This window comes from Empidonax traillii, unplaced genomic scaffold, assembly GCF_003031625.1.
Source record: "Empidonax traillii isolate 1590-97213 ecotype Southwest subspecies unplaced genomic scaffold, ASM303162v1 scaffold1015:size517714, whole genome shotgun sequence".
Lineage (NCBI taxonomy): Eukaryota > Metazoa > Chordata > Aves > Passeriformes > Tyrannidae > Empidonax > Empidonax traillii.
Window position 1 is genome coordinate 379,356 of NW_020956208.1, and position 126,048 is coordinate 505,403.

Consider the following 126,048-nt stretch of genomic DNA (forward strand, 5'->3'; position numbering starts at 1 on the left):
TCAGGCACACCCCGAGCCCGCCTGCCAGGCTCTCTCCTTCTCCTGTACCCTTAGACCATGTCTTGTGCTGGTTTATGTAACACATCACCCAGATTGATGTATTTTTTCCCTCAAGACACAGGCTGGAAGCTCAGCTCCCTCCGGGTCCTGCCAGGCTGGCTCGGGGGGACAGTGACACCCCCCGGGCTCTGCAGCAAATGCTTCTGCTGTGGGCACCGTGACAACCCCCGAAGCCCGTCCCCACTCCTGGGCAGCGGCTGCCTTGGGGCACTCGCTGTCCCTGGGGAGCCAGGCGGGGTCAGGACACAGTTCCTGGAAGGCAGCACTCCAGGGGTGAATCTGAGCCAGTGGCTCGGTGTGTGATGGGGCTGGAGGCCACCCGTGTGCCACAGCCGTGGGCAGGGCAGCGCAGTGTGCCCGGTGCTGTTCCTGGGTGCTACAACTTCCCTGCTGTCCCACACCTGCTGCAGAGCAGCTGTGCCGGGTAAATAGATGATAGAATCAGAGACTGAGTAGGGAAATCTTTACTTACTCCTTGGGGCCAGCCAAAAACCATCCACCCACACACACAGCCCCCCTGTAGGTGCCCTATCCCACAGCAGCTGGGAGTGGAGCCGTGTGGGTTCAGTCCCCTGCTGCTCCTGGGCACGGGGCAGGGCATGGTGACACCAGCACTGCCCATCCTTCCTTCCTCCACAAGAGCAAGGATGTGGTGACAGCCCCAAGGGTCGCAGCTGGTGTAACCCAGCAGAGCCCTCACTGCTGCCACACCTGTAGCCAGTGAATCTCAGCTTCCAGGGCCTGGTGACAGCCATGGTGAGGGTCACAGTGAGGGCCCTGCGGCCACTTGTGCTGCATCTTCCCAGGTAACATCTCCAGCCACTGCAGCCTCTGCTGAGGGTGTCCCTAACTGGTCACCTGCCACCTCCCACACCTCCAGCAGCCACCCCGGGGTTCCTGTCCTTCACCCAGCCCCTGCCATCCTCATAGAGCCTCTCCTCCTCTGGAGTGTTTGTTCCTGTGGCAGGTCCTTTCAGGATGCCTCCAGCCATAACCATCGGAATACAAAGAACAGGGGGAGGCAGATGCCTCGAGCCAAACTGCAGGTCTGGGCCCTGGGTGTTTTCTCACACCACCAGCCAGCCATGAGCAGAATGCCAAGTGCTGGGCACCCTCGGGAGGGGACAGTCGGCACCAGATCCCCCCCAGGTGCAGGAGGGATTTAGGGCAGCATCTTGCCAGCCTTACAAAGGCAGCAGCACTGCAGAGCCCCCCCCAGCACTCCCCCTCCCCAGCCCTCTCTGGCGACGCAGACGCCGTCCTTCCCCCCCGCCCCCAAAAACCAGCTGCTCCAAGGACAGGCTGTTGGGTTTTGTGTCACTGGGAACAGCCTACAATCTGCAAGGGGATGCTATTTATACCCAGGGAACGCGTGGCAGCTCCTGCCTCCCGCTCAGCCCCCAGCCCCAAGCAGGGCCCTCGGGGTGCTGCTGCCTTCACAGCCACCCCAGCCATCCCTGTGCCAAGGTGGGACCCCAGTGCCCACCCACTGCTGCAGGAGAGGAAACAATACCCTCAGCCAGAGGCTTGTGCTGCTCTGCAATCTGAACTGCAATTAAAACAATTACACTAACGGGTTTTTTGGGTTTTCTGTGGTATCTGGAGAACACTGCTGTGGTGGAAGTGGGGCTGTCCTGGGCCCCAGGGCAGGAGCAGAGCCTGGGGACGCAGTGGGTGATGGCTCAGGGGGCTGGAACTGGAGCAGCCGAGACTTCTGCATCAAGGGGGTAACAAACCTCCCAGCTCATCCCAGCCCACACTCCTCACAGCTGTGAGGGCCCAAAACCCTGTGGGCACTGAACCCCTCATGAGTACAGCTGCTTTGGGACAGGAAAGGAGAGGCTGAGCAGCCCCAGGCCATACCCTGCACCAGGACCTGCTGTTCAGGGCTGGGAGCTGTTTGGTGGCCCCAGCTCTCTCCGCTGACAGCCAGCCCAGTGTCCCTGCAGCGCAAGGATCAGGGACTGCGTTGCTGCCCCGGCGCCGAGCGCGCTAAATCCACGAGCTTTTAGAGCAGCGGAGCAGATGGAGATCTTGGGCTGCGTGAGGACAGGCCCCACGACTCCCATCGGGAGATGGCTCAGAGATACCCACGGGGGCGAGGGAGAGTCCTTAAGGGCAGGACACAGCTGGGATTTACAGCTCTGATCCGGCTCCTCGCGGGAGACTCACACGGGTGGGAAACGCCTGGCTGGGCCCTTTGCACCGGTCCCATCCTCTGCTCCCCCCCTCAGGGCAGCTCCTCCGGGGGCTCCCAGGGGTGAGAGGAGGTCATGGGGAGATGAAAAATTAAAGCTGCTGTGTGTTCCAGTGAAACACCCCTGAAAACCGGAGACAGCGTGTCCTGAGACGGCCTCTCCCGCATCCCTGCCCGCGAGCGGAGCTGCCTGCGGCACTGGGACCAGAGCGTCCCAGAGCATCAGCACCACGCAGCGCCCCGGGCGTGCCAGGCACTTCAGAAATGCCGCCGGATTAATTAGCAGCGAGTGTGTCACGCCGTGTGCGCGGCCTGCGCAGCGTGCCGGGAGCACATGGCTCCAGGAGACCCGGATTAAATATGGATGAGACGCGGAGAGGCGGGAAGAGCCCCCCCCCCCAGAGCAGCAAGGGGGGCTCAGCCCCCTGCCTGGGCAGGGCTGTGTCAGGGAAACCGCAGAGACGTCGGCACATGGGCTACAGAAATCCCTCTGTCTTCACTACCCGAAAATTGGAGGTGATGGGGGGGGTGTGCAGGCAGGACATCCTTCCCCTCCCCAGCACGGATCCCCGATGCAGCAGCATCGTGAGCAGTGATGCCCCTGGGAGCTCAGGCAGCAGCTCCACCCTGCACATGAACACCCCGAGCAGCGAGAGGGTCCCAGGGCTCAGCTGGGCACCACCAGGAGGGTCCTGGCTGTGCAGGGGCTGCCAAGTACCATCCAAGGCTCCCCAGGGACACGGCTCCAAAAAGCCACTTGCAAGCTGGCACAGGAGGAGCAGAGGGAGATGGGCAGCCAAACTCTGCATCTGGGGCACCAGGCAGGGCTGGGGGAAGTCCTGGCTTAGGGAGGGAAAGTGTCGGCCCCCAGTGTGAGAGGGCAGGAGGGGAGCAGGGCCCTGGAGCTGCAGGGCACCAGCTGGGGCACAGCAGGCAGCTGGAAACCACCCCGGGCATGAAGTCAAGGCCAGCAGAGCGTTCCGGTCACAGGCGTGAGTCACCGCTGTGACTGCCCCTCAAATGCCACTCAGGAGCCTTCGCTGGCAGAGCATCCATTCCTCCATCCCTGTGGCACTGCCGGGCATTCGGCCAGCACAGCTGGGCAAGGGGCTTCCTCCAGCCCCTCCTGCCCCCGGGGGACCCGACCAGACCTGACCGGGGCCACACAGAGCCAGCAGTTGCAGAGCAAACTTTGCTTTTCACACCCTGCAGCCCCTCCAAGGGGATGCCTCCCCAGCCAGGGCTGATTCCAGACAGCCCCCAGCAGCAGGGAGACCCCATCCCACCCCCCAGGGGCAGGGAGCTGCTCGGAACACAGGCCTGACCTCCCTCTTTTTGCCTTCCCAGAATATTTTCACAGCCTTTTCCCGGGCTCCTCCTCCTGCGACTTTCCCAGCTAACGCCACCCTGACAGCTGCTTCCTCCCTCCTTCCCATTCATCCCAGATGGATTATGCAGAGGCTGGGATATCAGACTCCACCAAGGAGTTCTGGGGGGATGATCCTCCGGCCGGGGATCCCATGAGGGATCCCACTTCCATCCCAGGGGCGCAGAGGGGAATAACAATTTATTTCCCACCAGAGGGTCCTTGACTAAGCCCCGTTCCACCCTGGGAGAGCCTGTGGAGCAGAAGGAAGACTCTGTCTTCCAAAGCTGATTAAAAATAGATGCAGCATCTTGCTAATTATGCTGATTAATTAGCAGTTGAGGAGCAGGGTGGGCACAGGAGGGGGCACACAAGGGCGGGGGGTAAAAGCGGGGTCAGAGCCCACCCTGTGCTGCCCCGGCACCCTCAGACCCCACAGGTTCCCCCCACCTTCCAGAGCCGGGGCAGCACATCTGGGGGGTCCCCACGCCCCCACTTCCCTCCCTGTCAGCAACAGATGCCAAGCTGCACAGCGCTGCTGGAAATCAGGTCAGCAATAGCCTGCAGCAGATTTGAACATTCCTCATCCTGCCGAGGCTCTGGTGCAAGTGGGAGATGCCACAGGGCAGCCCCACACCAGCGGCCGCCCCCGGCCCGGCTGGCAGGGAGGGAAGGAGGGACGGAAAGGTCTGGATCACCCCGTAAATCCCCTCCTGCCAGAAGGGATGAGCAGGGAGGCAGAGCTCCATCATGCTGCTGAGTCAGTGCTTGTGGAAGCTGGGAGATGGCAGCAGCCCCCCAAACACCCCCACACACCCCCCAGACCTCTCACCCAACACCTGATGGGGCGGGGAAAACCCCGCGGGGACAAAGCTGTGCTGATTTATCCCCTCTGGAAAGGTGAGCAGGGCCTCGAACGCCCACAGAGCCAGAGTGACAGCACCCACCCCCAGCTCACACCAGCCTTTCCCTTCCAGCCCCTCCAAATCCTCCCCATGCCCAGGGACAGGCAGGGGCTTCATGCACCGGTGTTGGATTTGGGATGGGCTGCTCCACAATTGGCAAAGCTTTCTGCTCCCTCTCTGGATCCCATATGTTGGTGCCATTAAATATTCATGAGCTCTGTGGCAGCATCCAGAGCTGGGAGGGGAGCCCCAGCCCGGCATCGGTGGTCTCGGGGATCAGGGGGCCTGGCTCCTGCCCTGCCCCAGCACCCACCCTGGGGCCACAGCGGTGTCAGGAAGGAGCAACAACCACATCAAATTAATTGGATCCTGGTTTACCGCAAACAAAGAGGAAGTAGGTGACATTTACCTAGCAGAGTAATTGATATCTGAGCAATTTGTTGGAGTAACCTCATTATATGCCAGCTGGATTTCCCAAACCCTCCCAATCCCACTCATTACAAACAAGGTTTGTGTGTTAATCAGAGCCTTTAATCACGGTGCTGCCCATCATCATTCCAGCAAGTTACAAAGCCTCCAGATTTATCACACACCCTGAACACCCTCCTAAGAATCTGCCGGGGGTTTTATTAACAGGCGATGATGCTCCTCGGGCAGACGCCGGACATTTCTCTGTCAAGCGATGGCACAGGGGCAGAGCTGGCTCCTGGCACCACCTCTCCTCCCTTTCCTCCCTGGCCTGGCTGATCAGCTCCTCCTCATCCTCAGTGCACGATCAGGAGCTGTTCCCACACAGAGAAACGGCTCCAGACAAACCAGAGGCTGGGAGGTGCCCCTGGCAGAGCCACCCACGGCGGGTGGGCTCGTTCCGAGGGACCCCCCTGGGCACGGCGCTCCTGGTGCTCCCGAGCCCAGAACCCTCCCTGGGTCGCTCTGCCCGGGCAAGGCTTCACCTGTGCCCCCTGAGGACCCAGCGCTGCCAGCCAGGTCCCCTCCGTGCAGGGGGACACGGTGACAGCGGGTACAGAGGAGAAGCTGCCACGAAGGTGGGTCCTTGCTGAGCTTCCCAAGAGCTCCCACACCCCTGCCCTCCCTCCACCCTGTAGGAGAGATCTGTGCGCCCCACAGATCTGCCACCTTGCTCAGGCTGAGCCCTGTACAAGCTGCTCCATCACCCTAATGACACAGCTCATAATTATCTCATTTGCTATTAATTTGGTTGTCAAGAGAAATTCCACTCATTTGCTTTTAATTAATGAGGACTTAAAATAAAGCCATGGGGCTGGGAGGGCTCTGGTGAGAGGTGTCTGCAGCAGGACCAGAGGATCAACCCAGACCAACAACGGGAAGGGCAGTCGGGTGGAGAACTATTTATAGGACAAAAGGACGGGAAAATCCAAAAAAAAGGACAAAGGGACAAAAAAACCCTGCAAGGGAGCCACGATGCTCCCCCAGCTCCCTCTGCATGCCCAGGCACTGGCCATGGGCACCGGCCATCGCATCCAAGAGGCCTCTGGACACCCCGACAAGGCTCAGCTGCCACAGAGGGAACCAACATGAAAAATGCCTGTTTGCAGCCAGAGATGGAGGCTCAGAGCTGAGGAACAGCCTCCCTGCTCTGAGAGCCAAGGGGACACAGCTGCCCCAGCCAGCCCCAAACGCACTGGGAACATGGGAAGGGAGGGGGGCTCAGCTACCCAGACCATGGCTCGGTGTGCCAGTCTGCAGCTGGACCAGGGTCTGGGCAATCATGAGAGAAACAGCCCCTCCTAAATCCTAAATCCACCCAACCAATCCAAAAGGGGAGAGGAATGAGAATTGGGGGCGGGGAGGGGGGAAATCCCAATAAGTCACTTCCCCCGTCCTCAGAATGGGTGTCCCGAAATACAAACCCTGAGTCACCAGAGCTCCCTCCGTGCAGTACAAACTGCACAGGCAGCACCTACACTGCCTCAGGCTCCAGACACGGAGGTGGGAATCCATCCCACCCAGCCTCAGACACCTGTGACAGAGCTGCTCATCCAGACTCCCTCGAAACTCAGCGAACAGATTTTCATCCTAAAGCGTCTTCTCTCCCTTCTCCAGGACCCCAGGCACACAGTGCACATGTGGGGATCCTCCTTCCTGACCTCTGGCTCTCCACAAAAATCAGAGGAAGCAGATCCAGATAATGTGGAGCAGAACAAACCATTCATCATCTGGCTGGGCCAGAGCCATCAGTGCCACACCCCTGATCCCAGCACTGCTCCAGACCCAAACCCTGTTCCCCAGCAGCACTGAGGGGTGACCAAGCCCTAGGACCCCTGCAGAGACTCCTGAACAGTCACAGACAAAAACCGTGAAGAGGAAAGCCCCCCTGGTGACAACAAAAGGCTTTACAACCAGTCAGTAGTAAGTGCTTTCCTCTGGTTCCCAACAGTTTAACACCCAGAACAGCCAATTTCCAGCAATCAGAGTTAAAAAGGACAAGACCTGTGTGAGTTTACTTCGAAGGACACTCAAGCTCCACTCTCTGAGTTTCTATTAAGAGGTTTCATGCATTACAAAGCGATTTTCCCTTCCCAGGGTTATAAGCCAATTAGATAAAGACCAAGTTAATCCCTTATTGTGTCCAAAGAGCCACAAGCAGACACCAAACACAGAGATTAGTCCTTTCCTTTCACCACCCTGGGTTTGGGCAGCTGGGAGAGCATCCCCTGGCACAGGCACACCCCAAACCCAGGGGACCAGAGCCCCAGCTCCAACAGGGCTGCACAGGGGCTGCCAGGTGCCACTGACCCAGCAGCACCACCCTCCACCTAAACCCTAGCCAGGTGACTTTAATCCAGAGTCATCCGAGTTTACCTGTACTTGGAATGAGAGGAGTTCAGAGACTCACGCAGAGGGAAGTCAGGGCAGTGATGCAGAGCCATGTGATTGGGTTTTTGATGCCTGTTTTTTTTTTAAACTTGAGCTTCTTTCCTCACTCCTTGCCAGGCCAGCCAAGGACAGCTGCATCCCCAGCCCTGGATCCCTCACAGGGCGAGCACATGGACCCCACATGTATCAAAACACCCAGGTCCCAGTGGGAAGAGGGAACTTCCAGCAACAGACCCCAAACAGCCACAGCCTCATATTCCTATTGACAAACTCAGATCAACTCCTTGAGCTTCCACCCAAGTCACAGCTTTGGCTGCAGAACCTCCCCCAACCAGCACTCCCCAAATTTCTCATAGTCAAATACCAGCCAGGAACACAAAAAAATCACCAGTAGATCAAGAGATAATAAAACCACAGGCACTCACCCGCTCAGCTGCACAACCAGGTCAGGGGGAGCCACAGTCCCATGTGCTGAGGGAACCTGTTTTCCAGCAGAGCCCTCCCAGAGCTGCCCCACCGACCCCTGGCACAGCTGAGCCAAACAAGGGGCTTGAGCCCAGCTGGGATCGATCTGCAATGGGAGTGGTGTGAGCCACAACTCACACCTGAGCTGGTCCTGTGGCCCCAGCACAGGACTGAGCAATTCCAGATGGAGTTCTCTGGTGTTCTGCCCAAGAGAGGTGGGCAACAGCTGTCCCTGCCCACAGTGTGTCACCTGTGCCCAAATCTGTGACAGGCCCTAGGAGGCTGTCCCCAGGGTTGGTGAAGTTGTTGTTTTGTGTGTGGTTGGAACAAGGAATGGATGAACTGACAGCAGTGCTGTGGCCCCTGGGAAGAGCCAGGACAGGTGCCAGACCAGTTCCTCCCAGTAAGAACTCCCAGGTCGACAGCCCCGCACAGGTGGTTGGGGTGTGGGGTGCCCAGAGCTGTGCACAGCCAGACCTGCCTTGCTGAGCCAGACTGAGTGTTCTGCAGGGACAGTGGGCCAGCAGCCCCCACACATCCCTGGGATCAAAGGAGCAGCTTCCACTGAGACGGTTTTCCCTTCCCAGTCTGTCCACCCACGTACAAACTCTGCTGTGAAACAGCTCAGAGGCTTCCCAGGAGACGGTGGCTCCTTGGCGGGCCTGGGAGCTGCAGCTGCTGCAGCTTTGGCTTTCAAAGCACATCACTGAAGGCTTTTTGGGAAGTGCCCTGCCAGTGCCTGTCCCTCCCTTCACCACTTGCTCAGATGGGCCCCAAAGTTCCCCAGATGGGCCCTGGGGGTGCCGGGTTTTTTGCTTCCTCCTTTTTCCCGCCCAGGTTTCAGGAGGAAGCGCAGAAGGAACCAGCCCAGACCCCAGCCCAGCAGACAATCAGAACGGGCTGGATTTTGCCCTCCCCACCCAAAGCAGCTCCAAGACTGAGAAAAGAACAAGAGTTGTACAAAAAATTTATGCAGCATTGAGGTTAAAACAGCCCCGACCTGAGCACCCTTCCCCAGTCCCAGGAAAGCATCCTTCTTCCTCCTTAGCCTGGAATCTTACACAGCCATGTCAAGAACTCCCACAGCTCACGTTCTGCTCCTGCTGCTCTTTGGGAACAGTCAGGAACCACCTGTCAAACCCAGCCAGGACTCCAAGGGGAGGAGAAGCTTTGGCCCTGCAGACTGGATGAGGGTCACGGATTGATTTGGGCACAGAAGCTCCACAAACAGCTGAGCTGGTGCTGGGCCAAGATCCGGGCACAGAGAGTTTCTTCCAGCCTGGCACCAGAGCTCCCAGTCCACTCTTGGCAAAAACTCCAGCCTGGGATCTGGCCACCCTGACTGATCTATCACGGAGGACCTCCCTCCCTCCCCATCCCTGATGGGAAATTCTCCTTTCCCCTGAGGAAAAACAAACCCTGAGAAACCACTGCAAGGATTATCCTTGAGCAGCAGCTGCTCTGCCACTCTGCCAGGACATGCACAGGGGCTGGCACTGTCCCGAGGGACACAGCCTGGCACGGCTCTGCCCCCCAGGACGGCACCAGGCTCCTGCACTCAACAGAATTCAGCCTTGAGGGAGAGGATCGAGTGAAGAGGAGCCATGCAGGTTCTTCAGGCATCAGACTGATCCTCCAGTTCAGCCTCCTTCTTGCTGCTGGGAAAAAGAACAAGGAAGGGTCACAGACAAAAAAAAGTAGAAAGCAACAAGACCAAGCAACAGTCACTTGGTGAAGAACTCTGGCACAACCAGGGGACACCCAGCCTGGCACTCACAGGGCCAGGCCATGCCGTGAACTGCCACCACAGCAGAGAGCCCCTCCTCCTGCTCCTGCGAGCATGACCTCAAGAATCAAGGGGCTGAGCAGAGCACAGTGAGTTGCACCACCCAGGTGTCCCAAGGAATCTGTAAGAGCTGCCTCACCCAGTGTTCATCCCCCACTGCCACCATCAGCCACCTTCACTCCTTCTGGTCCCCGGAGACTCTTGGAGCCCTGACACACCCGGCTCAGCCCTGAGCAGCTCTTGGAGCATGGCCATCAAGAACCTGTCCAGCCTGGTCCTGCTGAGGGTCTGAGAGAACCCAACCACACTCCTGTGAACTTTGCTGAAGAGGCAGGATGGCCACAACTCCAGAAGCTGCTGCACCTCAAAGGGCTTGCCACAGGTTTACACCAATAAACTGAGCACCCACTGGCCCATGTTATGCAAGAGCGAGGGGCCAAAACCAGCTCCCTGCAGGTATTTCTGTCCACCCTCATGTCACACCTGTAGGTGTTAGTGCTCTGCTTATCACCGATGCCAAAAAAAGACCAAATCCCCACTGACCTTGCCCAGCTCAGGACACGGCGCTGTGAGGGAGGAACGTGTGAAGCAGCATGGCCACACTGACCAGAAATCACCCTTTCTGGAGGCAGCACACGGCACTTGAGCTCACCTTGTTACCCTCCCTGGCCCTTTAATGCCATTACCACAGCTCATTCCAGGAGCAGATCCCCTCTGGAGAGGCACCTGCTGGGCTGCCCACACACCCACCTCTCTGGGCTGGCAGGTCTGACCCCCAGGGGTGCGCACAGCTGCTTCCGAATGTACTCCCTCGATCTGATGTCAGCCTGCAATTGAGGAGAATGGGTGGGAATGGTCTGACCAGCCTGGCTGGTGCCTCCCCCTGTCACCCCAGCGTGCCCAGGAACACTCATGGTTGTGTTCCAGGAGGCAGGACAGCCTGGGGCAAGGAGAGCACCGACACATCCCAAGAGCTGTAAGAAAGTGCTGCTCGGCACTCACTGGGTGCTCTTTGCCCCCCTGAGGTGGTCCTGCTCAGCCCCCCAGCACTGCACCACACCACAGGACTCTCCAATGCCATCACAAGCACGCCCCAGGCTCTTGGACAACTTCGAGAACCGGCAGGTGACTTTTACAGTCCCTCAAAGATTTTTTCTTTTTCAGAAAACTTCTTTCCCAAACACAGTGTGACATTCCAGAGCAGCTGCTGTGCCCCACCTTAAAGGCAGACTGTCTCTCCCCACTTAAAAAGCAGGATGTGACCTTCCCAGCTGGAAAAGCTTCACAGCATAGAGATAATGCTCAGAAAGTGGGTTAACACATCCCTGGTGGCTGTCCTTGAAGCATTTGCTGCTCTCACCACTGTGTTGCCCCTGAGGAGCCTCTCCTGCACTCCAAGCAGCCCCCACACCCCTCACCCCCAGAGCCCTCAGTGGAGGCTGTTCCTGCTGCTGCTGGAACCTGCTCCACAACTGCAGAGCCATCCTGCCAGCTGAGAATGAGAGTTACGTAAGGGGTGGTTTGTTTGGGAGATTTTTTTCCCCTTCTCTCTATAATTGGACAGTTTCATAACTGAACTGACAAATAACTCTGATCACTCTTCAGGATAAGCGATTACGTGATGTATTTTATAACCAGGGAAGGAGGCTGCTCGATAGTCCCTACGGGGACACCAAGGAGCAGGAGGCACAGCTACCAACTATTTTTCTAGGGAAGAAAAACCCCAGCCACGTTCTGCTGAGAACATCAGCTGATGCTTGATTAGGTGGCAGTTCCCAGCCAGCACTCACTCCTAGTGCAGTGCCGGAGTCAGCTTATCCCGGTGATTAACCACAGGGCTAATCAATAAGATGGATCACTGTCCTGTAATAATCCCCACAGATTTGGGCTATTTTCAGAGGGGACAGTGCTGGCTTTGGAATTGCTGCTTTGCCTGTTTTCTGAGGGGCAGTGGTGATCCCTGTGCACACAGCAAGATGGCAGGGGGTACACCCGAAGGGAGTTGGAGCCTCCGGACGCCAGAGACCGACATCCCATCCCAGAGCAGAGGGCTGATGGCTTGTGTCTCACTTCTCCCGAGGGCACATGTTTGATAGTTCACAGGAAGTGACCTGCAGGCCTCCTTCTGTCCTTCCTAGTGGGTTGGAGCAACACCAGGCTGTCCCACCAGCCCCTTCCTGAGCCAGCGGGAACCAGCTGGGCACAAGGCCAGCAGGAGCTGAAGGATCACCAAGTGAGCAGCCAACCAGGAACCTGAACCAGTGAGAGCAGAGCAGGGTCCCAGTGCAATCCCTGTCAGCTGGAGAGTGGGAACAGCTTCTGTCTCCCTGCTGTGCACAGGGATCCCAGCACTCCAGTCCCAGAGTGAGGGGGAGCACTGGAGAAGGGTTCTGGCCTCTGTCGGGAGGAGGCAAGGGCAGTTCTCTCAGCAGGGCTTGGTTCTGTTTAGGGCCACTCAGACTGAGTGCTGTGCTTACTTTTCTGGGATGACAGCTCCTGCCTACCCCAGTTCCTGCCTGGGAGCTCTGAATGACCTGTGCAGCTCTGTGCAGAACCTCACAGAGACCACCCCATAAAAGCACATTTCTCCCAGATGGGCCTGGCACTGGCACGTGGAGTAAGGACTAAGTGGGATGTAAATACTGATGGTAGGTGACAATGAGTTCCCTCTGGTTCCTCTGAGAGATCACTTTGCTCACCTGCAGCACAGCCAGTTCCTTGGCAGTATGACCACACTGTGGGCTGAATGCAAATGGAGCCGTTCTGATTCCTGCCTGGATGGTGCTGCATTCCCGGGAAGCACCACACCCCCCACATGGAACTGGCCAGCCCTGCCTCTGGGAAAGCAGATCTGAGTTCCCACAGCAGCTGCACAGCACTGTCCTCACACAAACCACAACCACGGCCTCAGGAGGTGTGGGCAGCTGAGCTCTCATAGAGCATTTCACTTCCAGGGCTGCCAGAACTTACAAACCAGGAGCTGATGAACTTCCACAACACTGGGAAAGCCGGGAGCACATCGCCCATCAGGTCTGCAAGCTTGTTCTGGCAAAGTCAGCCAACCATGGCAGGATTCTCTGCAGCCTTCTACTTCCTAACTCCAGCTTCAGGTGCTCAAGAGCTGAGGCCTCCAGGTCTGCCCTGTGCCAAGATCTGTGACTGTCACTACACAGAGGAACTGCAGCAGGGGACGAGTCCCATGGAAAGGTTTAAGTGTCCTTATCTCCTGCCATCCCTCTACAGTAAACACATCCCCTCTGGATTTTTCATCTCTCTGTAGGAAAAGTGACAATAACTCACTCCATCACTCTAAGAAAAAGGTCACAGAGAACTGGAAGATTCTCCCAACATTAGCAAATCCTAGAGAGAGCTGGAAGCGAAATGAGGGTGATGAAAAGCTCCAAGACACCTTTTTGTTTCCGAAGGGAGTGCTTTTCCCTTCCCTTTGAAGACGCCGAGCTGCAGAGCTGGCTCGGAGCTCTGCAGAGGCATCTGTCCCTGGCTGGAGATTACATAAGGAGCTCCATCAGCCTCCTCCTGTCTGGCAGGTACTGGGGATGAGATTAGAAACTCTGGCTCTGCTGTGCACACCTCAAGGCTTGCTTTGCTCCAAGGTGTAAGACTTTGCTCTGGTTTATAAGTAGAGACTCAGTGTTCAGAGAACACTGCAGTGCCCGTGAGCAGCTCTGGTGCAGGGCCCTCAGCAGGGTCACCCCAGCGCTGCTCTGGGGGGCCACACCCCCAGCACCCAACCAGCACAGCACGGCAGCGATGCCAATGGGATCCCAGGGCAGCATTAGGAACAGGGACACCTGAGCAGGCCCTGCTCCCTGGGCACTTGTGGATTCGGGCTACGGAGCCACCGACAGCAGTGACCCCAAGAGAAGGGAAGCACTTGCCAGGCCAGAAGTCCCGGAGTCTTTATGCTTCTCCGGAGCCTTTCCTGAAGCTCTGCTTCAGGATTTAATCAGCCAAGGCTGAGCCCTGGTGGCAGCTGTGGCTCAGTGACAGTGATCCAGTGCTGTCCCCTGCTGGCTGGGCCCGTGGCTCCGTCCGGAGTGCGGCAGCGGGGAAAAGTCCAGAGGAGCAGCACTGCGGGCTGTGCTGGGCTCTGAGTGCCCAGGAAAGCTGCATTCCCAGCTCCTGTGGATTAACATCAGCATCACAGGAGCTGGCTGCAGAGAGGAACCAGGAAATCAGTCAGGCTGGGAGGGCTGCCGGGCACTGCGTCAGGAGAACACCACCAGGGGCTGGGAGAACAGCCCAGTAGAGGGGTGACAGCAGCAGAGGAGGCTCTGCAACACACCCCAGGCTTGGCAAACATCCCCCCATCCCGCCCTGCTGCAGGCCTTCCTCCCCCCTCAGCCCCTGCTGCCGTACCTGGCGGATGGGCTCCGGGATGCGGTACCTGCAGCAGGACCCCACGAGGCGCACGGCCGTGTCCAGGCTCACCCTGTGCCCCACCGAGACGTACAGGGGCTTACAGCTGTTGCTGTAGCTCCGCAGCGCCTGGGCATGCAGAAACGAGACATCAAGCACCCAACAGGCTCCTTTAAAACACACAGAGGGGCAGGTGAACCACGAGCCAGGCAGTTGATCTCAGAGGGTGGGGTGGTGGCTCTGTGTCTGCAATTCCCAGCCTTCCTGAAGCTCTTCTCCATCCCTGTGTCTTCTCACAGGGACTGTTTGTCCCTCTGGACCCCCGTGGCCCTTCCCCAAACGCCTCACACTCCTCTGGGATGCAGGGACACGTGCCAGTGCAGACTGACACCAGACACAGGAAGTCTCTTACATCTGCCTGTTCCTGTTCTCCTCTGAGTCAGATGCTCCCATATTGCATCCTGGTGAACTGCCAGGGAATTGGCACCTCTCCCTGACTGGGGTTCACACACAGGGGTGCCAGAGCACCTCAGGTGCCACAGCCACAGCCGTGATTGTACCCAACACCGGAACTGGCAACTCTCTACGAACATCTGAGCTCTCAGGAAGGGGCTGGAAGTGTTACTGGTCCCTGTTCACACCTGCCTTCCTGAACTGGGATCACTGAGATAGCCCCACTGTGGAAACAACATCCTCATGGTCCAGTGACATGCTTACCATGCCCAGGACTCTCCCTGAAGAGCCTGTCAGTGGGAACGTATCTCCTGACCTCTGCAGGGAACGGATCTAGGGGTAAACACACACCAGGTCAGGTTGTTAGGAGGTATTTGTATGTGGCTGTGACAATTCCCTTGGGATACTAAAAAGCAGAAATACATTCCCAGCCTGGCCTAACCTGCTCCCTGTGCAGCTCGTCCCTGACCAAGCCATCCACCTGCAGGAGGTTCTTGGCCACTCCAATGCACGGCAGATCCGTCAGGACTCCGAGGTGACAGGCCACACCAAATCCTGCCAACAACGAGCCACTGTACCCACACGATGCCGGGGAACTGGAATCCCAACCAGCAGCACAGGGACCAGGACAGCAGGACCGTCCAGGAACAGCCTACCTCTGTGATGGAGCAGCCCATTCCCATCTACCAGAAGCACCTGAAAAAGCCAAAGCAGAAATGTTACTTCCTGAGCACTCCAAGGAGCAATCAGTGATTGGCTCCCTAAGGAAGGGACAGTGGATGCTCCAACACACCCGTGGAGAGCATCCAGTGCAGTCTCCAGAGGGAGAACACCTTTCAGCAGGACTCTGTGCCCACAGGACACCTCACCCTGGGACAAGGAAACACGGCACACCTGAGGTCTGAGCCTGGGCTGCTCCTGCTGAAGTCTCTGAACAGCTTCCACCAGGAAAGGGACCTCTCGGAAGGCCAGGAATCCGGCCACGTAGGGAGCAGTGACGGTCACCATCCGGCAATCCTCGTACAGCACCTGGAGCAGGAGCAGACAGAGACCCTGGAGACGCCTGATGAGTGCCAGAGGCTCCTCCTCTGGCTCATGTCCCCTCCTCAGATCCCTGCTGCTGGATCTCTCCCGCAGAGCCAAGGGCTTGGGGCTGTGTCAGTGTGTCACTGGGAAGGGACTGATGGCAGGAGAGGGCTGGACACACCATGCTCTGACTGAGAGAATCCTTGAACACAGCCAGGGCAGCTCCTGAGAGCCAGAAGGAACCTCACGCTGCCAGGGCAGCGCCAAAGGGGCCTGGTCAGGGACAGGACAAAACAAACCCTGTAAGGCAGGACAAAAAAGTGACCTGCAGGGCAAGGCAGGAATCACAGCAGGACCTGAAATTCAGTTCATAAAAATCCCAGCAGCCACATCAAACTTTATTTCTCCGCTTGTTAGAGCTTTTATAGTTAAAGATAATTTTTACATAAGCTGGGAAAGAGACCAAAAAACTTTATTAGTTCAAATAAAATGACTGTGTGATGCAGGAACCACGATGGATTTGGAAAGGCTTTTCTAAGTCCCATCCCATATTATCAGCCGACTCCCAGCAGGACTCACACATGAGGCTCTGCACTGGAGTGCTACAAACACTTCCCTCTGCCCACAGGCACTGAGGGATATCAGCCCCTTTTGGCTCATTTGGGAAAGGGCTGACACTGATTATTTCCAACACACACCCAAAGCAGTTGGTGTGTTGTATTTGACCAGGGGCTGCATCTTATCACAGCCTTTGGGAGGTGCCAGCCCCCCTGAACAGACACTAAACCTGTATCTGGACACCTTGTGAGTTCCGAGCTATCCTACAAACCTCTTGTGATCAGGAGCTGTTTGCATCACATCTTCCTAAACTTATATCTAAATCCTTACGTGTATTTTTTCGCTATCTTTTTTGTGAACACACAATTGGAGGATTTGCTGAACAAACTGAAAATCATAGAACCATGGAACAGTTTGGGTTGGGAGGGACCTTAAAGATTATCTCGTTCCACCCCCTGCCATGGGCAGGGACACCTTCCACTGGCCCAGGGTGCTCCAAGCCCCGTCCAACCTGGCCTTGGACATTTCCAGGGATCCAGGGGCAGCCACAGCTTCTCTGGGCAACCTGTGCCAGGGCCTGCCCACCCTCGCAGGAAGGAATTCCTTCCCAGTATCCCTGCCCTCCTTCAGCCCAAGGCGTCACAGGGGGTACCTGAGCGATGCCCTGCAGGGAACGGCCTTTGAGAAAGCTCCCTACAAACCCCTCGTGTCCCGGCACACCCGGACAGAGCCCTGGAGCGAGGGGTTCACCCGGGTTACCTCGAGGGCTGGGTAGCTGAGCACGACCAGGGACGCGCAGGCTCTGGTGTCGTCTCCTTTGACGTAGGATAAATCCACACCCCCCACTCTCTCCAGCCCGGCGAAACTCGGGTCCTTCTGCCACTTCTCGGTGTCCTGCTCCACCACGCCGGCCTTCAGGCGGGCCTGCTCCCTGCAGAGAGCCCGGGGCGGCACTGAGAGGGGGGTCCCTTCCCCGGCACTCCCCATCCCCGCCAGCGGTGCCTCGGGGAGCCCGCAGACCCCACCCGGGGGGACAGAGCAGTGGGGGCTGTCCCCGAGGGTGCCCCCTGTCCCCGAGGGTGCCCCCTGTCCCCGGTACCGTTCCCAGCGGCTCCGCTCGGCCGGGCCGGCCATGGCGGGCGCGGGGCCGCCCGTCCCTCCCCGCCGTGTCCCCCGGAACGCGGGGCCCAGCGCGGCCGTTCCGGGCGCGGAGCAGCCCCGGCTCGGGATCCTGGAACCGGGGAGTGCTCCGGGATGGGAGGGAACTCACAGCTCATCCAGTGCCCCCCTGGCCAGGGGCAGGGCCGCCTTCCACCAGCACAGGCTGCTCCAGGCCCTGTCCAACCGGGCATTGGACACTCTCAGGGATGGGACAGGCACAGCTTCTCTGCCCAACCTGTGCCAGGGCCTGCCCACCCTCACAGCCAAGGATTCCTTCCCCATAGCCCATCTAACCCTGCCCTCTGCCGGCTTGAAGCCATTCCCCCTTGTCCTGGCACTCCAGGCCCTTGTAAATAGTCTCCCCATCTTTTCTTGTAGTCTCCCTTTGGGTCCTGGAAGGCCACAATCAGGTCACCCCAAAGCTTCTCTTCTCCAGGCTGCACAATCCCAACTCTCTCCCCTTTCCTCCCAGCAGAGCTGCTCCAGCCCTCTGATCCTCTTGGTGCCTCCTCTGGACTCTCCAGCAGCTCCACGACCCTCCTGTGCTGTTCCCAGGGCTGGGGCAGCTCTGCTGGGGGGGCAGAGGGGCAGAACCCCCCTGCCCTCTGCCCACGCTGGGGATTCCACTCGTGGCACTCCCCATCCCTGTGGACCACAGGGCCAAATGAGAGGGGGAAGGAGCCAAAGAAAGAACTAAACAAAGCTTTATTGGGGAAGAGCAGTGGGGCCCAGCCCCAGGACAAGGCCGTAGCAGCTGGGTTAAGGCAGTGAAGGAGCCAATTCCTTCCCAGTTCCATTTCTCCTTCCTGGTCCAGCCCCATCATGGTGCAGTGAGGTGGTGCTGGCAGCAGGTACCCAGGCAGGAAGGGGGAGCTGGAAGAAGGAGCCAGTTCTACATTCTGCTGACAACTCAGTGTCAGAAGAAATGCAGATTGAAAAAATAAATCCCTTTTCCCAGCACCAGGGCACAGTGGTTTGTAAAAAAATTACTTCATCTTCCTGAGGTGGCTTTGGAGCTGTCCACGACACACACAGCTGCTGGTCCTGTTTCATCCTCCTGCTGCACGGAAGCAGCTCCACAGCACATGTTTTGTACTGAAGTTAGTAAAAAACAACAACCCCAAACCCAAAAAGCAATCAACAAACCCAAAACAAACCCTCCACCATTCCCAAATGACCACCCCTGGGTGCTGTGGCACCGACATTCCTGGCAGGGGCCTGTTCCTAACTTTCCCTGCGCTCTCGTTTGAAACGAGCAGCTGCTTTCCAGGTAGCAATTGCATGAGAGAGAAGAATCTCATCTGGGAACGTCTCTTGCAGCTCTGTAGCTAATTCAGAGTCTTTGGCGTCAAGGTAAGGCAGGAGCGATTCCTTCAGGCTGGAAAACAGAGCAGAACAGTTCCATTAATAGCTACAGCAATCCACAAGTGCCATGTAATATCGGTGTATTCCCGCCACCCAAAATACTAAATATACACAGTTTAACAGGAAAGGAAGTCACATATGCCCAAAATGGGCAGTGTATCTCAGGACTAAGCTGGATATTTCTGGTGTTGTTGGTTGTCTGTGTCCCCACAGGACAGCCATTTGCCCAGGGAACTGTTCCCATTGTGTGCATTCTCAGAGGCAAAGAAGCTTCAGTTTATAACTGCTGGGTTTGGGCTGTGTAACTCCTACCTCCACCTGGGTCTGAATTCATCCACAGCTTGGGCACGTCTCAGCTTCAGGACAATCATTTCATGGAGCTCCTGCAGGAAGGTTTCCAGCCTCGAGTGGACAAGGAAGGTGTGGAGGAGCTTGGCAATCTCTGGACTGAGCTCAGCTTTGTAGTCTCGACTGACATCTGCAAAAGGATCCTAAAAACACAGCGAGGGAAAACAGACAACCAGACAGACAGTTGAGCAGGTTCCTTGAGAGCAGAGGAAGAGCTGGTCAGGCAGTTCTGGGGGTGCCATACCCTTCTGAGGCGCAGCAGCTGCTCCGATTTGCGGGTGGAGAGGAGCTGCCACAGGGCTATGCTGTGCTTGAGGTGGCATCGTCTGAGGGCCTGCAACAAAAACACATACATGGATGTAAGGGGTGTCTTTGGGAGCCTGTCCCCAGCCTGCTCTGCACAGGCAGGTCACAGCTCAACAGGGAGCTCATCCAGCCCTTTAACCCTGTTATAGCCTGCCTGCAATAGGCCCCTCTCTCCCCCCTCCCCATTTTGCCTTCAATAATCCATCTGTTTGGTACCATGAAAGGGAGTGGGAAAGTGACAGGGCTTTGTCACATGTCCTGGTCACAACCCAGTGCCTTTGTCCTACCAGTGAAGGGCCTCTCTTCACACATCATTAGGAGATAAAACCTTTCACATCATCTGTTTAGAGAGGTGAAGGGATGGTTTCAGCCCTGCTCAGCACCAGGCCAGTGCCACCAGGACGTGACTCAGATCTGAAGTTCTCCCTTTGCTCAGTTTTAGCTTTGCAATAATTCTGCTGACACTCCATTGATCCTTCTCCTTCCTGTGCTGTCAGAGCCTGGATCTGCAGAGGAGCCTGACCTTCTGCACCTCCTGCACCTGACCTTTCTGGAGGGTTGCACGAACCTGCTGAGCATCATAAGCTGTCAGGTCCTCCCACCTTGCAAACAGTGGTTGCAGAGGGAGTGAAAATTGCTTCTCCTTCACTGCTGAATACAGTGGGGAGGGAATGTGATCACCCTTTCAAGCTAAACTTTTGCTGGGCCTGGAGGCCCCACTGGCTGGTTTTAGCCTAAACCAGTGCAATTCTACCCTGTAAGAAGAAGAGCTTTGCCCTCAGGACTCACCTGCAGAATGTGAGGGTTTGTCTGGTCCCCCATCTGCAGAACTTGTTCAATGTAGTCAGTCAGCAGCATCTCGGCGTTCTCCCCAGCCATGGCCAGGAAGCCCAGGGTGATCTCAGTGAGGGACAGAGCATCACAGACATCACTGTAGGACTGCAGCTCCCCACTGATCACGTTCATCACAGAACTGGGCAGAGCACTCTGAAAACCATGAAGTCAGAGCTAATATTAGTTTAGAGCCACTCCTTACTGCTGCTCAAGTCCCCATCCCCATCCCCACTCATGGAAGAGGACAGAGCCCCAGGTGTAGGAAACTCAAATGCTGAACCGCCTCCCTTTCCTTTGTAAACCCAGACTGACAACAGAAGTCCAGACCGTTCATATTCAAGGCATGCTGAGAGAACAGTGGACAAGCCTTCAGATGGACAAGGCAAGGGACAGAAAATCCAAGAGTTCCTAGGAAGTCAGGGGTCTCACGTTTGCCCTGTTTCCCCCAGTGCAGAAACCCACCTGCTCCAGCTTATTCCTGACATCATCAAACAGCTGCTCGTAGTTCCGATCATGTCTGCACACGAGGGTAGGGATTCCCTGTCAGAGGAGAGAAACCCAGGGATGTGAAGCTCTGGAGACACCGCTCACCCTGCACAGTGAGTGCCTGGCAGCAGCACCCGCTGCAGGGCCCCCCCACACCCCCACACAGTCCCACCGTCAGCGTGATGAGCGGCTTCCCCTGCAGGAACTTGCTGATGATTTGCTGCTGGATCTTCTCCAGATCAAAGTCCTGCAACGTCTCCCCTCCCTTTTCCATGCTGTACTGGCAGTTGGACAGGATCAGAGGAATCAGGTCTCTCTCAACCTCATAACTGATCATGTGCAGGTCAGCCACTTCCGACGGGCTGATCGAGTACCTGCAGCAGAGCAAACGGTCTCCATTCAGAGCGAGGAGCCTTTCTGCAGCAGGGGAAGCTGCGTGTGTGGGAGCAGGAAATAAAACAGAGCCCCAAAAACGGAACAGCGACGCACCTGTCATCTTCCTTGATGTGTTTGTTCACTGAGTGGATGAAGTCGTTGTGCAGACTGATGAGGTAACTGGCCAGGGCGGTGGAGCACAGGCCCAGCCCCTGCCGTCGGGGCAGAAGGACCTCGAGCTTGCTGTCCAAGGTCAGGTCAGCATCACAGTAGCCTTTAGGGAGCTTAATTTCCCCTGAAATAAAGAAGAGACTGTTTGAGGTGGTCCAGGAGGCAGCCCAGGCTGAGCAAGCCTCTCCTGACCCAGGGCAGGAAAACGTAAGGCCTGAGAAAAGCCCTGCTCTCTGCATTAGGGATCAGCACTGAAGCACACAAGTTCAGGTGAGAGCACTACAGGAGGGAAACAAATTCTTCCACTTGTGCCTAGATGATCTTAAAATTTAATGGCCAGGCTCGGTTTTGAGGATGTGTCTCAGCATCACTGACAGGAGGAACCTGAACTGAGAGAGGAGCAGCGCTGGCACAGAAGCTGCTCACCATTGGTGTCCAGAGAGCTTCTCAGCTTGTTCCAGACAGACAGAAACACATTCACTCTCCTCTGTAACAGGTCCCTCATCACATCTGAGGAAGAACAGAAAGACAAATCCATGAAACACCTGGTAACACCGTGAAATTCTGTAATACAGGAATTTTCAAAGCACACCACTGAACTCTACACTTTTTTAAGGGTTAAGGTCTCCAGTTAATTTGGATGGGAATTAAAAAGAAAGATGAAGTCTTAACATTGCAAGTTCAAGAGAAGTTTTCACCTTCCTTTTCAACTGGACAATCCAGCACCTTTTATTTTAGTAGTTCCAGTTTTGGTAGAGTCTTCTCACCTGAGAGGGGTTCTCTGAGGAATTCCCTGATGGAGCAGTGTTTGATCTCAGCTGTGTTCTGGAACCGCCTCACCAAGTCCCTCTGCAGAGCCAGGATCTCTGGCAGGAATTTCACCAGCCTCAGCTCAGTTTCCTGGAAGAGGAAAGGGAGCCCGTGTGGGTAAGGCTGTGCTTGGACAAACCCCTTTTGGATACTTTTACGGAATTACTCTTTAAATGTTTAAAAGACAACAATATTTTCCATGTGCATTCTCAAGATTATAGCAAGTGCTGAGAATAAAGTCACTGGATAATCCAAACATGGTTTAGTCCTGGGCAACTGGCTCTGGGTGACCCTGCTCAGGCAGGGGTTGGAGCTCCAGGGTCTATTCCCACCCCAGCCAGTCCTTGGCTCTGTGCTCTCTGAACATTCCAGGCTCTCCTCCTCCCTGTGTTACCCCCACCTTCTGCAGGAACTTCCAAAGGAGAGGGACAGTGTCCTTGGCATTCTTCTGCTGGACCACGTGGCCCAGGTTCTCCACTGAAATCCTCTTCCTGCAGCTCCACATCTTGGAGTGATGTATGTGACTGTTCTGTGGCAGCTGGGACAGGAATACAGCCGGGTCACCATACACTATTTTCACTATGGGATTGGAAGAAATTCTCTCATCCTCTTGTATCTGTCGATTTAACTTCAGAAGATTTTTATCCAAATCCTGCATTAAAAAAAAATTAAAAAAAAAAATGGATAAATGCTTTCAACTGAGTTAAGCCAATTCTGTGTTTCCAGCTGTACAAAATCAACCCAGCACAACTCGAATCTCAGACCCTCATTTCCACAAGTAGAATAAAGTTCTGCAGCTGTGTCATGGACAGACTGGCTTTAGGAATAGCTGGGTGAAAAGTGTAGCAGAGGTATCACAGCATGTCAGATTTCCACATAAATGCATTTTGAACTGCTCAGCTACTGACATTTTTGTCCAACAAATTTCTCACCTTCAATTCAGGAACAATAATTGTGTTTGCAACAATTTCTTCCCATTTGTTTCTCTTTTCCTTGGTAGAGAGAACAGGATCAAACTTCACTGGCCCTGCAACAGGAATATTTCATCTCTTACAGCTGCAATGTTTCAGGGAAAAGAAAGCACAGGTTCTCCAAGTGGCATTCCTGATGGGAAATCCTTGCAGGTCAGCATGAGGAGCAAGAGCAGTTGCAGAGGTCCCAGAAGCTAAATGAGTATCTGGAGAGTGACACCCAAACCAGCACACACGGGAATGATGGGGACACTTGTACAAGTCATTCACCCAGAAAGGTTTAACAGCTTGTCCAAGGTCAGACCATGATCAATGACAGATTGAAGCTTGGAATACTGATTGGTGCTGTCACACACTCAGAATATGGCCATTCAATATAAATCCCTCCATGACACAGAGACTCGTGTCAACTTGCACCCCAGATTCTCCCACAAACCACACTCTGCCAGCCCTCTTTTACCAAAGACCTCCTTGGGAGTCGTTTAGAGGGCAGCACAGAATAGAGATTGCACACAGCACGAGCTGCTGTGCTGGGAGCATCCCCCCCTGCTCGGGAGCTGGAGGCTCTGCCAATCTGTCATGACGTTATTTAGTCAATAATTCATTTTTGGAAGTACTGACTGCACCAAACCTTGCAAACCCCATGTACTCGACTGAAAGAAGCAAACAGCCAAAAATTCTTCACTCCCTACAGTAAGAAACAAGCTTCAAATTCTGGATCTTCCTCATCAGCTCAGCTGCTGCTGTTGGAAGTGGTTTATCAGCCAAGAGGCTGCACCACTGTGGCCCTTCAGACACAGCTCCGGGTGGGACATGGCAGGGGGATTTTCTTACACTGGCCTGGGTGCTGATGGGGGTCCTGGAGGAGGCTGCCGAGCACAAGATGAAGGGTGTTGATAGTCTCATCCACACTCTTGCCCAGAATTTTTGTCAGCTGGTTCAAGTCCTCCTGAACGTGCTCCTGCAGGAAGCTCACGGCGTCGCGCACCCGCGGCTGGATGATCTTTGCCAAAGACTGAGGAGCAGCAAAAGGCAAGAGTTGAGCACAGCCAATAACAGCAGGGAAGCACAAGGCACATGCAGCTCAGTCCTGCCAGACTCCACCCCGTGGGATTCCTGCCACTGGAGCCACTAAAGGCAGGTGTGGGTGTAAAAGCCTCCACGGAGTTGCACGAAGGAGCCAAAATCATCCCTGGGCAAGGAGGGAAGGGAATTTGGGTCTTGCGCCTGGACAGACTGCCCTGGTTACTTGGCAATATGATGGAAAGGACCAGCAGCGTACAGAGGTTTCACCACATTTTGTGTGGCCACCTGGGACTATTCTGGAAGATACCTGAGGGTCTCTTGTGGCTCCCAGCAGCATCGACAAGTGCGTGAGCGAGCGGATCAGGACAAAGACAACGGGGGACATGCCCCGGTCAGACACTCCCAGTGTTCTTCTGTGCTCAACATCTCCAAGAATGTGGCCAGTTTGAGTTCTGTCTTCATTATTCCTGTAGGAAAGCGTGTATATAATACTTTTTTGCCTTGACAATAAAACCACGCAAGGCATCTCCGATACCCAGTGATGTCTTTCTGACCCATAAGGTCTTTGAATGCCATAAAAACTGCCAATTAAAAGTGCTACAGGGGAGCAAAGGCTTCCAGTAAGTTTTGTACACAGATAAGGCAATTTATTTGGTTTTGTTGGCTGATCACTCTTGCTTGGATGTCCCTTCCCAACATTCCAGAGAGCAGCATAAAGTGTTGAGACCTTTGGCCTTGAAGGCACGAAAGTCAAGTCCTGAATCACTTAGCACTGAAAAGGTGAATGGACCTACCAGAATTCCTTAAAGCCCTGCACGGGTTTGTAATTGATCCCTCCAACAGGGAGAAGGCACTCGGGACAGCGGCCTATTTCCACAGGGCGGCCACACTAGGAAAGAGGAAAAGGAGAACACTGAATTCCAGAGCAAGAGCCTCTCCAGCAGAAAAGGGGAATGAAACAAAAATCCAAGCTGTAACTGCTTCATTCAAACCCTGTTACATACTGGGCACAGGGCCTCTGGCTCATGTTTCCTACATTTATGGCAGAGTAGCCTTAATACAGCTTATAAGATTTAGATTTTAATGACAAAAATTATTAATAATATTGAGCTTAGAAATTAAACTCTGTGCCATAGAATATTAAAACCAGTAAACAAAATATAAGAGTCTATTGCTGAAAACAGCCTGCTCGAAAACCCACCAGTGCCAAATTCTTACCTCTCCCACAGTGCAGGGGTGGCCATTGGGACATGCTGTCAGGAGAGAAACAAACAGGGCAGTATTGTAAGACATTTATAAAGCCCCCTGTTATTTCCTTTCATAGGCACTGTCATCCTGGAGCAAGAAATATGCTTCAGGATCTAATCAAAAGCCCTGACTGCCACAAACCTCAAAGGAATGACAGGCCTACACAGGAACTCAGGGAATTTTTCGGTGCTGCTTCTCCTTGAAAACAAGGAATGGAAGCCTGAAAGATTTGCAGCCAAGTGCCAAAGGGGCTGCTCCAGGAATGCTCCCAGCCCCTGACTCCCAGGCTGCAGTGAGGCCCTGCTGTGGGGAGAGGCTGAAAGCTGGCCAGGAAGGTGGCCGAGTGCTCTTCTCTCACAGTACGTTAAACATTGCCACCAGTGACAGGACGGGTCGTGTGCCCCCTGAAACTCCCACACAGCTGCAGACTGAAGACTAAACAGACATTTGATGCACTTTGGTGCATCACCCACACAAACCTTCGGTATAAATCTTGATTTACTAAGGATAACTCGTGCTGAAGAGCGTGTTTGTCCTCACGCTTGGAATTCCAAACCCAAGGATTACCCTTCAGTCCCATCCAAAGGCATCCAGGAGCACTTACTGTACCAGCGCAGAGCGGTCATTCCTTCCCACACCCTCGCCTGAGCCATGATGTCCTCTGGCATTGTAGGCAGAAATGAGTGCTGAGGAGGAAAAAGGTGACAAAGAGATCTACAGATCAGTTCTTTCCTGTAGCAGTTGCTCACTGGTTCTTTATTCACGATGGAGAACAAGAGACATGTGAACACAGAGGTCAGGCAGGTGACGTAGACACAGATTTTCAAATTCTGCCTTTGAAAATCCTCTCTTAAAACTGTCTGTATTGTTAAGACTTGCGTGTGCACTCTCCAGACATCCTGAACTGGATTCCTGATGCACCCTGGCGTGTACCAGCCATTTCCTTACACTTCAGGCAGCCAGTAGTGGAGCAGCAGCTCCCTCCACCCTGACTCAGGAGCCAGTGTTCTCTGGAGCAGGCAGGTCTGCACACTGCCTGCTGCTTTCAGCTGTGCTCACTCAAATATCACCAAAAGTATTTTCTTGATACTGCTGAGGATGCAGAGGTACCTTTCTAAGGCTGGACCTTGTTGTTGTGCTAATTAACCCCAACACCACTGAAATAATCACACATCAGTATTTCACAGCTAAAACAGTGAGCTGGTGCTTTTGATGTTATGATGTTAAGAAAGGCCAGGTTACAGAGGATCCAGCAAACACAGGAAAGAACTAGAGAAATGCTGAATTGCATCTGAGTTCCATCTCTTTACCTCCATGGTGTGTGGCTGGAAGGCCAGGTTCCTGAGGGGCTGCAGGACGGGGCTGTGCCCACACAGCAGCACAGCAGCGGTGTGAACAGCCACCTCAACCAGGGCTCTGTGCTGGCTGGAGCTCTGGGGATCCACGCTCAGGGCTGGCAGGGCATTCCCCACAAGGGCAGCTGCAAAGTGCTGCAGCTCTGGAGAACTCAGGACTTGGGAGTTCTGGATGAACTGAGTCATCGTGGCTGTTTGCTGAAAGAACATATTTAAAAGAAACACACCCAGCATGACACTGCCCACCACAGTGAAGAGGACTGTCAGCTGCTTCCCACGCTGGGCCACCCCGCTTTGAAAACACTCCCAGACTGCTCAGCCCGGGCCATCACCGTGTCTGGGGCGGAGGAACAAAAGTTCTTCCACCACTGACTCAAATCTCCTTTATGCTTTTGCAGGAGGCAGGTTTGTCACAACCTTCCAAAGGGGGGGCTCTTACCTGCTGCTTGGGATGAAGGTGTGGGTCCCTGGCGCCGTACAGGGCAGTGACCTCCCGGAAAATGGCCAGCAGCAGGTGGACTGGTTCCACAGCTGGGGAGCTGCTGGAAGCCTGGAGAAGAATGGATGATGTGGCAGGGACCAGAACAGAGCTGTCCCAGCTACAGTGACGGACACGCAGGTGAGAAGGGAAAGGAAACGTGTCTGCAGCACAAGGCACAGTGACCTTCAAGCAGAGGCCCCTCAGGTACCTGCACAGGAGCAGACACTGCCCACAGGGACACAGAGCTGACACAGTGGCCATCCAAACCCCAGGGGTTCTGGTGAGGAGCGGGCTGTACCTTCTCGGCCTGGAGGAGCCCCTCAGCCGTGCCCTCCACCATGGCTCGTCCCACGGCGTCGCGCAGGGCCCGGTAACCCTCACCACACGCCAGGTACCGGTCGATGTGGATGGACTGGCTGCTCTGCACCTGCAAAGGGACATGGAGAGCACTGTGGACAACAGCCACCTGTTGGTGAGGGCAGAAGCTCCTCTTCCTCCCAAGCACTGGGACATTTCAGCCTTCCCAGAGAGCCAGCAGCAGGCACGGCCACCCAAAGGGTGGCACAGCCAGGAGAGACTCCGTTCAGCAGAGAGCAGGGACGAGTCATCTTCACAACCACTCCCACCCTGAGGGCTCCCCCAGGAGCCACACAGCAGTAGAAACACCCCAAAGCAGCACAAAGTGAGGATGAAGAGGAGACCAGAACCATCTCCAGGAGACACCTCTTCTTTACCTGTTGCAGGATTTCCACTGGGAACACCCACTCGAACCGTGGCTCTGTGACAAGCTTCTGGGCAAACTCCATCCCGTACTGGCTGGCAATCCTGCGCACCAGGAACACACGGTGCCAGTCGTTCCTGGTGAGGCTGCAGAACTTCCTCACACTCGCCAGGTAACGCTGCTTCTCCTCTGCCTGCTCTTGCTCTGCAGGGAAAGAAAAAGAAAAAAGGTAAAAGCACATCCCACCTTTTGAAACTTCTGTCTGCACCAGCTGTAGCACCAAATCCCTTTACTAGTACTGAGTGACTACACAGGAGAACTTCAGAGCCCTCCCTTCTCAAGCGTTGTCTGGAGCGTCTGCTCAGCCAGATTTCAGACAATGATTCATTTCTTTGACAGAGAAGATATAAACTCTTTGATATAAACTCTTAATCCCTTTTAGCTGCACAGAGGTCTCATTCATATAAAACAATAAACCTTACAGCAGTCATGTGTCTGAAGCAGCATTTATGCTTTCAAGTTCAATTGAGCAGGCTCTAAATAAAACTCACTGTTAGAATCTGGAGGATAAAACAAATCTCCTTCCAAAGGTGTAACTGCCATGTGATGACACCTTTGGAGTCACCAGCACAACCTTGGTACTAGTTACAGAGCACTTCTCACACATGGTATAGGGGACAAACACTGACTGACACCCTCAAGAGAAGAGAGAGTTGCTCTTGTTCTTGGCCACACATCAAAACAGGTTCAGCAGAGCACAGGTGCACTGACTGCACCCAGCCCACCTGCCCTGGTGCCTTTGCTCTGTATCCAGCATTCCCATTTTCCAGCAGACTAATCAGGCTTACGTGTGTGCTGCTGCAGGTCGAAGATGAGCTCTGCAGCCTTGCTGAGGTACAGGCGAACCTTGGCCACTGCCTGCAGGTATTCCACGGATGATTCCTGAGGAGTCTCTCGGTTGTTCCCTGGGAGATAGTTCTCTGGAAAGCCTCTACTTCCAAGCAGATTGTTTATATGCTCATATCCAAGGCTGTCCTCAGACTTCTCACACAGGGAATCCTAAAGAGGGGCCGGGATACGGCACGAGCAGCAGAGACTTCAGTCAGCCATCAGCACACTGATACCCCCCTGCAGTGAGCACAGCAAACTCACATCTCTCCCTGCACCCTCCACCCCACTGCCATCAGCTCCTCCCTGTGACCTCTCCAGTGCTTATCCTACACCTCTGCAACATCAAGCACCACCTTCCCAGTGTGCCCCAGCTGTCCCACATTCCCCAAGCATGGAGCCAAGCAAGAGCCTTGAGCAGGCTGACTGGCCACACACATCCCGTGTTCCAAGATGCCAAGCTCTACCTGCCCCTTAGGAAGAACACAAATGTTGATTTTATCTTTAAAGACACGCTAAAATAGCAGCAGAGTTTCTATTCTTGACTTTTTTTATTCCTGCAACAGTTTCAAGGCCCAGCTCCTACCTCCCCAGCACTCTTACCTCTAGGCAGTTGACAAAAAGTAAGTAGAGCTCTTTTTTGTCATTTTTCTCTAGGAGCTCGTTGTGCTCCACCTGGGACAGGTGGTGCTGCACATCATCTTTCACTTCATTGAAGCTATGAGAGAGAGAAACACCCCCTTAAACAGCTGCCATGCTGACAGCTACTACTCATGTTCTAAACCACAAGAGAACTACCAGTGATATCTGTGTGACATGTGGGGTCTCTCTGGATCCAGCTGGAAGATGGGAAAGCCATTAGGCCATGTTTTGCAGATGCCATCTGGCTTCACAGCCTGAGCCAGGCTTTGATGCTCAATAAGCATTTCCAGGGCAGAAGGCATCTGATCTGGTTTAAGCATCTGATTTAGGAGGTGATCACACCTGAGAAGTGGTTTTTGTGCCCTGCCTGCAAAGGGAGGCTGGGAGAGCTGTGGGAACGGGGAGGTCTGTGGAGCAGACAGATCAGTCCTGATTAAACCTCTGAGTAGCCCTGCTTTGCTGAGGTAAACCTTGGCACAGACTGCTCAGGTACTCCACCACAAGCTCCATGCAAACAGCCAAGCTGCATGGCTAATGCAAAAGCCTGGGATGAATTTCACCTGCAAGGATTCCTGTTCAGTGAATAGCATGGAAGTGAGGGCAGTGATCAGATTGGCTGGATGGGGTCATGAACAAAGCTGAGCCCTCCCCTGATCCAACACCTCTCAGCTGTCACACTGCTCACCTGTACTTCAAGAGCAGCTTCAGCATCACTGAGCGGATGACGGGAGTTTCATCCACCTCATCATTAAATGGGGACAGGAGTTTTGTGTAGATAGCAGGGTGGTCTGCAGAGATAAGGCAAAGGTTTGGCAGGTGAGAGAAGGGGTGAGAGACAGACAGCTCCATGAGGCTGAGCATCAGCGTGAGGGGAGCTCACCTGAATCTTTCAGGAGGCTTCTGTGAACAAACAGCAGATCAAGGAGCCTCTGGATCACCTTTGTGTCAGGGGGCTCGTTGTCCTTGAAGCACATGGTAGTGACAACATCTATGAAGAAGTTATTGCACCTCTGCCGGAACAGGGCATTCCTCGCTATGGCATCTCTGGGAAGGGCAGAAGCATCGAGGCAATGTTCAAATACAGAGCCACTTCAGTAACAGAGGAATCATGTCGATGAAGGCAAGAGTCACCAAGGTGAGATCTTTAAGGTCCCTTCCAACCCAAGCCATCCTATGATTCTGTAATTTAGTTTTCTTACAGGGGCCAAGGCAGCTTCTTCCTTCTTTTGAAACAACAAACAGATTGGACAGGACTTGTTTGGTTCCAGAGGGAGACAAGCAGAGTTCCCTCCCCAATTCTGCTTGTGGTGACAACCTCAGAGTGGAGAAATTCCTCACCACACCTGCCCTACTGCAAGGCCCCCACCCCAGAGAGGGTGGAATACCTGATCTCCTTGGAGACAGTTAACTCCACATCCCCCACGGCAGCCCTGCAGCACGGACAGTGCATCTGTGCTGGCACCAGCCACGTGCTGATGCACTTGTGGCAGAACACATGGTTGCAAGGCAGGCAGACGGGATCCTTCAGCTCTCCCAGGCAGATGGGACATGGCTGCAGACCGTGTCTGTAATCCAGAAACAACAATGAACACAACTGCTTCTGTGCTGCCCTACCAAAAGCCTTTAATAAAACGTTCATCTGCAACTAGACCAAGAGGAGATAAGCCAGACCAGCTGGCTCCCTGCTCAGCTCAGGGTGCAGAACCAAACGGGGTTATTGCCCTTCATTTGGCTTTCACTACGTCCCATGGAGTGCTGCATTACCCCCAGAAATGTGCTGGCAGCACGGGCCATGCCCCTGCTCATCCCCCTGTCAGTACCTGTAGAGCCTGCTGCTGACCTTGTCCTTACAGCGCCCCAGCACTTTCATCACTGCAAGGAAAGTTGGATGAGTCTTCATGTCTGAATCGTGCTGAAAACACTGCAGAGAGAGAGGACAGAGCTCAGTGACTCAGCTCTAGCAGGGACAAAAACTCCCAGGATCAGCAGAAGAGAAGGGGGGAGAGGTGCAGCCACAGCTTTGCTTACCTTGGCAAGAAGCAAAGTGTGTTCTTTCACCAAAGTCTCGAACTCTGGCATCACAGTGTTGATGCCACACAGCACGTGTTCCACAAAGAGAGCCATGGCAAACACCCGGTTCCAGCTGACTCTGTGGGAAGGACAGCAGGGTTCAAACAGAACAGCAGGAGCTGAGAGCAGCAATGGCAGTGCAATCAGGTCAGTCAGCGATCTCACTGCTTTTCATGCTCCCCACCACAACAATTCTGCACTCTTCACAACATTCTTGCTGTGTTATCCAAAGGGATTTTTGTGAAGGACAGCGCACACGCAGCACCCAACCCTGGGGGCCTGGCCTGGAGGCAGCACTGCAGCAGGGCCAGCACCACTGACCACACCTTCTCACACCTCCAACTTCTATATGAAGAAAGCAATTTAAAAAAGACTAATCACAATTAACTATGTTTTCTTCACCTCGGACAAACTAAACAAGCTCTGTGAGAAACTGGGGTAAATCTCTGGGCTTTCTTCTAAAAGACAAGATGCAGTTAAATTCCCAATCTCCCACAGTCTTTGTGCCCGGGGGATGAGTTGGAGACACACTGCTGGTTGACAGGAACCTGAGGAGAGTTTTAAATAACCCCTGAACCCAGGAGGGATGCACCAGCTGATACTGCCAGATTTAGAGGGAGAATCTACAGGAGATGAGAGGAAAAAATGTGGTTCTTGCTGCTTGGTATGTAATTGAGCCCAGCAGGAACCTGGAAAGGTTTGCCAAGTCTGAGAAAAGCAGCCCCAAGCAGCTTCAGGCTGTACCAATGCCCTAATTACCAGCCAGGCAAAGGATCAGGACCGTGGGCAGAGCTGTGGTGCCCACCTGAGTTCCATCAGCAGCTGATGGCACCGACTCCTGCTCCGCTGGGCATCCTTCTCTTTACAGAGAAATTCAATGGGCATTTGAAGGTTCCTCACTCTCTGCAGCCAGACCTCAGGGGGGGATGTCAGCACCTGGTTCTCCAGCTCTTCAGCACACACCATTGCAGCCAACACGTCCAAAACCTGGACAGGGACACAGGGGTGGAGTGTAACACAACAGCTGCATTTCAGAATTATTTATGGACCTTCCTAGAGCACATGCTCTACTGCATAACATTCTGCTTGACTGCCTTAAGCTCTGGAATTCTCATGCTTGTGGCTTGGCCCATTAGGACTGTTTTAACTAATGCAAAAGCAGGGCAACACTATTCTAAAACCCTTGCCAGCAGCAAAAACAACACAGCAGATCATTCCTAATTCTGAGGATCCTGAGCTTGTGCTTCCCCCTCTGCTGCTGCTGAAAACCAAAGGAGACTGAGCACCAGCTCATCCAGTGAAGACACAGCTCCCTGCCAGGGCTGAGGACCGCGAAACGCCTGGCAGCGACTCTACCATCTCTGAGCATGGACTTCCACATCCTTCCTGGTTGATGAGGTAGACAACCACCCGGGGATACACAGCCAGGATCCTGGAGAGGTTCTGCAGGCGGCTCTTGAACTGGTTGTACGCAAGGTGGACCCAGGGCAGGGTGGGCTCCGGCTGCTCTCCTGGGGGGGACGCAAACGCCCACTCGGCTATGCAGGACAGGAAGGCAGAGCGCAGACACTGCAGGGGGAAGGAGTTCAGACCCAAATTAAAACAGAGCTTCTGTCATTTATTAGTTTTGCACCGGAAATACTGGCAAAATTCTCTGAAAGAAGGGACTCAGCTCCTTACAGAGACAGCCTTAACATGTCAGTTTATACAGGTGCTGCTTTCTGAGTAAGCTCTGAGCAATCTCGGCAGCCACTCGGTGCCAAAGCACCTGCTTTGGGGTGCCCTTGCTGTTGGTCTGTCTCAGGGGGGGATTTCCTCTGACAAGCAGGGACTGATTCAGGAGAACACGTTCACAAGCATCGTGCTCTTCTCTCCATCCAAAGGGTTTCCAGCTCTTGTTCCAGACACTGACCTGCAGCTCCTCTTGGGAGGACACGTTGATGGTCAAGACAATAAAGTCTGTGATGTAGCACTGGAAGAGCATCTGCCTGTCTTCCTCAGCCAGAGCAGAGATAAATCTTCCTAGGGCAGTCTTCTGGAAGATATCCACAAACTTCTCAGCATGGTCTGGAAAATGAGAATGGAGAAAAAAGCTGGATATTGGGAGGAGGCTGGCTCTGACACAGCATCTATCCTAGAGAGACTGACACCTAGTTAATCACTGATGCATCCAGCACTCCCCTCTTACAGGGCACTAATGAGGGACTGAGGCCAGGCCTTGTCAGCCCAGCACCAGCGTCGTATTTCTGGAATCTCACCTTGTCATTAACTCTTGGCATCTCCACAGCATTTTGAATGCAAGGGCACAGATAGGTGAGAAAGATTAATAGCAAGAAGCACAAAGAAAAGCTGCCTACACAGAGCTCTGCTGGCTTGTAGGAGCACAGAGGGACTGTAGGTGACTCCAGTGTCCTGGAGGGGCACAGCAATGACAAACCAGAGCTCACAGGACAGGTGGATGGAGATGCTCAAGCCAGGCTCTCACCTTCAGTGTTTTGGATGTACTGAGCTTCCAGCCACATCTCATCCAGGTACTCCTTTATCCTCCAGCTGAATGGCATCTCATTCCCAGCATCAGCAGACACCATCATGTTGTTCTGCACCAGAATTATCTCTGGCTGAGAGCTGGGAGATTAAAAGGTCATTAATGCACTGGGCTTTTGCCTGGGAAGCGCATTCAGACAACAGAAGCAGAAGGTGCAGAGAGCAAGAAATCAGCCCTGGAAGGGGATGAGAGAACTGCAGGACTCTGACACGGCTCACTTTGCCAGCTGTAGAGCATCAGCACTCCCTCAGTCAGCATTCCCTGGCCAGAGGGCTGTCCTGGCAGGACACGAGGGCTGCAGGGGCTGGGTAGGACATGGCAGTGACTTGTGCAGCCCCCAGCAGTGCCCACCTGCCCTGGGCACAGCACAGGGAGCAGCCAAGTGGGACTGAAGCCATGCTGGTCCCAGAGCTGCCAGCCAAGCCCTCCTGCTGCTCCCCTGGGCTCACCTGTTCTGAGCCACCCCCGAGGGCACAGTCAGGAGTTTGGTATCACTGAAGATGAACATCCACAGGTTTGTCACCCACTTTGCTGCTGGCCTGGCCAACAGCTCCAGATTGCCATCCCTGTCTATGACAGAAATCAGGAGAGCCAGGAAGGGAGTGATGACCTTCTGGACTCGCTTCCACAGGGTGTGCCTTTGGGGCAGAGAGAGACAGAAAAACCCGTGATTTAGTTTTGCTGAAAGATTATAAATTAATTAAATGCTTTTTTAGGCCATCATCTACATGATTGCTTCCACGGATAACATTGATTACAACAAGGCAGAAGAGAAGGACCACCTGTAAGGAAAAGGTAGTTTTTGTTTTCAGTATTCTCCAGATTTTTGTAACTAGTTTTCTGTTTACTTGGAAGAGCTGCACTCCTGTGAAGGAGTGACCTCCAGGGAGGTGACTGCCCTGAATAGATGCTGACATTCATTTGCATGAGAGAAAGTCCTAATCCTGCCTTTAAGGGGGGAAAAAAGGCCACCAATAAAACCCTACACTTCTCTCACTCCTGGCTCACCTGTAATGCCACTGCTCCACTCAGAACACCTGAGGATTCCTGTCCCAGTACAGCCCACTCAGCTCTAAATCACCCCCCTCAGGAGGGGCTAAAACTGCCTTTGCAGAGTTTCCAGCACAGACTGGAGGCTGACACTGCAAATATTCAGATTGCACAGAACTGCACAGGTGCCACTTGCAGACTCCTCTGGGAAGGCTGCACATTCCAAGGATTGCTGCTGTCCTCACCTGAAGGTACCTGCCTCCTGGAGAGCACTGAGGTTGGAAGCCTCCCGAAGCACCCAGTTTTTCGGGTGGAGGGAATTTTCTTCTTGCTTCTTCAAAAGGCTGGAGAGACGAGCCTTTGTGATCTTCAGGAAAGAGGCTGCAAAACAAGAAGGAACTTGCATTTTCTATGTATTAGCATTGCATCCAAATACAAATATCCCACCAAGCACAGCATTTTACAGTTGTGTCAATAATTAGCCAACGTGGGGGTGGGGGGAGCCCAGCCACCAGAGCCAGCACAGCCAGAGAAAAAGCCACCACCTGAACTCCAGGAAAAGCCCTAAAGCCACGGAAGGAGCAACAGACTGGAGCACAGACACACTCCTGGGAGATCCTCCTTGTCTGCAGTGACCTTTGGGTCCCCAGTGACCTGACTGACAAGGTTTGGGGGCCCCCCAGGGACAGTACCTGCAGCACCCACCTTTCAAGTCGTCCTCCTTGGAGAGAAGGCCGAGGAGAATCTTAATCCGCTTCGTGCTCCGACTCAGGTCCTCGTTGTGGTCCCGCAGCATCCCCACAGCACTCTGCACACAGGTCCTCAGCAGCACAGTGGTGTCCAGGACCTCACCCTGTCCACAGCAGTGGGAAACAGGGTCACTTCTCCTCAGTGATGCACTCCTGCCCCCAGCACCCCCCTTAGAAGGGTTCCAGTGCTCCCTGGAAAGGGTCTGTCCCCTGGCACCCTGATCCCAGCTCAGCTCAGACTGCAGCTCTGAGTTCTTTTGCTGTCAAGTACGTGATGCAACTTCTGTGCCCCTTTCAGACTGGCCTGTGACACAGCACTTGTACTGTGATAAGATTCCTACAGGTGAAAGATTCAGCAGTTCAGCAGAAAAAGCAAAAGTGCTAAATGTGACCAGGGAAAATTCGCCCTCCCTGGGGACTGTTTCAGCACGTGAAGGGCAAAAGCCAAAAGCCACATGTCCCTTGTCCTGGGCATCGTCCAGCTGAGGCTGTCAGGGGAACATGAGCCAGTGTGAGTGTGGCTGCAGCACAGCCAAGCTCTGAACCAGCTCCAGCACAGCTCCAATGCACAACCCAAAGCACACCCAGCTGGAGAGGCAGCCTCAGAAACACAGCTCCCACCTTCAGGGTGGGAAACACAACAGAAGCCTTTAAAGCTGATTTTTAAAAATTAGAAGTGCGAAATGATTAAGGATTTAAGAGGGTCCTTAGAATGGTTTGTTTCTTCAGTGATGCTGATTTGGACTGGACAGTGGGGAGGAGGAATTTTTGTCTGATCATTCATATTCATGATGCAAATACTGCTGAGGGACTTCAAGGCAATGGGGATGCAAAAGGTGTGCTGCACCTATGGATGACAGAGCAGATACCCAGACTGACAGCTGAGAAGCAAACAAATGTGTTCTGAACTGACCTGATAGTGCTCTGCTTCTGACACTGGTGTTCCACCCTCCACCTCTTCCTCCTGTGCTTCTCCATTCGCAGGCAGAGCTGCAACTAAGGTGTAGAATTTTTATTAGAAAGCAGCAGTAAATTTCTGCATCAGTCAAATAAGAGTTTATTTTAGCAAGTGCATCCCAGATCAGCAGAAGATCTGTCAGATCCATTAGCACCTGCATCCACCTCTCAAATACAGACACAGCTGCTGGGGCTGTCAGGCTTCATGCAGCAAGAACTGGAAGAAGTGACACTGAGCTAATGCCCTGAGCTCTCCAAAAATCCTATCAGGCAGTGTGGTGAGAGGAAAGAGAGTAAAAAAATCTGAGGGGAAAGAAAGACCCTTGTCAGTGGTGTCTGTCATGCAGCATCTGCTGCCTCTTGTGATGGGCCAGAGCACTCAGGCTGCTGAGCAGTGCAAATGCCACATTTCTGTCAAAACAAAAAGGTAAAACTACCAAGTTAACTTACCTGATGACCCAAAGTTGTAGCAATGAACTAAATACAAATATCAGTTGGGATCCTCCCCCAAAAACCTGCGCTGAGCAGGGAAAGCCAGAGCTACAATGTCCTGGGCATCCAGTGGCTCCCCCAGCACCAAGCCTGGGGCCACATCTCCCCTCTTCCTCACCAGCACATCAACCCCACTGGCTGGAGAGCTGCACACAGCTCCCCTTTGGTTTTACCTGAGTCCCCAGAGAACACCTGGCTGATGGTGAGGTTCTGCAGGGCCGTCATGTCGGAGACCATGTCCTTGGATCTGCGGAGGTCATCTATGTGCACTGACTGCCACAGGCCTGGAGGGAGAGCAGCAGCAAGGAATCATTCCATGCCTGCAGCTTGTTCTTCTAGACCAGCTTCCCAAAAATCACCTGCCAGCCCCTGTGGGTTTACATTCAGAGTTCACTTGCTCTCACCGCTTGCTGTAGGAAGGGAAAGCAGAATTCCCTCAGCACACACTGCCTGACAGGCCGTGCACAGGACCAGGGCTCTGAGGCTCTCAGAAGCCACCAGACCCAGAGGAGCCTCGCTGCTGAGAGCAGAACACACCAGCACGTGTTCCAGGGCCTCCCATGGAGTTCCCCCCGTGTCTGTGTGCTGCTCTCCCCAGGCCAGTCCCTGCGGCACAGGGAAGCAGCTCTGACAACACACAGGATGCACCGAGTCCACATTTTCAGCATTCAAAAGGACAGTGAGCAAGGGAAGCAACTGCCTGGAGCCAGCTGGAGACTGAGGAGGGACAGATGGGCTCACCCACCTCCCTGGAATCCCACGTAGGACGTTCCTCCTTCCAGCCGGGAAAGCTTCATGATAAAGTAAACAAAGACAGAGACTTCTCCCAGGTCCCCCTTGTTGATCTCATTAACGACGGTGTACCTGCAACACAGCAAACGCTGCTGGCACAGCACACCCAGGCAGAGGCTCAGGGCATGAGCCCTTCCTCTGAGAGGAGACGTTTCCTCTCCCCACACAGGCACAAATGACTCTCATTCCTTCCACCCAGCCAAGCTGCCACCTCCAGCTGTGCCTCAGATGATCCCCCTGACCCTCAGCTCTTCAGGACTTCTGCAGCCAATGGCCAGCATTCACACCTCAAAGGGGATTATCTGCTCACTTGACCCAGTTTAGTTTAATTTGGCTGGGTCTGTGGATTATTATTTGAAATATAATTAATGCATCCAGATTCACTCTGCTGCAGAATAAAGGACTGCACATTCCTGAGCCTGAAATCCCCAAGCAGCACTAATAAGCAAAGGTGGTGAGGAGTGGCCAAGCAGAACTGAACCACTTCACACCTGACTTACTTGGCTGAGGCAACGAGCTGGGCATCTTGAGAGCCATCTTCAAAGTCTGTCTGAATAATCAGGACTTTATTTCCTGAAGTGGCATCCAGGAAATCCCTGAAGAGTGAAAAGGGATTTAGGAGAAGTCACTAAGTGTAAAAAGCAAACATTAAAGACTAAAGAACCAGTCACTCCACATTAGCTTTGGCTGCAGGCAGAAGGAGAGATTAAAACACCAAACCCCTGTGTGTGATGGACCTGGTAAGATTTGCCCCAAGCCAGCCCACTGTCAGCACAGCACGGGCTCTTCCCTCCCTTTTCCATGTGTGACTCCAATTGTTCTGCCCACACACCTTCCACCCAGCTGATGGCCTATTCCCAGCAGGACAGTGCGAGCCCAGACTCACCTGATGCTCCTCAAGAAGGAGTATTCTGTGTCAAACTGCTGCAGGAACAGGATTTGGGGCCTTTGGGCTTTCCCCTGCACCTCCCTCTCCAGGCAGGCAGCATCAGCACTGGTGAGCAGCCGAGAGAAGGTGGTGACCTGAGGGACAAGGGGCAGGGATGCAGCAGGAAGGCAGCACAGACTCACTCACCTGTGCTCTGTGCTGCAGGGCTGGACTGCACCCCACAAACAACCTTTATTTGCCCTGCCAATAGTCAAAGGGCCAGTGTGGGCTGTTCCAGCAACCCAGGGCCACTGCTGGACATCCTGCAGCCCTGGCAGGATAAAGAAAAACCTGAGGGCAGGTCGGAGGGGTGTTGGGAGGGCCCCAGCAGGCACTCACCTCCGTAAAGGCTGTTTGGGACCCAGCCCCCTGGTGGACGTGAGCCCGGAGGAAGTCTGCAAAGGACGTGTGCTGCTGCTGCCTGAAGTACGTTCTGGCCAGGGAGTCCGCCGTGAACATGCCCACCGAGTTGCAGAGGCGGATGACGGCGTCGGGGGTGGCACAGTTCAGCAGGGCCAGCTGGGCCTCCCTCTTCACCCGGGCCAGGAGCTCCCCGGGCGGGCAGCCTGCCCTCAGCCTCTCAGTGGCCTGCAGCACCAGCGAGGCGCAGGTGGTGGGGTGGTAGCCCACGAACACGTCGGACGGGCGGTACCGCTGCTGGCTCAGGAAGTGCCCTTCCGTATTGACCGCCGTGAACTCCTGCACCCACCTCTTCAGCTCCCTCACGGTTTCCCTTTGCCCCTTGTCCAGGACAGTGCTGATGTCCAGGTAGTGCTTCTCCAGCCGGTTGATCAGCGGAATGGGGAAGTGCTTGTACACCACGTCCTTCTCCTCGATGACGATCAGGCGGAACTTGGGGTGCACTCGGCACTTGACCCGGTGGGTGCCCAGTCCCAAATCCACGTACTTCTGGCCAGCGAGGTACACGTAGTACTGGTTGAGGGCATCGTAGAGGCTCTCGTAGAGGTTCTGCAAGTTGAGGAGCACAACCATCTGGCCAGTTTCCATGCAGACCTTCACACGGTTGATGTTCCTGCATATCTGGGTGTATTCTTGGTCTTTAGGGAAACTGGAGCCAAAGATAATTTCTGGCTGCTGTCGGGCAGTGAAGAAAGCTTGCTGGAGGATCTGCAGCGCCGCGTAGTTCTCAGTCAACACGAGCAGGTACCTGCAATCCCCATCCTCAGCGCTGCTGTGAATGTTCCGTCGGACCAGCTCAATCCTGCTGATGTCACAAGCATGTATCTCTCCTTTCTCTGATAACTTTGAGGTGAATATTTCCAAGGCATTGACGTCGTCTTTGCCACCGAAGTTACGAAGAACCACCTCGGCGATGTCCTGAGGCGTCGGCTCGCTCTTGGAGTTCTTGGCTAGGGCGAAAAACATCTTGATGAGGCTGTAGTAGTCACGCAGACCAAAGAACTCCCTGTCTTGGGCCTTGCAAATATTTTCATACGCGTCTGCAAAGTGATGGAAATACGGCTCGACCTTCTGCAAAGCCCCTCGTGACGAGCAGCAAATCCCCTTGGCGCTCTCGATGAGCTCCTCTCTGCTGGGGTCCCCACGAGACACAAAGATGCCTCGATTCATCTTGGCAGGGTCCAGAGCCCAGTTGGAAATCCCAATGAAGCCAACCTTCTTGTGAGGAAGAGGGACGTCATCTATGCAGCCATCTTCCAAAAGGGGATGCAAAGTCTTCAAGGGCATTTTGGGAGAGTCTTCTGCCAGCCCAATCTCATCCAAAACCACCACGGAGACATATTCATCCAAGTTCTTCCCTTCCTGGAATCGAGCACAGTGCTTGAAAGTGCCTATGATTCCCTCTGGAGTGGAGAGAGGACTGCACTGAAAAGACACGAGGTGGATCTGCTTCAGGTCCTTGAACAAGTCTGAATGAGCTGCTTGGCCCTGCATAGCATCGGCCACGATGGTTTTCGCAAGGGATTTGGAACTCCCGGGTTTCCCGACGAGAAAAAGAGGGATCTTTAGCTCAATACAGATGACCATCATAAAGACATTTTCCTTCAAGGCCAAGTTTCTTGCTATGGTCTCCCGGAGCCGCACACCACTCAGGAATAAGTCCTGCATCAGGGAGATCTCTTCCAAAATCTTTTTCTGGGTGTCATAAGGCTTTGGAAGGACCTGGCTGATAGCACTCCTGTAGGCCTCCTTCCTTTCCAAGGAGGCGTGATAGCAGACCCCAACCGCCAGCACCAAGGACCAGACGATGTTGTTTCTCTCAGCGCTGGCCTTCGGTGCTTTCTTCTCGGCCAGGTACTTCTCCAGCTCCCGCAGCAGCAGCTCACTGTGCCTGTAAAACCACTTGAAGACTTCCATGCAGCGCTCCACGTCCCGCAGGCTGACGAAGCTGCACTCGTCGTCCCTCTGCCTCATGTACTTCTGGGAGGCAAAGAGCACTTCTGTGATCGCCTCCACCTCACCCTGCTCCATGGGGACCTGCTCCGCCACCCGCTGCACGATCTGCTGGATGTACATCTTCTCCGTCAGGTTGTTCAGCTGCCCGAAATCCCACACTAAGGGGATCATGCTGGGGGGCAGCGCGTGGACCCGGTACACGAGCTGCCTCAGAGGGGTAGACCCAAGCTTGTCCTTGGTCTCATCTGCTTTGACGCGGTAGCCCAGCCCAGCTAATTCCAGGCGCTGGATCATCCTGGGCGTGTGCTTGCGGTAGGGGTTGCAGGCTGCTATGATCCGCAAGCCAGAGCCGGAGGCCAAAGGCTTCCCCTGCACCGTGCGGTCACACAGAACCTCCTTGATGCTGCTCACAGCCTCTGTCGTGTTGGCTTCATCGAAAAACAGGACAGTGTCCAACCCGTACCGCTCCTTGTTGGCTTTAGCCAGGGCTTCTGCTTCTCTGACCCTGGCATAGATCATCTCCGCGGTGGTACCTCCGTGGACTTTGACGAGCTTCATGTTCTCCACCTCTACAAAGCTTCTGCGTAACTGGCACAGGAACTTCACCAGTCTGGTTTTCCCGCAGCCTGTCTCTCCCATGATGACCACCGGGATGTTGCACCGGAATCGCATCTCGATGGCCAAGATCTTCAGCATGTTGTCTGTGGTGAGCTCGTACGTCTCATCGGGGTCCACCACCCAGGGGAGCCCCAACACCATGCAAAGCCTCTCGAGCTTCTCGTGCCGGGGCAGCTGATCGAACGGCACGTTGAAGGGCACTCTCTGCAGTAACAAGCCCTGGTACAGCTGTGCACTCATGATATTGCGCTTGATGACGCTGCCGTTCAGAGGATTTACGGCATCAACACCCTGAGGGCCGTTCGGCTGGAAGTGGAAACCGATGAACGTCATGGACACGCGATCCTCGTTGAAAAACAGGTAGGGGTGAGGCTCTGACTCCCACCTCTTCCGAATGCGGAACGGAAGGAGATCCTCCTCCGCGACGTTCTCCAGGTGGGAGGAACGTCTTCCCGAGCTCTGGTCGGAAATGTTCAGGGAGGGCGTGGCGAAATCCCTCGCCATTAAAATCATGAAGGTAACGACAAAGTTTTTGAAGCCTTTCAGAGTGTCCTGGACAAAGTCAGGGTTGCAGAAGACAGAAGCTTCGCAGTCCCTCAGCTGAATGTTGAGGAACCAGGTGAAGTTGCGGAGCTCCGCCCAGGAGGGGTCCCCGATGCCGCAGTGCAGGAGGAGCAGCTGCAGACATTCCGCCGGGCTCCCTTCCACCGAGTGCGCCTCGTACCAGAACGTGTCCAGGTCATACCCCAGGTCAAACCTCTTCAGATACTGGAAAGGTCTCTGGAAAGCCTCACTGCAGAATTCCTCCTTGTCCATTCCCGGGTCCGAAACACCCCGAGACTGTTTTCCAAGTGTCTCCATTTCTAGTACTTCTTTGGGAGACCTACACGTTACTTTAGGGAACACATCTAGGAAATTATACTTCTGGCTTGCTGACACCTGGAGAAGAGGAAAGGAAAGTGTCATCACAGAGCTGATGATCAGAGCCCTGATCTTCAGTTTAGCTGACCTTAACAGTCTTGGCTAAACCCACAGCCCCACTGCCAGGAGCCAGCCTATACAACCAGGACACCTTTTCCCTGTGTATCCCTTCTTCCACATAAAGGGCACCAATGAATTCTATTCCCTTCTACACTTTCCTCCCTGGAACACGAGTCCTGTGTCACCTCCAGCCCCTTCTCAGTGCTACCTCAAACAAAACTAAACCCAAGAAACTGTCACTTCCTCACTCTGTTCTTTTAGCTCCATGTAAATATTCCAGTACTTTCAAACCTGCAAATTAACACAAGGAAAATGAGATTTTCCATTTTTTTTTCTGTTTCCTGTAAATGTTACAGTGGGGCCAGTGAGGCTTGGACTAAGGAGCCTTCAGAAGTCCCCAACCCAAGGGAGTCATGACAGGCCAAATTTCCTGTCAGATTTTTTTAGTCTCACTTTGTACAACTCCAGGGGCACCACTGTGTAACAGCATACAGCATATCCCAAATCAAGCAGAGAATTCCTGTGCTGTGTTTACAGTCTGCATGTACAGCCACGAGCAAAATGACTGAGAAATTCCCAGAAATGGAGCTCTGCTGTGTACGTACAGGTGTGGCTGCTTTCTTTGGCACTGGGGACACCTCGAGGATCTCAATGACATACAGATGACACTTCTGTCGTAGCCACATATTGCCATTATTATCTGTCAGGTACTGCAAAACCAATAGCTTGAAGAGAAACTCTGGAATTCCACGTTGCACCTATCACAAGAAAAGACACAAAGGGCATTTTCTCTTCATTTACCCACCACAACTCCACAGAATCACAGAACAGTTGAGGGTGGGAAGGTTCTTTGCTCAAAGCAGGCTCAGCTAGAACAGCTGCCCAGGGCCACAACCAGCCAGGTTTTTAGTACCTCCAAGGATGAGACTTTACAGCTTCTCTAGGAAAGCTGTTCTAAGTCCAACCACCTTGATGGTAATGAGCTCTTTGTGTTACACAATAATTAGAACACACATCCTAGAGAAATGGTTTACTAAGAAACAAGAACTTTAAAGAAACAACTCCTGCAAGGATCCTAAAAGACTTCTTGGACAAGGCAGCTGTGGGAGGGATGTACTTACTGAGGAGGTGATATCGAAATGGAATATCATGGGCTTTGTCTGGTGTTCTTTCTTCAGAAAAGGCAGGAGAGATTTCAGCACTTTGTCTTCATCCACTTCTGGTTCAATTAGTCTGATGGTTTCCAGAAGTCCTGTGCAGTCAGGCTGCTTTTCTTGCAGCCTCTCATGTAGCCTCTTCACATACAGAGATTTCCCTGTTGTAAAAAACACCACAGGAATTAAAGCCATTGATATTGAATATCAAAGACATATTAAAGCCATAACAGAAAGAAGGAAATAAAATGCTAGGCTCTGAAATCTCTGAACTTTCCCAAAGGGCATTCCAGAAGAAGAAAGCCTGGTTTGAGCAGCTGGAATCCAAGCCACTGCTGTTGTTATCCATGTGGCTTGTTTTTGCTTCCATTACTGAGAGAGGCTTTACTCTTTATTAGGGTTTGAATCTATTCTGTGCTTGTTCCTAAAGTCAAACCAGGGTAAGAACACAGCTGTAACGCCGAGTCTTATCCAGTATTTTTTCAGAGGTTTGCAGCTCAGGAGCTCTGGTGGCAGAAACAGCATCTTTGTGATCAACAGCCCCTGATGAAGATTCCTCTCCTGACTGTATCTGATCACTTTCCAAGCCTATGTAAAGCTTTGGGTTCCACAGTTCAGCCAGTCCCTCTTTGAAAACCACCTTCCTCTGTTTGCTTTTCAGCCTGATAAGGAGTTTTACTTAACACCCCCCTCCCAGCTTTTTGCATTAAGAGCCATTGAAAGACCATTTCCCACCCAGGAACACAGGCAGCCTTTGCAGCCCCGGTCCCACCTCACAGCCCATTTCCTGCAGGCATGTGTTAACAACCTCAGCAGGTCAGGTTCAGCTCATCCAGCACCAGTTATGTTTTATCACCATTACAGAACAAAACAAGTGTCAGGTTAGTAGGTGACCCATCCCCAGAGATGCCCATCTCAGGACAAGACAAGGTGACATCCAGCTTTCAAATCACTGCACTGGGGAGAGTCTGAATCGCTCTTTTTGACCAAGACACTTGGGACTTGGACACAAAACCCGACAAGGAGAGCCCCGCTCTGTTTTCCAGCTCTCAGCAGACTCTGCATGTGGCACCTTACCCACACCAGCTCTCCTGGAGGACACAATCCCAACACACATGTTGTCCTTGAACACAGAGGCAGCCGAGCTCGAGGGCTGAGCCACTCGGTAGTGGTGCTGCAGGTACTGCTGGAGTTCAGCCCGTGGCCTCTGGGGTATCATGTGCACTTTGTACTGGCTGAAGGCAGAGGGGATGTAGCTGTGCTCCCGCTCGCAGTTGCACAGGATGACGAGGCGATAGGAGCTGTTGTAGCGCTGCAGGTCCTGGAACAGCTCCTCTGCCCTGCGGCTGACGTCGTAACTCAGCTCATCCGCGTACAGCATGGTGTAAATCTTCTCCCCCCTGCTGCAGGGAATGAGGCACCTCCTGAGGAACAGCCCCACCTGCTCAGCGGTGGTCTGGGGAGTGCACAGGAGAACCTCGTCAAACATGGGCAGGGGCTGCTCGGGGCTGTTCATGTAAACGGCCAGCGCAGAGGTGAGCACCTCGGAGCGAGGGCAGGTGATGAGGTTGGGCTGGCCAGCACTCAGCAGATCCTGAGGAAACTCCCGGCTGACACACTCCCTGCCACGGCCAGCCAGGTCCTCCAGCCACACGCCCAGCGAGTCCATGTCCAGGCAGCTGGGCAGGAAGGAGCCCATGTTGCTCATGTAGCACTCCCAGATGCACTTCAGCTGGGCAGTCAGGTCCTTCTCCCCACCCAGCAGCTCTTGCAAATCAGAAATGGTCTTCCCTGAGCTGGGAGGCACCTCCCTCCCGGGGGTCCTGAGAGCATCCCACTGGGTGCAGCCGTGGTTCAGGAAGGACAGCATGGTGAGGGCAGCCTGGCTGGGCGTGCCCTGCCCCAGCTCTGTGCACAGGTACACCAGCTGCTCTGCAGTGTAGTAGTTCAGGTAGAAGTGCTGGAACCGTTTCTCGTACATGAAGCTTTTCCAGCTCTCCAGGAAACCCTCCATGGTCTTGCAGAGGCCTGGGAGCACAGCTGCCATATCCCCCTGCCCCTCCAGCACTGGGATGGGGTCCAGGGAGAAGTCCATAAGAACACAGGATTCTCTTTTGGGGGAACAATACACGTGGGCAAGCCAGGAGCGGAAGAGCATGTTCCCAGCTGAATAAAGGTCTATAAAGGCCTGTGCAAGTCTCTGGACATTGGAAAAGACCTGTGCGAGGACAGAGGAGACAGAAAAAACACCCAGCTAGTTTACCAAGACAAGTTCCAGCCATGAAACCACAGGAAAGACTTCCAGTGAAAAGGAAGGCTTCAGTCCAGATGTTTGTCAGTACAGAACCCCAGCACAGAGATGCTCTCAGTCAGGAGCATCCCCAGTGCATTTAGAGGATAAGGCTATCAGTCCATTGTCTGGTCTCCAGCTTAGTCCCACCTTAGCAGGGAACCAAAGAAGCAGCAACACCCATCTGCCTGTGACCATCCATCCTCAGCAACTCACAGCTGTCCATCCATCACATCTGTGACCATCCATCCCCAGCAACCCAGCTGTCAAACACAGCCTTAAGAGCTAACACTCAAGGGAAAATCCAGTCCCAGCCCCAACACCAGTAACCCCCTGGGTTTGGAATCTGACCTCAGAGAACTTCTCCACCTCCAGGCCTTGCTCTCCCTTTGCTGACATGAGCATCAGCTTGTTCTGCAGCTCACGGAGCTCTGCCAGGGAGTATTTCCGTGAGGCCTCGTCCTGCCCCGAGCTCCCCGGGAGGGTGAAGTGCAGGACACTGTCCAAGGAAACCTGCCAGAGCAGAAGGTATTAGTGTGGATGTGCCCCAGGCTCTGCCCAGGGCAGTGCTGTGCCCAGTGAGGGGGGCACTTGGGGCAGGAGCCCCCAGAAAGGAGCTGTGTGTGCAGTGGGAGAAAAGCTCAGCTGGTTTCTGGGAGCAGGAGGGGAGGGGGAGCTGAGCTGCCTCACCTTCTGGCCATCAGCTGGTGCTCTCAGGACATAGACTCCTCTGCTGTTGATGGCAGCTGCCAGGGAGAGCGAGGACAGCTCCACAGAACCATGGCTCTCCTTCACTGTCTTCAGCCACTCCAGGTGCTGGGCTGAGGCACGCTGTGGGGAGGAGACAATAACAAGCATTGCTGTGATGTCCCATTTGCCCTAGGCAGTCAAATTTCCAGCCACTCTTGGAAGGCAGAAAGGCAGGAGGATGCAGACAGGACCTGCTCCAGCAGAACTCACCAGTTTCTCAGGGAGATTCTCATCACTGTCCAGGGCTCTCCACAGCTTCTCCAAGCAGCGCAGGAAGTCCTCAAAGCCTGACTCCTGCCTAAGCTCATAGAGCAGGGAGGAGTAGCCATGCACAGTGTCATGGAAACAGGCCACACGGTCCACATCCATGTCATTCTCCCCAGCAGAGATGGACGCCAAGTCTACGAACACCTTCAGCTCATTTATATCTGAAATGGGATAAACACGTGAGTGAACAGCAAACGAGGCAGCCTGAAGGCAGTTCCACATCCCCACCTTCTACAGGCAACACAGAAAGGATGCTTTGAACGTCATCTCCTGTGCAACTGCGCTCCCCCCACCCTGCCAGCAGCTTCCCCCGTGCTCCATCCACCCTCAGGACAGGACCAGAGCCTGGGGTGAGGGGTGTCCATGCAGGTTAGGGGTGTCTGTTCAAGTCACACACCTCAGCTGGCAGACACACAGTCCCATCCTCTGAAACAACCTGTCTGAATTGAGCAGTAGCAGCTACTAAAGCCCTCCAGGCCCAGCCCAGCCCCTGGGCAGGGAGGTCACTGTGAGCTGCACCAGCCTGCAGAGCAGGACACGTTTAAAGGGACTTTTTAGCACGTTCCACACCAAAACCCCCGAGAGATGTTTGTAACTATCAACACCAGAAGCAGTGAAGGCACAAAGCAGATGGGTTAGGGATAGAGTGTTCCTTGTTCCTTCTGCCCCCACACAAGCTGCCATCCCTTCCAGTACTCTCTGACCAATTCCTGGGTGAGCAGCACACACCTTTCAGTGCTTCTCTGACCCAGCAGACAAACTCCTTCTGCTGGGCCAGCTCCCTCAGGCAGCCACGGCGGGTCACAGTGATCCCCTGCAGCCGTGTCTTGGCCTGCACAAGCTCAGGGCTGATGGAATCCAGCTTCTGGGCTTTGGAGGACTCGAGCTTTTCTGTCTAGAAAGCAAGCAGTGCAAACATACATTCAGTCTGGAATTGGGAAATGCCACTGGTTCTGCAGCAGGGAAAGAAAAGCCCTCTGCAAAGCCACATCCCAGCACAGGAATATCATGTCTCTTTTAGGAATGATGACACAAAAGCACTTTGATTTTTACCTCAGACATTTTGGGACAAGGAATTGTTCTTGACAAGCTACGATAGACTTGTGGGAAGGTTCAGATTTAGGCAACACCTTGTCAATACAGACCAGAAGGAGGGGATACTTACTATATCCAACAAGTTTTCCAGGACACTGAAGTCACCAGAGAGGCTTAAGTTCTCTTTGACATTTGCAATGATCTTTGCAGCGTCAAAAGTCAAATGCATTTCATGGTATTGCTGGATCTGCTGAACTCGCTGCTCAATCCAGGATCTGCTTTCTCCAGGTCGAAGCTCACAGATGGTGTTCAGCTCTGTCCTGAGATCTTCAGGGTGATTTGTGAACTCATGAAAAATTTTATCAACTGCAGAAAGTGTGAGACTTCCTGATCTGAGATCATCATACAGTTTTTCATAGTTGGCAAAGCAAGGGCGCATCATATTGAGCAAAACATCATGAAGGTGCAGTTCAGGCACAGCATCCTCATCCTCCTCCTCCTGTTCTGAATATTCATACTCATACCCCTCTCTTGCCTCCTGTGCTGCTTCCTCCCAGAACTGCTGGAAGGTCAGGCTGTCCTTAAAGAAATGCATTTTCTGGACAAATTCTTTCAGCTCTGGCCTCAAGCTGTAGTAGGTCTGCAGGGGTCTCTTCCCCACGCTCACAACCTTATTCAGTCTTTTCAAGTGAAGGTCTTCTGAGTGTTGAGCTTCCACTTCACCTACATCCACTTTAAGAGAGACAGGCCAGAGATCAGGTGTGCAGCCTGGCTCCAGCTCCCTCCATCCAATCCCCCAAGCCACAGAATGCTACTGGGCAGGTGGGGCTCTGTAAGTGTCATCTGATGCACAAGGGCTCACTTGATCCCCCCAGTGCTCTGGGTTTACCTCCCCCACCCCTCCTCATCCTCACTGTGGTTTAGAATCAAACTTGTTTGCAAAAGCCAAGGGATTTTCAAGGAAAATTATGTTTTCTGGAGTTGCCACTGTCAGACTGCCCTCTCAGAACTCTACCTTTCACAGATGCCTGCACCTTCCTGCACATGCTCAGGAAGGTTCCTACTGCTTTTTGGTCTTTCCTGAGCAGTGTGACCTCCTCTCTCCTCATCTGCAGCAGCTCTTTCAGCTTTCTCTGGAGCAGTTGCTTTTCTTCGCGTGGCAGTTGCTGGTGCTCTGAAAGAAAACCCACCTGCAGTCACAAGGCAGACACTTCCCATCCCCTGCACCCCTGACTCAGGTTTGGATTTGCAGAGCCACAACCCAAACCGGAGCTGGGAGCTCCATGCAAAGGCCAAAGGGCAGCGCTGCTGGAGCATCCCCTCAACATTCCTAACCCCTGGAGCATCAGCAGAGCAGGCACCCAGCACTGCAGTGATGCTCTAAGGCAACCACACCACTTATCAACGTCTCTTACTTGTCTCCCAAATACAGATGAACTGTTCCTCATGCTGGAGAACCTCTTCCAGATGTTTCACCAGGATGCAGCCTTCCTGGATGCCCTCAGTGACGCTCTCAAACACAAAGTCTGCTGTGGCCATGATATCCTTGGCTTCATCTGTGAGTTTTTCTACGAAGTTTCTGTTTCTTCCTGTTCCAGAAACAAAGCAGGTCAAACCTAGATCATCCCTGCTTCCCAAAAACCAGGCGGAATCAGCAACTGGTCCATGCCATAGTCCAGAGAGTCCTTCCACTTCCTATTGAATCCCCACCCAAGAGCCTGTGGACTTCACCCTCCAATCCCTCCTGTCTTTCTGAACAAACAAACAGGATCTCAGGACAGCAATTTGGAAACCTTCCATGGAGAACACATACCCAAGCCCTGTGGAGCAAACACAAGCCACTTGGATCCATTCACATGGCCAGCACTTGGGTATTTTTGTGTGGCAATAACTTGTGAGAACCCCTCAGAGAAAGAAGTTCTGGTCTACAAATCCTGAGGCAGTTGCAGCGGATTTAGCACAAGAGGAATACTGGATCCCTCTTCCTTGGCCTTTCTTCTCCAAAAGCAGTCTGAGTACCTCAAACTTTGAGATGAGGAATAAAACAAGAGCAGGATGGTTTCTCTCTGTGTTTGCTGCTCTGCACTGTGGCAGCAGAGAGGCAGAGAACAGCTCCTCAGAGCCTCCTATAAATCTAGCTACAGACATACCAGTAAAGCTGAAGATTTGTTTGGTGTCAGGCCACGTAAGCAGGTGGTGCAGAATCTTATCAGAATTCCCCCCAGACTGCCCACTCCTGATGGGCCACGACTCCACGATGATGGTTGACACGAGCTGGCTGAACTGGTCCAGGCTGTAGGCAGATATCTTCTCCAGGAGGTTGCTCTCCATCTGCCAAGGCACACAGGAGAGGGCAGGGATGATCAAGGGTCTGGGATCACACTGTGCCTGCATCTCAGAACTGGGCCCTGGTGTCAAGGAGCCCCACCTCCAGTGCTGAGGCACGTTCCAAAAACTCTGTGAGACACAACTGACACCAGAACTCATGATGGAAACGCATTACAAGTCTTCCTCATGGGCCCTTTAGCAGTGGATACTCATTTCCTGATTTCTTATCAGTACTTTTTGTTGTTGGTTTAACAGACTTAAACAATACACAGCAACTCAAGCAACACTCAACTCTCCTTCCACCACAAGGCACATCCCTGAGCCAGGCAATAGGATTTCTGTGCACCAGGAAAGTCAGCTTTTCTTTCTCCTACCTTCCCCTTCCTACCTGTCCCCCCTGTCCCAGGGCAGATGCAATACCTGGCAGGCTGCAGCGACAGCCTCTATGGCACAGTTTTGGAAGCAGCGGTCGATGGAAGAGTCCAGCTGTGTGAATCGATGTTTCTGACAGCAGTACACCATGACTTGGTTCACTGGAGGCTCCTAGAGGGCAGAAAAGAGATTTCTTATCAACTTAGTTTCCAAAGTATTTCTTCTGACATTGAGTGCTGCTCTCGAGGCAATAAAAGGAACTAGGTTGAAAAAAGTATAAGTGGGGCCATGCATGAGCCCATTTCTCAGGGCCTGGAAGAGAGATGAAACAACAATAAACTTGGAAAACATTTTAATTGTTTCCACCTAAAGCATGCAATTATTTAATATCCATCTCTCCAAGTCAAGCTTATAGCAGGAAATATTTGTTTCCTGGTTCCACCATGAGAATTAATGGCTTTAAGAATTTTTAGCTGCTGTAGAAGGGAGATGAGGAGATGCCCAAGGTCAGTTTAGAAGGGACTTACATATGTGGGTGTGCTTTGGGAGCCTGAACGACACCATTTCTGCATAATGAGAAGAGAAGCACCAGCTTTTCTTTGAGCCCTTGGGTGTTTACACCCTCTGGTTCTTAAAACTACAGAGGTGGTAATTGCTCAAAATGTGCCATTTCCTTTGAAGCACCAGGACATCATTCCGGCCCTGCAGCCAGGCAGAAACCTTGACACCAAGATCTTAACGTAGTACATTGTCATGGCCCATTTTTGAGCCTCCAGAACACAGTTTACAACAGCAATGGCAATTTTTACAGTCCAAGCCACTGTGTTTCCACGTGCTCCTTCTCCAAGCACAACAGAAGATGGTCTATTCCCTCTGAACCACATCTATGACTGCCTGGAGCCTCCCCTACCTCCTGGATTCTTTTCCTCAGATCTTCAAGTAGAGTCATCTTCCATGTCTCGGTGAACTGCTCATCTGGAAAGCTGATATTCACAAACATATTCCAGGCCTGCAGGGGAGAAACAAACCCCAAACCGCTGAATGCTGAGACTCAACTGTCAGAGAAAGAAACTAAAAGAACAATGGGGAAGAGCCCCACACTCCTCAGACAGTCTGTAGTCCTTTCAGATTTTTGCATCCAGAAGAAAAGGGGCACTCCCAGAGCTGCAAAAGGCAGCTTTTAAGCCCAAATAGGGTGCAAATGTCTCAGTTACTAAAGGGGACGTTTGGATGAGCCACTTTTGCACCTCAAGTGTCCCAGGGAGGGCTGGGAGCAGCAGGTCACACTGCCAGGGGCTGCTCTGAGCTCTGCCTGCTGGAAGGCCCGAAGGACAACCAGGGGGACACACAGGGAGCAAGACAACACCCGGGGCAGCTCCTCACCACAGAAACGGCTGAGAAAAAGGAGAACCAAGGTGAGCTGAGCAGCACCAATTCCAGCCCTCTGCTCCTCAGCCCAGCAGTGTTTCCAACACTGCCCATCCCCATCTCACTCCTTACCCAGCAAGGAGCCCTTAGACCCAGGACTTCATGGCTGAGCCACAGTAAAACATTATCAGAAGATGACAAACCTGAAGTTCCCAATGGACAGAGAACATCACATGGTCCAGGTACTCTTTCAGTAAGTTCTCTTTTAATTTGTTTCTGAACCAGGTTCGAGTGTCTCTCAGAGCTTCACTGAACATTTCTCCCACTGCACTTTCCTGCCCAGCCTCTCTTGGAACCTGCTCCACACACACAGGAGAAGGCAAAAAACAAGAACAGTTCAAGCAGGAGAGCAACATGATTTAAATCACTACTTCTCAAAAGAAGGCCTAAATGTATCCAGAGCACAAAAGTGCCCAGCAACAGACCCACCCCTGCCTGACTGAAGGACAGAGGGAGGCTGGGAAAAGACAATGCTTACAAAGAGCTTGTGCTTAAGAATGCTGGTTCCAGGAAATAAAGGCAACATATGCTTACAAAAACCAGACATAAAGCTTGTGACAGTCAACCTGAGCATTTGACCTTATTTCCAATAGGAAACAAAATTATTAGGTGATTCCACAGTTTTTGGAAAGTACCACAGTCTTGGTTAGAGTGGCAAGTTCTCCAAACTGAGAATGGATCTGATCTAAACCCAATCTTTTCTACCATATCTGTAATATTTCTGGACATTTTGCTCACATCAAGCCAAGTTCCTTGGTACTCACTTCTGTGGGCTGAAGTTTGGCAACCTTGGAAATCAGCATGGCAGCAGTGGCAGGAATCGAGAACGCCCTTCTGGACGTGCAGAGCATCTTGTGCAGCTTGATGCAGCAGGTCAGGCAGGACTGCCAAGAGCGACTTCCCAGAGTTCTGAGGGCAGGAGTACAGAGGAACAATTAATTTTCTGCCCAGAGGAAAACTAAAAAATAATAAAAGAAAGAAAAATAAAACCACCAAATTCAACAGCGGCAGCCAACCATCCCTCCCTCAGATGGATTTAAGAAGTGGGATAGAAATCCAGGATTCTTTTATTTACACAGATTTCAAGGCACCAGCCCTCAGGGCTCGTGCAGATGAAGGACAGTGCTCTCACAAAGGTACAGTTACCTGGCTGGTGGCTCATCCACTGCACATAGCACTGCCTGTAGAAGATCCTCTATCTATAGGAAGATAGAAATAATAAACTGTGAAAGAAGTCTTACAGACTGGTTTCTCATTAGCTGAGAGGATGCTGTGAGAGAGGGACTTCCCTATTCTTCCATGTCTTCTCTAATGTTTTAATTTTTTACCATAAAATCACAAAACTTATTTACTGGATGTTGGAGCCAACACACGGGTGGTTTTTATCTGTACAAACCAAACCTGCACTTCTTACAATCTACGGGTTTAAAACTCATTATTAGTGGCAAGATTCTATTCCTGCTGTCCTCACACAAACACAAGTGTCTTCACAACAGCAGGGAAATCTCCCAAACCAGCAGCCCCTTTGCCCAACCACCCCTCTGCAAAAAAAAAAAAAAAAAACAAACCCCAAAACAATTTCAGGTACATGTCTGAGGAGCTCAGGACTAAAATATTTGCCATCACTGACGAAAACCAAATCCAGCCAAGCACACCCTTCTTTCATCCAGGCCAACAACACTTTTTGCTGCTGATACATCCTCAAGTCTCCTCTCAGGAGTCTCTGACTTGAGAGCAACTACTTTTACCTAGATTTGAAGCTCCCTGTGCTGTGACCTGCTGTGACCCCAATCTCCCCAGTGATGGTCAGTTCTGCTAAAAGACACCCAAGAGCCCAGTTTGAGTCTTTATCCCAGAGCTGGGTAAAGCTGCCAGAAGACAAACCTCAGTGTTCTTCCACTGAAAATCAGCGTTCTGCAATCTGTAGAAAACACCTTGAAGAGTAACTAACAAATCACTGCAGAAGTCTCTGATGAACTGAGGCAGGCTCCTCAGGGGCAGCACACACAGCCAGGACCTCACCAGCATCCTATCCAAGTCCATCAGGTACTTCTTTTCTTCCATCAGTTGCAGCAGGGTCGCTCTGGAAAAGAGACAAAACAAAATCTTCAAGTTTCCAAGGCACAAAAGGCCAAGAGCTTGTTCAGCCCACAGAGGAGTCTCATTCTCACTCCTGGGCTTTTTTCACTGCAGCTGAGGATCAGTGCAAGTCCCTGAGGCCCAGCAATGGCACAGGCAGAGCCAAACCACTGAGCAGAGGCACTCAAGGAAAATAAGCCCCAGGTCCTGCTCAGACTCTGCACGACACACATCACAAGCTGCTTTAACTCCCACCTGCTCCAGAGCTGGTAGAACTGGGGGGTTTTGTGTCTGAGGGGTCACACACTGCCCACACTGTGATCTCTGAGCACCCACCATGGCTGTGCCCAAACACCCCCCACCACCATGCTATGGCTTGTACTTTTTAAAAACCAGGAGAAAGGAAAAAAAAATACTAGAGTAAAGTGATCACCCCCAACTACAGCACCAAGGCACTGGGTATAACCAGGAATTCTGGAAAACTCACGGATCTCGTTTCTTCCTTGTTTCAGCAAATGAAAGCCCTTCCAGCCCTGCCCAGACCTCTTCCTCCACTGACAAGTGCTCCTGCTGCACAGGAGCAGCAAAGGAATGCAGAAGGGGAAGGATCCACACCCACTGGTCTACTCCACCTTCAATGCATCTGTGGCACAAACTTGCCAGGTAAACCTTCAACCTAAAATAAAATAGCAAAGCAAACACAGTGAGTGAAAGAACAGCTTTATCCAGGCCTAGAGAACATCCTTGGGGTGGAGGGGCTGCATCTCAATCTCCCTGTGTACCTTCAATTAACCTCTGATGGTTATCTGAGCTCCCCCTTGTCTTCACTGGAGAGTGCACACCGAAAGGTTGAAGAGCTGTAACATTCCTGAATCTCCCTGCACAGACCCCACTACCTGAGCACTGGGAAATCCCAGCTCTTCATCTACAGTTTCCCCACCACCCCACACAGAGCCAGGCACTCTGGAAACAATTCTTGGCCTTCTTGGTTGGGCTGAAATGCTACAAAGGTCTCCAAAAGGCAGTGTAACAGCTGTGCAAGTGAAGAAGCAGAAACCCAAGTGCCAGATAAGCAGTCAGATTACAGGCTGAGAAGCAGGCACTCCATGGGGGGGAAAAAAAATCAACAAAAAATGCGGAATGATGCACATCAGAGGAGACAAAAAGAATCCAAATGTGGGATCTAAAGTTAAGAAGTAAATATATGATGATCCCGATCACTGGTGTTTGTAAGTATGAATAGGAAACAGGTAAGAGGCCAGAAACTGCTTGACAGAAAAGGATAACAAATAAGATTATTATATATAAGGAAAACACAGCAGTTTTAACTCAATCTATGGCTCTGGCAACAGTGACAGGCTGCAATAAGGGAAATCTGTTTGGACAAGAGGAAAAATCACAACAGAGGTATGTGACTGTGAGAGGGCCCCAGAGAGGTTGGGTATTCTTTATCCCTGGAGTTTTTCAGAACCCCACAGCCTGGATGTCAGCCCTGCTTCAAGCAGGAGGCTTGAACTGAGACCTCCAAAGATACCCTCAAATGTACCTTTTTTTCTGATGCTCTGGCAGGACAGAGCTGGATTCCTGATTGTTCTAACAGAGGGTGCTATGTTTGCAGCAAAACAGCCAGTCAGTTAGTGGGGATGTGGAGCACTTACCAGACAACCCCTTCAAAAGCCTTTTTGACGTGATCAATCTCATCCTGCACAGCTTGTTGTGACACCTTATCCAAGCACAAGAGGCTACAAAGGTCAGCCAGGTCACCCTGAGACACTGGAAGGGCAAAGTTCTCCACTACCACGAGGATGGTGAGCCCCAGAGCCAGTTTGCTTTTGGTGACCCCCTGCGCTGCCTCCGGAGCAACGGAAGGAAGAAGTATTTTCTTCATAAAATTTATCAGCAAATCATTCACCTGGGATAGAGAAGGGAAGAAACAAACCAACCACAGCCTTAGTCTTTTTCTTCTGAAGCCATTTTCCTCTGCCTGTTACAGCAGTCCTGACACTGCTCTGAAGTTCCAAAGAAGACAATGTGGCATTTCTGCCATATTTCCCTATCATGTCAAGTGGGACATTTTGGACTCCAGAAGCCCTTTCAGCATCTCTGCTTAGAACTGGATCAGGAGGAGCTTCTCCCAGAGACCAGGCAGGTTTGGAATCAGAGACAAGGGCAGAGAAGTTGGTGATGGAGTGACTGGCAGCAAAACTAAAGGGCCAGACTCAGGAAATTAATATCCAAACACAAAACCCACTCAAGTATGAAGTCACCACATCGCAGCTCTGCAGCTGACCCACATGGGATCTCAGAAGCACACCTAGAACTGCACAGGTGTCACTGAAATCCCCAAGGCAGATGCTGCCAGTCACCCCAGAAGGATCCCTGCTGGTTCTGTACCGAACTTTGACTGGAAGAGCACAATTAACCCAGCAAGGCCAATAGCAAATTAAAGTTTGGGTTTAGTAACTGTTTTCTAGCCTCTGTGAAAGAGAAGGGATTACCTGCTTCATGCCGAAGTTTAATTCTCTCCATGGCATTGGTGAGCCAACGTGCACCTGCTGGGCCACTGTAACTTCATAAAACTGTCTCAGCTGCCCGAGGAAGTTCCTCATGTTTTCAGGACTCCAGGTTTCAAGAATGCTGAAGATATTTTCTAACATAACATCAGCAGCTATTTTCTTCCCTTGCACCACCTCTTTGTTTTTATCGACAGTAAGCGTCATTAAAACGCTTTTTAACATAGAAGGCCTTGCACACACAATGTCATCGTACTGGTGCCACTCTAGAACAGCAACACAACAGGAAAACAATCACTGAAATCACGTCCCTTCGCTCTTCCAGCTGCCCACAGAAATACCCCCACTGGCCCATGAAGCTTCCAGCTGCAGGCAGTGCCATCGAACAGGAACGCTGGGCCATATGCCACTGGAAATCCCCATCCCAACGTGGGTCCAAGCTCACCTCCATTGTTGAGCAAGCTGCTTTTTACGCATAAGCAGCGATTCACATGCTTATTCGCTTCGGTAGGCTTGTAGATAAACTCATACTGCCCACTGCCGCAGGTCACCCAGTACTTGTAAGGAAAGCATTTATCCAGGATTTCTTTTGTGAGAGTCACAGTGCCCTCAATGAGGTACCCGTGCTCTCTCAGATCCCTAGGAAACAAAAAACACAGCAAAGGAAGGCACAGGGCATGTCAGCTGATCTACAGACTTCGTTTTCCATGCATCACTCCATTTTTAATCAGAACAGTGATTATTCTTCCATGAGAAGGTTTCACAATAGTTTTCTCCGCTGCGAAACCCCCCGTGGCAACACCCACCCACGGACACAAAGCCACAGCCTGGCACGTTTACTGAGGTACCCACTGCTCCTGCTCTCCAGAACACTCCTGGGCCTGTGTGCCTCGAGGTCCTTACTTGGTGCAGGTCATCTCACAGATGTTGTCCTTCCAGTTTGCGTAGGGAGGAATGCCCTCAGCTCTGATGAACACTTGCTGGGTCTCGGGGTTCAGTCTGAAGTCTTTGGACAACACGGCATGGAAATACACTGTGACACCCTCACTGCGGCTCACGGCACTGCACCGAGGGTTAGAGGGAAAACAGAAAGAATTCTCTTCTTTTGTTTTTTAATTGCACAAATCATTATAAACCACAGATCAGATCTGAGCTGCCAGCTGACTGGCTGCAAGAGCCGTGATTTCTGGCAGCAGTTGGCTCAGACTGGTGTTAGAGCAGGCCTAGTGCAAAGCCCGGTGCAAAAAGGATAAACAGGCTTCTAAAGGCAGCAGGAAAGGCTCTGGCCCAGCAGAGCCACCTGGAATGGCTAAGCTTTCTCCTCTTCTCGCTTATACTCATTAAAAACAGCTCTTCACACTATTAATCTAAAGAGTAATGTGTGTGAAGCACATGTTGCTCATCAGAGCAAGAAATGAGGGGGTGATCTCTTTTTTTATTCATCAGATGCTTGAGCAGGTTCAAGGACCACCTGTAGCACATTACCCAGCACATCACCTGTGCTGCAGCCCCCACTGAACACTGGCTCTCTTGTGCATGAGCACTTCACCTCAGTTTTAAGGCGATTCTATCTCCACACATCCAAGGGACACCTAATCCCAGTACCTCAGTTCCCCACCTCAGTCTGGAGTCCTCCAGTCCTCCTCACAGCAACTCCTGTTAGTGAAGAATGCTGGGGAGCAGCAGGGCTGTTCTCACCTCTCCTTAATCTGTTCCACACGTTTCTGGTTGGTTCGTTCCTTTTTGTTCTTGTCTGTCGCAGCTGCAGCACCATCCTTTCTGGCAGCCTCAGCTCCTTTGCTGGGACTGGTCTTCTCGCTCACTTGAGGCGTTTCCTTACTTGTGCTCTTATTTTTCTGCTTTGTGTTTTCATTCTGCAAACAGAGACAGACAACACCCAGTGAAACAGGAGACCCTGGAAGTACAACACCTCCTCAGCCAGGTGGGGACACCCAGCACTCACAGCACACCACCAGCTTCATCCTCTGTTGAGGATATTGTAATGCAATGGCTAGAGGAAAAGGGACATAACCAAGAGGAGTTGGTCTCTTGGGAAAAATACTGGGAGTAGCAAATGCAAGGTTAAAATGAGCTGATGGTGATAACAGGACATCTGGTGTCTAGCTTGGTGATCAAAGGAGAAACAAAGTAGCTTGGTAATCAAAGGAGAAACAAAGGGACATTAAGGTAGAACAAAGAGACATAGATCAGAGTGGAAAGTACCTAAATGCTTTAGATGCCAATAGACTTATAGCAAATTAAATATAATACAGCCAATCAGCAGCTTAAGTTTTGTAATATGCATGAGCTAATTATGTAACCACATATAAGCCTTCTGATTATTGCCAATAAACGAGTTCTCGATGAACCAATGGGATAAGGTGGTCGAGTTCTTCCTTTTCCAACAATCCTCCTGGAAACACTGCTCCCTCACTGAGGGAAGCTGCTGGTTAAGGAACATAGTGTACAGTGCAAGAGGAATCCAACCCAAACATGCTGCCAAGCAGTCAGGCCAGTGAGCCCCAGGTGCCAGAGGATGGGGCACAAAGAAAGAGAAGGAGAACCCACAGCAATGTCCAGCTTACCAGGCGTGTGTGTGAGCAGAGCACAGACACCCACGCAGGACAAAGATCCCCTCATCCCAGGAGATCCCAGAGCTCCCTTGAGAGGAGACACCTCCCAGCTCCTGGGGGTAACTGAGTGACCCCTCAGTGAGAGCTGGGCTGGAATGAACACCCAGGGGAGCAGGGCTCCAATAAGAACCCCCCACAGTGATCCCCCCTTCCACCCCACATCCCCGAGCTCCTCAGCTTCACTGACAACACAGACAAGTCCCAACTGCAAAGGGAAGCTGGGCCAGCTCAGTGAATACTCACCGGAGAGCTGGCCTTGGCAGTGCTCCCCTTCTGCCTGGGGTCCTGTTTGTCCTTCCCAGCCTGTGGGCTCTGGGCCACAGGTGAGGTCTTTGTGTCTGGTTTACTTTTGGGCTCCTGGGCAGGGCACAGCCCAGGGGCAACGCTGGCTCCCTGCCCTGCTGAGGCCGGTTCCTTACTGCTGCCCTGGCACTGGGAATCTCCTCTGGTTTCTGGAAGCTGGCCAGGGGCACGACTGCCCGGTTCCACGTCATCCCTGATGGTTTCTCCATGCTCTGTGGTTCTTCCATCCTCCAGACGGTCCCTTGGGGCTGCAGAGCCGGGAGCTGGGGCAGCCTCGCTGGCCGTGCTGCTCTGCTTTGGTGGGCTCAGCACATCTGCTTCCAGGCTGCCAGCTTCCTTCCCCAGCTGAGCCAATGCTCTATCACCTTCAGGTGTGCCTGCACCGGCACCAGCAAGTACATCAGCATCTGGTTTTACTGCCTCACTGCCCGGGGTTTGGATTTCTTGTGGAAAAACACACGTATCAGGCAATTCTGTGGTTTGAGCCGGGTCTGTGCTTAGAGGCGGCAGAGAGTCTTGTTCCTCAGAGCCGGAAGGACATTTCTTTGCTTTATTCCTCTTCTTTTTCTATCAAAAAAAAAACCCAAAACACAGAAACAAACACCACAATGCCTGTTTATTCATTGTCAAAGAGAAATTCATTGTCACTTCCTCCACTGCAGCAAGTACCGACATCTTCCTGCAACTCTGGGTAAATAGAGAGAGCAATCAGGAAGAGGAGGGACAAGACCAGCTTGTGAAACGCTGATAACCCTTGGGAATTCTGCAGTTTTACTATTCAGGCCTTGCTCAGGCGGGGCACAGGGCAGCGCTGCAGTGAATGGTGTGCTGTTCCCCCAGCAGCACAGGCAGTGCCAGGGGAGCTGCAGGCCCAGCACAGCGTCAGCAAACACAGCGTCAGCAAACACAGCCACCCTTCCCTGGAGGAACACAGGCAGCAGCTCCCCGCTGTGGCCAAAGGGATCTGTGGGATGCAGCCCAGCCCCATCGCTTCAGAGGGGAGAGCAACAAGTCACAGCTGCTCCCCAGCACCGACCAAGAGCCTCACCTTCCGCTGGGATGTCCTGGCAGAGTCACCAGCCCCGCACTCAGCTGTGGGCTGGGAGCTGTCACCCGCAGCTGTCGCATCCTCCAGCAGCGATGACCCCTCTTCCCCCTCCTGCGTTTCAACAGGGGGAGGAGCCCCACCTGCAGTGCATTCAGGTGTGGTGTCTGAGGTGTCGATCAGAGCCCTTGCATTATCCATCAGCAATTCTCCCTCTGCCTCCTTGTTTCCAGTGGAGGAAGAAGGCCTGGCAGCACCTTCTCCCTTCACCTCTGTTCCTGCATCAGGGACTGGAGAGGGCTGCACTTCTCTTCTCTCTGCAGTGGAGGCAAAGTTCATTGTTAAACTAGAGACTCACCCCCCAGTGGGATCACAAAACAGGTTGGAAGGGACCTAAAAAAAGCTCCTCTTGTTCTACCCTGTCATGGGCAGGGACACCTTCCACTAGACCAGGTTGCTCCAAGCCCATGGACGGGGGAGAAAATAAAAAAAAAAAACACCAACATGTAACACTCACAGGTTCAGATGAAGACAGTTTAAAAGGACAGGAAAAGGGAAGGAAAATTATAACAAGAGAATATAGCAAGCAAGTGATGCACAGGGTGGTTGCTCACTACCCCCTGACTGATGCCCAGCCAGTCCCTGAGCAGTGGCCATCACCTCCCCCAGCCACATCCCCCCAGGTTTTTGTTCAGCATGATGTCCTGCAGTCTGGAACATCTCTTTGGGCGTTGGGCTCGGCTGTCCTGGCTGTGCCCCCTCCCCATTCTCGAGCCCCCCAGCCCCTTGCTGGCCAGGCAGGGTGAGAGGCTGAGAAGTCCTTGGCTCAGTGTAAGCACCGCTCAGCAGCAGCTGAGCCAGCAGGGTGTTATCAGCAGGACTGTGAACCCAAACACGGCTCTGCAGCAGCTTCTTGGAAGAAAACTAACTCTATCCCAGGCAAAGTCAGGATAGGAACACAGAGCAGCTGTTCTGTTGTTCCCTGCTCCACAACTCCCACCAGCAGAGCCACCACTCTCCCTGCACAGCCTCCTGCCCCTGCCCCAAGGCCCTGCCAGCAGCAGAATGATTAAGGAACCAGAGGAATGAGGCACTGCTCCAACCCTGCCCCTCCTCTGGACCCCCAGGACGAGCAGTGACAGGACACTGGTCTCAGTTCTCACAGCCTTCTGGGCTGGCTGTGTGACCACTCCCACACAGCTGAGTTGTTTCCAGGAAGGCAGGGGAAACTCCCTTTTTACCTTCATCTTTTATCTAGTCCTTAAAAAAACTGTGGAAAGGCAGCTCAGGGTCAAGTCAGGCATCAGAGCAGATCTCTGCCTTCTGCAGGGGTTTCACAGGCTCCTCTGCACAGCTTCTACCCCAATTCTGAGCGCAAAAGCTTTGAACCTCAGCTGCTTTTGATGTCCTTCCTACAGCATTTCAGAGCTGGAGACCCCGGGTTTGTTACCCTGCCACGCTGGACTGCAGCGGGATTTGCCAAGAACTGATCCTGTCAGCACTGCAGCAGTGTGCTCTTTAAAGATACCACTCCTTCCTATCAACAAACCAAAAGCCATTCTGGTAGCCCAGGACATTGTCTTACACAAAGAAAGGATTAGAAAATATTTTCCCCACCATAACAGTGCTGTGTACTTAATCCTGTCAATGCTCAGAAAGGCAGAATTACTGTGTTCTAAACCTAACAACAAGATGCAAGTAGGATATTCTGGTTCAAGAGGGACTCAATCAGTCTTTGTAACACAAAAAGCAGTACCAGTTCATTGGCAAAACAGAAATTAGTTCAGCACTGGAGACCTGTGTGTGGAGACCATGTGTAGGATGCGTCAGCAGCTGACCCCCTTCTGTGTCCCCCATCAGTCACTGCAAAGTGAGAAGAACTGTCTCTGGTCAGGAAGGCAAGGGGAGCTGAGGATGAGAGTGTTGCAGTGATTACAGCATTAGTAGTAGTTTGGTCAAGGGTTGCTCTACAGGGCAGGCCTGAGAGAGGCCCTGCCAGAAACAAGCCGAGACTTGTTAGGGTAAGAATCTGCTGACCGAGAAGAAACAATGATCATAGGATTTAGTCAAGCATGCAGAACCAGGTACAAGATGATTTGTAACTAGAGATAGGATGTGGTCTGGTGGTGGGAGTCAGTTATACAATGTTTAGAGTTAGGCTGATAGAGTAAAATTTATGGCTGAAAGGGTAACGGTTGATTGTATTCAGGGTGATATATGTTTGCTTTGATGTGTAAAGCCAATCATGTGGCCTCGTTTGTTAAAGAGTATAAAAGATGCAGCCGACCCCACACCTCCTACCTGCGTCCTGGTCTCCAGGGATGGCACTGGGAGCCAGCCTGGCCCCACACTTGCTGCAAGAACCGGGCGGACCGTCCCCAGAAGCGACGTGACACACTTGGCACTGCATGGTCCCGGTCACAGGCCCTGGGGGGACCTTGGGAGCCACGAGGGGAGAGAAGGGGACAGGGCAGAGAGAGAAACACCGGCATTAAACTGTGGCAATGGACTTTGTCACGTCACCCTCGGCCCTGCTCCATTTTGTCAGGAAACAACCCGTCCCGTCCCCCGCCGGCACTGGCAGCGCGACTCACCGAGGGGCCGGGACCCGGCACCGGCACCTGCAGCGCCCGCTCGGCCGCCCTGGGCCGCCGCCTCCCGCCCGGGGAAGTTTCGTTTTTCCACCGAGCCGCCAAGTTTCGTTTCTGGAACGTCACGGTCCCCGCCCGGCCCCGAGTGACCCGGCCAATCCCTTCTCCGGCCACCTCCCCCGGGCGGCTCCCGGCGGGGTCCCGCCCCGTCCGGCCCCCCCATCCCGCCGGGGGCTTGGGGGGCAGCGGGGGGCCGAGAGTCGGGGGTCTCCGGATACCCCCTGCCACCCCCTGGGCACGGGCAAAGAGCCGCTGCCGGGGCAGGGAGTGGGTGCTGCTCGCCGGGGCCGCCGGGCAGCCCCGGTGGGACGGGCCTGGAGCTCAGCCACTTCTCTGCGTTTCCCGCAGCCCGCAAATCCCCGGCGGAGCCCCCGTTTTTCTGGTTTGGGCTGGTGGGCTACAGACACGCCAACCCCCCCAGTGCCGGCACTCCGCGGGCGGCTGGAGCAGGGCTGGGGGCGATGGGGCAGGTGTATCGTAGGAAAGCACATCATGCTGGATCCGACGATCAAAAGTCAAAGTGGATCCAATCGTAAAAAGAGGGGATGCAGCTGTTGCCGCATCCCAGGTACAACGAGGACCAAGCTGAAGACGCGCTCCCAGCACACCTGGTCTCCTGTAGCACTCACACGGGTTTGAGCACACACACTATTCCCACACAATCGGCCCTTTTGACCCCCATACTCCTGTTTTCCCGCTCTCAGCATCCCCGGGTGCAGTAGGGAACTCACCACCCAGCGCTGCTCCGCTGCAGGAATGAACACCCCACGGCAGGACCTGCCGGCCCTGGCAGGTGTGTGGCTCCCGGGCACCTCTGCTGCTCTCGCAGAACCCGCAGCACAGCTCTGGCAGGAGGAACTGCACCGGAGTGCGCCCTCGGGCTCGGATCAGCCGGGCAGCCCGAGTTTGGTTTCAGTTTCTTTTCCTTGGAGTGCTCGGCAGCGCCCAGCAGATGATTTCCCCTTTCCACACAGAAGAGAAAGCTTTCCCCAAGAAAGACAAAGATCACACTGACTCATTAGCAGTTCCTGATTTATTACAGCCTCGGGGCCCGGTGCCAGCCGAGGGCTGCTCAGGAAAGCTCAACTCCCGACCCTGCCCAGCCCCACCGGGAGACCCCCATGGCACAGCCAGGCACGGGCTGCTGTAATGGGCCCGACCCCTCGGCAGGACTCAGGCGAGGGGCTGCACCCCGGGGGGACAGCCCAGCCCTGCCCCCGGGCAGCGTTTGGCACAACACCCACCAGAGGGATCAGTAAGGAGCACAACCCCGATGTTTCCCTGAGCCACCTCGTGCCCTCGAGCTGGAGGGCAGTGCCAGCAGCCCTGAAACTCTCTTTGAGGAGAGCACGCAGTCGGTGTGGCCCAGAGCGTGGAAATCGTCCAGAATTAAAACAGTGGATTAAAAAAACGACTGCAGCTCTGTGAAGGAGTTCTTTGTACTGATCACTGGGACAGGGAATGGTTTTGTCCCACTGAACCCTTCCAGGGAATGCCTGTCCTCAGCCTGTGGAGGAGGGGAGGTGCCAGAGCCTCGGTGCTCACCCCAGCTTCTGTGGGGTCAGGCTGGTGCTGCTCTGCCCTCCCTGGTGTGGGACACCAGGACAGTCCATCCCCAGCCACCCAGGAGCTGGGCAGGGGCAGGTGGCTCCCACAGAGGGTGTTGATGTCACTGGGGTGTCACAGGATGTTGAAGCCCAGCACAAATGGTGACTCCTCGACTCACTGGATGAGCCCCGAGCTCTCAGTGGTGCCGCTGAAGGGGTCGGTCCTGCTGTCCCACGGCTCTGCTCCTCTGCACCGCTCTGGGCCAGGAAGGGGGAGAAGCAAGTTAGGGCCAGATTTTTGTCCTGCTTTTAGCTGGGATAGAGTTAGTTTTCTTCCAAGGAAGTTGTACAGAGCTGTGTTTGTGTTCAGGATGAGAATCCTGCTGATAACACCCTGCTGGCTCAGCTGCTGCTGAGCGGTGCTTACACTGAGCCAAGGACTTTTCAGCCTCTCACCCTGCCTGGCCAGCAAGGGGCTGGGGGGCTCGAGAATGGGGAGGGGGCACAGCCAGGACAGCCGAGCCCAACGCCCAAAGAGATGTTCCAGGCCACAGGACATCGTGCTGAACAAAAACCTGGGGGGATGTGGCTAGGGGAGGTGATGGCCACTGCTCAGGGACTGGCTGGGCATCAGTCAGGGGGTAGTGAGCAACCACCCTGTGCATCACTTGTTTTGGATATTCCCTTGTCATTATAATTTTCCTTTCCTTTTCCTGTCCTATCAAACTGTCTTTATCTCAACCCACAAGTTTTACCTCTTTTGTGATTCTCATCTCTGTGGGAGGAGTGAAGGGCTGTGTGGTGTTGAGCTGCTGCTGGGTTAAACCACGACAGCTCACGTGAATGAATCCCTGAGGCTGGGCTGACCAGCTCGCCTTCCCAGGAGCCAGGTCCTGCAGCCCCACCCCTGCTGCTTTGGGGCTCAACAAAGGCCAGACCCCCAGGTTCGTCCTCCAAAGCCCCACTCATCAGCATCCCCAGAGAGCACCAGGGGCAGCCCAGAGCCTCACCTGCCTCCTCCCGGCTGGAGAAATGCTGGAATCCTTCTAAGTCAGCAGACAGGAGGACTTGGATAACAGGGTCCTGAGGGCAAAGAAACCTGGGCTGGGGGAGCACTGGCCACTTCCCGTCCCTCCAGAGCTGAGCCCCAGCCAGCCTAGAGCAGAGGATCCAGCCCTTCCCACCACCCGCATCCTGCAGCCTCCACCTCTGCGAGATGAAGGTGCTGAGATGATAAAGGTGCTGCCACAGGAGAGGCCAGCACAGGCCATGGGGGAAGGCAGCTGGGCTGAGCCCATTGGGATGGGGCAGCAGGTCCCACACACCTTCAGGCCACAGAAGGCCAGTGAGAGGCCGTGCTTGCGCAGCTCCTGCAGCAGCTCTGCCAGCCCCACCACCACCGTGTAATCAATGCTGCTGACGTGGCAGCAGTCCAGGATGACGGAGCGTGGTGGAGATGCTGCTGGAAGAGCATAAGGTCATGTCCCTGATGAGTCCAGAAATGACCAGCCCAGGGGTCACAGCCCTCAGAGCCAGGGCCGGGGCTGGCAGGGGTGGGACAGGCTGGTCCTTGCCATGCACAGGGAAGCTGTGCTGTCACCACTTGCACCTGCAGCCTGTGGGTCTGGGCAGCGCTTGCCACCCCCACCAGAAGTGATCCAGGTGGGCACCAGGCAGCAGCTGGGTCCCCAGGACAAGCCAGCAGGCCAGGGAGCGCCGTACCTGCCAGAGCATGGCTGCACACGGTGTCCCGGAGGTGCTCGATGGCTGGGAAGTGCAGGCTGCTCCCCGGCTGCACGAGGAGCACGTCCCCCTCCGACACCTGCACAGACCCCAGTGCAGGGGGACAAGTCACTGGGAACTCAGGGCTGTGACCTTCCCAGGTGGGGACAACTGCCCATGTCACCCACTGTCCTCCTGGACAGAGAGGGACACACAGGAGCCCCCATCCCTCAGGGAAAGCCCCTCCTGCCCACACCCAGCGTCAGCAGAACAGGGACAGCAATGCCTCCCCCTCCTGCTCTCCAATCCTGGGAGATTCCCTTCCTTGTGCTCTTTGAAAGAGGTCCCTGTGCTGAGCCCATGGCAGGCTGGTGACACGGGAAAAGGCATGAACAGGACAGAAGCATCATGCACCCCAACACCTCACTGCCCTCAGGAGCCCTCTCCCAGATCCCTGGAGATCCCTGTGGCCATGCCACATCTGAGGGGAGGTGTGAAGCCCACCTTTATTGGGGGCCTGGCAATGGAGTAGAGCAGGAGAATCCCTGAGACCAGAACCCCAGCCACAATTCCATACTGCACCTCCCAGAAGCAGAACAGGAACGTCACGCAGAGGGGCACAAGGTCCAGCCCTGTGAGAGACAGCCCAGGCTCAGCTTTGCTTTGTCCTGATGCCACAGGGGCCTCAGGGACCGTGCCTGCTCTGCAGGGAGAGCTGAGCTGCACCAGGGGATCAGCTCCCCCAGCTCGTGCCCTCACTCTTAACCCGCCAGAGCGTCCTGAAGATCCCAGCATCGAACATGGGCACCACGGCCGAGATGATGACGGCGGCCAGCGCCGCCCTGGGGATGTAGTAGAAGAGTGAGGTGAGGTAGGCCAGCGAGAGCAGGACCAGGGCACCTGTGGGAAGTGGGCAGCCCCTGAGCCAAGGGGTCTCTGATGCCCAGAGCTCCCAGGCAGCGGGGCCTGCAGAGCAGCCCACGGCAGGGTCAGGGCTCTACCTGTGACGAGCCCTCCCGCGGGGGTGCAGACCCCTGACTGCGCATTCACCGCTGTCCTGAAATGCAAAGCAACACGTCCCAGGCTGTGAGGGGGCCAGGGGCAGCCCCCACCCACTGCCCAGACACCCCACCCAGGAAAATCACTGACCCTGCCTGACCCCAGCAGGGAGAAACACAAGCAAGAAACACCAGTGGCTCCCAGCGGGACCGCAGAGCACCGAGACGAGAGAGAAGGTGGCCATGGGACACACACACAGCCTGGCCACCAAGGTGGGCTGCTGGGACCAGGAGATAAGCTCAGAGACCCACTGGGGTCTGCACAATCTTCCACCCAAGGTCTTGCAAAGCCCCCTCACCACACAGGCCCAGTGAGTGTCCTGTGGGCTGGGGTCTGCCCCCCCTCCTGCTACCCACCGGCCGAAGCTGCCCGTGATGGGATATGATGAGACGAAGGAGCCCAGGATGTTGGCAACGCCTGTGGAGGGGAAGGAGAGGGGCTGGGGAGGCACCACCAGGGCCATGAGATGGGTCTGTGTCCCCATCAGCAGTACCAGGGGCCAGATCAGAGTCCATCCCGCTGTGCAAGTGTGACTCAGCCTGCCCTGGAAACTCCTGAGCTGTGGGGACAGCTTTGGTGGGGGCAGCATGCAAGGTAAGAAAAGGAAAACTTCAGGGAGCGGTAGGACTGCTGAGAGGGGATCTCCTGTAGCTCAGGAGCTCTGGGATACATGGTAGTGCTGAAGCCAGACCCCCACCCCTGAACCTCCTGCTCCAAAGCAGTGTCTTACCCAGAGCCAGCAGCTCCTGGTTGGGGTCAATCCTGTAACCATTCTGCGAGGCTGAAAGGAGATACCTGCATCAGCCCGACTACCGATGGCACAACCTGCCATGCACAGGGAGTGGGGCCAGCACTGACTGGGACAGTGTGGGTCCTGTCCTGACACCCCTCGGGCACAGGAGCACCCCGAGACAACAAACAGCAAATTTCAGCTGTGCTCCCTGCGGGACCCCTCCTGCCAGCCCACACGATGGAATGGGCTCAGTGCAGGCAGACCAGTGCCCCCGTGAGAAGAGCACCTTCCCCAGCACCCCAGGCCCCTGCAGAGACCCCTCCCCAGCACCCCAAGCCCCTGTGGGATGCCCCACGAGTGCAGGGCAGGACTCTGGCGCAGCCGTACCAAAAGCCTTGGCAATGGCGATGGTCTCCAGCAGGCCCATGAGCGGGACCACGGCCAGCCCGACCCCCATGTCCTGGGAGGGAAGGATCCAGTGAGGGAGGGCCGGGAGCGGCCTCGTCCCAACGTGCAGGGAGCCAGCACACGCAGGAGGGAGCAGAGCAGCCCGAGGGGAGCTTGGCCTCCACCAGCCCCCCCGGCACTCACCTGCACCATGCTCCCGAAGGGGACGGTGCCGTTGGGCGCTGCCGTGGAGAAGTGAGGTGGCCGGAAGGCAGGGAGGCCCCGGGGGATGCTGCCGGTGAGCGTGAGGGGCTGGGAGCCCATCACCTCGAAGGAGTAAGCAACCAGACCAGCAAACAGGACGACGAGGGCGTTGCGTGCTGCAGAGGAGAGAGCAACCCTAGAAACCTGCCCAGAGCCAGGGCAGCAGGAGGGAGTGCTGGAGATGGGTATCTGAGCTGCCAAAGACTTCCAAGCCTTGGGAAGGGGCACACACAGTGGCAGGACCACCCTTAGGACTTTGTCCTCCCCGACCCATTTCCCACATCTCAGCTCCTGCCAACCTAGGCTTTACCAGTTTTGGGCTGTCTCTTCCTTGCCCCAAAGAGACGAGCCCCGGGAGGAATGGCTGCGGGAGGGGATGGGGCAGGGGATGGCTGGCACACCTGTGGCAGAGATCCAGACGATCTGGCAGCTGATCCTGGCAGCCAGAGGCTCCGCAGAGGCAGCTCGGGGCAGGCGGCTCTTCATGGCCCGGAGCGCTGCCAGCGCGGCCAGGCAGGCCAGCCCCAGCACAGCGTCCCCAGCCCTGCAACAGGCACATCAGTGCCAGCCCAAACACGCTCTGGGGCACAGGAACAGCCCCACAGCTGCAGGGCAGGGAGCGGGGAAGTGCCGACCTGGTCTCCCCAATCCTCCGCAGAGTCTCATACACCTGCAGGAAGAACTGCCGCGGGATCCCCTGCAGCCCCAGGATGTTCTGTGCAGGGAGACAAAGCCTGGGGAGAGCCTGGCTCAGCTCCAGCTGCCGGGTGCCACGGCCCCTGGAGCTGCGCCGTCCCCCACGGCCGCAGCCATTAGCCAACCCCGGCCTGCCAGCTGCTGCCAGAGGCTCTGATTTGGGTTAACCACAGAGGAAGCGTGGCAGCCCCGGCAGAGCCACACGGCCTCATGTCCCTGAGAGGCCAGCAAGGGGCTGAAGGGCTGCAAACCCACCGTGCCAGAGAATCACCCAGCACCCCTTGCAAGTGACCAAATCAAATCTCCTGCTTTTACTGGTGTCCTGGATGTCACCAGCTGGTCACAAGCAAAGGGTGTGTTCAGCTTGGTCTGCTCAGAGCAGAGCTCTCAGGGACCCAGCAGAACTGCTGGTAGGGGTCTCACGACCCCTTTGGGGCTCCTTCCTCTGGCACCAAGAGCATCACCCAGCCCAGTGCTAAATATCCCAGTTCACAGCACTAGGAGACAGGTGGTGAGGCATCCAGGGCAGAGCAGATCCTACCTTGATCTGGTTGAAGCTAATGGTGATGGAAGCAGCCAATGTGAACCCTTTAATGACAGGGCAGGAAATGAAATCCAGAAGGAATCCTGCATGGGATGGGCAGCACTGAGCACGCTGCTGGCCCTGGTAGGCACCCAAACGGGGTGTCTGTGTGCACAGAGCTGTCACAAGCGTTAGCAGGACAACCCTAGTGTCCCAGAGAGCAGAGACAAGGGGGGAACAACTACAGGATGTACAGCAATATCCTAAAAATACAGTGAAGCATGGCAAGAGCATCTCACCGAGGTGCAGGAGCCCCATGGCCAGCTGGATGCAGCCGGAGAGGAAGGCGAGCAGGACGGCATAGACAGGCTCGTGGAATGCGTAGGAGGAGACGAGCAGTGACATGATGGCCGTGGGACCCAGAGTCACGTCCTTGGCAGTGCCCAGGAAGAAGTAGACGAAGCAGCCCATGAAGGAGGAATAGAGGCCATACTGCAGGGGGGCAGAAGGGCCACTGGAGTAACGCCGGATGCTGGCAGAGCCCAGACACCTCCTCGGAGAGGAGGGCTGCGCTGATCTCGGGTCACTCCGGGGCACTTGGCACACACGTGGCATCAGGAGCTTCCTGCCCGGGAAACGGGCGACTGCTCAGGGTCAGCTCTTGGTCGCCCAGCCTAGCCCTGCCCGCCGGGCTGCAGGCGGCTCGGGGAGCGGGGGTCCCCGGGCCCCCCAGTCACAGGCAGCTCGGGAGGAGAGTGTCCCACACCACCCTGGTCACAGGCAGCTCGGGGCGCGGGGGGTCCCCGGGTCCCATTGCCGGTGCCGGCACCCACCTGCAGCGGCAGCCCGGCCAGCTCGGCGTAGGCCAGCGCCTGCGGCACGGCTGTCAGGCCCACGGCCAGCCCGGCCAGCAGGTCCAGCGGCAGCCAGGCCCGGGAGTACCGCGGGAGCCAGCGCAGCACCGGCAGCGCCGGGCGCGGGCAGCGGGACCCTGGCATGGCGGGGACACCCCGGCCCGGGCACCCCCGGCCGCAGCTCCGCTCCCGGGGCGGGACCCTGGCGGGGCCGGGGCCGGCGGGGCCAGCCCGCTCCGCCCGCGGGGACCGTGGCTCCGCCCGGGCCGGATCTGAGCGGCCGGGGCCGCCTCATGTGACCGGGGCGAGGAGGAGCCGCCTAGTCCCGGTGCCGGTGCCGGTGCCGGTGCCATGCGGCCCTGGGCGCTGGCGCTGCTGCTCGGAGCGCTCCGGGCCGGCGCAGCCCCGGCCCCGGCCCCGGCCCGCAATGTGCTGCTGCTCCTGGGTGAGTGCGGCCGCAGGCCCAGCCGAGCCCCCGAGCCGGGGCCAGGCCCGTCACCCCCAGGAACCCCCTGCCCGGGGCTCGGCGCTCGGGGCGCCCCGCGGATGGGCGGGGAGGGACGGTCCGGAGGTCCCGCTGCATCCCCTCCCCTGGGGCGGTCCCCGCAGCTCCGGCCCCAGCCCAGGTCACCCGCAGCCCGGGGATGCTGTCGGTGTCATTAGCGTACCCCGGGCTGTGCCCCCGCGCCCGGTCAGGGACGCGCCTCGGGCTCACCCGCACTCCTTCTGCCGCAGCCGATGACGGGGGCTTTGAGAGCGGCGCCTACAACAACTCGGCCATCCGGACGCCCAACCTGGACGCGCTGGCCCGGCGTGGTGTGGTCTTCCAGAACGCCTTCACCTCCGTCAGCAGCTGCTCCCCGAGCCGGGCCAGCATCCTGACCGGCTTACCGCAGGTAGGGGCACGGCCAGCCCTTGGCACATGGCCAGAACTGGCATTCCTATGGCACAATCCTAGGATGGGGCAAACCCCCCGCCTGCTGGCCCACCCTTTTCCCAGCCCCCAGGACCTGTTTCCCCCACTCACACATTGAGAGCACGGCTGCATGTGTTTTGGGGCCAGGCTGGCAGCCCTTGTCCAAGCATGCTGTGTCTCCTCACCTGCAGCACCAGAATGGGATGTATGGGCTGCACCAGGACGTGCACCACTTCGACTCCTTCGATGGCGTGCGGAGCCTGCCCCTCCTGCTCAGCCAAGCAGGTGTCCGGACAGGTAGGGAGGCAAAGGCAAGGGACACGGGAAGGGAAAGCCTCCCTTCTTGCACCGATCCCCAGTGGGCAGGAGAGCTTGATGGCCAAACTGCCTGTGAGCCAGGGAGCACCCCTGAACCCGTGCCTATCCCCCGGGGAAGAAACAGCAGTAGGCACGTCCCCCCACTCCCTCTGCTCCTGGCACACCACCTGCCTGTGTTCGTGCAGGGATAATTGGGAAGAAGCATGTTGGGCCAGAGGCTGTGTACCCCTTCGACTTTGCCTACACAGAAGAGAACAGTTCGGTCTTGCAGGTTGGGAGAAACATCACCCGGATCAAAGTGCTCGTCAGGCGGTTCCTGCAGAGCCAGGACGACAGGTGAGACGGCCCCCGCATCCCAGGGCCAGCTGTGAGGGGCACAGGAGAGGAGGGAAACCAGATTCGCTGAAGACGTGTCCCCACATCCCAGCTGGTCATAAAAAGGAAGGGACTCCTTGTCTCTGGGTCACCCCATATCCAGAAGCCCAGACTAGGTGGGAGTCCTGCCAACCCCAGCTCGTCCCAGCAGAGGGTCTCAGGAAGGTCTCAGGGGGTGTGGGCAGCCCTTTGCTCCACCACCTCCACCTTTCCATCCCTAGGCCTTTCTTCCTCTACGTCGCCTTCCATGACCCCCATCGCTGCGGGCACTCCCAGCCCCAGTACGGGGCCTTTTGTGAGAAATTTGGTAACGGAGAGAGTGGGATGGGCTGGATCCCTGACTGGAAGCCACAGATTTACCACCCGGAGCAAGTGCAGGTGGGAACCTGTGGGTCTGCGCGGGGCTGCGTGGAGCTGTGTGGGGCCCCGTGGGGGCTGCACGTGACGGCAGCCTCTGATGGAGCCAGGGCTGGCCCCCACCGTCCCTCCCCATGGTGGCCATGTGCCCCTGTCCCCTTGTCCTTTAGGTCCCCCCCTTTGTTCCCGACACGCCGGCTGCCCGGGCGGACCTGGCTGCCCAGTACACAACCATCGGGCGCATGGACCAAGGTAGGAGCTGCAGGGCCAGCCTGGCTCTGGTGAGCGCTGCAGACCCTCCAACCCCCCTCAGCTCTGCCCCTCTGTCCGCAGGGATCGGGCTGGTCCTGCAGGAGCTGCGCCGTGCCGGCTTCCTCAACAGCACCCTGGTGATCTACACCTCCGACAACGGCATCCCCTTCCCCAGCGGCAGGACCAACCTCTACCGCTCGGGCACCGCCGAGCCGCTGCTCATCTCGTCCCCCGAGCACCCCCAGCGCTGGGGGCAGGTCAGCCAGGCCTTCGCCACCCTCCTGGGTAAGAGCCCGTGCCTGCGAGAGGGAGCAGAGCTGGGCCTGGGGGATGTGAGCTGCTCCCCACGCCGAAACCCAGGGTCTTGTCCCGGGGACAGCCCTTGGATGGGAGAGGAGGGAGGACAGGACAGGGTCCCCTGTGGGACAGCATCCCAGGGCTCAGCTCTGCAGCTCATCCCAGGAGCAGCCACAGCCCATGCAGCTGCAGACCCCAGGGACCCTCTGCCCCTCTCCAGGTTGTTTCCTGCCACGGTGCCAGTCCCTTCTCTCACCTTTCTCTTCCCCTCCAGATCTGACACCGACCATTTTGGACTGGTTCTCCATCTCCTACCCCTCGTACAGCATCTTTGGCACAAAGCAGGTGCAGCTCACTGGAAAGTCTCTCCTGCCAGCACTGGAGTCAGAGCAGTCCTGGGCCACCGCCTTCAGCAGCCAGAGCCACCACGAGGTGACCATGTACTACCCCATGCGAGCCATCCAGCACCGGCAGTTCCGCCTCATCCACAACCTCAACTACAAGATGCCCTTTCCCATCGACCAGGACTTTTACGTCTCGCCCACTTTCCAAGACCTGCTCAACCGCACCAGGGCCGGGCAGCCAACCCACTGGAACAAGACCCTGCACCAGTACTACTACCGAGACCGCTGGGAGCTCTTCGACTGCAGCCGCGACCCCACCGAGAGCCAGAACCTGGCCCCCGACCCTCACTACGCTGACATCTTCCAGCTGCTCCGCACACAGCTCCTCAAGTGGCAGTGGGACACGAGGGACCCCTGGGTGTGTGCCCCTGATGCTGTCCTGGAGGAGAAACTGAGCCCCCAGTGCCGGCCGCTGCACAACGAGCTGTGAGCGTCACCTCTGCCGCTGTCCCCGCTGCTCTGGGACAGTCCTGTGCTCCCAGCGGGCAAGAGGAGGGGGAGCTTCTGGAGGACAGGGCTCCATTCCTGCCTGGAGCTGAGCACGTCCCTGCAGCTTGGAGCCAGCGGGACATCAGGCCGAGGGGCTCTGTGGTGCAGCCATGGGGCCCCCAGTGCTCTGGGAAATGGGGTGAAGCCTGCAAGGGGCTCAGGCAGCCCTGCTGGAGACCCCCAGGCAGGGAGGGAACCAGCGTGTCCCAGCCAGGGGCAGGGGGCTGAGCCACAGTTCAGTGCCAGCAGTGGCAGAGGGGACACGGGCACGGCCTGGGGCTGCTCCCAGCAAACAGCAGCTTTATTCACAGCACTGCTCCCTCACCCCCCTGCAGATCCCACTCCCCAAAACCACAGCCAGGAAACTCCCCACAGGCCACCAGTCCCCCCCAGAAACAGGTTTGCTGTCTCACAAGCCACTTGGGTCTTTTTTCCCCTGATTTGAGGACGATGAGGTTTTCCCTGTCCCGGGGGTTGTGCAAGCTCCTCTCCCCATGCCAGTCCAGTGCACACCCCTCCATGGACTCAGGGCAGCTGAAGTCCAGGAGCCACATGGTGTGGGAAGAGCAGTGGCAGCTCCGGGTTGCCCAAGGGATGGGATGGATACAGCCCTGGAGCCGGGGGGAGCAGCGTGGCCTCTCCCTGTGACCAGAGGTGGCTCAGGACCAAGAGATCACAAACTGCTCCCACATGGGCAGTGACACGGGGACCCTCAGCACCTGAGGGGGAGAAGGAAGGGTTGGCAGCTGGCAGTAGGTAGAGCTGGAGGGGTCAGAGCAGAGGGGGGTGTTCTGCCCCCATACAGAGCCACAGCCTGGCATGGTCCTGATCCCTCAGAGCACCTGAGAAGAGCATCCATGGCAGGGAGCTCCAGGAGCAGAGCTGTGCTGCTGCTCCTCTGAGCTCCAGCCCCATCAGCACATGGCCTTTCCTTCCTCCATCTCCCCATCCTCACTCCTGTCATGGTCTAATCATGCCCAGCCCTAGAGCAGTGACCCAGCCCATGCTGACAGAGCTGGTGCTGTGCCATTGCTGGGGACAGACCTCACCAGCCCCTCAGCTGCGTCCTGTCCCTTCCCACCCCCACCCCACAGGACAGGGACGAGCACTCACCTGGGTGTCACTGCGGTAGGAGAAGTCACTCACAATGGCACCGTTGGCCAGGACTCGCCGGGGAGGGCTGGTGACCCCCAGCACAGTCACAGCCTCCAGCAGGACCCCATCGAGGTGGGTGCTCGCCCGCAGCAGCTGGCTGAGCACGGCACCCTGGGGGACAGCGGGGATGTCACCGTGTGCTCCTGGGTCCCAACCACCCCATGTGCACACAGGGCTTTCCTGGTGCCCTGCTCCTCGTGCTGCCCCTCTGCCAGGCACTGAGCCCAGGGTGGTGGAGAGTACCCACTGTGCAGAGTGCTGCCAGTGCAAGAGCAGCCTCTCCGCCTGCTTGGGGCATCCTGAGGGGATGCTGGCCCCTCCACCCCACCAGCTGCTCAGTCTGGCACTTTTGGCACCACACAGCTCGGCTGCACCAGGGCACAGTGCTGCCTGTGACCACATGTGCCCCAGGGCCACCAGGACCCCCTGCCCAGATGCCCCCTGCAGCAGCCCCCCCTCACTCACGTGCGAGGCCAGGAAGAGGATCTCGGTGTAGTCCCCCCTCTCAAAGGTCTCCCAGCTCTCCCCATCATCCCAGAACAGGTCTCCCCTGGCGAAGCCGTCCGGGGTCAGCGCCACAACCAGGGCCATGCCCCTGCTGCGGGACTGGGCCGTGCTGAAGGCGGGTTCCTGGGGTGTGGGAGTGAGCACAGCTCGGGGCACTGCCAGAGCCACATTCCCCAGCCCCGCTGGACGGCACAGCCACAGCTGCCTCGGCACTGTCTGGTCTGCGGTGACGGCACTGCCACCACCCCAGGCTGGCCAGGCAGGTCACCGCGGTGTCACTGTGGAGCAGAGGGACTCACCTGCAGGGGCAGGATATGCCCTGCACGAACGTGGACGTTGATGGTGTCCAGGGGTGCTGGCAGGAGGATCCACTGCCCTTTGCTGTGGATGGTGGAGTCCTAAATGGTGACAGAGAGGGAAGAGCAGGCACAGGGTACTGTGTGCCCAAGGGGGCCATCACTGCAGCCCTCAGATGGCCAAGAGTGAAGGCAGGTGAGGCCTGGGACCCACACAAAGCCCCCACCCAGTCCCATGACACAGCAGGCAGCACCCACCCCTGCCAGGCTGTACCACGTCCCTGCTGGGAAGTAGCCGCTGACTTTGGTCTTTCCTGCCTCCAGCACGGGGGTGACAAGCAGCCCCCCGCCCCACAGGAGCTGGCGGTCCACGGCCCAGGTGTTGGGGTCTGTGGGGAACCTGGAGGAGGGAAGGGCAGTGCCAGGGAGACCCTACACCCACCTCCCACTGAGCCCGGCGGGACAGCACCCACCGGCCCCGGCTGGGCCAGCACTCACTCGAGGAAGAGGGGCCGTGCCACCGTCTCCCCAGCGGTGTGAGCCCGGTGGAAGAGGGTGTAGAGGAAGGGCAGGAGGGAGTAGCGGAGGCGCAGGGCGTTCCTCATGGCAGCCTGGGCAGCAGGGCTGAAGGCGTACGGCTCCTGCGGCTGCAGGGGAGAGGGGACGCTCATACCCCAGCCCGGGCCCAGCACCGCGGGCACGTGGCACTGCACCAGCCACCTTCCCGTGCACACTCGCTCGTCCCAGAGCCCCCTGCCCGGCAGGGTGAGGGCTCCCGGGGCTCACCCTGGTGCCGTGGTCGTTGTGGTTCCGCATGAAGGGGTAGAAGGTGCCCAGCTGTGTCCAGCGCACGCACAGCTCCTCGGACGTGTCGCCCGCGAAGCCGCAGATGTCGGCACCCACCAGCGGCACCCCGAACAGGTTGAAGAGCAGCACCTCTGCGGAGGGGGCACAGAGGGCACGGAGGCTCCGTGGTGCGGGGGGGACAGAGCCTGCGGAGCAGCCCCTGGGGGCTGCGGGGCCAGCGCAGGAGGGAAGCAGGGCTGGATGTGTCCCAGTGCCCTACAGCCTACCTGGTATGGAGTAGTAGAGCTGCTCCCAGTTGCTGCCGACGTCCCCTGTCCAGTGCCCGGCGTAGCGCCCGTGCCCAGCGAACGTGGAGCGTGAGATGACGAAGGGGCGCTTGCCCCGGACCCTCAGCAGCGCACTGAGGGCAGAGCAGGCTCTGCTCAGCATCGCCCCGATGGCGAAGGGGCTCAGCAGCTCCCACACCGAACCCTCCCCCACCTGCCCAGTGCCTTCCCTGTGCCCACGCTGCCCACGCTGGGGCTCTCTTCCAGCTCTGGCGTCCCCTGGGATGTGCAGGAGCTGCAGAGGAGCCCCGGGCTTACTTGTGGGAGGCGATGGCCTCGGTGAGCCCGTACAGGCTGTGCAGGTTGTAGTGGGAGGACAGGTACTGCTGGCTGGAGGCACAGATGGTCCCAGCTCGCAGACGCCCCCCAAACACACCTGTACAGGATGGGCCGTGGCAAAGGGCGAGTTCAGAGCCCACTCAGCTGGGACCGGAGTGTCCTCCGGGATCCTCCCGGCATCCCCACGGCCCCAGGTAGGGCTGGAACCCAATCCTGTACCTGGCACGTAGGGGGGCTGCTCCAGGTTGTTTTGGGGGCAGCCATCCTGGGAGCCCTCCACGAAGTTGGACGGCTCATTCATGTCCTGGGGAGCGAAAGGACGGGATGCCCTCTCTGCCACCCTGGGGCCCAGCAGAGGGGCAGAGAGGGAGCCAGGGAGCCGTAGCCGGCAGATTTGCCAGGGCCACTCACAAGCCACATGCCATCAAAAGGCACTTGGTCGTGGAAGTCCTTCACCATGTCGTGCCACCACTCGTGAGTCTCCGGATTGGTGAAGTCCGGGAAGACCGTTGGGCCCGGCCAGACCTGCGGGAGGGAGGCAGCAATGGGCAGAGCCCCCAGCCCCACACGCCACCCTGCCTTCCATCACAGCCACCCCCTGAGCATTTCCCTCCGGCCTTTGGGGTCCTGCTCGACCCCCCTCCTGCAGGGACCGGGGCTGCTCCCCACACCCACCTTCCCGACCAGGGGCTGCCCCGTGGCATTTCGGATGAACACCCCTCGCTTCAGTCCCTCGTCGTAGGGCTTGTAGGTGCCAGGGGGTCCTGAGCTGCTGATCCCGGCATCCTGGCAGGGCACAGAGCAGGGGCTTCACCAGCAAGGGCAGGGAACGGCCAGCCCTGCCTTCCTCAGAGGAAGCTCCATCACTGCCCTTGGGGCGGTGCAGCCCCGGTGCCGGCCCACCCGTGTGGGGTGTCACTCACCACGATCATGATGTATCTCAGCCCGCAGCGGTGGAAGTCCTGCACCATCTCTGGGTAGTCCTTAAAGCTTTTCTTGTTGAAGGTGAAATCCCTCTTGGCATCTGCGTAATCCAGGTCATTCCACTGGACATCCTGTGAATGGTGACACGGGTGGAGCAGGGACTCCTGCGCAGTGCCGTGGGACCCCCGCCCACGGAGCTCCCATCAACCCCCCTGTGGCCACCGTGGGACAGGGATTAGCCCAGACCTACCAGGGGGAAGCGGGCTGCTGTCATGTTGGCCACAACCTGCCGGGTGATGTCGGTGGATGAGTAGCCCCAGCGGCAGAGGTGGAAGCCCAGGCCCCAGTACGGGGGCATGAAAGGGAACCCTGGAAGTGGGAGGGTGGGTGCTGGCAGGGATGGCCCAGCATCACGCTGCTCCACAGCCCCACTCTGCCATGCCAGCTCTGCCACACTGCTCACAGCGCCCACGGCCCCACTCGTGGCTCGCCCGTACCGACGACAGCCAGGTACTGCCGCACCACGCTCTTGGGGTCGGGGCCCAGGAAGATGTAGAAGTCCAGGATCCCGCCCGTCGTGCGCCAGGTCAGGGCCGGGCTGGGCTGCAGGAGCACGTCTGGGGAAGCACAAGTGCCAGAGGAAGAAGAAGCTGAGGACAGGGACAGGGCCAAGCCCACGCCCGGCATCTCCACGGGACTCACCCATCGCGTTGCTGTTCAGCAGAAAGACCCCGTGGGCTGAACCGTCCTCCTCCATCACCAGGTAGAAAGGATGGGAGCCGTAGAGGTTGACCTGGGGCTGGAGCAGAGCATGGTGTGGTGCCAGCGAGGCTCTGCTGGAGACCCTGGCACCCACCCACCCACCCCTCACCTCCAGCCAGGAGGGTGCAAACCCAGGGCTTGTGGCACCAAACACCGCTGAGTCAGCAGAGCTCTGCCCTGAGCAAGAGCCCGGGAGTGCCAGGGAGGGGAACAGCTCCTGAGCAGCACAGAGCCCCAGGGGACAAAGCCTGGCCTGGGGACAACGGTCCCATGGGCTTGTGTGGGGCTGAGGCCAGGTCCCAGAGCTGAATCAGCACAGACACCCCTCCCCAGCCCCAGACTAGATGTGAGAGGCTGCGGGGCCACCCTCACAAGGCCAGATGAGCATCCTCACTCCCCTCAGCCCTGCTCCGTACCGCAGGCGCCATGTCCCGGTTCCAGAGGGTGACCCTGGTCCATGATGTGTTGAGGACCAGAGGCGTCAGGTGCTCCCCCAGCCCAGAAATGAAATGGGAGGGCAGAGAGGTGGAGATCTGCAGGAACTGGTCTGCGAAGAAGAGCGGGGCGACGGTGGTGTTCAACCTGCAGGGAAAGGGAGGCTCTGGCAAACAGCCGGGAGGAGGGAGACACACCGAGCTGGGAGCCCCCAGCATTGGGGAGGGATACGGATGCTCATCACCACGTGCAACAAAACTTTTCAGCTGAACTCTGGGATTCCCGGTTCCCTTCTCAGCCACCGAACTGCAGAGGGCGTCAAAGCCAAGCCCGCACAGCCACCAACTGCCGCCCACGACTGTCACCAGTGTCTCCTGCCATCACCAGTGTCCCCTGCCACACCCCTGCTCCCGGCCCGTGCACTGCGTGGGGTCCCCCTTCCAGCCTGAATCCCTCGGGAAGGCCAGGGGGGCAGGACGGGCACTCACAGGACTCTCCCTCCGCGCCGCCGGCACACGACGAGCCCGAAGGGGTCCTGGTTGACCCGCAGCCCGTAGAGCGTGGAGGGGGCTGCGCCGCCCACCCGCGGCGTGTCCAGCGGCACCTCATAGCGCGGCCGGGCCGGGTCCCGCAGCTGCGGGGACACGGCGGGGTCAGCGCGGGGCGGCCCCGCCGGGCCCGGGGCGGGGGCCGGGGCGCACCGTGAAGCGCAGGCGGGCGGGGGTCTCCAGGGCCAGGTCCAGCCGCAGCTCGTCCAGCGCTGCCGGCAGGAAGGCGGCGGCCACGCGGCGCAGCCGGGCCGTGAAGCCGCGGGCCGTGGCCGTCAGGTTCTCGGCGCGGTAGCTGCGGTACCCGCGGGGGAAGAAGCACCAGGGCGGGCCGGGGCCGGGCTCGGGGCTGTAGCAGCAGCCCCGCGCCTCGCAGCCCGCCCGCGACAGCAGCCGCTCGGGGCCGCAGTCGAAGCGGCCGCCCGGGGGAACCTGGCAGGCGGCGGGGTCGGGGCCGGCCCGGGCCGCGGCGGGGACGAGCAGCGCCAGCAGCGCGGCCGCCACCCCCGGGCCCATCGCCCCGGGCTCCCGGCACTGCGGCGGCACCGGCGACAGCCCCGCGGGGACCGACCCGACCCGGCCTCGCTGCAGCAGGACGGGCAGCAGGACCCGCGGTCCCCCCGGAAAGGCGGGGACGCACCGGGGACACCCCGGCCCCCGCCCCGGGGCGGGACAGAGAGGCGGGACCCGGGAACGGCCTGGGGCAGCCGGAGTGAAATGTAAACAGAAACGTACCCAAAAAATCGCCATGGTACATGTTAAATAAACATTATACCCTATGAGACAGATATTATACCCTACACCTGTTTGTTTTTTATATGTATTTATTTACCAAGTCTGCAGCGGGTAGATAAATTAAAACAGATACTGCATGTCTCTTCTCTGTTTCTGTCAGGCTTTCTCCGACCCCAGCCTGGATGCCAAGCACTGGCTGAGCCACTGGAGAGCCCTCTGGTGCCGGGGGTGTTCCTCCCGGATCCGCTGGACGATGGTGTTAATGGTCTCGAGCCGCACCCGCAGTTTCTCCTGCTGGTTCCTGCAGGCCTCTTCTGTGCAGCCCGAGGCCCGGTACTTCCCTTCCTTCAGTGCCTGCAGATGCTTCTGGTGCGCCTGGTGGGCCACAAGCTCCAACAGGTTCTGAAAAGCAACAGGGGGAAGGGCTGTGAGAGCAGGAAAGATGCACACAGGGAAGAGCCATGGCATCGGTGTGACTTGTGTCAGGTGCCATGGTGACCCTGTTTGACAAGGGAAGGACAGTGCTCTGAATTCCCCATCACAACAGCCAAACACCACCTCCATCCCGAGTGTTGTAGGGGTACAGACAACACAGAATTCCATAAATCAGAAAAATTCCCATGCCTACAAGCCAACCCTTGCCAGGACAGGGTTTCAAGACCTCGAGCTGGCTCTGAGTACCCAGCTGGCACACACAAAGGGTGGTATTTCCACAATACAAATGAGGTCCTTCAGGCTGATGTTTCCAGATGAACGCAGCCTCGCCCTGAGTACAATGGCAGCATCGACTGAGGGCCACTGTGAGCCCCCAGAACGTGCCCAGTGAACATGCTGCTAAAATTCAACACTGAGCACACCCGGTCCAGGTGGTGCTGGACAGAGCTGGCAGCAGCAGGAAGCAGCAGGCTCTGTTTGTCTCATGTGCTGCAAGGGAGCAGATGCACTCACCCAGCGCTTCTCGTTCTGGAGACATTCCATGTCCAAGTCGAGGCCATCAGCCGTGGCCTGGAGTTTGCACAATTCCTGCTTCTTCTCCGAGAAGCTGGCCCTGAGGGACTCTTGGGTGTTCTCCAGGTCCAGGATGGCTTGGTTGCAGTTAAAAATGTTCTAGCAAATGGAAGAGAAGGAAATGACAGACTCCATTTCTTTAGTTCAGCTGCATTCCCGACTATCCTCCCAGAACTCCTTTGCTGGGTTTTTTTTTATGAAGGTCCAAAGCCCTCCCCTGTGCCCTGTGCACGGCCACCCCTGTGCCCACTGCTGCTCATCACAAGGCCAACACCAGCTGCGTGAGCTCCTGCAGCCCTGCTTGCCTTGCTCACCTCCTGGGCTTCCCTGATCTTCCTCCTCAGCTCCTGTTTCCTCTGGTGGAAGTCATTCTTGGAGCTGTGTTTCTTATCCATCTTGCTCTGAGCCTCTCCCCGAATCGCTATCATCTCTCTGCGAGAAACAGACGCCTCCATTTCCCGAACCACCTTCTCCTGCTGCTTCAGCAGCTGCCCATAGCGGACCTGCCGTTTGCCAAGACACAAACCAGGCTCAAAATACGGAATGTTTACCAATGGCACCCAGGGAGGTCGTCTGGGAGGCACATCCCACCAACATAAACCAGATACACATCACACGTGAGGGCCTGCAAGCCAAATTTGGTCCAAATCCAAACCTGGTTTGCTGTGTGTGGATCTGGATTGTCAGCTTATCCACAGCAATATTCCAGATGTTGCTCTGGATCTCATTAGCAAGGGCAGAAGCAGGAAAGCAGAAGCATCCCGAGAATGAAGGGGCAGAGCTGCTCTGCCAGGAGAGGGAACACTTTCCTAACCGGTGATTACGGTGATGCAATATTTAGTAATTAACATTTCTTTGCTTATTAATTGGGGTCACAGAATCAGGTGGCAGATACTGCAATTTAAATAGATTTCTTGGGAGTATCCAGACTCTGCTGAGCCTGGCACAGGGAACTCACAGGGAATGCAGGGTGCGTGGGATGTTGGATGTGCTCAGTTCAGTCAAGTTGCAGGGCGTTAAGAGTCCCAGCCTGGACACTGGAGATGCCACTACTCCAGCCTGTTTCTCCTCTCCTGCCTCATGTTTCAGCCACTCCAAAGCTGAGTACATTGCGTGGCTGCCCCTCCTCAGCCCTCTTTCCCAGTGCCTTACTTGCATCCTACGAATCTCTGCTTTCATGGCTTGTATTTCACCTTGTTCTGACCCAGAACTCGTTGCTTCTTTCATTTCTTTTGCCAGCTGGATCTTCTTCTCCCACAGCAGGATCTGATGCCTTCAGAGAAGAAAGGAAAGGGAAAGCCTTTGTAACCCACAGGGAGGATGATCTCTGCGCACCAGCAGTAGCACATGCCCAAGGTAATTCTGAACACAGAGCTGGCAGAAATCAAGGATGTGCACATGGGACACGGAAAAGGGCAACACAGAGCAGAGTGAAACCTGATAGAAAGCTCCCCAACTCAGAAAATGGGGTGATGACTGCAAAAACAAGCGTGCCCAGACAGGCAGGAACTGCTGGACCCCAATGCCCAGTGTAGCACAACCACTCCGATTTACTGGCAGAGTCTTCCCATACAGACTGGTAGCATCCAGCCCACACATGATGGAAGTGTTAAACATCCTTCCAGCTTGTGTTGGTTCCAGAGACAACTAAAGCACCTTTCAGTTTCTGTGTTTCAAACATTCATTAAAGTCCTTTCCCCTTCTTCAGGAAGGACAGAAGCACATTTGCTCGTGCTGGGTCAGTTTGGTGACTGGAGGAGAACAGGAACATGGACACAGACACACAGGATTGTGGCACTCTCTGGTACCTACTCTGCTTCCACTATGCTGTTCAGGAGCCTTTCCTTCTCCTCAGTCAGTTGACTGTACTTCTCCTGCATCTCCAAGGATTCTTTTTCTGCTGCCTACATTTGGGAAGCACAAAACAATACAGTGTTGTCAGGCTGAGAAGGTTTTCCAGGATCACTACATGCCCCTGATCTGCACAGAAGGTTGAGACCTGGGAATGAGGTGTCAGGCCTTGGTACCTTGAGGGAGTGCACAAACTCGTTCTCTGTGATCATGTTGGCATGTTGCAGCTCCTCAAAGCTGCTGTTGTTCTTCCTGATCAACACGTTCAGCTTTACCAAGTCATTGGACATGTCCTTCATGTGCCGTTCGATGTCCTTCTGTTCATTTGTTTCCTGCTGAATTTCATCTATGGGTGAACAGAAAAAAATCTTAGAATTCCCCTGAGCACTGGGTTGAACACAGACAAGGTGTGACAAACTGCTATCAGGCAGAGCCACCCATGTCCCCCATGTCCAGCCAAAATGTTTTCCCACAAGCCCAAAAACCAAACAAGGTTTTGAAGGAGACTCCTGTGGAAAAGAGTTGGTTTTGGCCAAGGGGCATGCTGTCATTGCTGGTGACATTAACCTACCCACCACTTGCAAACTTTAGTTAAGAAGTGTGACAGGTGACACTGTCACTCAGGGTCCGACTGTGTCGGGACAGCAGGATCAATCCTGACAGGAATAACGACGTGCAAACAGCACAGGTGCCACGCTCAGCCCCAGTGCAGTGCCAGGGTTGTTGGCACTCCTGCTCACACATATCCAGAGGCAGGTCCAGCTTTTCCCACTCCCTTTTTCCTCCCCTCCCGGGTGAGCACCGCAAGAAGCGCCAGGGAGTGACATACTCTCCATGCGCACTTTCCTCTGCTGCATCACGGTGATCTGCTTCTTCAGCGCATCCAGGGAGCTGATCTGTTCCTCCCGCTCCCGGGTTAACTTGACCAGCTCCCTCTGCTCGTTGAGCCAGTACTTCTGCAGTGTCATCACCTCACAATTGCATTCTTCTATCTCCTTGGTCAGCTTGTTGATCTCAATTTCCAGTGGTCCCAGCTCTTGCCCCTGTATGAGGACAAAGTTTGGGATAAATCAGGCAGATGCTGCTGGAGCTTGTTTACAGCATCTGGACATTCCAAAGTCTGCAGATAGGACTCGTTTCCACATCGGTATCCACACAGGTCTTACATTGCCAGGGACAGATCTGGGAATCACCTGAATGGGGCCAACCATCAAAGAACTGAATTGTCTCTGCCCGCTCCACACTCCCCTCATCAGTGTTTGCAGATTTTCTAACAAGATCCTATTTACTCCCAGACTACTGATGGCATTCGACATTTTCATCAGTTGCAGACAACTCCCTGCAGGAATCTGTGCCAGGCACACCCTCATTTTATAATTCCCTTCACGTGCATCAAGAACTGTCTGACAAACATAAACACCTGCATTAACTAGTGCAGCTTTTAAATCACAGTGCAGGTGCCTGAAAGTTTGAACTACCCAACACTTACACAAGGTATGCTTATCAGGGACATCTGTGGTCACCACAAAGAATAAAATCAAAATTAGGAGTGAAACACAAAAGTACCTACCCCCTGCTGAGCAAGAAGCATCTCCAGCTTCTTGTTGTACAGGCAGATGACCCCTCCCTTCTTATCAGCCAGGACCCTGCACTTTGCAATCTCGCTTTCCTGGCAGCTGATCATATCAGTGATATTTTTTATTTCCTTGTCCACCTCACAGAGTGTGTTCTGGAGGACTGTCAGACTGCAGTTGGTATTAGTTGCATTCAGGATAATCTGGGCCACATCGTTCTCAACCTTGTAAAAATGCAGCTCCTGGGAATTTCAAGAGAGGAAACACATCACTGTCACCAACAGCCACTCGTTCAGTTGTAGTGCCACTTACTTACCCCAGCACAGGAATCAGGGGACTGAGATTCTAATCCCAGCTTTGAACTACAAGCTGTAACCTACTTACCCTCTGTGTACCTTTGTTTCTCCATCAGTTGACAGGTAATACAATATTTACCTCTGCCACACAGCTGTTGAGAAGCATTAAGGAGACTAAAAATCCCCAAAACCTTCGAGTGACCTCACCCATCCCTCCTGCAATTCCCCCCATTCTCGTGTGTCCAGTTACCTGGCTAACAGTGGCAGGACATCACTGCACTGCACCTTCTCCACCACAGCTGGCACACACATCCCTCACCTCACAACAGCCCCACAGCTCAGTGTGAGACATGCTGGGCTCAGTCTTCTGGTTTTATTACCTGTACCAGTTCTACACTCTCAGAGCAACTTATGCCTTAAAGACCTGTGGGTTAGGCTGGACTGTTCCCTGGAATCAAGAGCTGTCTGCATCCCATTCTGTGATGGAGTACAGAGGTAAAAGTTAATGTGGAGTATAGAAGTACCTCATATCCACTGTCTCTCTCCAGTACATAAGAACTGCTAATCCTTTATAGTAAATACTCCCAGGATTCACCCCTCTGCCCCATTTTCTAAGTGAAGAACTCTGTGTTTTTTCAGGCCTTTTTGGCCAAACTCTCTCTCATACATCAGAATCCTGCAATAACATCACAAGGAGAACCAGACTGGAGACAAACTCAGCAGTCCTTCAACTGCAGACCTGAAACCAGAATGAAGTCACTGACAAACCCCCAGGAGAACCACTGCTCTGGGGTTCCCTGCCCTGCCAAGGGAAGGGGTGCCATACCAGGTCGGTTTTTCTCCTCCGCAGTTTTGCAGCCATCTGTGAGAAGTGCTTTGCAGCTTGGCTGGATATCATCTGGTCCTGAAGCTTTGCCATGATTTCATTCTCCATCTGCTCTTTGGCGTAAGTTCTCTTCTGTATATCCTTCCTGATGGATGCCAACTCATCCAGGTGAGCAGCTTGGTCCTAAAAGGTTGGAAGACAGAGACAGGATCACTACAACTGTTTGAGGAAGGGTATTAAATTCAAATATTTCAAAGGATGCATCTTCCATGGACTCTCCTCACCATCTTGGTCCTGATAAGGGCCTGCTCTGTCTCATGGAGAACACGAGTGTAGGTGGCAGTTTCCAGCTTCAGGGCCTCCTGCTGCAGCAGGCACTGGGCAATCAGCTTCTTTGTCACGTTGGCATCATTCTGAGACCGGTTCAGGATGGTGACAAGCAACTCATTCTTCTCCTCCTCCTTCCTGATGGACTTTCCACAGCCGTGGATGTTCCCTTCTAGGGCACTGAGGTCACGTCTGTAGTTGCTAGAGAGGCAAATAGGATGGAAAATCATCACAGAGATTGGTGCTGAGCAGCCACCTACAAATTCCTCTTTTCAAACACGTTATTGCACCAACAACTGCCCGAGAAGGACGATCTTTGTAAGGGCTCAGCTGCTGGGACAGTGCAGAGTCAGCAGGAGATGAATGGAGACATTAAGATTTAAAAGGAGATGTAAGTAGGGAAATGGATTCCTTCTTTCAGTACTGTCCCACCCCCTATTCCTTCCAGGATGTCACCATATAAAAGCAGATTGTTTGTTCTCAGACAATCAGTCAAGCTTTAAGGCTCCAGAGCAAATAAACACTTCCTTTGGCAACCACGGGGAGGCTTTCCTGAAGATTTCTAAAGGCCTCACAAAACCCTGATAGTGAGAAATAAATCCTTCCTGACATCTAACTCTTTGGAGTGGGAGGTGTTGTAAAGGTGAGGGAGCTCTTTTAAAGGAATGAAATATGAACAGAAAAATTCTGAACAGCTTCAAGAGCTGAACCTGACAGGAGACACACTGCCCCTTCTGGAATCCCTCCTGCCCAAATCATCCGAGGTTTCCCCAGGGCCTGGTTTCAGACCATACCTCAGCAGCTCCTGAGTGGCAACATAGGCCTCATCCCTTTGCTTCATTCCAGCCAAGCTGCTGTTCCAGTGGTTTATCAACCTCTTTTTCTCCATGTTAATAGCCTGGACCTCCAGGCCAGCCTGGGGAACAGAGAGTTGGCAGACAGCATGAATCTACACTGCGTTGGAAAACCAAATTCATGTTACAGTGCAATTTATTTTCTTCTGTTTGTAATATGCTGAGCAGGAACAGCTTGAACTACTGTGGCTGGTTCATTGTCACAGCAGACCAGAGAGCACAGGTCTGCAAGAAAAAACTGCTGAGAAGGGGAGGAGGAAGTGATTTACAGGCAATTCTTAAGGACAAAGGAAAAGAAAAAAAGTCTTCATTCCTCCAAACAGGAACAAAACATGCAACTCTGGCCCGCATTGTACACACCACGTGAGGGCAGGTCAGAGGGGTTAGTCCGGCCAGAGGGAAATGTTAACCAGATAGGAAGAGCCCCCTCCTACCTCAGTGACTGCCTGCCGGGTCACTTTTGTGTCCTCTGCCTGGGCCACAAGCTGAGCTTCAAACAGAGCAATTTGTTCCTGGAGCTCGTAGGCTCTCCTTGTTAACTGGTCTAGGAGAAGGTCCTACGGAGTCAGAGCCAAAATGTTCAGGGTGAGTGATGTACTCATACAACTGTATCCTACATGAATAACATCAGCTAGAAAAAGTTAAATTGGCAACTGGATCAGATTTGATTCCTACTGCAACTTTCCCATTCACACACAAAGGACTCAAGATTGCAGCAGGGACAACTTGTAAGAGAATGAAACCTTTGCTGATTGTTATTATTCCAGTTGCAGCAGTAAATTGATAATTCAGCTCTGAAGCAGCATTCCCTCCTGTCAGCATGGATTACACTGTGCCACTTCTCCAGATGCTGCGAACTTTAACAACGTATATTCGAAAATCCTTTGTTAAAAACCTCCTAAACCCATTGTATTTTAACAGTTTGCATGGAATTCTGCACTGGTAATACCCAGTCTGTGTCCTGGAAGGCAGCAGAGGGAGCTCCAGCACCGACCAGCTCTGCTCATTCCCCAAGTTCACTTTCCATTGTGAAATTTGCTGTGACTCACAATAATTCTTGAGACCTGAACATATGATATTTCTTCACTAAATATCTTCCTTCCCCCACACCCCTCTTGCTTGACTGAAGAGTGATTTACTGTCCTAAGGCTTGCCCAATCCTCAGGGCAGTAAGTGCTGCTGTCTGGGGGGAGGCAGGGGTTCTTCTCCTTTTTAGAAAAGCCTCTGTGCTTTTTGGATTTTTTTTATTATTGGGGAAAAATATCCCCATGCATCTTCCATGACTCCATCACTCCAGCCTTCCTTCTGACAAGGCAGCACATCCTCCAAGGCTCACCACTAACTGTCACCTGTATTTATTTTTTTAAAGACAGTTTTACTTGGTACCTGTTTCTTCTTTTCCACCTCAGCCTGGAACTTCTCTGCCTCAGCCTTCTTTGCTGACCGTTTCATCAGTAAGATCTTGTGATGCATGTCCTGGTCCATGTTCTGCAGGTAGAAGAGCTGCAAGGCCAGGTTTTCAATCTGGGTCTGCATTGCAGAAACTGGGGCGGGGGGAGGAGGGCAAATAGTTACAGAGAAGTTTGTTTGTAGGATACACCTTAAACAGAGATAGAAGGGAAAGAAACTCAGAAGCTCCCAAAGCAAAACCTCTCACACACCAGCTACATCAGCCCTCCCCAGCGTAAGAATTTACATCAGCTTTGGAGTAAAGCTCCACAAGCAAAGCTAAAAATCCTGGTAAGCAATTCCTTGATTCCCAGCACACAGAATTCCGGGAGCATCTGTGAAACTTTCTGGTGAGCGCATTATTCCCGGTTAATTTTACCGTATCTTTCAATCCAAAAGAATTTCTCCACACAGCCCCAGAATTAGGAAACACTGCCAGCACTGCCTCAGCCACCTTTCTTGCGTTCATCCTCTGTGTTGTGGTGCGTGTCCTTGTAAGCATCCCTGAGGCCCTGCAGTTCCTCCTCCAGCTGCTGCCGCGCCGCGGCTGCCCGGGAATGGCGCTCGTAGCTCTTCCCCAGTTCCACCTGCAGCTGGGCCAGCTGCTGCTGGGCTCCATAGAGGACCACCCCGAGCTCTTCCCTCTGCACTTTGCTGTCCTCGGTTGCTGTCCTCTGCAGACACAAGAGGTGATGAGCTGTCCCACGGCAGCTCGGACAGCAGGGGCTGTGGGAAGGCAAAGGAGAGGCCGTGTACCAGCTCATGCAGGTCGAGGTTCACTTGTTCCATCTGCTTAGTGATGTAATTCTTCAGGGCAGCCTGGAATCTTCTCATCAGGGGCTGCAAAGAAGGATGGCATTCAGAAATTTTAACACACTTGTGTAAATAAATTACGAGGAAGCCTCGCTGCTACTCCCCCCATTAAATAAAACATCTCATTTCTGCCATAGACACCTGAGTTCTTATTTAGCTACACTTGCTGTAGCGAGCGAAAGGAGTTACATAGTGGGTATTTGGTGATGTCAAAAAGTGACTAGTGAGAATATTTGAAACACGTCAGAAGAGCTACCTCTGAGACCCCCCCACTCACTCCTGCTGCAAGGACTTCTCTGTCAGGGGCCTTGAGGAGCACCAGGTTTACCCACTGCCCTGCTCACTTCTGAACCTGCAGCTCTGGGGTTGGCACTGAAGGAGTCAACACTTTGGCAGAAGTGATTTTCAAACGTGCAGTTCAGCAAACAGCTGAACATTCACCACCACATTTTAGACAAGCAAAATCACCAAGTCCGCAAAGAACAACGACAAGATTTGAGGAGTTCTCACGTGTTCTGGATCCAGGACCATCAGTCTTGTTTCTTCTGCTGTTTCCTCACCACTTCTGCTTATTTCGTGTTCCTTGGATCCATGCTGCTGGAGTTCCTTTTCCCATCTTCGGTCACCATGCTCAGTAGGGAGTGAAATGGGGTCTCCCATGTTCCCTGGACCCCAACCCCCCCCGAAAAAAAAAAAAAGATAAGGAAATAGGATTAGATTTCATTGCATTGTGCCTCCAGTTGGATTAACAATGACCAGAGAGGGAGAAGAGGGTCAGGTGCTGCTGTGCTGATACCTGGCTCTGTGCCGGGGTCCGGCTCTGCTGCCGATGCTCCTGAGGGAAGGGAAGGAGCTCCTCTGCCTGGTACTGGCTGCTCCATGTCACCCTGTTCAGGAGGACAACTGTCACCCTCTACATTGTCCTACAAAGTCTCAGGAGATTTTTCCTGAAACATAAAATCCATCATCTGAAACGGCTTTTCCATCTACCTCTATTTACCCCTAAAAATGTGCTTATTTTTGTCACCATGAGACACGAGCGATGCAGACAAAGGATCAACAGGAGGGCCTGGCTCTAAAACCAGCACAGAGACAGTGGCAAAGCTGTGTCAGCCCTGATTTAAAAAAACACCTCACACGTACACAGCACAGCAACAGGACCTCTCTGGTTCTGTCAGAGCGAATGCACACGTTGTGCTTGACCCACAGGCTTCTCTCTGTTCCAGTCCTGGTTGGTTTTGTGTTTGCAGCAATAAAACTGCACCAGGAGAATGTGCAGCTGCAAACACTGCTCAGGCATTCTGGGAATCACAGAATCATCGAATGGTTTGGGTTGGAAGGGACCTTAAAGTCCATCTCATTCCACCCCTGCCATGAGCAGGGACACCTTCCACTATCCCAGATTGCTCCAAGCCCCGTCCAGCCTGGCCTTGGACACTTCCAGGGATGGGCAGCCACATTACCAATAAGATTATGTATATAATTATGGTGTCCCACTCCTGTCCGTGACCAGCTCTGTAACCCCACAGACCTCTCTTCGGGGAGAAATGACTCTTCTTGCTCCTCCAGAAGAACAGACTCTCCCTCTCCACTGTCATTCCCATTCTCTGCTTCCACGGCCTGGCACACAGCACAGGTGGAAAGCAGAACGGCAGATTATCATTTACATTTAATGTCAATGCTATGGTATTTTTTGCCATAGGGCACAGAAAGTTTAATTTAGAAGTTTAATCTCATTTGCAAAATCAGTCACCCAGCAAGCACTGACATAGCAAAGATCCCGACAAAAATCCTCCCGGTCTCTGTCGAGGTGGTACTGCCAGTGCCGGTCCCTATCCCTGTCCCTGTCCCTGTCCCGGTCCCTGTCCCGGTGCCGGTCCCGCCTCACCCTCGCCGGCTCCGCCATGTTCCCGTTACCAAGCGACGCGTCAACACCCGCTCACGTGACCGCCCGGGCCGCACCACCGCGGCCCGCGGGGGGGGAGGCCCGGGGGGCTCCGGGGCCGAACCATCCCCGGCGCGGGGGGCGGGCCGCGCTCGGTGCTGCCCGCGGGTCCCGGTCCGGGCGGTGCCGGTGTCGGTGTCGGTGCCGGTGTCAGTGCCGGTGCCGGGAGGTGCCGGCCCCGGGAAGTTCCTCCGCGCCCTCCCCGGCCGGGCAGCCCCGGGGCGGGCGGGGCGCTGGGCGGGCACGGCCCCTCGCAGGGCCGGGAGCGGCGGCGGCTCCGAGCCCGGCCGGGCCGGGCAGCGCCGGGAGCTCCCCGGGTTCGTCTGTGCCGGTAAAGCGGGGCCGGGCCGGGGGCGGTGGGAGGGGTGAGGGGGCCGGGGGACACTCAGCGCTGCCCCGGCACCCCCGGGGTCGGCACCTGGGCGGTGCATCCCGGCGTTATCCCGCTCTTTGTGCGCCCTCCCCGCCCCGCAGCCCCGCGCAGAGCGGCGGGAGCGGGCGGGATGATGCCCTGGGAGGGCTGCGACGATGCCCGAGGAAGGCTGGGATGATGCCCTGGGGACCGGGATGCTGCCCGGGAGGACGGGATGCTTCCCGTGGGGATTGCTGGAAAGCGAAATAGTTCTTAAACTTTATCTCCTGTTATTTCCGAGCGTATTTCTGTGGTTTCCTTCCTTTTACGGAGCTGGTCTTCTCGCAGGTGACCCCAGTACCGACCTGAGCTCTGTTACCAGCGGAGGAGGTGGAGGGGGGTCCCTTGGCAGTGGTTTGATGCGTGGCCTTGGGATGCTCCAGGCAGGGATTGCCAGGTGCTGGATTGCTCGCTGTGCTGCTGACACTCCGTAAAATAACTCTGCTGCTTCCTCTGGGAGATCTGTCTGTCTTTTGGATCTCAGGCTGGGAGCTTGACTTGCAGAAATGTTTTGTTCTTAGTTGCCACTCAGAATAGGAAGAAAAATGAAGGATCTTTTAAGAGAAAACAGTAGAAATGTGAAGACAGGACAACTCAGGGTAAGGATCTCAAACTTGGCTGCTTCTTTTGTTGAAGACGCTTTTTTGTAGGAGCTCACTCATGTCCTGATGATGACTGGGGTAAAAGTCTCTAAAAGCTTTTCTGTGTTGAATTTGGAGGATATCTGTGTTTGTTCTGAGTGTGTAGGTAGTGTGAAGTTGGAGAGCCGGGATGGGGCAGAGCAGGGCTGTCTCAGTCCATCAGGAAGGGAGGGAAGGGGACTGCCAGAGTGTCCGAGTGACAGAGACATGTGGTCTGATGTCTGTAATACCAAGAAAGACTTTTTAGTTCATCTTCCAAGTAGTTCATCCATTCTGCTGTGAATCCAGGCTCCTGGGGTTTTTAGATCCTGACATTCCGGGATCAAGTCCTGTGCGCGTTATCAGGCCTTGGCTCCAGGACGTTGGAAATAAAAGGCCATAAAAGTGTTACCTGTGGCACGAGCAGTGCAGATAAGGGACATGAAATGCTGGTTAATCTGGGATGGAGGGACATGTGGCACACAGAACTTCTGGGTGCTGCTGCAGGTGAGTTTGGTGCCAGGGTGGGGGGTGGTGAGTGTTTTGTTTGCTTTCTGCTGGCTTTCTGATGCCTGAGCAGGTGTGGCTGGGAGCAGCTGCAGGCTCTGGTAGAGCATTCATTCCCTTTTCCTTTTTATTTCTGAGTCACAGACTTGCAGAATTCAGTTCCCTCTGCTCTGTGCTCAGTGAGCTGCTTCTGCTCTGGCAGGGCAGCAATGAAGGACTTTTTGGTGACCTACATAATTCTCCCCATGAGATGGGATGACTTCAGATTGGCTCCCTACGGTAAATCTTCTGCCTTGATTTGGCTGGGTCCTCTTAACTGGCTCCAGCAAATAGCAAGGAGTTTGGAAAGCCCTTTTCTTTTTTATTCCCTAATGTTGATGTATTGCAATACAGAGGGAAGGTCGTACAAGAGCTCTCATGTATCTGTGGAGGAGTAGAGATCAAGTGGGTGACCAGCTGAGAGTGGCACAGAAAATCTACTCCAAGGGCTGGAAGGAAGCTGCGAGTCCTGACTCTGGGCCACCATACTCTGTCTCCAGTCACACTCTGTGACCTCTGCTTGAGAGCTCCAAACCCAGCCTTTGCTTTTCCCGAGAGGGTAAAGAGACAGGAACTTGTGCAGTGTCTGAGCCCCCTCACTGCAGTGGCTCTGCACTTCTTAAATATGTAAACTTAAATTTATTGGGGCAAAACAGAACAAGGGCCTGTTGCTCTTTGCTCGCCAAAGACATTTCGTGTTAAACTGTGGTGCTGCTGTTTGACAGCTCGTGTTTCTCCGCCGTGCCCAGACACGCTGCAAGTCTCACGTTTCACTTCCAGAGCCCCGTAGCTCGGCTTATGTTGCTTGTAAAGCTCTTGAAGTCTTGCCCAGCAAATGCGCCCTGGGAGCCACGAGCCTGCACGGAGGGCTCGGCCGTGGGACCTGTGGGCTGCAGGAGCACTGGGACACCTCTGCAGGCTGGACTCATCTGGGAGAGGAGCCTTGGTGCTGCGTGCTCCTGGTGCTGAGCTGGGGCTGTCAGCCCGTGCCAGAGCCCGGCACTGCCCTCCCCTGCCAGGATACGGGAATCCTGTGCAACCGGAGGCAGCAGCATTTGGTCCAGCAGCGCGTGCCAAGGTGAGGTGTGATCTGCCAAGGCAAACAGCGTTCTGCTGATGGGCTGGGAGGATGGGAAGGGCATCTCTGCGGGAGGCGAGCAGCCGGTGCCGTTCTGGAGGCTGCTGGCTGCAACTGGTCAGGCTCTTGGGAAGAGGCTCCCGGGGGATTTCAGGAGTTGGCTCCCCATCACTTTTTCACTCATGTAGCTGAGAAGTGCTGGCACTGCCTGGGAGAGCAGCCAGGGCTGTGTGAACAGACTCAGGAGCTGCAGCGAAGATTTTTAGTGGCAACAGTTGATGTGTGGGAGAAGAAAACGTGTGTGTGCTTAATAAATATTGGCACTCAGCAAGAGCTTATCGGCTAACTCAGTGCTTCAGCTTCTGGAGAGCTGGGCTGGCTCTGCCACACTGAGAAGAATCCCTTCAGATCGGTGGATAAATATGAAATTCATATGAAAAATGGGGTTTTTTTGAATGGTGCTGATTTACTGCTGCCTGAGCTGTGGGACAGTTCCTGCTGCCTTCCCAAGCTCACACAGGAGGCAGCAGCAGTACCTGCTCTCCCCACTTCCCAGGCCCACAGACTGTGTGCAGACATTGGCCCACACAGAAAAGGGCTGATAACAGAGCAAACCCTGCGGGTTCGGTGTCTTTGTTATTTGCTGGATTGTGTTGTATGAACTCCTGTCTTTTAGGAAGGAGAGGCACGTTCCTAAGCGGAGTTTCAGAGACTTTTGGGGTTGTACCAGTAGACCAGATGGCCTTCAGAGGTGCAGTCCATCACCTGGGCTTCGCTGGGACTGGCTGTGTATCTATTTCTGCAGTCTTTGAGACCCCAGTGATGGAAACGGCCCCTTGAGGTTGCCCTGTTCTGGTGCACCATTGTCCCTGCTACTAGAATGACAAAACTGGGGAGTCCTTGCCACAGTTCAACTGCCTTTCAACTTCTCCTGACCTCCACTGGCAGCTCTTCCATTCTTTGGCAGTGACAGTTCCCACGTGTGAAGACTTCTAATACATTTCCCTCACTTAAATCTTCCCTTGGCAGTCTCTTTCCATGGACCAGATCACTCTTGTCACCCTCCCTGAAACTGTCCAGTGACTTAAATCTATTTTTCTTTAATCCTGCAACCAAAACTTCACAGAATTGCCTGGCCTGCAGCAGTAGTGAAAGGACTGATTGATTTTGCTGGTGATATTTATGTACCCCAATGTGTTTGGTTGCTGTCTGCAGCACTGCAGTAGTCTCTGGTTTCTGATATGTAGCTCTTCTGCAAGACAAGTCCAACAGAGTAAATTTCTGAGCTGGCAGGACACTGTATTCCTCACCTTTTGTCCTTTTGTTTGGTTTCCCCCTCCCAGCCCGGTGTGCCTGTGTGTACCTGTAGCGCCGTCCACCTGCACATCCAGACAGTGCTGAAGCAACAGGTGTTCTGCAGGATCAAAGCAATGTTTCCCTTTAAATTCCTCCGGCGTTCCGGGCAGCAGCTTTTGATCTTTACGTGTTTCTTTGTTCTTTCTGTGCCAGGTAAAAGCTCATTAAATGGTGCCTCTGTTGGCAGAGGTGTCCTGCAGCTCCACCCGCCTTCCTGAGAGCCCCGGAGAGCTGCAGCAGGACATCACAGGGCTCTGGTTTCAATGTGCTTCTCCATCTCCTGCCCTTGGTAGGAGGAGCTGCCTCGTGTTTCCTGAGGAAGCATTCCCTGGCCAGCAGCAGCATCCAGCTGGTGCCACCTTCCCCCTGTGTGTGCACAGGTCTTTAGCGTCCTGATGAAATCGCTGACGTAGCTGAAGGTCTGGACAGCAGGGCTGGTTTCAGCATTGACAGCTGGGCACTCTGTGCTGCCTACCAAGTGTTGTGGTGACAGATGCCCCTGCTCAGGTGTGCTGGAGGCTCAGGTTGCTCCCCATCGCTGCTCCAGCCCCCTGACATTGTATGGAAATGGCCTGTTGTAACTCGCTGTGGGGAGGGAGCAGTTGCAGCAGAATTTACTGTCTGTTCTTGCAGGTTGCAATGAGGGGAAAGGTGATTTGTTCTTTAAATGTGGTTGAGCAAATGACTTTCTCCTTGGTGCAACCCAGCCTGAAACTGGGGTTAGGCAATGTGGAAAAGAACAAGCACAGAGCTCCACTGTGTTTGGATTTTGGGGCTGAGACAGGAGGATACGTGTTGTGTTTGGTGCTGGAAGGAGACAGGAGTGTGCAGGACTTGCAAGGTGATCCTCTTATCCTGAACACTTGCTGGTACAGAGCAGGGTTGAGGCTTCTCCATCCAGCCCCAGCAAAGACTGAAACGCCTGTGCTGTGATTCAAGCTGACAAATGTGGTGATTGCCAGTTAAACCAATAGTTTGTCCTTTAATGAAGGCTCTGTCAGTGACTTGGCATTCTCATTTGCAGTCTTCTGTATGTACCAATCTGTCAGAATCAGGACAGCCATTTCCCTTCCCTGCAGCCCTCACTCTGCTCTTAAGAAATGCCAGTTTCTGTTTGCCCTTTGTGCCTCCTCCCCACCTCAGCTGGCTGGAGATACCATCAAAACCAGGTTAAGGAAATGGAAGCTGTTCCATGTCTCAGGATGCTTGCCTTGGGCCATGAGTATTTCCTCAGGAGATGCCCCTGATAGTCCAGGTCAGGGCCTGTCTGTTTTATCTCTCTCTCTGGCTCTCCCTGGCCGTGCCCGTGGTGTGGGACTGGCCCCAAGGAACACCCTGGGCTGATCTCCCCACGTGCCACTCTGGCCCTGGAGCGTGGCCATGTGCGGGGTGTGCTAGGTCAGCCTGGCCTGTTCACAGCAAGGTGGGCCATGCAAACACAAAGGAACAAAAGCAGGTGTTTCCTCTCCTTGTGTGCTTTTGGCAGAGCAGAAACTGCCGTGGCTCTGGTGCTTCCCAGCTGGGGATGGCAGAGGGAGCCTGCGCTGCACCCAGGGGTGTCTGGGTGGCACGTGCTCTGCTGTTGTTAAATCAGTTCTAACACTGCTTTTCCCCCCTTGTTGGCAGATCTCCTGAATTGGCTGCTGACTAGAGCTGACAGATAATGGAAACATTTCCTTGGCGATGTCTCTGGGGCGACTCCTCCGACGTGCCTCGTCCAAAGCCTCCGACCTCCTGACCCTGAATCCCGGTGACGGTGGCAGCTCATCTTCTGTGCTTGATGGGGAGATTATCTACTCCAAGAACAATGTCTGTGTCCACCCCCCTGAGCTGCTCCAAGGCATCGGGGAGCACCATCCAGGTGATGGGGTGTTGCAGACACTGCCCACTCTCCTCTTCTCTCTCCTGGCAGGTGTTTCTATCAAATTCTATATCTTGGGCTCTGATGAATGAAGAGGTGCCAGTGAGGGCCAGGGCCAGACAGTCTTGTGGAAGACTAAGGAAAGCCATCCACAAGCTGAGCCATCAGCTGATCCATCTTCTTTTAGTAGGAAAATTGATTCTACCTTTCTTTTCTGGTCCGGCATGGATTTACCTGGTTTAATAAGTCCTTTTGTACTGCTGGACAGTTGTCCTTTGAGGACAGTAACTTCTGTTGCTCATTCCAGTCTGAATTGTTCAGGAAATCCAAGTATCCTCCTGTAACTGTCATTGCTGGAGTGGCCTCAGCAACCACTGGTAAAGGGAAGGGCAAGAAAACCTGATTGTGGCTGCGTGCACTGGAGTAAATGAAGATAAATCCTGCTCTGTCCCTTTTTTCTCATCTGCTCCTCCTGCACTCTTTCATGTTCTCATCAAAGAGCTGTGGCTCCTGGCTCAGCTTCACAAAACAAATTACTCTGTGAACATTGACCCTTGCTTCCCTTTATGTGTGGGTGACTCCTTTTTCCATTGGTTTTCCATGAAAATAGTAGCCCTTTAGCTACACTTAAGTAAATATTCTTGAGAAATCAATGTTCAGCTGTCACTTGAAATTGTTTAACTAAGAAACAGTAGAAGTTTTACATGTGACAACGTATTTCACAATTTACTCTTGATTAGTAATCCATCCAGGAAGTCCAAGTGTTTGCATGGCATTCCTCTGTCCACTTAGGCCAGAGGGAATTTAGACTGTTCAAAAGCCATATGCAGACTTGAAATGATTTGCAAATACTGAATAATACTGAGCAATCCACAATTTTCTCTTGGTAAATTCTAAGGGTTTGTTTCCCCCATGTGTAAGTGATGGTGAAGTGGGGGGAGTCTCAGGATGGGAGAGACCTTAAAGGTCATCTCATTCCACCCCACTGCCATGGGCAGGGACACCTTCCACTAGACCAGGTTGCTCAGAGCTCCATCCAACCTGGCCTTGGACACTTCCAGGGATGGGGAGACAGGGAAAGGGAAATGTCAGGGTTGTGCAGTTCCCGTAGAACAAATCTGCCTCACAACTGATTGCTCCTGTGCTCTCTCTCAGGCTACCTGTGCTTGTACATGGAGAAGGATGAGCTCCTGGGGACCACGCTGATCCTGGCCTGGGTGCCCAACTCCCGCATCCAGAGGCAGGATGAGGAAGCCCTGCGCTACATCACCCCCGAGAGCTCCCCTGTGCGCAAAGCCGCGCGGAAACGCGGCCGCCACGCTCAGGGCCTCGGCCTTGCCTTGCCCCCCGAGCACAGGGGGGCCCTGATCCTCAGGGGAGACGAGATCCTGGCCGTGCCACAGCCTGCCAGAGATGGGCCCCATGCCAGTCCCCCGTCCTCAGAGGGGGAGAGGCTGTCCCAGGGCTGCGCCCGCCGGTCCCCTCAGCCCCCCCGCAGCGACTCAGGGATCCTGTGCACGGGCGGCTCCCAGGAGGAGCAGAACAGGTCGGAGCTGTCGGTGGAGGGCACGGAGGAGGGGCTGGACTGCCGTGAGGACGAGGGCTCCTTGGAGCTGTCTGCTGATGATGTGAGCAGGGACAGCACTTTTGACTCTGATTCCGATGCCTTCTCCTCCCCCTTCTGCCTCTCTCCCATCAGTGAAGCCCTTGGGAAAAGCAGCAGTTCCGTGTTTCTGGACAGTGAAAGCAGGTGAGTGCATCCTTTCTCTAGTTTCTGGGTGAGCAGCTGGGTGCTGAGCTTGGAGATGCTGAAGGAGATTGTGAAACTTCACAGTGGCATCAAGCAGAATGTCTTGCTTCAGACTCCTGTGGAATTTACAGGAAACTGTTTGCCTGCCAGTTCTGCTTTTGCTCGGTGAACCCTGGCCCCAGACATCCAGGGCTCTCCATGTACAGTCTTTGGGATGAAGTGTCTTGGGCCCTGGAAGCAGCATTGCTAAATTAAACAGGTCCTTGGCCTAATTGGCTCTGCTGAGGAGCTGAGCTCATTGCTTCTCGTGCAGAGCCACATCAAAGAGCCCGTGTGACTTCCTGAGCTGGGGATGCCTCTCCAGACCCCTTCTTGACACGAAACCTGTGTGTGGCAGCTTGTTTTGCTGCTGTTCAGAACATGGTCCCACTTCAGACATAGAAATATTAATTCTTGTGTATCTAACCTGCATATTTTTGTCACTGCTTCTCAATGGCACCTGCAGGGTAAGAGGGCACCTTGGCAGAGGAATAACGCGCAGGAGGACGCCTGTGTAACTCACTGTTTTCATACCCAGTGGTTGTGGCTTTCTGATCTGTGCCCTGTTGGTGTATCACTCGTTCCCATCTCGGGGAGGACAGCTGTGTTCCTGAAGCACTCTGGGGCTGATTTTTAGGCTACAGCTCAATTTTGAAACTCCGCCTGAAATGAGGGGGAAGGAGTTCTCCTTTGTGCATGTCAGCAATGCACAGGCTGCACTGAGACCTGCCAATTGAAGCCATTTGGCCTCTTTATTTTGCAGGCTCTCAAGCCCAGAGAATGCCAGTAAGAACAAGGTTTGTGAGGAAATATTCTAATGGATTCAACTCTCTCTGGATATTTTAAAACCCCTCAGTGTGGTGATGTCAGACTTTGTATCAGCTTTGCATTCAAGATGTGCCCCAGCAGGATGCTGCTGATTAACTGTGAGCCAGGGGCTTTACTGGTCTGGAGCTCTGCAGCACCTGGGCAGTGGGTTGAGTGGTCATTGTCCCATCCCATTCCATCCCATCCCACCACAGCCTCCCCTCTGGCTCCTGAGGGGCTGTGGGCTGCCCAGAATGGGCCTTTGATTTCCTTACTGTGTGAACAACATCAGTTTGACAGCGTCTCTTTTAGCTTTCCAAATATGATTCCTGCCAGTCTTCTGTGGCAAGTATTCACAGTAGTGTAGAAGACTTTGGAAGCTACAGAAGTGTCATGAAGCACACCTTGGAAAAAGTCTATAGGGGTCTTTGAATGATTAAGTGTCATTCCTAAATGACTCTAATTATTGATTTCTAGCTTTTATGTCCCATTCAGGCTATGTTCTGGCACTGGGCTGGTGCTTGAGGATGACACTTTATTTGTCTGTGCTTTCAGAGAAGGTTGTGTTAGTTTAGAAATTTCTTGACCTTGACTTAAAAAAGAGAAACCCCCCAAATCCACTGCAACCAAAGCTTCTGTTTGCTTAAGGTGTATGAGATGATTCTTTTCCTTGAAGTGGCACTGGCAACCTGTATGTTTGACCCATCTCAGTCACTCTCAAAGAAGTGAAGTTTGGGGGATATTTAAGCTTTTTTTTTTTTTTTTTTTTTTTTTTTTTTTTTTTTTTTTTTTTTTTTTTTTTTTTTTTTTTTTTTTTTTTTTTTTTTTTTTTTTTTTTTTTTTTTTTTTTTTTTTTTTTTTTTTTTTTTTTTTTTTTTTTTTTTTTTTTTTTTTTAAATAAAGTATAATTAAAATGCCTCTGGGAACATTTTGGAGTTCCAACAGCAAGGTTCTTGTAGGAAAAATGTTGCTGTCTGTCAGTGTGCTTGTGGAAGCTGTGGCCTCAGCTGTGGCCCAGGTCCTTATCCCGCTGTAGTGGTTGGAAGTGGGAGGAGTGAGGGACATGTTCAGAATAATGTCCTGGCTGCTGAAAACCAGGAGACTGAGCTCATCCTGGGGGAATCCCAGTCCTGGCCTGGGCCACAGCTGTCCCAGGCATGCTGTGCTCTCAGAGAGCTTTGGCACCAGGAGCAGAGCTGGGGCACGGCCAATGGGTGAGAAGTATTGTGGTTTAACTGTTCTGCAACAGTTACGCTCTGAGCTGCAAATAGTGTCGGGAAAGGAAGGAAATACAGTTTATTGCATCTTCCCTGCCTTGTCTATGAATTCCTGCAGCCTTTCCCTGCCCTCTGCTGGCTTTCCTCGCTGCTGCTGGAGCCACAACAGCCCCAGCCAGGCAGAGCCGGCTCTGCACACGCAGCTCAGGGGCCTGGCTGGCTTTGATTTTTTTTCTTCCTTTTTTTTTAACTCCTGTGGTGCCAGTCTGAAGGCTCACACAGTGCATGTAACACTCATAATTGACAGCAAATAATAAAACAGATGTTTTGCTGTTTGGGACTTCAGACTTGAAAGGTTTTTGTTCAGTGTGTGCATTTTTTATGCCCGTTTATTCTTCCCCATAGAGCCCCCTTGCATGTTATCTGCAGGATCTTACAATCTGTTGAGTTGGAGATTCTGCATAGAATACTTTGTGAAAGTCTTGTCAAAAAGCATCTCTTATTTCCTGCATTCATCCCAGCATTGTGGAGGTGGGAGATGCTCTTTTAGAAGTCACTGCAAGCATGAAAACAGCTTCCTTGCTTCTTAAGGTTTTGTTTTGGTTTGGGTTTTTTTCTGCTGGCTGCTTCCCCTCTGAGCCGGAGTTGGAGTGGGAACAAAGTTTGTGCTGCTGGCAGATTGTTCCAGCTCTCTTCCCTCCCCACCTCCTGGTCCCCACCTCCTCCCTGCCAGGAGGAGCGACTGTTTCTGGTTGTTTGCCTCTGCACTGAGAGTACTTGCTAAGACAACTCTGCTCTTCCCCGTGGTTGCTGCAGAAGCCAAAGGAGTACGTTGTGTTTCATTCCAGCCAGCTCCCCATGTGATTAGAAATGGAGAAATGGGACACTATGGAGGAACTGGGACAGGTAGACTTGGGTCAGATGAGATCAGGGGCTCAGCGAGCTGCTTGCCAAAATTCCTGTGTGACCAGGAGTCACGAGTCCCGTCTGCCTCTCAGAGCATCCTCTGAGGAGGTGGCCTGGCCACCTGGGCAGAAGGGACCACAAAACACTGTGTGTGGACCAGGGATGGAGAGGAAGGAGGGAGGTGGGCTGGGGAGCCTTGGAGTTGCACAACGAGTCAGTCATTGTAAGTTCAACAACTGGCCTGGTAGAACATAAGGAAATAAAAACATATCTATTGTTTTTTTCCTCTTTGCTTCTCAGTTTGACAGGCTGCCAGGGATCCCATGTGGAGATCGATGCTCTCCTCCCATTTACACAATTCCTCAGGGTGGGAGCAATGGGAGTGTCCCAGTGTGCACACTCCTGCTTCTCTTTCTAGAGCAGCCTGGCATCAGTGCTGCAGGGTGTCCTCATCCCTCAGGGAAAGGTGGCCTTGCTCTCCCGGGGTCTGTGCCCTTCTTAACTTTGGGGGCCCCTTTCTGCCCACAACACATGGTTCCTGCAGGAGGTAGCTGGTGTGGGGATTGCCTGCATTGATGGCAGCTTTGCCAGGGACTGCGTTTCTGTAGGAAAGGAGGGATTCTGGAAATAAAATCGTTCCATTGTGTCCCTTCCCTCCCTGGTCACCGCTGTTAGCTGGCCGGCAGGAAACATTTGCCTCGCGCAGCTGCTCTGTGTGCTCAGCTCTGGCTTCCTCAGCTTCCATTTTCCCCATCAGTAAAGTGAAACTAAAAGGTTTTTGTTACATCCTGGCAAGCAAACAGCATCTGACCCGTCTGTAACGTCCGTCCAGCGATGGAGTTATTGAACTGGTCGTGACATCAGATCTATACAACTGGTTGTGGAAGCACTTAGTGCTCTGTAAGTGGGGTTTGGTTTGGGGGGGGGGTTGTGCCGTGCCAGAGTGATTCTTGGTTAACAGGAGTTTTCCCGAGTGATGGGTGCTCAGGCTGCTGAAGGCTTTTCACTTACTGATACCTGAGGAGCAACACAAAAGTGCTGAAGAGGAGAAATAAACGCTGGTATTGGTTCCTTCGCTAACTTCAGCTCGGGATGTTGATCAGTACAGTCAGAACTTGGACTGAGGAGCCTTGGTGGGGGAATTGTGTGAGTGGAGCTTGGGGCAACATCTGGCCAGAGGCTGGAGCTCCACTAGCAGCCCCGCAGGTGCTGGGACAGTGGCCAGCGGCGCTCCCACAGCTCTTGCTGTAAAAGGACAAGCGACGTGGTCGTGGATATCAATGCAAGGAGGAAATGTCTTTCATGAGACATTGATCATTTTAGCAGCCAGCAATACAAATAATGAAACATTTGCATAATGGAGCTGGACGATGGTGAGTTCTCATGTTCTTCAGCAGATGTGGATTCACACAGCAGATCCATCACAGACAGTCCAGGCAAAGTTCACAGCGCAGGGAAAAACTCCTTGGCATTGCAGTTGATGCAATTTTTATGGATGTGTTGCACATCCTGTTGTTAAACCTCTTCCCAGGAGCTCATCAGTAAATGAGCTGCTCCGGGGAGCGGAGGGCGGCAGGCGCGGCGGGAGCAGGTGGGAGCAGGGAATGGTGTTGCATCATGTTGTTTTGGCAGCTCACCTGAAGGGCTTAGAGCTGTTCCAACCTCTGCAGCAAAAACAGGAGGGAAAATTATGAGGGAAATGAGCTGAAATTAGTGTGAACTGGCAGGAGCCCTGGAGTCATCAAGAGATTGGGAATTCATGGCTGTTGTAACAGAAGTGATTATTGTAGAACCGGGGGAATTGCTCACAGACTTGAAAATCTCCTGTAACTTCTTGCAGCATCTCAGTTTTGATGATTTCAGCCTTGGGGATGAGCACAAGGGGTGCCTGGTCCAGGCTCCAATTCCCCAGGACTTGCCTGAACTGATGCCATTTATGATGTAAGACACCAAAGCTCCTAATTCCATTTGTACCCAAACCCATGCCCAGGAAAAAAATATCCCCAAATCTTTCTTCCATGAAAGGGATAGTCCTTTCTCCCTTCTGTCTGTGTCGTGGGGTCAGTGTAACCTCTCTCCAAGGCAGTAGTGGTCTGCACGGAGTCAGGTATTGGGCAGGGGAGCTGGGCTGAGCCATCAGCAGCCCCCTGTAATCAATTATAGTTGTTCCCCGCTGCAAAGCTGAGAAGGTTGGACAGATCCAAGAGATTGCAGAGGCATACGGCTCTATCTTGCTTTATATAAATATTTGAACAGCAAGAACATTAATTATAACAGGTTTGTTTCTTCCCTCCGTTGGTTCGCTGCCAGATTTCAGTGGAAGAATATAGTGACAGCTCACTCGGGATCGGGAATTGCGGCTCCGAGGGCCCGTGAAGCTCTTTATTTGGGATGTCAGGAGAGGGACCGACCGTGCCGAGAGCGGGCGATGCCCGAGAGGGCCGCGCAGCGGGAGCGATGGGGGCACAGGGCGGGACCCGCTCTCCCGCCGGGGTCCTGGGGCAGCGGGCGCGGTTGGGGAGTGCCGGGGGGGCAGACTCGGCCCCTGTCCCGGTCCCTGTCCCGGTCCCTGTCCCGGCCCAGAGAGGCGCTCCGGGCCGGGCCGCGACCGCGGGCCCTCAGCGCGCCGGGCGGCACCGCCAGGGGGCGCGCTCTGCCCCCTGTGGGATGGGCCGGGCCGGGCCGGACCGAGGGGACCGGCGGTGCCAGCCCGGCCTCGGGCGTGGAGCCCTCACACCGTGCCAGGTCTGCCTCGGGCATGGAGCCCTCACACCGTGCCAGGCCTGACCCCCCTCACACCATGCCAGCCCTGCCTCGGGCATGGAGCCCTCACACCGTGCCAGGCCTGACCCCCTCACACCATGCCAGCCCTGCCTCGGGCATGGAGCCCTCACACCGTGCCAGGCCTGACCCCCCTCACACCGTGCCAGGCCTGACCCCCCTCACACCATGCCAGCCCTGACCCCCTCACACCGTGCCAGGCCTGACCCCTCACACCGTGCCAGCCCTGACCCCCTCACACCGTGCCAGGGCCTGACCCCCTCACACCGTGCCAGGCCTGCCTCGGGCATGGAGCCCTCACACCATGCCAGGCCTGACCCCCTCACACCATGCCAGGCCTGACCCCTCACACCGTGCCAGCCCTGACCCCTCACACAGTGCCAGCCCTGACCCCCCCACACCGTGCCAGGCCTGGGGATCAGCCCCGGGCAGGGGGGAGTTCTGGGCTAGGTCATGTCCAGCCTCTCGCCCACCAGCACCCCCAAGTCCTCATCAGCAAGGCTGCTCCCTCCTTTTCCCTGGATATTCTTACATTTCTTCTGTTACTTATTTATACAATCACAACGCCCAGAAATCTGAATGGAGAGCAGAGATAAATGGCGCTGGCAGGTATCCACAGCTTTGTGAGGGAAGAATTGTGTTAACTGGATCAAAATAAAGAGCATGTCCCCTCCAAAGCACCACAGTATATGCAAACAAATCTGCACGGCCTCTGTCTCCTTGGCTCGGGCCTTGCAATTATCCCAGCATTAGGCATTTACAATAACTCTGGAACATGCTTTTAGGCAGCGCTCCTCTTTCCTCTCCCTTTTCTGCTACTTGAAGCAAGCTCTTCCCTTGGGAAATCCACATTGTCTTGTGGAAACAGTGAAATCCTCCCTGGGTGGTGCTGGCTCAACTCACGCTGGGGCAGCAGCAGAGTCCGGGGAGTTGGTTAACTTTGCCACTAAAACATCCCCCTGAAATTCCCAGTTCATTACTTAGAGCCAGGAATATAAGAACAAAGGTAATCTACAGGGCTTTCAAGGGAGCAGGGGTTTGAAGGCTTGATTGTAATTAGCATAATTAGGGGTGAATTTCATTTTTGCATGGGTAGAACTGAAAGCAAAAGAAGCAAAATAATCCATTGATTTAAAAAATTAAATAAACACTAGCAAGAAAGGTCCCCTTCTCCAGACTGGAATGGGCTGAAAAGCAAACATTCTTTTTCAGGCTTTGCTGAGAAATCACTTTTTCCATCTAAGGAATTTTTTTTAAAAGTGTTGCATTTCGATTGATTTATTAATGAGCAGAAACCCAGGCATGAGGTGCCCCTTCTCTACATGGATTGTAAAAATTCACCATTCAGCTTCTGGAATATTCTCCTCCCTTAAACTGAAGGTAACATTTGCATCCTTGAGCAGCGCCCGCTCGGCTCTAAGTGATTTGTTGGGTTTGGCTGCTCTCAACTGTGTGTGTCTTATTCATCAGCATCAAACTGCTCATTCTGCCCCTGCTCCCTCCCTGCAACAAGAAGTCACAGAGAAAAACTGAAAAAGCTCGTTTGGTTTTACCTGAGCAGCTACACCTGTGCAGAGGTGTCAGTTGTGAAAGTAGATCGATTGTCTGCTGGCTGGAGGTAGATATGTATCACATTCCAGACTTTGGGGAAAAGAGATTAAAACACCCATTAATTCCCTACAAACTTCTGATTATTTTTTTTTCCCTTTACCATTTACAATCTAAATAATTAACAATTCTGGGTTTATTTTGTTTTCCTTTTGCTTCAACTCACAGCACTGGGGGAACCCCTCGGAGGTTGTGGGGCTGTTTTTCTAATGTCCCTCTTGCTGGCTGGAATCGCTCAGCTTCCCCTCAGGCTTGAGGTCTTGGAGGGATGAATTAGGAGCAACAAAGCCCGCAGTGTGGTGAGGCTTTCACCCTCCTCCTGGTGTGGGGCAGGACAGCAGCACCACTGGGTTCCCCCCCAGCCACTCCAGCGCATGCAGTGTCTGCTGTCATCAACATTTGGGATAGTGAGCCATGTTCTACCTCTGCCAGGTAGTTGTGAAGCTCTGGGAAAGCAGGCAGGGTGCTGTAAACACGGATTGCAGTAGCCCCGTAAAGCAGAACAAATCGGTTTGATCTTTATTTCTCAAGGACAAACCAATTACGCCCGTCAGAAGGCAAAGCTGCATAATCGGGTTTCCGCGAGTCCCTCGTCGTGTTACAGTGGTTTATTTGTCAGGCTGGTGTTGGCAGAGCTGATGTTAATTCCCAGCCCCGTCCCTGATCATGAACTTGCTGTTACAGCCCAAGGTCAGAGGGTGCCTGTGGAGGTCCCTGCGCTCCCTGGGCCGGGCCGTGGCCGACGTGTTCACGGCTGGAGACCACAAACCCCTCTGTGCCGTCCCTGTGCGAGGTGAGGGAGGGACTCCAACTCTTTTCACATGTAAACAGCTTGTTCTTTGCATGCTGTTAATAACACAGACCCAAAGAGTGACTAACAACAATGTGCTGACTTGGAGAAGAGCTTGGATCTGCTGGTGCCCTGCATGAAAGGATACAATTATTTTTCGTAACCGTTTATTTTCCCTTTACGACAAGCTAAGCAAAGCAAGTTTGTCAGAGGCAGAGTGCTCCTAATTTGGTCTCCAGTGACCTCTGCAACCGTGATTGGCAGCTGGGTGTCGGGAAGGAACTTGTGCCTGTGAGATAAAAATGAGCAGAACAAATGCCGTAGGACAGCTTGGGTTCCCCAGGGGACGCAGGCTCAAAAAGGTGAAAGAAGTGCAATTACAGGAGGTTTTCAGCACAGAAAGTTAATTAGCTACTAAATAGCATTTAGTGCAGTTCAACGTGAGGAAATTTATGTTTTGAAAGCAAACAGATCAATGGAAAGCCTGTGGAACAAGCTTTTGGAAAGTCCACGCTGACATCCGTGTACTTTGTACCGTAACGGCCTGAGAAGTTTCTCCCAGGTTTCGCCAACAAATAGGAAGAGTTGTTAGATTTGTTTCCCCTGTGTTTGTGGACATATAAAAATGCTTCCACATGTGAATGTTTTGACGTCTAATTTCAGAAATCCTGGATAGGCTTTCATCCAGACTATCCAACACCTTGTTCCCTAGTCACTGTGGTCAGTGGAAATCGATTCTGTTCTAGCTCTCTGAGGCACGGAAACTTCAAGTTCCAAATATTTTCAGCCAAAGTCTGAATTTAATACAGTTCTCAACCTACTTACTCATCTGTGCTGATTCAGGTGAGTGTCTGTGGCTGGCTCTGTGTGGCCACACTCTGTGGGAAGCTGGTGCTGTCCCACAAGTGTCCTTCCAGCCCTGCTCTGCAAGGTTACACAGAGTGAGCAGAAACATTTTGACACCTTTTTTTTTAATACTAAGTAACCAATCTGGTTTCCTTTGCGTGTCTTTTATGTCACTGAAGTCAGCAGGTTTCACAGTTCATAATATATGTATATCATCAGGGGCAATTTTTGTATCAGAACAATGGATTTGGGTTCCAGCTGCCCAATATTGCCTCACTCTATACAGCCACTGCACTAAATTTTTAGGCATTTCAGGATAGCTTTGAACTTTTATTGACGGATTATTTGTTTGAAGCTGTCTGTCTGAGCAGCTGATGCTGTCAGGAGCTGTTTCACCTTGCTGGGAAGAAGAGGAGCCCAGAAGGTCAGTGCCTGTGGGGAATAGCGGAGAAATGGAGAAATACTAACCCCTGGGGAGGAAAAGGGGCATGTAATTCCCATTACATGGATGCTCATACATTATGATGATACTCATTGTCTGCAAATGATGCTTCCCAAGCCAGGAATGCTGGGGCTGTGGGAGAGCTGTTATTAGTGACAGCGTAGGTTAGCACAATGGTGATGGAGAGCCAGCTCTGTGAGGAGGGTTTGGCTCTTGCAGGAGGCTCTCTGGGAATCAGGTGGTGCACGCTGACAGCTCGGGTGACTGCCACGTCATGGCTGTAACCTTCAGCCCCTTTCTCTCTTATAATTACATTTGTCACATCACGTTGTAAAATGAGTTATTAGATCTTTGTTGCTGAAATCGGCTTCCCAGGTAATCAGGGCAGGTCTCTGGCCCGGCTCAGGAACAGAAATAATAAGTGGGTTTAGCTCTCTTTGTGCTGTGGGTGTGTCCCAGGGCATTAACTCAGCAGCAGGTTGGGTCCCATCGCTCACGTCCCTTGCAGTGTCGGAGCTCCTCGGTCGGGCGTGCGGCAGGTCCCACGTGGTGGGAGTGGGACAGTGGCTCCTTGAGGGCTACAGCGGCTCGAGGAGCATAGGTATGGTTGGCTGCTGTACTTGACTGTTGAGAGGAGAAAATACATCAGCACCTGGTCTTGCTCCCCAGCAAGAATGGGATGTGTTTTGAGACAAGAGTAATGGTGAAGGGAAAAGGCTCAAGTGCAATCCCAGAATTGTTTGTGTTGGAAAAGCCCTCTAAGATCACCGTGTCCAACCCTTCCCCAGCAATGCCAAGGCCACCACTAACCCATGTCCCCAAGTGCAGCATCCACATAGCTTTTAAGTCCCTCCAGGGATGGGGACTCCAACACTGCCCTGGGCAGTCTGTGCCGGGGCTGGGCAGCCCTTTTGATGTAGAAATTCTCCTCAGTATCCAACCTGAATCTCCACTGGTGCAACTTAAGGCCATGTCCTCTCCTCCTGTCCCTGTTCCCTGGGAGCAGAGCCCGACCCCCCCCGGCTCCCCCCTCTTGTCAGGGATTGCAGAGCCAGAAGGTCCCCCCTGAGCCTCCTTTTCTCCAGGCTGAGCCCCCCCAGCTCCCTCAGCTGCTCCTGGTGCTCCAGACCCTTCCCCAGCTCCATTCCCTTCCCTGGACACACTCCAGCCCCCTAATGTCCTTGTCAGGAGGGCCCAAAAATATGAGGGCCACGTAACTATGTCCATTGGTTTCCTGCCTCAGGTTTTACTCATCCTCCTTGGTTTTTCTCCCTGTCCCTTTTATTCCCATGGCCCAGTGCACTTGTTGTTTTGTGAGCAGTGCTGTATATTAGCTGGCACTCTGTTTTTCCTGGATCCCTCAACCCAAAGTCTCTCTGGAATGTTCCTCCGGCTATTTGCCTTGCAATGCTTCAGCTCCCTGCTTTTGCATGGCACTCTGGGATAATTTCCTCATCCAACAGATAGAACAGACCGACAGATAATAAACTCTACCCCTGCATCTGTATATCTTGAGTGCCAGGGTAGAGGACTCCCCAGAATCCACAAAATTAGCTTCATGATGCTTGTTGTTACTGACATCCAGAATGATCTCGATATTAAAATTATTTTTGAAAGTAGTCCAGTGGGTTATTTTCTTTTTTTTTTTTTTTGATCAATACATATAGGAAAAAAGTAATTTTAAACACAGTGAGGGTTTTTTCCAAGTTTCCCGGTTGACTCGGTAAGCACCAGTGAACAAGGTGGTTCTATCTCTGCATCTGTCATGCGTATGAATGCTCATGTTCATCAACCCCTGTGAAGGGCAGGGGGCACAGGTGTCTCTTTCAGATTTCGCCCTCTACATCAACGAAAACATCGGAATTTCCCTGGGCTGCACACACTGAGGCACCCTACTTACCCTCGGTGCCTTTTTCTGTCTGGAGAGGGTAAATCCACTCACATGAGCTGGTTCTGTGTCTGTGGGGTGCGTGTGCGAGCTTGTCACCAGTGAATGTGAACTGTAAACATTTGTCTTCAGAAGCATTTCCTGAAAACACAGCAGTGCCAGCACCGCCGTGCCCGGGCTCTGCAGCCCCTCAGGTCCCAGGTTACTGCTGGTGCCCCTGAGGTCTGGGTTATGTGGCAGAAGGAATTGCAGTGGGCAGTGGTGTTCTGTACTGAGGAGCTGCAGAATTCCTGGGATCAAAGCAAGCCTGCTCAGCTCTACTTGTAACTCGTTCCTTGGCAGTTCTCTGCTGCTGTTGGTTTGAGATGATGCTCGTGAAGAATGAGCACATTGATCTCCATGGCAAGGACCCACAGGCCAAGGATCCTCCCACCAACCCATCCTCCAGCCTTTTGCCATGCTGACCAGCTCGTCTTTGCAAGAGTTTTATAAAATGGGTTGCCTTTTCTTAGTCTTTGAGTTAGTTTGAGTCATCTCTTCCAGGAAAATCCTGTGTAACCAGCTGTGGCTGTTATGAAGTGTTGCTCCATAAATACCAGCTGCTTCTAGCAGGCAGTCCAGCCCAAGTGTCTTGTACCAGGACTCCAGTTACATCTCATTAACATGAGATGCTGAATGGTTTAGAAAGTGTTACATTTTGACCGTTTATCCAAAAGTAATGCTTGATTTTTCACAAAGGACAGTACAATCTTCATGGAAAAATTTCCAAGGCAGGTGCATAACTGTGCCTGAGACTGGAGGTATCCTGGTGTCTAACCTGGAAAACCTGCTGTGGATGCTCTCTGAGTGAGTTTGGGTGTGTAGTGTGATCCCTGTTGCCACATCACTTCTAAATCCTCATCCTCCAAATGGCCTGAATGTAAGTTCTGCTTTGCTGCTTTCTCTCCAAAAACTGGAGCGTCAGAACTTGGTGCCCAGAGCAGCGAAGTCACTCCTTTAGCTGGAGTCAACCAGCCTTGGTTTCATGCAGAGGGTGCTGCAGGAGCAGGAAGGGGCTCAGGGATCTGCTCCCAGAGTGTTTGAGTTACACATTGGAATGGGGTGGCTCAAAGGGCCTCGGTTAAAAATTTAACCCACAACGAACTGGGTTGTGCAGAGCCCCGTGCACTGGAATGCAGCGACCTGAGCCGTGGGCAGACGTGGCACACAGGGCTGGTCCCTGCCAGGGCTGGTCCCTGCCAGGGCTGGTCCCTGCGGAAGAGGCCCTGGAGCCGCACACTGGTGTGGAGAGCGTGCTGAGTGTGTGATTCCCAGCCCTCAGTGCCCACATTGTTGCATAAGCGGATTAGAAAACATGGCATAAAGTGGCCTTGCAGGGGGCTGCTTTGTACCTGCTCCTGGCCTTGTCTGGCAAGCCCTGATTTCACAGCGGAGCCCATTCAGAGCCCGCAGAGATTGTTCACGTGCATTGGCCTTTTTACGAGCTGAGGGCTCACAGTTTCACATTCACTTCATTCCCAAAGCACTGGTATTTTTCTTTTGGGATCAGGGCTGGTGGGGGCATGTGGGTTTTTTGAGTCTGAGCTTAGTCTGATTTAAAGCTGGAGGTCTGGGGTGGATTGGGAAAGGGTTGGGTTGATTTACTCTCCTTGTGGTGCGTTGAAGAGCTCGGGTGTGATTTCCCATCATTAACTCCCCCAAGTTTCAAGGCTGCAAGTGGAAACCATTTGGAATTTATAGACACGAATCCAGGCTTGGCAGGTCCACTTGCAAAGGCATAATGAGAAACTGGAGTTCAGGGAAAACATCTTTGGATCCTACTGGTCATGGAGGGAACTTCCCAGATGAGATCCCAGGTCCATGCTGCCGTCAGAATGTACTCACACCTCCTGTCCCCATCCCAGTGAGGAGCAGCTGAGCTGAGGGCATTACTTGAGCTTCTTAATTCTGCCTTCTCAGAAGTGTCTTGAGGAGTGAGTTTGGCTCTGCCCAAGTTCTGTGTGCAGTTTGGAACAGACCAAAATCAGGATGTTTTTTTGTGATGGTAGAGAATCAATTTAAATAAAAATAACTTAATCTCTCACATGGGCTGTCGGTTATTGGCTCCTTGGGCCTGCACTGAATCCCCATCTCAGAGCTCTGCCTGAAGGTTTTGAATGTGGTGGTTGCACGTACCTGCAGCCTCCCGTGGCTGACGCGCTGCTCTGTCCACAGGGACACGTGTGACAATCGCATGACCTGCTCCACCAGCTCTGCCTCCAGCCTCGACACCAGTGCCCAGTTCCAGGAGAACAATGGGCAGACACAGAGCACCAGATGGGATGAACAGCAGAAGGTATTTGCCCTCGAGCAGGTCTGTGGTGTCTTCAGAGTGGACCTGGGACAAATGAGATCCCTTCGTCTCTTCTTCAGGTACTGGATGGTTGTGTGTGAGCTGTGTGTGCTCTGGCTCGGGGCTCTGGGGATTCTGGGGGCAGATGGCTTCTGCAATCCTCCTTGGAAGCCTTTCCAGAATGGTTGTCTCCAGGAGAGCACATCTCAGCCTTCCCAGGGAGAGACTCTGAATTACAGTTATGGGGTCAAAAGGATTTTTTTTCCTAATAGGTTTTCCTAAAGGTTGCTCTTAACTGTCTTACCAAAAATGCTTTAAATAACCTGCAGGTGTGAAAAAAATCTTTACCTGTGGTACCTTTTCCTTTTCCTGCCCCTCACCAGGCTCCCCTAGTGTCTTGCTGCTTTCAGTCTCTTCAGTGATGTTTCAGATTATTACTAAATTTATTTCAAACTATTACAAAAACATTTTTACTCCCTCTTTTTGCTCTCACTCCCTGTTTCTTTGGACAAAGCTGTGTGAGAGCAAGTCTGCACATCCCTAGGAGCTGAGTTTGTGTACTGCCTTAATGTTTCTGGGGCAGACTTCTTGTGTATTTGTCTCCAGGCAAGACAAATTTTAATTCCTTCATGTGAAGGAAGGGTAAAAATAGTGCCATTACCAGGGACTAGCAGAGCTTCTTGGGGAAAATGGTCGCTATGGCCATGTCAAACAATCATAAAATATCTCAACTGGAAGGGACCCATAAGGATTACCGAGTCCTAGAGCTGTAAAACTGTTTCTGTGCCCCGTTTTAAGGGGCAGATTGGTGCTGCACGTTATGATTTGCTTTGCACTGTCTCTCACCCGAGGGTCCCCATTCCTGCTGGCCCCTCCTTGTCCTGGGCAGTCCGTGCAGGTTGTTCTCCTGTTGTTCCCTGCAGTGATGAGGCGTGCACCTGTGGACAGCTGGTGGTTGCAAGCAGGGAGAGCCAGTACAAGATCTTCCATTTTCACCACGGTGGCCTGGATAAACTGTCCGAGGTGTTTCAGCAGTGGAAGTACTGCACAGAGACCCATCTCAAGGACCAGGTACCTGAGTGGGGTTCTTGGGGCAGAGAAGGGGTTCCCAGCAGATGTTTCACACTTGGGTTTGTGTTTTGGAGAAATGAAGCTTTAAGTTCACGTTGCCAAGTCGTGCAGAAGGCTGTGATGTGTTGGGTGTTTAGGATGGAACGTGAGTCGGACACGAAGTCTCTCTTGGACTTGCTTGTCCCCATCCATTGCTGTTCCACCTGTGGAATATGGGGTAAGATCATCCAGAAGACTTGCTTAGGTAGTGATTTTGCTAGACCTGACAGGTCAGCACTGCCCTTTAGGCGTGGAAGGTGCTGGGAATCTGCAGTGGTAGGTCAGAAATTCTGTCAGAGCCTTTCATCCATCTTATGACGCGCAGCTCACCGCTTTGGAGAGTGTTTTGACAAGGCATCTTGCCATATTTTGTTCAATCTACATACAAATGTGATAAGAGCTCTTTAATTATCCGTTTAAGATATTGTATGTGCTTATTAGAAACAGTGATTTTTAAATTTCCATCCTTCCCACAGAGCCCCCCGCTGCTTTTCTTATTATGGTCGCATGGGCTCACTTTTTGCATTGAGCAACCTTTGATTTTTAAATTAAATGTCAGCTGCAGTCTTGCACTGGGATCATGAGTGCCCTCAGAGAGCCTGGCAGCGCCGTTCCCCGCTCGCCTAACAGCAATCCCTTTGTATATGGCCAATCATATGTAATTTATTGCAAGCATTCCTGGCAGGGGGAAGTTTTGCTGTAAGCAGCATTAATTCAGTTTCAGGTCAGGGATAAGATGGGAGGAGGAATGGAAACTATTTTTTTTTTAAGATGGAGCTGTTCTGTGGTGCTCAGATTTTTTAATTATTCTAATCACTCTTGTTATTGTAATGGTAGGAATTTAAAAAAAAAAGCCCAAACCTCCCCAAGCGCAGCTCCTCAGTGCTTAATCCTACATGAACCATGCAAAGAGGTTTCCCTGCTCTGGGTTTCGCACTCTGCTGCTCTCTCTGGCTCCTGCCTCCAGTTTTGGTTTGTGTTCCCCTGTTCAGCAGCTTGCTGATGAGAAAACCTGCATGCAGTTCTCCATCCGCCGTCCCAAGCTGCCCTCCTCGGAAACCCACCCGGAGGAGAACACGTACCGGCGCCTCGACGTGTCTGCCTGGCTCCATCACCTGAATGAATCTGGACAGGTGGAAGAGGAGTACAAGCTGCAGAAGGTGAGAGGTTTTCATCTGTTCTCTCCTGCTGCAGAGTGCAAGTCCCCAGGGGGAAGCTGCAGGAGTTTGCTTTCAGGCCGGGGGCAAGAACTGGGAGTGTGGAGACTGGTGTAGGAAGCCTTGGCTGGAGATCTTGTGGGATTGGAGCAGATTCCATCAGATTCCCACCTGGACATGTTCCTGTGTCACCTGCTCCAGGTGACCCTGCCTTGGCAGGAGGGTTAGACTGGGTGGTCTGCAGAGGTCCTTTCCAACCCCAGTTGTTCTGTGTTTCTGTGATGGTGGAGTATCTCCCATCCATGACCAGGGATGAGCTGTCCCACTTCTGCTGCTGTTTGGAATCAATAAACCAAAGTGCCCAGTGCCCACAGTGTTTGCAGAATGTGTGACCAAATCACAGAGTGAACTGGGATTGCTGCAGGAACTGGGATTGCTGCAGGAACTGGGGTTGCTGCAGGAACTGGGATTGCTGCAGGAACTGGGATTGCTGCAGGAACTGGGGTTGCTGCAGGAACTGGGATTGCTGCAGGAACTGGGATTGCTGTATGAAATAACGCAGGGGGAGCACTGGGCCAGGGGGAGCACTGGGCTGGGCTCTGAGAGGGAAGTTTGCAGTGCAGTGCAGTGTCTCCAGGACTGGGGATTAAGCCGTGACATGAGAACGACACGTTAATCATAGAGCCTCTCCGGGGGTGGTTATTGACATTGAAATGAGCCCGATTTGTGTCTGGTCTGGGAATAGAGGGCCAGCACTTTCCCTCTAAACATGTGCAAATTGCAGGAGCTTGAATCAAGGCGTCACTTGTCAGGAAAGAACTGCAGAGGCACCAAAGCACAGCAGCGGGCAGTTCCTTGTTGCTGTATTTGGGAATGTTAAAACTGTACCAGCCATAACTTTTGCTCCTTGTTCCAGGCCATTTTCTTTGGTGGGATTGATATTTCCATCCGTGGGGAGGTGTGGCCCTTTCTGCTGCACTACTACAGCTACGAGTCCACTTCTGAAGAGAGGGAGGCACTGAGGCTGCAGAAGAGGAAGGAATACTTTGAGATCCAGGAGAAAAGGTAGCAGACCATCATCATCCTCCCCTGCTCATCTTCGCTGGCTGGACATCACAGTGACACTGCTGGTGATGGTGCAGAGTCTCTGCCCCCTTTGCATCAGGAGAAGCTGGAGTAAAGAAGTGAGAGGGATGGTGAAGGAGGTGTATTGGGCTCTGCTGACCTCCTGAGGCTCTGGAACTAATAATAACTTGATAATAATAATTTGAACCATAGAGCTCACTCGGGTTTCTGAAACAGGCTCGTCAGTACCACGCAGGGAAACATTTCACAGACAAGGCTTGAGTTAGAACACTGAAGGAGAAATTGGGAGCATACATTTCTTTATAAATACAACTGACTGACATGAGGCTTTTTGTTCATTGTGGCAACTATCTTCCTCTCTTGGCCATGGTCTCCTGTTGCTGCTCCATTTCCAGGCTGTCCATGACTCCGGATGAACAGAAGGATTTCTGGCGTCAAGTGCAGTTCACGGTGGACAAGGACGTGGTGAGGACTGACCGCAGCAACCAGTTCTTCCGAGGGGAGGACAACCCCAACGTGGAGACGATGAGGTGAAGTGTCTGAGTGTCCCTGCCTGGTGCTGCTGAGCGTACTCACAGCTCTGTCAGCCAGCCCTAGGCTGCCTGGGAATGCTGAGCAGCACCCGCTGTGCAGCTGGTGATGGAATCAAGGGATGCAACAACAAGGCCTTCCCAGTGCTCCCAGTGCTTCCACAGCCATTTTCTTCTGGATCTAATAACCCTGCTCCCATCCCCAACCTTCCCTGCACGCACAGGGGTGCTGTGCAGGCTGTGTGCAGGTGCCTGGGTCTGTGGTTCTCCTGATGGGATGGAGGATGAGCACACTGGAGTCTGCTCCAGGGGTGGGACTTGTAAAAAGTGAGAGTCACACTTACAGACAGTGTTAGTGTATCTGTTGTGCCTCCAGATGCAGTTCTTTTAGGGATAGTGGGATGCAACAGAAGGTGTTCAAAAGTTAATGTTTTAGATAGAGGATCTGTGAGTCTCCTGTCCTGATCCTGGCTCAGCCTGTGTGGTGAGGGTTGGGCTGAAGGGATGGGGCTGTGCTCAGCTGTCACCTGCCCTCACCTGTCCCTCCTCCCTGTTTGTGTCTCTGCTCCAGGAGGATCTTGCTGAACTATGCAGTATTTAACCCAGCCATTGGATACTCCCAGGGCATGTCTGACCTGGTTGCTCCACTCCTGGCAGAGATCCTGGATGAGTCGGATACTTTCTGGTGCTTTGTGGGATTGATGCAGAACACGATCTTCATCAGCTCCCCCCGGGATGAGGACATGGAGAAGCAGCTGGTGAGGCTGAATGCTGGGATCCTGCTCTCTGTCAATGCCTTCTCTTCTCCCCAGTCACAGAAAGCAGTTCCCTGCATTCCAGTATGCCAAGTCACATCCCAAAGCCACAAAATCCTTGGGCTGATCCTTGGGGTTGTCCTGTGCAGGAACAGGAGTTGGACTTAGATGATCCTTGTGGGTCACATCCAACACACCATATTCTAGGACTGGGGAGGGTGGTACGAGTCCCTGTGCCCGAGGCAGGGCCTCAGCTCAGAGCGTCTTTTCCAGATGTACCTGCGCGAGCTGCTGCGGCTCATGCACCCCCGCTTCCACCAGCACCTGTCTGCCCTGGGGGAGGATGGCCTGCAGATGCTCTTCTGTCACCGCTGGATCCTCCTGTGTTTCAAACGGGAGTTCCCAGAGGCCGAGGCCCTGCGCATGTGGGAGGCCTGCTGGGCTCACTACCAGGTGAGGCCGCTGGCACGGGCAGGGCTGAGTCCTCACCCTCAGCAGGCACTGCAGGATTTCCAGAGGGGCTCTTAGTGGCAAAGTAGCCACAATAAATCAGTGTTACAGAGGGTCTGTAACTATAGAAGAACTGTATCTGTGTAGCAGGAGGATGGAGCCCTGCCTGCCTCTCCTCCTTGGGGATGTCCTGTTTCAAAAGGAGGTGTTTCAGGAAGTACTGAACACTCACTTTTGATATTCAAGCTTCTCTTACACAGCTGGGAAACGTCTTCCCAAAAATCACTGGTCTGGTCTGAACGCTGTGGTGCAAACTTTGCTGCCATGCTGTGAGGAGAAGAGGCTTTGGTTCAGCAAAAATTCTCATCAAGGACCCACTTGTGGAGGGTGGGAGGTGAAGCCAGAGCTCTGCCTCCACCTGCTGTACAGCAGCCCCTGTGCTCTCATTGCAGACGGACTATTTCCACCTCTTCATCTGCGTGGCCATCGTGGTGATTTACGGGGATGATGTCATTGAACAACAGCTGGCCACTGACCAGATGCTGCTGCATTTCAGCAACCTGGCCATGCACATGAATGGGGAGCTCGTACTCAGGAAGGTAAATACCCAGGTGCTGAGTCTCGGGTCCAGAGATGAGTCAGAGGGTTGAGGAAACCAGGACTGATGCTTCAGCTTCTCATTGCCTGTATCCCTGTGCCTGGCTGGAGCCCAGGAGGGTGGGATGCTGCTCTTTGCCTGGATGGGATGGGATAGATATGCCAACAGTATGGTTGGGATAACCCTTGGCTGGGATAACCCTTGGCTGGGATAACCCTTGGCTGGGATAACCCGTGCCCATGCTCAGGGAAAGGGCAGACAGAGCTGTTGGTGCCATGGTCCCCATTCCCTCTCAGCAGGAGTGACAGGGGCTGTGGGATGAGCTGTGGTGTGTGACAGCCCCTGTGACTTCCCCCTGTCCCAGTTACCCCTCAGCCCTGTGTTAGAGGGACACACCTTTGCTGCAGCTCAGGTAGCCAAACACGAGGATGGGAGAGGAAGCCATGGGCCACCTCAGCTCCCCGTGTTCATCCCCCAGTGAGGAGTGAATGTTTTCCCTCTCTCCCTCCCCTCTAGGCCAGGAGTCTGCTCTATCAGTTCCACCTGCTGCCCCGCATCCCCTGCAGCCTGCACGACCTCTGCAAGCTGTGTGGGACAGGGATGTGGGACAGCGGCTTCATCCCCGCCGTGGAGTGCTCCGGCCATCACCCCGAATCCGAGAGCTGCCCGTACGGGGGGCTGGTGGAAGTGTCTTCTCCTAGACCGGGAAGTGAAGGCAAGAAAGGCCTGAAAACACGGGATGTCTTTGCCTTCCGAAAATAGCTGAGAGGAACAGGGTGTGACGGCGGAAGGGAAGGGCAGGAAGGATGTGCATAGGAAAAAATGTTGAAGGCAAAAATGGAGGAATAGCTTGTCAAGATTCCTGAGAAGACTGGAAGGTGGGAAATGGAAGAGGAATTAAATCACTCTATAAGGGAAGCAAGTTCCAGTGCATGGATGGTGGAACTTGAGCAAAAGGCATCGACCCAGGAACTGTGCTGACACGTGTTTGCGTTTGGTTTTGTTAGAAACGAGCTTTTCTAGGTCTTAACGAGGACTTTTTATTCTGCCTCTGGGACTGGACTGGTTATCAACCAGAACTTTCTTATTTGCTAATGAGAAACGAGAACACTCAAGAGAGCCAAGTGCAGCTGGCAGTGCTGGTGGGGCCGGGCAGGAGCGGGGCAGGAGCTGGACGAGGCTCTGCCCTTCACCCAGAGCTCACCACGCGCTCTCCGCTTCAACCAAAACGTGCAAAACGTGGCTTCTCTCTAAAGCCATAAAGACCATTTTAATTATAATCTGCCAAAAATAAAACTGCAGACCACTGGGATGGCAGGGAAGGTGTCTGCTTTGTCGGCGAGGAAGGACTGGTCACCTCAAGATCTTGTCTCTGGCTTTTTTTATAGGATATACTGGCTGGCTGATTTTTTTTTTCCGTTTGTACAGAAAGTGTACAGCCCCAGGTCTCACAGCACTGCTGCTCTGAGTTGGGGTATTTCACAGACACTGTCCAAAGTTTCTTCTTCACGAGGTATTGGGTAGAAATTCCTGACTGGGAGGGTGGGCAGGCCCTGGCACAGGTTGCCCAGAGAAGCTGCCCCATCCCTGGAAGTGTCCAAGGCCAGGTTGGACGGGGCTTGGAGCAACCTGGGCTGGTGGAAGGTGTCCCTGCCCAGGGCAGGGGATGGAACTGGATGAGCTTTAAGGTTTTTTTCCAAACCAAACCATTCTATGATTCTCTGATTCCATGACATTACAGCAAAGCTGTTTCTTTATGCTGACAACTACAGACTTCAGACACTTTAGTCTGTTGTTTCCAGTAGGTTTCCCATTGTGTTTCCTTTGGCTCTCCTCAATTACTGAATATTTACTGTCCTTGCCTATCACTGCCACAGGCTGTGGCACATACACTCCTTGTGGGCTTTAGGCTCTTCAGTTGGTGCCAGTGGTGCACCCTGTTCCCCATCCCAAAGTGAAAATGAAACTTGCCTCGTTGCAGCCATTTTTGCTGAGCTCTATCTGATAAAGGTTTCCCTTGGGGTATTTTTGAAAGGACAGCGTGTTTCTTCTCTTGTCTGCTATAAAATTTTACAACCAGAAGTGGAGCTGGGGCTTTGAGCCCTGTTGCCAAAGGTCCTTACCAAATTCAGTGGCCTCCAAAGGTGTGTCCTGAGCCAGTGTTTGTGCCAAACAGAGCCAGAGGAACAGTTTCCCTGTAAGAATGGAAAAGGAGATGAGGTGACAGTGACACAGGGGGGTCTGCAGCCTTTCCTGGCTGTCCTGCTCTGTCTCACTTGCTCCTCACTGCTTCCCACACAGCTGTCCTGGGCAGGCTGGCTGAGGCCATGCTCACTTCCAGCTCTGCCTCTCAGGCACGTTTGTTCCCTCAGTAGCACTTGTGGAACCCCCTTGTCCTCGTGCAGTGCTGGGGGTTCCTGCACCTGACAAGCACATTTCTCTCAAAATCCCTTGCAAGGCCTTACCCACAGCCTGTCCTGGAGCCCACGTGCCCTGTAGCTGCTGGGAGGTGAGGCTGGAGCTGGGATGCTCTGTGTGAGGCCAGCACAAGCCGAGGGCTCGCTGCGTTCCTAAGGGAAGAAGCCTTGCCCCGCTGCAGGCACCACACCGAGGGCTGGCTGTGGTGTGGCTGAAGGACAGTTTGGCTCCCACTTTGTGTGCCTTTAATTCAGAGGATGAAAACCTTCCCCTGGATGAGAGCAGTGGGGAAACCCACTGCAGGATGGCACAGCTCTGAGAGAGCCGGTGTGAGAGGCACCGAGGCTACAGTGGGGTTTGGCAGGTGGCACCTCCTGTAAGGGCTGAGGCTCGTTGCTCTGGGGCAGGGAGTCGAGATTTATGATGTTTCAGTGAATAATAAAAGTGTGTGTGAGGCCTCTGTGTGTCCGTTGCTGTGCAGGCTGGGAGCTGCAGCTCACGGGCAGGGCAGCACTCGGCCAGACACCGTCCCCAGCTTGAGTTGCTCAGTTTGGAGCCACTCAGAGACGTGTTGGGTGCTGGGGCTGCGTTGCTGTCCCCAGGCCCCGCTCGTGTCAGCCTGAGGACGTGCGGCAGCACTGGATGGATCCATCCAGATGGAAGCTCGACGTGGCAGTGGCTGAATTTGGGTCAGGAGAACTGCACGGCAGAAAGCGCCAGAAGCATCTTCCTGCAGAGCAGCTTGGTGGCACCGGGGCAGGCGCCAGCTCCCCGTGGGGACAGCAGGAGCCGGGCACCACCCACTGCCACCTGCCTGCTCCTGTGGGACGGGCATGGCCACGAGGCCTTCGCAGCACCGCTGCTCGTCCGCGGAGCCGGGGCAGCCGCAGCCTCCAGCTCTGCCAGGCATGGCCTGCTGGGCACAGGGGGAGAACAGCCCCCTCCTCAGCTCGAGGGGTGCTGGGCACGGGGAGACACAGCCCCCTTCTGAGCTCCCCACTGCCCACAGAGGGCTGGGAGGCACCAGCAAACCCCTCCCAGAAGAGCCGGAGCTGTGTTTGCTGCAGCACTCGTTCCCAGCCAGTAAAAGACAATAGGAAGAGATGAAGTAGATAATTTGGAGCATTATTTTTCCACTATTAAAATGTCATTCAGCAATGTGGGAATCACTCAGGATTCGTTTAGTTAAAGACTCTGCACTGCAGTTTTCCAGCACGTGGGATAAGCTGGGTTCTGTTGGAAGAGGGGCTCAGCTCTGGGAGTGGCCAGGACTGGTGTGCCAACCTCAGCCAGCTCTCCTGTGCCTGCTGTTCCCTGAGGGTTCTGCTGCCAGCAGGAGACTTCAGGTCTGTGCTTCCCATCGGAGCCCCCCGAGCCCCTGGCACACACTGCCCCCACTTTGCCATAGTCAGGGAAACAAAGGTCCCCAGTTGCTCCCAGTGACCAGCAGTGCTCACATCCTGGTGACCCCATTCCAGCCTCTTCATTAGCTCGTGATGCCATTTAACTCTCATTGGAGATTCACAACCTCCTGAGCTTGTTTGGGAGACAGGGGTCTGTGGAGCCAACCTGGAACTCCCTGGCAGCACCTGGGGTAGGGTCAGGAGCAGCTGTGGGATTCCTCTGCAGTGAAAGGACAGTGGATTTCCAAGGTCCTTCTGACCTACCCCCAAGATTTTCCTTTGTAACACTCTCTTTGCCATCTGAAAAAAAACCCCAAAGAACAAAAAAGCAGCTGGGCTTGGTCCCTACAGAGGAGGAAAGTGGATCCTACGAACAGTGACCCTCACGTGGCGTCTCCTCGGTCGCTGCCCTGAGCGTTGCATTAGCGGCAGCTGAGCAGCCAAAAATAGACCCTTGCGAAGGTAAATAGTCAGCGTAAGCCTCTTTAGCCTCAGCCTCGAGCTGACACATCCTCCTGCCTCCCGCTGCTGAGGGGAAGGGGAGCAGGGAGAAAAGAAAACCGAGTCCTCGCTCCTGTGGTAACGCTCTGCTCCGTAATCCCAGCGGGAACCCGATGGGCTGCAGCTGGAACGCCGGGAGTGGAGCGGAGCACTGCACAGCCCCACACCTCCAGATGGTCCTGTGATACCTGGGCTGCTGTTGGGCATGGGGTGAGAGGAGAGAACTGCCCCACTCCACCCCCAGGCTGGGAGGGGGCACAGAGCTGTCCCACAGGTGGGGGAACGGGAGCGGATCGATGGATCGGCTTCGTTTGACCTTGGCACTGAGCACTGACCACGCAGGTGGCAGTGATGTCCAGCCAAACCACCCCTGGAATTCGCTGCACTGGGAAAATCAGCACCTGTGAGCGGAGCACGGGCAGGTGGGGGGGATTGGCCCCGCTTTCCGGGGCCGGGTGTGTTTGGATGTGGCTGTTTGGGTGTTTTGTCGCACGACGCTGCCTGTCAAATGAAAAATTACAGTTCGCAAGAGCAAAGAGACTCACCTGAGTTATTACAAGCACCAAAGAATTTCAAACTGCACACAGCCTGTCCCCCTGGGCTGGCTGATTAATCCCTGGGTCGCTCTGTTTGGGTCATAAAAGCAGACTGGTCGGGCCAGCCGGAGCTCAGGGTCACATCCTGCTGTGGGGCTGGCCCAGCCCTGCCCGAGCATGGCACTCTGGGCTCTGCATGCCCTTCATTTCACTCATTTAAACACAAACACAATCTGTGACAGGTTTTCACAGCACCTGGAAGAAAAACAGAGGCTGAGGTGGCCCCGGCAGAGCCCCAGTACATCAGATCCTTCCAAATTCAGCAAGTTCAGGCCCTGCCAAAGGTCCTGCTCTGTGTGGCAAAGCAGCAGCGGGGGAAGGAGCAGCCTAAGGACTCTTCCTGGGATTTTTGATTTTGTTTGGCTTGAATTTGTCTTTCAGAAACCACAAACAAGTTCAGCTGCTTCTGTCTGCGGCCGGGGCTCGACTCACCTCGGCAGTGGCGGAGGTGGCCAGGGAGGTGCTGGATGATGGGCATCTGCCAAAGTCCTCTCTGCTCTCCAGAGGTTTCTGCAGAGGACACACAGGGCTTGTGCCTGCATGCCAGGAAGCAAGGGCACCCACCAGGAGGGTTGCCTGGCCCAAATCAGCTCTGACAGCTGGGTCCTGGCTCCAGGAACCCAATTCCAACACATTGCAGGTGAGGGTGGGCACTGAAAAGTTTTCAGCGGTGAACCCTGGAAACAGCCCAAACAGCAGCTGGCCTTTAGGCTCTGTGCCAGGGCGATAAATCTGCGCTGATGCCAGCGCAGCAGGAGCTCTGGGAAGGTGCTGCCAGCTCTCCCCAGGGCTCAGGCACAGTGGGACAGGGGGTCCCAGCCCCTGGAGCAGCCCCACCCTGGCTGGGATGAGGTGCAGCCAAGACATGCTGGGGAAGGGGTGCCACGGAAAGGGTGCAGGAGAGCTGAGTGTGGAGCAGCTTCCCCAGGCTGAAAGATGCCATGTACCCTCCTGCAGGTCTGTGGGCACAGGGTCAGGTCCAGCTGCCACAGCTGGAGGGTCCCAGTTACCCTGGCACAAGCTCTGAGGAGCTCAGGGTGGCAGGAAAGGGTTAAGGTGCTGCCAGAGCGGGAATGAGAGCAGGGAATTCAGCTGCTGACGCAGGTAGGATCTGCCAGCAAGCATCCCAGTGCAGACACAGCAGCGTCACCCTCAGCTCCTGAGCTGCTTTGGAGCCTCCCGAGAGTGGGGAGTGGGTGACGGACCTGGGGCCTTCCCCCAGCTGTCACCCCTCATGGCACTGCCAGGGTCACCTCAGGGTGCCCACCCCACTCCTTGCTGCCACAAACATGGCCTGACCCCGCCCTTCTCCAGCAAACTGCAGCTGGAAAGATGTTCCATGCCCTGAGATGCTCACAGGCATCACAGAGGTGTGGGGCAGAGCTGAGCCCTGCCAGGAGGGTGGCACTGCGGGGCAGGCGAGGAGGGTCTGCATGTGCCGAGCTCTGTGTTCCTGAAAAACCACTTGTCAGTGGTTTGGGTCACAAAAACACTCAGAACAAGCAGGGCTGGAATTGGTGGCACAGGAAGAAATGGACAACTGAGACCTGGTGGGATGGGATGGGATGGGATGGGATGGGATGGGATGGGATGGGATGGGATGGGATGGGATGGGATGGGATGGGATGGGATGGGATGGGATGGGATGGGATGGGATGGGATGGGA

General features: G+C 54.2%; 7 protein-coding genes across 13 annotated transcripts; 2 read left to right on the top strand and 5 right to left on the bottom strand.

The window, feature by feature from the left end:
- Positions 1–9,266: 9,266 nt before the first annotated feature.
- ENDOV (endonuclease V) lies at positions 9,267–17,194 on the bottom strand. Of its 3 annotated transcripts, none has more exons than XM_027904120.1 (9): positions 17,155–17,194; positions 16,815–16,986; positions 15,366–15,500; positions 15,128–15,167; positions 14,914–15,026; positions 14,736–14,804; positions 14,019–14,147; positions 10,389–10,465; positions 9,267–9,510 (listed from the first exon to the last, which is right to left on the bottom strand). In XM_027904120.1, exons 1-9 carry the CDS (start codon positions 17,187–17,189, stop codon positions 9,468–9,470), a joined length of 813 nt encoding a protein of 270 aa, XP_027759921.1. In that variant the 5' UTR covers positions 17,190–17,194; the 3' UTR covers positions 9,267–9,467. The 3 variants fall into 3 exon arrangements, with proteins under 3 accessions (XP_027759921.1, XP_027759920.1, XP_027759919.1); XM_027904119.1 differs by having other exon boundaries at positions 9,267–9,507; positions 14,019–14,189; XM_027904118.1 differs by having other exon boundaries at positions 14,019–14,189.
- Positions 17,195–17,948: 754 nt separating this feature from the next.
- RNF213 (ring finger protein 213) lies at positions 17,949–64,385 on the bottom strand. The gene is made up of 67 exons (XM_027904121.1): positions 64,321–64,385; positions 63,240–63,375; positions 60,942–61,255; positions 59,834–60,460; positions 58,656–58,831; positions 57,861–58,019; positions 57,403–57,596; positions 56,943–57,223; positions 56,103–56,356; positions 54,932–55,120; positions 54,250–54,448; positions 53,512–53,564; positions 53,130–53,274; positions 52,509–52,661; positions 51,848–51,946; positions 50,986–51,108; positions 50,388–50,568; positions 49,653–49,826; positions 49,253–49,411; positions 48,368–48,969; positions 47,932–48,097; positions 47,146–47,363; positions 46,876–47,016; positions 46,537–46,698; positions 44,973–46,113; positions 43,863–44,056; positions 43,347–43,499; positions 39,106–42,699; positions 38,725–38,861; positions 38,339–38,434; positions 37,792–37,910; positions 37,208–37,330; positions 36,511–36,593; positions 35,554–35,701; positions 35,094–35,229; positions 34,308–34,496; positions 33,799–33,938; positions 33,226–33,380; positions 32,670–32,882; positions 32,119–32,300; positions 31,272–31,392; positions 31,064–31,164; positions 30,629–30,808; positions 30,124–30,287; positions 29,929–30,031; positions 29,205–29,319; positions 28,562–28,772; positions 27,727–27,917; positions 27,291–27,419; positions 26,951–27,061; positions 26,467–26,709; positions 25,761–25,842; positions 25,127–25,161; positions 24,703–24,797; positions 24,216–24,375; positions 23,717–23,897; positions 22,844–22,938; positions 22,312–22,563; positions 21,869–22,001; positions 21,528–21,611; positions 21,045–21,225; positions 20,728–20,929; positions 20,532–20,609; positions 20,025–20,222; positions 19,174–19,263; positions 18,894–19,072; positions 17,949–18,594 (listed from the first exon to the last, which is right to left on the bottom strand). Exons 2-67 carry the CDS (start codon positions 63,346–63,348, stop codon positions 18,441–18,443), a joined length of 15,549 nt encoding a protein of 5,182 aa, XP_027759922.1. The 5' UTR covers positions 63,349–63,375; positions 64,321–64,385; the 3' UTR covers positions 17,949–18,440.
- Positions 64,386–65,127: 742 nt separating this feature from the next.
- On the bottom strand, positions 65,128–71,727 carry SLC26A11 (solute carrier family 26 member 11). Its single transcript, XM_027904169.1, is given in 17 exon segments — positions 65,128–65,394; positions 66,147–66,219; positions 66,462–66,595; positions 66,859–66,958; positions 67,363–67,490; positions 67,618–67,758; positions 67,860–67,915; positions 68,274–68,334; positions 68,648–68,698; positions 69,038–69,110; positions 69,242–69,417; positions 69,703–69,845; positions 69,937–70,016; positions 70,539–70,624; positions 70,820–71,012; positions 71,354–71,487; positions 71,490–71,727. Coding segments are annotated over 17 exon segments (1,950 nt in total). The 3' UTR covers positions 65,128–65,311.
- Positions 71,689–74,789, top strand: SGSH (N-sulfoglucosamine sulfohydrolase). Its single transcript, XM_027904184.1, has 8 exons — positions 71,689–71,819; positions 72,110–72,270; positions 72,482–72,587; positions 72,794–72,944; positions 73,205–73,361; positions 73,511–73,592; positions 73,674–73,877; positions 74,164–74,789. The coding sequence occupies exons 1-8, from the start codon at positions 71,726–71,728 to the stop codon at positions 74,721–74,723; spliced, it is 1,515 nt and encodes a 504-aa protein (XP_027759985.1). The 5' UTR covers positions 71,689–71,725; the 3' UTR covers positions 74,724–74,789.
- A 427-nt stretch (positions 74,790–75,216) lies between these two features.
- GAA (glucosidase alpha, acid) lies at positions 75,217–81,337 on the bottom strand. Its single transcript, XM_027904170.1, has 19 exons — positions 80,975–81,337; positions 80,762–80,907; positions 80,255–80,420; positions 79,779–79,875; positions 79,574–79,693; positions 79,327–79,445; positions 79,076–79,207; positions 78,828–78,938; positions 78,564–78,677; positions 78,372–78,456; positions 78,132–78,249; positions 77,814–77,947; positions 77,527–77,678; positions 77,239–77,387; positions 76,999–77,140; positions 76,744–76,842; positions 76,403–76,567; positions 75,896–76,048; positions 75,217–75,501 (listed from the first exon to the last, which is right to left on the bottom strand). Exons 1-19 carry the CDS (start codon positions 81,335–81,337, stop codon positions 75,442–75,444), a joined length of 2,625 nt encoding a protein of 874 aa, XP_027759971.1. The 3' UTR covers positions 75,217–75,441.
- Positions 81,338–81,642: 305 nt separating this feature from the next.
- CCDC40 (coiled-coil domain containing 40) lies at positions 81,643–93,624 on the bottom strand. 3 transcript variants are annotated; one of them, XM_027904178.1, is made up of 18 exons: positions 93,217–93,624; positions 91,351–91,441; positions 91,065–91,219; positions 90,498–90,581; positions 90,196–90,415; positions 89,679–89,836; positions 88,727–88,849; positions 88,233–88,354; positions 87,396–87,639; positions 87,112–87,294; positions 85,986–86,231; positions 85,245–85,458; positions 84,592–84,761; positions 84,377–84,468; positions 83,717–83,837; positions 82,879–83,067; positions 82,505–82,663; positions 81,643–81,958 (listed from the first exon to the last, which is right to left on the bottom strand). In XM_027904178.1, exons 2-18 carry the CDS (start codon positions 91,433–91,435, stop codon positions 81,713–81,715), a joined length of 2,811 nt encoding a protein of 936 aa, XP_027759979.1. In that variant the 5' UTR covers positions 91,436–91,441; positions 93,217–93,624; the 3' UTR covers positions 81,643–81,712. The 3 variants fall into 3 exon arrangements, with proteins under 3 accessions (XP_027759979.1, XP_027759978.1, XP_027759980.1); XM_027904177.1 differs by lacking the exon at positions 93,217–93,624 and adding an exon at positions 92,443–92,538; XM_027904179.1 differs by lacking the exons at positions 91,351–91,441; positions 93,217–93,624 and having other exon boundaries at positions 90,996–91,078.
- TBC1D16 (TBC1 domain family member 16) lies at positions 92,787–120,639 on the top strand. Of its 3 annotated transcripts, none has more exons than XM_027904181.1 (12): positions 92,787–92,830; positions 98,138–98,372; positions 99,528–100,122; positions 113,661–113,858; positions 114,702–114,849; positions 115,881–116,048; positions 116,962–117,110; positions 117,527–117,661; positions 118,233–118,419; positions 118,690–118,869; positions 119,319–119,465; positions 119,981–120,639. In XM_027904181.1, the coding sequence occupies exons 2-12, from the start codon at positions 98,195–98,197 to the stop codon at positions 120,224–120,226; spliced, it is 2,331 nt and encodes a 776-aa protein (XP_027759982.1). In that variant the 5' UTR covers positions 92,787–92,830; positions 98,138–98,194; the 3' UTR covers positions 120,227–120,639. The 3 variants fall into 3 exon arrangements, with proteins under 3 accessions (XP_027759982.1, XP_027759984.1, XP_027759983.1); XM_027904183.1 differs by having other exon boundaries at positions 118,738–118,869; XM_027904182.1 differs by having other exon boundaries at positions 115,884–116,048.
- The last annotated feature ends 5,409 nt before the right edge of the window (positions 120,640–126,048 follow it).

Excerpts from the sequence above, each read along its gene's own strand:
- ENDOV (XM_027904118.1), bottom strand. The coding sequence starts at position 17,189 with ATGGCCGGCCCGGCCGAGCGGAGCCGCTGGGAACG. Across the intron at positions 14,805-14,913 it reads ACGAGCTGCACAGGGAGCAG|ATCCGTTCCCTGCAGAGGTC; the intron begins GTTAGGCCAGGC and ends GTTTACCCCTAG. Across the intron at positions 10,466-14,018 it reads TCCCGGAGCCCATCCGCCAG|GCTGACATCAGATCGAGGGA; the intron begins GTACGGCAGCAG and ends CCTCAATTGCAG.
- RNF213 (XM_027904121.1), bottom strand. The coding sequence starts at position 63,348 with ATGCAGTGCCAAGTGTGTCACGTCGCTTCTGGGGACGGTCCGCCCGGT. Across the intron at positions 58,832-59,833 it reads CTGCCAAGGCCAGCTCTCCG|AATGAAAACACAAAGCAGAA; the intron begins GTGAGTATTCAC and ends CTCTGTTTGCAG. Across the intron at positions 27,918-28,561 it reads CGACCTGCAGCAGCACACAC|AGCAAGAGCAGGCAGAGGAG; the intron begins GTAAGCCTGATT and ends CTTTCCCTGCAG.
- SGSH (XM_027904184.1), top strand. The coding sequence starts at position 71,726 with ATGCGGCCCTGGGCGCTGGCGCTGCTGCTCGGAGCGCTCCGGGCCGGC. Across the intron at positions 72,588-72,793 it reads CCAAGCAGGTGTCCGGACAG|GGATAATTGGGAAGAAGCAT; the intron begins GTAGGGAGGCAA and ends GTGTTCGTGCAG. Across the intron at positions 73,878-74,163 it reads GGCCTTCGCCACCCTCCTGG|ATCTGACACCGACCATTTTG; the intron begins GTAAGAGCCCGT and ends CTTCCCCTCCAG.
- GAA (XM_027904170.1), bottom strand. The coding sequence starts at position 81,337 with ATGGGCCCGGGGGTGGCGGCCGCGCTGCTGGCGCTGCTCGTCCCCGCC. Across the intron at positions 80,908-80,974 it reads CCGCCCGCCTGCGCTTCACG|CTGCGGGACCCGGCCCGGCC; the intron begins GTGCGCCCCGGC and ends GTGTCCCCGCAG. Across the intron at positions 76,843-76,998 it reads CGTGGTACAGCCTGGCAGGG|GACTCCACCATCCACAGCAA; the intron begins GTGGGTGCTGCC and ends GTCACCATTTAG.
- CCDC40 (XM_027904177.1), bottom strand. Across the intron at positions 89,837-90,195 it reads AGAGGATGAACGCAAGAAAG|TTTCTGCAATGCAGACCCAG; the intron begins GTGGCTGAGGCA and ends CCCCCGCCCCAG. Across the intron at positions 87,295-87,395 it reads CCCTTATCAGGACCAAGATG|GACCAAGCTGCTCACCTGGA; the intron begins GTGAGGAGAGTC and ends CCAACCTTTTAG.
- TBC1D16 (XM_027904181.1), top strand. The coding sequence starts at position 98,195 with ATGTCTCTGGGGCGACTCCTCCGACGTGCCTCGTCCAAAGCCTCCGAC. Across the intron at positions 117,662-118,232 it reads CCCAACGTGGAGACGATGAG|GAGGATCTTGCTGAACTATG; the intron begins GTGAAGTGTCTG and ends TCTCTGCTCCAG. Across the intron at positions 118,870-119,318 it reads CCTGCTGGGCTCACTACCAG|ACGGACTATTTCCACCTCTT; the intron begins GTGAGGCCGCTG and ends CTCTCATTGCAG.